The sequence below is a fragment of the Scyliorhinus canicula genome, chromosome 10 (genome assembly GCF_902713615.1).
Source record: "Scyliorhinus canicula chromosome 10, sScyCan1.1, whole genome shotgun sequence".
Classification (NCBI taxonomy): Eukaryota; Metazoa; Chordata; class Chondrichthyes; order Carcharhiniformes; family Scyliorhinidae; genus Scyliorhinus; species Scyliorhinus canicula.
Genome location: NC_052155.1, coordinates 40,060,945 through 40,205,123, shown reverse-complemented (window position 1 = coordinate 40,205,123; position 144,179 = coordinate 40,060,945). Strand labels below are relative to the sequence as shown.

Genomic DNA, 144,179 nt, shown 5'->3' with positions numbered 1-144,179 from the left:
CACGGTGGTGCAGTGGGTTAGCCCTGATGCCTCATAGCACTGAGGTCCCAGGTTTGATCCCAGCTCTGGGTCACTGCCTGTGTGGAATTTGCACATTCTCCCTTTGTGTGGGTTTTGCCCCCACAACCCAAAAGACGTGCAGGCTAGGTGGATTGGCCATGCCAAATTGCCCCTTAATTGGAAAAAACGAATTGGGTACTCTAAATTTATTTAAAAAAAATTATCTCTTGTTGGAGATGGTCATTATCTAGCACTTGCATGGCACAAATGTAACTTTTCTAAAAGAAATTTAGAATACCCAATTAATTTTTTCTAATTAAGGGGCAATTTAGCATATTCAATCCACATACATTACATATCTTTGGGTTCTGGGGGTGAAACCCACACAAACACTGAGAGAATGTGTAAACTCCACGTGGACAGTGACCCAGAGCTGGGATTGAACCTGGGACCTCGGCGCCGTGAGACTGCAGTGCTATCACTGCGCCACCGTGCTGCCCTGGCACAAATGTAACTTGTCACTTGTCAGCCTAAGCCCGAATATTATTCGGGTCTTGCTTCATAAGGACACAAACTGCTTCAGCATCTGAGAAGTCATGAATGGTGCTGAACATTGTGCAGTCATCAGCAAACATCCCCACATCTGACCTCACGATGGAGGAAAATGATGGCACTACCCTGAGGAATTCAGGAGATGGTCATTGTCTGGCACTTTGTGTGGCATGGGGGTCGTCAAGAGAATGCAGATGCGATTTATCAGAATCATTCGCAGGATAGGGGATTTTAGTTGCAATGTTGGGTTGGAAAAGCTGGGCTTGTTCATCTTGGAGCAAAGGAGTTGAGGCGAGATTTCTTAGAGGTAAACAGATATGACAGGCTACAAATGGTATACAAGGAAAAGCTCTTCATATTTTTTTATAAATGTTTTTTATTCAGTTTTCATGTTTTATATTGAACAAATTACAAATTGTTAGAGAGAGAGAAAAAAACACGCAAAAATTAACATATATATTTACAGGTGAGCATCTTCGTAGTAATAACTGTGGCCTCCCCCTCTTTGCCGGCATACATATTTTACATTCCCCAACATGTTTATTGGCATTTATTTAGTTTGGTTTTGGGCCTTAGCTAGCCATCAAACCCCCGTAACGAGCCCGTAGCCCCCCCCCCCCCTCCCCGCCGGCTACCTTCCCCCGACTATTCTTCCTCTTGTACGTTGGCCACAAACAGGTCCCGGAACAATTGCATGAATGGCTCCCACGTTCTGTGGAAGCCGTCGTCCGACCCTCGGATGGCGAATTTGATTTTCTCCATTTGGAGAGAATCCGAGAGGTCGGACAGCCAGTCTGCAGCTCTGGGCGGTGCTGTTGACCGCCAGCCAAACAGGATTCTACGGCGGGCGATCAGGGAGGCAAAGGCAAGGGCGTCCGCCCTCCTCCTCAGGAATAGATCTGGCTGGTCTGAAACCCCGAAGACCGCCACTATCGGGCATGGCTCCACCCTCACCCCCACCACTTTGGACATAGCCTCGAAGAAGGCTGTCCAGTACTCCACAAGTCTGGGGCAAGACCAGAACTTGTGGGCGTGGTTGGCCGGGCCTCTTTGGCACCGCTCACATCTGTCCTCCACCTCCGGGAAGAACCTACTCATACGGTTTCTCGTTAAGTGGGCTCTATGTACCACTTTTAGTTGCGTCAGGCTGAGCCTTGCGCACGTGGAGGTGGAGTTGACCCTATGCAGTGCTTCGTTCCAGAGTCCCCACCCTATCTCCATCCCCAGGTCGTCCTCCCATTTCCTTCTTGTTGCGTCCAGTACGGTGTCGTCCCTATCTACCAGTCGGCCATACATGTCACTACAGTTCCCTTTCTCTAGGATACTTGCGTCCAGTAGGTCTTCCAGTAGTGTCTGTCGTGGCGGTTGTGGGTACGTCCTTGTCTCCTTTCGTAGGAAGTTTTTGAGCTGCAGGTACCGTAGCTCGTTCCCCCCAGCTAGCTGAAATTTCTCTGTCAGTTCGTCCAGTGTTGCGATCCTGTCGTCCGTGTATAGGTCCCTGACTGTCAGTGTCCCCCCGTCCTGTCTCCACCTTTTGAAGGTGGCGTCAGTCAGTGCTGGTTTGAACCTATGGTTGTTGCAGATGGGAGCCTTGTCCGACATTTGTTCAGGCCAAATTGCTGCCGCAGTTGGTTCCAGGATTGGAGGGTGGCTGTCACCACTGGGCTGCTGGAGTGTTTTTTTGGGTGGGGATGGGAGTGCTGCCGTGGCGAGGGCCCGGAGGGAGGCCCCATGCAGGAGGCCTCCTCCGCACGCACCCACTCGGCTTCTGGCTCCTGGAAAGCTCTTCATATTTGCTGATAGTGCAAGAATTAAGGGACACAGATTAAAGAGCCGGGATTCTCCTTTCCGGGGACCCCACGCTGGCGGGAAAACCGGTGCCAATGACTCCGGCGCCGCCGAAGGGACTGCGCGGGTTCGTGCATGACCAGAACGGCTGCCGTAATCTCACGCATGCGCAGAACCGCCGGGGTGATTCCGCTTGTGCGCAGACCGGCTGTTGTATTTTCACACATGCGCAGGGGGTTCTCTTCTCCGCGCCGGTCATGACAGAGCCCGACAGGGGCTGACGCGGAAGGAAGAAGGGAAGAAGTGCCCCCCCCCAGAACAGGCCCACCTGCAGATCAATGGGCCCCGATCGCGGGCCAGGCCACCGTGGGGCCCCCCCCCCAGGGTCAGATCCCCCGCGCCCCCCGAGGACCGCCCATGTCGACTTACCTGCCAGGTCCCGCCGTGTGGGGCCATGCGTAACCCACGCCGGCGGGACTGGCCAAAAACGGACGGCCGCTCGGCCCATCATGGCCTGGAGAATTGTTGGGGGGGCCGCTGCCAACGGCCCCCGACTGGTGTGGCGTGAGTCTCGCCTCCGTCCGAAAAACGGTGCCGGAAAATATGGCAAGAGTTTGGACAAGAGGTGCAGGCGGGGTGTGAAAAAGAACTTTTCACACAATGAGTAATTATGAGTTGAAACGTGGGCAGCATGGTGGCGCAGTGGGTTAGTTCGTGCCTCAGGCTGCGGAGGTCCCAGGTTCAATCCTGGCTCTGTCACTGTCCGTGTGGAGTTTGCACATTCTCCCCATGTCTGCGTGGGTTTCGCCCCCACATCCCAAAGAGGTGCAGGGTGGATAGATTGGCCATGCTGAATTGCTGCTTAACTGGAAAAAAATGATTGTGTACTCTAACTTTATAAAATAAAAAATTATGAGCTGGAAGATATTGCCCGCACGGGTGGTGGGTGTAGAAACTTAAAAAAAAATAAATTTAGAGAGCCCAATTCTTTTGTTTCCCAGTTAAGGTGCAATTTAACATTGCAATTCACCTACCTTGCACATCTTTGGGTTGTGGGGGTGAGACCCACACAAACACAGGGAGAATGTGCAAACTCCACACAGACAGTGACCCGCAGCTGGGATTGAACCTGGGAACTCAGCGCCACAAAGCAGCAGTGCTAACCACTGCACCACCATGCTGCCCCTTTGGATTTAGAAACAATCAATGATTTCAAATGTAAATTGGGTTGGTACTTGATGAAAACAAACCTGGGGGACTTAGAGAGCGAGCAGTCACGTGAGATGGTCTGGATTTTCCAGAGAAGGCGGGGCCAAATGGTTTCCATTTGGGACATTAATGACTCTATGGCTCGGATTCTTGCCAGGACAGAGATGTTCTATCTCGTGGCATAAATGGTAGAAATGGCCAAATATTCAAAATCCTGCTGCCAAACCTGGCATTTCCCATCTTCATGGGGGCGAGACTGGAGTCAGGCTAGGGTTTGCACATGCACATTTTACAGAGGCAGCTCACCATTTAGCCATAGGCTGCCATCATTTGTGAAGCAGCCCCCTGTGTCAGTTTTCAAAATGTCGGTCAAATAGGTATGTTTGGGGAAGCACGGTGGCACAGTGGTTAGCACTGCTGCCTCAAGACCCCGAGGTCCCATGTTCGTTCCTGGTTCTGGGTCACTGTCTATGTGGAGTTTGCACATTCTCCCTGTGTTTACTTGGGTTTCACCCCCACAACCCAAAGATGTGCAGGGTAGGTGGCTTGGCCATGCTAAACTGCCCCTTAATTGTAAAAAATGAATTGGGTAGTCTAAATAAAAATAATAGGGAAGTTTGAATGGAAGAATTTGCATGGAGCTGCTCCTTAATCATGGCCATTTCTCTCCTGCTTTTGCTGCTTATAGGTTCACGAGCAGATATGAGAGAGAAACAGGGTGTTATTCTCCGCCTCGTGATGCCGCAAACCGCGCTCGGGCGGAGAATCAGGTTGAGGTCCGCACTCAGTGTTGAATCAGAGGCCATGCTATTGTCACTCCCTGGTGGTGATCACCGGTATTTACATGCATTTAAATGCCATTAGTGCGTTCAACCAGTCTGCTGTGGGCACCCGCGATACTCCACCCCTCTCAGATCTAGGTCACGCCGGCACGGTTTCCTGAATGTATTTACAAACGGGAACTGGGCACCATGGCTGCTGAGGGGGAAAGAGAAAGTAAGCAAAGTTTAAAAAAGTTAAAATTTGTACCGCTTGCTGGAAGGCAGCTGCCAAGGCCGGGAAATGTAGCTGGGAGTGACTTGCTGGCAGCTCCATGGAGCTGAGGTGACCCCCTGCCCCCGCCCCCTCCCACCCCGGGATCAGTGTGGCCTGGCTCAGGCAGCCATTACTGCGGTATTTGTTTTAAACACACCCACTTGGAAGGCATCAGCGCGGGACCGACCACTTCCTCCTCCCTTGGGATGCTTGATGGCCCCTGGGCAACTCCATGGGACGGAGGTGTTGCCGGAGTGAACTCCGGAGGCTGCCAATCCTGGAGGCCCTTTCTCGCCTCAACCAGGGTCTCAACGTCCCCAGCCATGGAACACAGAGACTGGGCCACATCCACCAGTGAGTGAGTCATGTCCCTCTGTGCCTCCATGTCCCTCTGTGACTGTCTCAGGTCAGTCAGCACCCAGCCAATGCTCTCGACGCCCTCAGCCATGATCATTTGTGACTGCGCCAAACTCTGGTGTGCTGCAGAAATGTCGATGTGGGCCCAGTACACGACTGCTGTGACTGGGCTCCCCTGTCCTGTGCCCCAAGCCTTGGATATCTTGACCAAGTTGTGACATTTTGGCCCATGGATTTCACTGTGATGCCACCTATTCAGTGTTGGTCTGGGGACCACGCATTGGCGGCACGATCTCCTGCACCTGAAGGCATTTGAACTCCTCCAACTGCATCTGCAGGCTCTGTAAATCTGTAAATCCTGACTCTGCATCTTCATCTCCACCAATCATGAGATCATACTTTCCAGAATTGCGATACCTGTCCAGACTACAGCTGGTTCCTGGGATCGGGCAGCCCTTCCGGCCACCTGCTCCCTCAGGAGTTCCTACTTCCACCTGATGTGCTGCAGCTTGTGTGACATGCACACCAGAAGATGATACAGGAGCCTCTTCACTAAAATGTTCACCAAGGTGATAGTCCCTGTGATGGTGGAGCGTGCAAGTGAATGCCATGCTGAGACGTTGGTGTCTTCTCTGGGCTGGGTACTCTGGCATGTGCTGGGGGTGAGGCACATCAGACAGACTGACATGGTCTGAAGGTGATCCTGCCAGACAAATGACACAGTGAGTGTGGTGAATGTATAATGCTTAATTCACACTCTGTATCGCTGTGTCCCTGTGGGCTGCGCCTGTGAGCCGTTGCGCGGCTCTGCCCACAGGGGGAGATGAGGAGCTTGTACAGGGCTCCACCCTTGGCTCTGCCCATGGCTCCGCCCATGGCCCCTCCCACTACCGGAAGTATAAAGTGCTGCGGTCTTGTGAGTCTGCCCTCAGTTCTTCTGGTCACAGGCAGGCTCAGTTGTAAGTCTACTAAAGCCACAGTTTACTTCCTCTCGTGTCTCGAGTGAATTGATGGTCACGTCCTCGCTGGATGTCACGTTTCAAAGTTTGAACTCGTTCCCTGCTGACCACGCAACCCCATCGTGGACCCCCGACCAGAGACTACCCCAGGCCTGCACCGCGCGGCCACCTGCCCACTATGGAGCGCCATCGTGCCATTTCTGCGGTCAGCCCCAACACCCACGGCAACACTGTCCGGCCCGCAACGCGACCTGCAGCAGCTGCAGTCGAAAAGGACATTTTGCTAAGGTATGCTTGTCTAAATCTAAGCCCTCTAACTCTCCGCTGTCCAGAGCAATGTTGCAGCATGTCTGCCGACTCCGCCTCCGCCAGACACATGTGACTCATGGGGGCAACCATCTTGGCAATCCTCCCCCATGCGGCCGGCCATGTGCGAGTCATGGGGGTCGCCATCTTCCTCACCGCCCGCCACGTGCAATCCACGGGGGTGGCAATCTTGGACACCATCTTATTCATCGCCCGCCAAGTGCGATCAACGGCGGCTGCCATCTTGGCCATCACCCGATGTTCATCTCGACGACTACGACATCCGCGAACAGTCATCACGTGGCCACTCCAGCACTGCTGATCGTGCCACCGACTACCCGCAACTCAACGCAGTCACTTTGGACCAGCCGCGGCCAAAGCACCTCAGAAGCTCAATGATGTCTGTTCAGGTCAACGGATACAAGACACTGTGCCTCTTCGACTCCGGGAGCACCGAGAGCTTCGTGCATCCAGACCTGGTAAGACGCTGTTCGCTCCCTATCTTCCCTGCACGGCAAACTATCTCCCTCGCCTCGGGTTCGCACTCGGTTCAAATATAAGGGTGCACCGTTGCGACATTAACAATACAGGGCGCCAGCTACTCTAATTTCCAGCTGTAGGTACTCCCAGACCTCTGTGCCTCCCTTCTACTCGGGCTCGATTTTCAATGCAATCTTAGAAGCCTCACACTCAGCTTCGGTGGACCCCTACCCCCTCTCACTATATGCAGTTTAGCGACTCTAAAAATTGTCCCCTCTCCACTCTTCGCTAATCTCAATGCAAACTGCAAACCCGTAGCCACTCGCAGCAGGCGGTATAGCCTGCAGGACAGGGTATTTATCAGAGCCGAAGTCCAGCGGCTCCTACGTGAGGGAGTCATAGAGGCCAGTAATAGCCCCTGGAAAGGTCAGGTGGTGGTCGTCAAGACCGCGGAAAAGTTCCGGATGGTGGTTGATTACAGCCAGACCATTAACTGGTTCACGCACCTCGATGCGTACCCCCTCCCCAGGATTGCAGACATGGTCAACCAGATCGCCCAGTACCGCATATTCTCCATGGTGGATCTGAAGTCTGCTTACCACCAGCTCCCAATCCGCCCGGAGGACCGCCACTACACGGGGTTCGAGGCAGATGGCCGCCTCTTCAATTTCCTCCGGGTTCCCTTTGGCGTCATGAATGGGGTCTCGGTGTTCCAACGAGCAATGGACCGAATGGTGGATCAGTACGTGCTGCGGGCCACGTTTCCGTATCTGGATAACGTCACCATCTGCGGCCATGACCAGCAGGACAACGACAGCAACCTCCACCGATTTCTCCAAACCGCCCATAAACTCAATCTCACATACAATAAGGAGAAATGCGTTTTCCGCACAACCAGACTAGCCATCCTCGGCTATGTTGTGGAAAACGGAGTCCTGGGCCCTGACCCGGACCGTATGCGCCCCCTCTTACAGCTCCCTCTCCCTCATTGTTCCAGGGCCCTCAAGAGGTGCCTTGGATCTTTCTCCTATTACGCCCAGTGGGTCCCCCAGTATGCGGACAAAGCCCGCCCACTATTTAAGACTACAATCTTCCCACTGTCAGCCGAGGCCCGCCGGGCCTTCAACTGCATCAAGGAGGACATCGCCAAAGCTGCCAAGCGGGTGATGGATGAATCCGTCCCCTTTCAGGTGGAGAGCGATGCCTCAGAGGTCGCTCTCGCTGCCACTCTGAATCAGGCAGGGAGACCAGTAGCTTTCTTCTCCCTAACCCTCTCCATTTCAGAACTTCAACACTCCTCAGTCGAAAAGAAGCCCAAGCCATTGGGGAAGCCGTACAGCACTGGAGGCACTACCTCGCAGGTAGGAGGTTCACCCTCATCACCGACCAGAGATCGGTTGCCTTCATGTTCGACAACTCGCAACGGGGCAAAATAAAAAACGATAAAATCTGGGGCAGCACGGTGGCCTAGTGGTTAGCACAGCTGCCTCACGGCACTGAGGTCCCAGGTTCGATCCCGGCTCTGGGTCACTGTCTGTGTGGAGTTTGCACATTCTCCCCGTGTCTGCGTGGGTTTCGCCCCCACAACCCAAAAATGTGCAGAGTAGGTGGATTGGCCATGCTAAATTGCCCCTTAATTAGAAAAAATAATTGGGTAATCTAAATTTATAAAAAAAAACCAAAAAAAATAAAATCTTGAGGTGGAGGATCGAACTCTCCACCTATAATTATGACATCATATATCGGCCAGGAAAGCTCAACGAGCTCCCAGATGCCCTGTGCCGCGGCACATGTGCCAGCGCGCAAGACGACCGATTACAGGCTAACCACAATGACCTCTGCCACCCGGAGGTCACCCGGTTCGCCCACTACACCAAAGCCCAAAATCTGCCTTTCTCTACCAAGGAGGTAAAAGCCATCACCAGGGATTGCTCGATCTGCGCCGAGTGCAAACCGCACTTCTATAGACCAGACAAGGCCCACCTGGTAAAGGCATCCCGGCCCTTTGAACGCCTGAGCATCGATTTCAAAGGGCCCTTCCACTCGACCAATGGAAATGTGTACTTCCTCAACGTCACAGACGAATTCTCTCGTTTTCCGTTTGCTATCCCATGCCCCGATATGACCTCCCATACAGTCATCAGAGCCCTGCACAGTGTCTTCACCCTGTTCGGCTTCCCCAGCTACGGCCACAGCGACCGGGGTTCGTCCTTCATGAGCGACGAGCTGCGTCAGTACCTGCTCAACAAAGGCATCGCCTCGAGCAGGACTACCAGCTACAACCCCAGGGGGAACGGGCAGGTGGAGAGGGAGAATGCGACGGTCTGGAAGACCGTTCTACTGACCCTACGGTCCAGGAATCTCCCGACCTCCCACTGGCAGGAGGTCATACATGACGTGCTCCATGCAATTAGGTCCCTCCTGTGTACGGCCACTAATGAGACCCCACACGAGTGATTATTTGTTTCCCCTAGGGGCACTACCATGGGGGCTTCGCTCCCATCTTGGCTGTGGACACCGGGCCCAGTTCTCCTCCGGAAGCACGTCCAGACACATAAAACGGACCCACTAGTAGAGAGGGTACTACTGCTACACTCGAACCTACGCTACACCTTTATAGAATACCCCGTCAGGACACCATTTCCCTCTGGGACCTGGCACCTGCAGGATCCACCACCACCACTGCCGAGGTACCCCTCACACTACACCCCACCCGACCCCCACGCCCTGCGCCCCCACGCCTACACGTTTCCTGCGCCCCTCTCCGCCCATCGCACCGGTCAGGAACGAAGCTCTGAACGACTCACCCCTGGAGTCCACCCTCAGATCCACACCGCCCGTCAGCACACAGCCATCCGGAGCGGCTGCAACCCCAGTGCTCCGCCGATCCCAGCGGACGACTCGGCCACCGGAGCGGCTCAATCTGTAGACCCGTCACAGCCGCCGACTTGATTTTTTTACAGGGGGTGAATGTGGTGATTTTATAATGCTTTATTCACACTATGTATCGCTCTGTCCCTGTGGGCTCCGCCTGTGAGTCATTGCGCGGCTCTGCCCACAGGGGGAGATGAGGAGCTTGTACAGGACTCCACCCATGGCTCCACCCATGGCCCCTCCCACTACCAGAAGTATAAAGTGCTGCGGTCTTGTGAGTCTGCCCTCAGTTCTTCTGGTCGCAGGCAGGCTCAGTTGTAAGTCTATTAAAGCCACAGTTTACTTCGTCTCGTGTCTCGAGTGAATTGATGGTCACATCAGTGAGAACTTGGGAAGGAGTGGTTTGGGGGAGAGGGGTGACACACTTGATTTGTTTTAAGTTTAGAGTACCCAATTACTTTTTCCAATTAAGGGGTAATTTAGCGTGGCCAATCCACCTACCCTGCACATCTTTGGGTTGTGGGGGTGTGACCCATGCAGACACGGGGAAAATGTGCAAACTCCACACAGTGACCCGGGGCCAGGATTTGAACCCGGGTCCTCAGCGCCGTGGGCAGCAGTGCTAACCACTGTCCCACTGTGCTGCCCCAACTCACTTGCTATATGGACATAATTTTGCATTGGTGGCCCACTTGGTTGTCGCATGCCGACCTCCACCTTGGAGATAGCCCTTTTCCTGTACCTCCCCAGATAATGCTATTGCCCTCTGCTTGATGGGGGTGAGAGCCCAGATGTCCGGGGTGCCCCCTCCCACTCACTTTTGTTATAGGCCGTCTTTTCCTGGAGGACACATAAAGGACATGGTGAGACATATGAATGTGAGTTACATGGGGGAGGAGTAGGGGGGGGGGGGGGAGAGCTGGTCTGTAGCTGGTGGCATGTGTGCGTGCAAGGCACCTGACCAAAGAGGGCAATACTGCTGTTAGTATTTGGTGCAGGGTGGGATGTGAGGGAGATGTGGTCAGGTGGGTTTGAATGGCCTCTATGAGAGTGAGGGTGTGATGTGAGGAGTGAGAGACAGGGTGATACCAGGGCAACAGAGGTGGAGACTCACCCGAGCTGCCCTAAGGAGGTCATTCATCCTCTTGCGGGACTGCGTGCCAGTCCACCTGGTGAGGCTCACCGCGTTGAGCACCTCGGCCACCTTCGCCCAGACCCGGGTAACTACCATGGACAGTAGTCCCCTGCCCACTCTGGGGGAAGAAGGTATCTCGTCTCTCCTCCACCGCAGCCAACATTCTCTCCTGCTTTGCGTCCACGAAGTGTGGTGCTGCTCTTCATGGAGATGCCTAAAACTAGATCCACTTCAGACGTCAACCATTTGTGACGAACCGGCCTGCTCCCTTAGCCGAAATCGGGATTTCGCCATTGCGTGGCGAGAAACTGATTATCACCACTTAATCCCTTTTTCCAATCAATTCACCAGAGCCACCCCATTGCTAACGTCCTCCCATCATTCACTGGCCTTCCCAGCACGTGGCCAAGCTGGTGCCGATTAGTACTCCTTTTTAAAAATGTGAACCTGGCGGAAAGGTTTTTGTGGGGAGCCGAGGAAGTGAGTAGCCATCCTTGCTCACAGGCAAAGAGACCGGGGATGCTGGACTTGCCACCGCAGTGCTCAGTGGGGGCGTGGAGGGACCCGCGGCTGGGGGACACTCCAAGGGGTGGGCTGCCATGGGGGTGGGGGGGTGCCTAGGGGGCAACCGGGAGAACGTCTGTCCACGGCACCGCCATGCCAACCCTTGGAGTGTGTATACCTGTTCTGGGGGCAACCCCTGCCCCTGCCCCTCTGTCCCAATGACCACCCGTATCCCCCACTGACTGCTGAGGCTGAAGGCTATTGCTAATCGGGAATTGGCAATAGTGGTTACGTGAGCACTTCATACATGCCAAGTGGATTCCAGAGGGTGGACGGGCCATGTAGCATGTGGGAGTCATTGCCTAGCAGACCGATCACACTTTGATGCCTGGACACTGTGCTTGAACACTGTGGGAGGCAACACCACACACACAACAACCGAACACCCAGGGGATGGTGTACAGCTCCGGGAACATGTCCACAGCCGGAGAGTGGGTGTGTGCCACGGGGAGAGGGATGCCTGGAGAGATGGGCAAAGTGTCCGGGGGTGTCCCGCATTGCGGAAGGCAGTAACAGAGGCATCATAATGGTTATGCGAAAAGATGTTTAATGTGTTGTACAAACCCCACTCTCGCTGGTGCACCCCCGCCCCCCCACCGGCCCCCAACCCCTCCACCTCCCTCGGTTCCCTCAGTGATCTTCAATGTAATTGGCCCTCCTAGATCTACCACTACGTCTACGTATTTCCCCAGGATGCACATTTGAGGTGGAGGCTGCCAGCTGCTTACCTCATCCCATGGTCTTCGATGCCCCGGAGGACGTCCTTGGGGGGGCTCTGGGGCCGGAAGGGCCTTGGCTCACTTGTCGGCAGCACATGAACAGCTGTGCCATCCTGTGCCGTGTGCTGGCTGCGAAATGCAGCCACATCAGAGGGGTGGAACTCGGGGGAGCTGGTGGTGGGGAGAGCATGAGTGAGGGGGGGGGGGGGGGGGGGGGGGGAGAGATTGAGAGAGGGGGTAGAGAGTGTGAGCGGAGGGAGTGTGAGGGGTGAGAGAGTACGGGAGGTGAAAGAATGTGAGCGGATGAGAGAAATTGTGGAGGCTGGTAGATACTGGTTGTCCATTAGTTTCGGCGTGAGCAGGGCTAAGTAGATTCTTAAACCCTCCTAGCCATAGGGCAGCACGGTGGCACAGTGGGTAAGCCCTGCTGCCTCACGGCGCCAAGGTCCCAAGTTCGATCCAGGCTCTTGAGTCACTAGCCGTGTGGAGTTTGCACATTCTCCCAGCGTCTACATGGGTTCCAGCCCCACAACCGAAGATGTGCAGGGTAGGTGGATTTGCCACGCTAAATTGCCCCTTAATTGGAAAAAATGAATTGGGTACTCTAAATTAAAAAAAAACCCTTCTTAGCCATGTGATAATGCGTCTCGCCCATCGAGGCCGTGGGAATCCTGGGGGAGGACTCTCCCAGGATACCAGCTGCATCGCGCACCAGTTCCGGCAGGACGCGGCCAAGATAATGTCAACAAACTCTTGACTCTATCAGCCTCTAAACTCTTCATTTATTAGCCATTATGTGGAGATGCTGGTGTTGGACTGGGGCGGGCATACAACACCAGGTTAAAGTCCAACAGGTTTGTTTCGAATAACTCGATTCTGCAGCGCAGCTCCTTCATCAGGTGAATCATTCACCTGAGCATGGAGCTGCGCTCCAAAAGCTAGTAATTCGAAACAAACCTGTTTGACATGAACCTGGTGTTGTAAGACTTCTTATTTTATTACTCATTGTTTTTTTTTACTCAGCTAGTCATTTATTTTCACACCGGTTTAAAATTTTTAAAAATGCTAATATTGTGCCGATCTTTGGCCGGGATTCTCCGATCCCGCGGCCAAGTTCCGACGCCGGTGTCAAAAGCAGCGCAAGCCACTCTGGCATCAATGGTATTCACCCTTCCTAGGGGGCTAGTCTGGCGATGGAGTGGCGTCCGCTTCTCCGGCGCTCGAATGCCGGCACACCACGTGTGCATGCGCATGGGTTCCCGTCTCCGCGCTGGCCCCCGGGCAATATGGCGGAACCCTATAGGGGCCCAGAGGAGAGGAGCATAGCCCCCCTCCCCACGGAACTAACCCACCCGCTGTTTGGAAGGCCTCGATCACGGGCCAGGCCACCGTGGAGTCGGATCCCCCTGCCCACTAGGGCGGACCCCGCTGCCAGAACTCGGAGGTCCCGACGGGTGGGACCATACGTAACCCACGTCGGCGGGACCCGGCAGACACCCGGCCCATCGAGGTGCGGAGAATTGCCGGGGGGACGACACTTTCAATGGCCCCCGACCGGCACGGCGGCAACCGCACGGGCGCCGGAGAATCGGCGGCCCAGGGTCGGAGTGGCGTAAAGCGATTCTCGCGCCCTCAGGCGATTCTCCGACACAGAGCGGGGTTGGAGAATCCCAGCCTTTATCTTTCCATAATTTGCTCATCGGCACCTTGAGTGAGAAAAACTTTGAAACATGCCCTAGAGGAACAGGTTAGATAAGTCTGTACCAGACAAACCAATGGTGTTAATTGGTCGGGGAAGAATCAATAATCATTCAAGCAATTAATGAGAAAGGAATGCTAAGGGGAAAGGACAGGGCAGTGGGACTAGCAAATGAGCTCTTGCAGACAGATGGCATGACCTCAATGGGCCAAACAACCTCCTTTTATGCTGTAACCATTCTATAATTTTATGAAATGTTACCAAATCCCCACAACCAATAGTTTGCATCCTTGGGTTTTACAAGCAGTAACCACATGCATGCATTCATTTTTATCTTTCAGAGTTCCTTCAATCCTGGAAGGGCTCTCAAGGATTGGAAGACAGCAAACAAAATCCAGGTAGTTTAAAGTAAGGAGGAAGAGAGGCCACTATAGTTTAATAATAATCTTTATTAGTGTCATAAGTAGACTTGCATTAACCCTGCAATGAAGTTACTGTGAAAATCCCCTAGTTGCCACATTCCGGCACCTGTTCGGGTACACAGAGGGAGAAATCAGATTGCCTAATTCACCTCACAAGCACGGCTTTTGAGACTTGTGGGAGAAAACCGGAGCAACCGGAGGAAACCCACGCAGACACGGGGAGAATGGGCATGACTCCGCACAGACAGTGACCCAAGCCGGGAATCAAACTCGGGTCTCTGGCGCTGTGAAATAACCGTGCTAACCACTGTGCCACCATGCCTCCTGTGTGGGTCACTTCGCTTAACATCAGTAGTAGGGAAAATTGCTGGAGATTGTTAGGGATGTAGTAACAAGAAATCATAATATGATCAAGCAGAGCCAACACTTAGGGGCCCCAGCTTTTCATGAATCTCGATGAATGACTTAGATAACTGCACTGGGTGTTACATTTCCAAGTTTATTGATACAAACTTAATTGGTGATGAGGAAGAAGCAAAGAAGCTGCAAAGGGATGAAGACAAGTTGGGTAAGAACATAGAATACAATGTAGCGGAGTTATCCTCTTTAATAGGAGAAAGTAAAAGCAGATATATTTTCAAATGTTGATAGACTGGGTCACGTTTGTGTGCAGAGGGGAGAATGGGAGGGAGACGGTAACTGAGGAGAGGAGTCACTTACCATGTCATGTCAGCTAACATCGCGGGCAGCAGTGGGATGGTTGGCAGTTTAGTGAAAATGGAGACATGTCATTTTGGCATAGGTATACTTGATAATCTTACTGATTCTTGATGAAAACAGGATCCCTTAAAAGATCCAGGCTAGGACCCAGGGCACAAAAAAACTCTTGACACATGGAGCTGAATTTAGCAGGCAATCTGGGATCTTGAGACCAATAGGAGCCAGGATGGAGGCAAGTGTAGGTGTGGGGCGGGGGAGATGTGGTGCTAGTGGGCATGACCTGAAAAAGATCAGTGAAGGAAGCTCTCGAATCCCTTTCTGCCTGAGGTCCGAGCAGCTTACTCGACAGAGATCCCCTCATATCCTTGACTGCCACCGACCAGCCTCAAAATTGAAGCTGGGGAGGAAATGGCTCTGAACGCTTAAAGGGCCTCAATTGGAGTGGGGGAGGGCTGGTTGCCCACGCTTTCCTCCATGCTCGATAAAACTGAAGGCAGTACAAGGGCAGAGGGGAACTTTACGCACATTGCTGGCAGCAAACCCACCAGCAGGTGCCCATAAAATGCTGCCCACAAAGTCAGTACGGTCAGGCTATAGAGCTTTATCTATAGCCTACTGTGGGCCTAGTAGTGTGGGCCTACTGATTTCTAAATTCTAAAAAGGCCCACCCCTCTAGAATACTTGTTGATGGGGTCAGTGGTGAATACCGTTGGCATGGGTGAAGAAAGTAATTGAACCCCTTTGATGCTGTTCTGCCATTCAATTCCATATCTGTTCAGAATCTCAGTTTTAATTGCCTGCCTTTGCTTCCTATTACTTGCACTTGCAAAGCCGAGGGGCACATGGTGGCACAGTGGTTAGCACTGCTGCCTCACGGCACCGAGGACTTGGGTTTGATCTCATCTCTGGGCCACTCTCCGTGTGGAGTTTGCACATTCTCCCTGTGGCTGCGTGAGTCACACCCCAACAACCCAAAGATGTGCAGGGTAGGTGGATTGGCCACGCTAAATTGGCCCTTAATTGGAAATAAAACCCAAATTGGGTACTCTAAATTAAAGAAAAAAGATATGCAAAGGCATGGGAGATTCATGCAATAGTTTATCCTTTGATTAACCATTGACAATGTCACAGTGTGAGCAGAATTTGCAATGCACTAGTAGAAATGTAGGCTGGTAATGTATTGAGCCAATTGTACACATGTCCTCTGGGAGAAGCCTCCCTAAGGAAAGTGAAGCAAGAGTTCTGGAGGCAAAAAAAAAGACAATTTACAATCCTTCCACAACATATTTATTGGAATTAATCATACCCCACAGTCAGAAATCTATTCATAAATATAATTGCATAATAAATTAAAGTATAACACAATTTATTTTTATTGGCAGTAGGAGTGCAGCACTTGGCAAGGCTTAAGATTTCATTTGAGTTTGAAATTGGATAACAAGCAAATGATCCGGCATTAAATGCAGAATGAGAAATAATCAGCATATGCAGTATTTTTAAACTAGGAAGGTTATGTAGACCGAGGATAGTTTTCCAGGTAATGCCCTTACCCAGTCATGGCATAAATCAGAAAATCATTGGCCCAAACTCACCATTTATCCACATGCACTGGGTGAGGAATTGGGGGCTCCATTAATAAATTTGCATGTAATTCAAAGGCAGAGTTCCCATGATTTCCACCACAGATTGCGGGTGGACAAGATTCGTTTTGCTGGCATGCCCTCTGCAAATTTACTGCCAGTATTTACACGCACCTCACTCCTGAACTGTTGCTCAGAAAATGTCCTTTCGGGGCCGGGAGCAAAGAACAGAACCCCTCAAAACACCAAAAATAGGATAGGATGGGGGGGTGAGGTGTGGAGGGAGGAGAGGGCATGTGGGGCCAATTGACATGGGGTGATGGAAGGGGAAAGAACCACATTTATGTAAATAGATGACAATCAGCCACTGTATAATCAGAGATCTAAGAAAATATCTTAAAGCAACAAAAAGTGGTGGGCGGAGTGGGGGGAGAACCAGGGGAAGGGTGGATCGATACCAACGGAGACTTCTTGTATAGCGTACCCGATGCACATACCCTAGCCTACTGTACGGGGTATAAAATGAAAAACTGCAATAAAAATATTTAATAAAAAAATTAAATGGCCTTTCCCCAAATGCCCTCTCTTAACTGAAGCCGATGACTCCCAGCAGGGGTGCATACCGGCAGAAGCATATTTCCAGGAGCCCAAAGAGTCTAGGAGCCAGTATTGCACACTGCTTCGGTGGTGGTGAATCAAAGCTTAGCTCATTCCTGGCGCTCATTTTCTAGCCGGGCAGGTTCGTTGGACAGTGATCAGGATTAGTAATCCTGGATGATTTAAATTTGTTGCTCTTCTTCCTGAACTTGCCGAGCGTTCCAGTTTTTACCTCTGGCTAAACAGCTGTTACATACAGTTACGTGCTGACATCCTATCTGGAATGTATCCGTGTCTATGTTTGGGATCTTTTCTGGGCATCGCCCACAGCTCATAATGTCACAGAAGGGGAAATAGCTCTTTGCCAGATGGCTGCCTCATGGCAGTCTGTTCAGACCATTAGGAAGATTCATAAGAAGTCATTTAAAACTAACAGCAAGGATAATACAGGATGGTGCAAATATCATAAAATCTATTAAGTTAACCGGATTCCTGTACTTTGATCAATATTCTACCCCTTTATGTCAACAGTGAATTCTAAAAAAACAAATACACAGATTATAGCTTGACAAGTATTGCACCCACCACCATTATTAAGTGTGGATTGTTAAATATGGATAGAATTTCAGTCATTCAACAGCATTCACACGGGTAAAAATAAAATTTCACTTAGTGGACCTAAACTGCTACAAATTTTGAAATATTCCCTCACCCATCTATTAATTAAAAAATATTTATATCTTGTAAAATATCCGTGGAAAATATGCATTCAGATTTTCTTAAAAGATTCAACAACAAGTTGCAGTTATAGTGGTGATTTATTAAGGTGGGGAAAAAGTAGGAGAGCTTCTCTTTTCTGTGTCCATTCTCAGATATGGCTGCTGCTGGCATTTATTGCCCATTGCTAGATGCCCTGTAAAAGTAGTGGCAACGGCCTCTGGCTTGAACCGGCTCAGTAAACCACTCAGAGGGCAGTTAAGCAACAATCACATTGGGCCCTCATAACGACAGTTGCCTCACGAGCCCAAGTGGTTGTTCTTCACATGTTAGACATGACAATGACTGCCAGCCAACTGAGTGGAGTGGTGATGGAGCCCAGTACAGTCCTAGACCTGACAGCAATGGCATCCATCAAACTTAGTGTCGCTCTGACAGACTGAGACCAGTTGTAATGCTCCCTTGTACCCGGCTACCTGAGCTCAGCACCAACTACCAGAGAAGTCTTCTAAAAGCATTTAGTTTTTTTAAAAAAAGGTTGTAAGAAGTTGGTTCAGGCCAATTAGAGACCAAAATAAGTGACTATGTATGCAGGCAGAGGGCACGGCTGAGATATTACATGAATACTTGACATCTGTTAACTTTTGCAAAGAAGAAAATGCTGTCAAATTATAGTGAAAAAGGCAACTGAGATATGGGGAAGAATCTTGTGCTCTCCGTTTGGCAGGGAGGGCATTTAATTGGGTGGGAGGGTGGCAGATGGGACCCGATTATGCCCATGTTGAGAAGGCTTGTGGATGACCTTCCTGCCCCATTGCTCTTCAGTGGGCAATTAATTACTATTATTATAAATTTGGAGGACCCAATTCATATTTTCTAATTAAGGGGCAATTTAGCATGGCCAATCCACCTACCCTACACATAGATATAGATATATAGAGATATAGAGAAATACAGCACAGAACAGGCCCTTCGGCCCACGATATTGTGTCAAACTTTTGTCCTAGGTTAATCATAAAATTTTGGACACTAAGGGAAATTTATCATGGCCAATCCACCCAACCTGCACATCTCTGGACTGTGGGAGGAAACCGGAGTACCCGGAGGAAACCCATGCACACACGGGGAGGATGTGCAGACTCCACACAGACAGTGACCCAAGTCAAAATTGAACTTGGGACCCTGGAGCAGTGAAGCAATTGTGCTATCCACAATGCTACCATGCTGCCCTTAAGAAGAAATTAATCTACACTCCATTATTCTACCCTAATCCATGTACCTATCCACCATCTTTGGGTTGTGGGGGTGAAACCCACGCAGACACGGGGAGAATGTGCAAACTCCACACGGACAGTGACCCAGAGCCAGGATCGAACCTGGGACCTTGGCACCGTAAGGCAGCAGGGCTAACCCACTGCGCCACCGTGCTGCCCTGGGTTGTGGTGGGATTAACTGATCTGCTCTTACAGACTTCACTAGTCTCTGATTCTCACTGATCCATGATTTTCACTTAACCGTGAATGAAATTCAACTTCCGAAACATTCTTGAAAATCTCACTATCTCAGGGTTCAGATGGAATTCGATTTCAGAACATAATGGCCGGAATTCCCCGTTTGTTGGGATTCTCTTTTCCCGCTGGCAGTGAACCCCTACCTGCAGGTGACTTGGCGGTGTGGGGTTGCTTCAATGGGAAATCCCATTGACAAGCGGTGGCAACAGAGAATTCCGCTGCCAGAAGTCAGCACTCCGCCAAGAAACACGGGCCTGAGGGAACGGAGCATCCCACCCAATATAAACCAATGACACTAATTATAAGTGGGTAAAAGCGTGATTCTCAAATAATAAAACAGAATTACATTTATTCAGTCACTAATAAACATGGACAAGTGGACATGGGCATTGAACCTTTCTGGTCAGTATGGTTCAGATTCAAACCTCTGCTGTGGGGAGGAAGGGGAAGCTGACACTGACCGCATCATGCAAACACTTCCAAGCCAGCGTGGGAGTTACAGGCACTTCTGAAAGAATATTGAAAGGAGGGTCTTTTATTCCCACTCTGGTCTCAAGGCTATTTTCAGGGCAGCATTTGTCAAATTTTCTGGTGGGGTACAGCAAGGGGAAACTCAAGGCAAGAATTGCAAAGTAGAAAATTAACTTTGAAGAAGATGTTTAAAAAAGGCGGGGTTTATAAGAAATGTAACTCTGTATTCTTTGTCTCTCCTACTTTTTCTCTCCTAATTTTAAACTTTACATCTACAATTTTGCACACAGGGACGGAATTTTCCGGGCATTTGCTGGCGGTGCAATTCTCTGATCCTGCTGGCAGTGCACCCGCCACGCGTTGTTTTCCCAGGAGCAGAGAATCCTGCCGCCAGCGAACAGTGCGCCGCCGGCCGCTGCCAAGAAACCCGCGGCTGGGTGGCCGGAGAATGCCGCCCAGCATCGACACTGAAAGATACTGAATTAACTGAAAGGCACAATTATTTTTTTTGATACATCACATGATTTCAAAAGTACGTCTCTATAATTATCACACAAGTTAAAAATAAACACAATAAAAATATAAGCTATACTTTCCAATTTTCCTCCCGCAAAACACACAGGGGAAAATTGGAAGTTAGAATTATATAATAGGCATTATAGTTTCAGCCTCCCATTACACAAATGTTCCGAAATTCCCTCCTGCCTATTTCCGTGGAAATGGAAATTGGGAAAAGCGATGGGCGGCTGAACTGATATCGCCTGACTTACACCATCATCCAAACACAAAATGAGTCCCACTGGCTCTTAATTGGGCACAGCTCCACTGATGACAGTCAATTGGTGACTCACTAATATTCTTCATATGGTGTCAGCAGGTTATTTTCTGCATTGTCAGTAGTACACAGTACTTCAGTACATTGCAGCAGGGTCGTACTGGGCATTGACCACAATCAGGATCCTTACTGATCCTGTATCTGCCTGAGTGACAGTGAGGCCACTTTCAGTGTCTGTGCCACTGTACTGCTGAGATCATCTTTATTCATTACAGAATGAAGATAAAAGCTGGAACTGCCATGCTCTGTACAGCTCAGTGCTGCAGCCCATTTACTAAGTGAGCCACACGGGCAATTTAACTGCTTTGCTCTTAAATTAAACATCACATTCACTTTGGCCAGATTAATTAACTAAAGCTAAGACCAGGCTGGAGTACACGGTGATACCTGGATCATGGATATTACAATTCCACTATTTTGAAATTAAATAAAAGTTAGGGACTATTAAAAAAATTCTGAATTTTCTCCTCCTATTTTTTTCAACTCTTCAAAAATCTGGACCCTCGAGTGACTGGGCCCCTTCAATCAATTTGTTGGTTTTTCCATTTTTACTTCAGATCTCCGGCATTCGCAGTATTTTGCTTTTACTTTAATGTTGGTTTAAGCCGGAAAGATATTCCTTATAAGCTTTCAAGTACAAATAATTGGAACCACTAAAGTCATATTTCTAGCTAGTTACCAAGAACATACATTTCGTTTTAAAAATATTGTGCATCAATAGTGCCCTGTATTTACCCAGGAACTAATAAACTGGCAATTAATTTGATTAATTAGAGGGCAGCAGAGCAAAGCTACTGATCAGCTGTTCCGGGGGAATTTGCATACGTGCAGTGCGGTCAGCCTAAGTTGAAGGTGAACCGGCGAAGGAGACCCAAGGAGTTTGAGTGAAAGCAAGCATCCAGCAGAGGGCAGCAGAGCAAAGCTACTGATCAGCTGTTCCGGGGGAATTCGCATACGCGCAGTGCGGTCAGCCTAAGTTGAAGGTGAACCGGCGAAGGAGACCCAAGGAGTTTGAGTGAAAGCAAGCATCCAGCAGAGGGCAGCAGAGCAAAGCTACTGATCAGCTGTTCCGGGGGAATTTGCATACGCGCAGTGCGGTCAGCCTAAGTTGAAGGTGAACCGGCGAAGGAGACCCAAGGAGTTTGAGTGAAAGCAAGCATCCAGCAGAGGGCAGCAGAGCAAAGCTACTGATCAGCTGTTCCAGGGGAATTTGCATACGCGCAGTGCAGTCAGCCTAAGTTGAAGGTGAACCGGCGAAGGAGACCCAAGGAGTTTGAGTGAAAGCAAGCATCCAGCAGAGGGCAGCAGAGCAAAGCTACTGATCAGCTGTTCCGGGGGAATTTGCATACGTGCAGTGTGGTCAGCCTAAGTTGAAGGTGGTTTGTGGAAGGGCTGTTGGCAAGTGACAGTTAAACCCGAAACACTTCGTGAGTGTTTCCCACCCTACCTCCTCCTCAAACCAACCCCCCCACCCCACGGTGGTTGGGAAGCGGGAGCAGGGGCCTGTCGTGAAGGTGAGTGAGTGCCTTTAAATTTGCTTAACTTTCAGCGGGAGCAGGGTTTGAGGTAATATCAGGTATGCTCTTCCTTTCTTTTTCTTTTTCTTGTTTTTTTTTTCAAATCTAGAGGTGATGTCAGGGAAGGCAGTACAATGCTCCTCCTGCAGAATGTTTGAGGTGAGGGACGCCGTCAGTGTCCCTGCTGATTTCATCTGTGGGAAGTGCACCCAACTCCAGCTCCTCAAAAACCGTGTTAGGGACCTGGAGCTTGAGCTGGATGAACATCGGATCATTCGGGAGGCAGAGGGGGTCATAGATCGGAGCTTCAGGGAAGTAGTTACACCAAAGACTGGAGATAGATGGGTAACTGTAAGAGGGACTGGGAAGAAGCAGTCAGTGCAGGGACCCCCTGCGGTCGTTCCCCTGAGTAACAAGTATACCGTTTTGGATACTTGTGGGGGGGACGACTTACCAGGGGTAAGCCATGGGGTACGGGCCTCTGGCACGGAGTCTGTCCCTGTTGCTCAGAAGGGAAGGGGGCAAAGGAGTAGAACATTAGTAATTGGGGACTCAATAGTCAGGGGCACAGATAGGAGATTTTGTGGGAGCGAGAGAGACTCACGTTTGGTATGTTGCCTCCCAGGTGCAAGGGTAAGTGATGTCTCGGATCGTGTTTTCCGGGTCCTTAAGGGGGAGGGGGAGCAGCCCCAAGTCGTAGTCCACATTGGCACTAACGGCATAGGTAGGAAAGGGGACAAGGATGTCAGGCAGGCCTTTAGGGAGCTAGGATGGAAGCTCAGAGCGAGAACAAACAGAGTTGTTATCTCTGGGTTGTTGCCCGTGCCACGTGATAGTGAGATGAGGAATAGGGAGAGAGAGCAATTAAACACGTGGCTACAGGGATGGTGCAGGCGGGAGGGATTCAGATTTCTGGATAACTGGGGCTCTTTCTGGGGAAGGTGGGACCTCTATAGACAGGATGGTCTACATCTGAACCTGAGGGGCACCAATATCCTGGGGGGGAGATTTGTTAGTGCTCTTTGGGGGGGTTTAAACTAATCCAGCAGGGGCATGGGAACCTGGATTGTAGTTTTGGGGTACGGGAGATTGAGAGTATAGAGGTCAGGAGCACAGATTTGACTTCGCAGGAGGGTGCCAGTGTTCAGGTAGGTGGTTTGAAGTGTGTCTACTTCAATGCCAGGAGTATACGAAATAAGGTAGGGGAACTGGCAGCATGGGTGGGTACCTGGGACTTCGACGTTGTGGCCATTTCAGAGACATGGATAGAGCAGGGACAGGAATGGTTGTTGCAGGTTCCGGGGTTTAGGTGTCTTAGTAAGCTCAGAGAAGGGGGCAAAAGAGGGGGAGGTGTGGCGCTGCTAGTCAAGGACAGTATTACGGTGGCGGAAAGGATGCTAGATGGGGACTCTTCTTCTGAGGTAGTATGGGCTGAGGTTAGAAACAGGAAAGGAGAGGTCACCCTGTTGGGAGTTTTCTATAGGCCACCTAATAGTTCTAGGGAGGTAGAGGAAAGGATGGCGAAGATGATTCTGGAAAAGAGCGAAAGTAACAGGGTAGTTGTTATGGGAGACTTTAACTTTCCAAATATTGACTGGAAAAGATATAGTTCGAGTACATTAGATGGGTCGTTCTTTGTACAATGTGTGCAGGAGGGTTTCCTGACACAATATGTTGACAGGCCAACAAGAGGCGAGGCCACATTGGATTTGGTTTTGGGCAATGAACCAGGCCAGGTGTTAGATCTGGAGGTAGGTGAGCACTTTGGAAACAGTGACCACAATTCGGTGACCTTTACGTTAGTGATGGAAAGGGATAAGTATACCCCGCAGGGCAAGAGTTATAGCTGGGGGAAGGGCAATTATGATGCCATTAGACATGACTTAGGATGTGTTGGTTGGAGAAGTAGGCTGCAAGGGTTGGGCACACTGGATATGTGGAGCTTGTTCAAGGAACAGCTATTGCATGTTCTTGATAAGTACGTACCAGTCAGGCAGGGAGGAAGGGGTCGAGCGAGGGAACCGTGGTTTACCAAAGAAGTGGAATCTCTTGTTAAGAGGAAGAAGGAGGCCTCTGTGAAGATGAGGCATGAAGTTTCAGTTGGGGCGCTTGATAGTTACAAGGAAGCAAGGAAGGATCTAAAGAGAGAGCTGAGACGAGCAAGGAGGGGACATGAGAAGTCTTTGGCAGGTAGGATCAAGGAAAACCCAAAAGCTTTCTATAGGTATGTCAGGAATAAAAGAATGACTAGGGTAAGAGTAGGACCAGTCAAGGACAGTGGTGGGAAGTTGTGTGTGGAGGCTGAGGAGATAAGCGAGATACTAAATGATTACTTTTCGTCAGTATTCACTCAAGAAAAAGATAATATTGTGGAGGAGAATGCTGAGACCCAGGCTATTAGAATAGATGGCATTGAGGTGCGTAGGGAAGACGTGTTGGCAATTCTGGACAAGGTGAAAATAGATAAGTCCCCGGGGCCGGATGGGATTTATCCTAGGATTCTCTGGGAAGCCAGGGAAGAGATTGCTGAGCCTTTGGCTTTGATTTTTAGGTCATCATTGGCTACAGGAATAGTGCCAGAGGACTGGAGGATAGCAAATGTGGTCCCTTTGTTCAAGAAGGGGAGTAGAGATAACCCCGGTAACTATAGGCCGGTGAGCCTAACGTCTGTGGTGGGTAAGGTCTTGGAGAGGATTATAAAAGATACGATTTATAATCATCTAGATAGGAATAATATGATTAGGGATAGTCAGCATGGTTTTGTGAAGGGTAGGTCATGCCTCACAAACCTTATCGAGTTCTTTGAGAAGGTGACTGAACAGGTAGACGAGGGTAGAGCAGTTGATGTGGTGTATATGGATTTCAGTAAAGCGTTTGATAAGGTTCCCCACGGTCGGCTATTGCAGAAAATACGGAGGCTGGGGATTGAGGGTGATTTAGAGATGTGGATCAGAAATTGGCTAGTTGAAAGAAGACAGAGAGTGGTAGTTGATGGGAAATGTTCAGAATGGAGTTCAGTTACGAGTGGCGTACCACAAGGATCTGTTCTGGGGCCGTTGCTGTTTGTCATTTTTATAAATGACCTAGAGGAGGGCGCAGAAGGATGGGTGAGTAAATTTGCAGACGACACTAAAGTCGGTGGAGTTGTAGACAGTGCGGAAGGATGTTGCAGGTTACAGAGGGACATAGATAAGCTGCAGAGCTGGGCTGAGAGGTGGCAAATGGAGTTTAATGTGGAGAAGTGTGAGGTGATTCACTTTGGAAAGAATAACAGGAATGCGGAATATTTGGCTAATGGTAAAATTCTTGGTAGTGTGGATGAGCAGAGGGATCTCGGTGTCCATGTACATAGATCCCTGAAAGTTGCCACCCAGGTTGATAGGGTTGTGAAGAAGGCCTATGGTGTGTTGGCCTTTATTGGTAGAGGGATTGAGTTCCGGAGCCATGAGGTCATGTTGCAGTTGTACAAAACTCTAGTACGGCCGCATTTGGAGTGTTGCGTACAGTTCTGGTCGCCTCATTATAGGAAGGACGTGGAAGCTTTGGAACGGGTGCAGAGGAGATTTACCAGGATGTTGCCTGGTATGGAGGGAAAATCTTATGAGGAAAGGCTGATGGACTTGAGGTTGTTTTCATTAGAGAGAAGAAGGTTAAGAGGTGACTTAATAGAGGCATACAAAATGATCAGAGGGTTAGATAGGGTGGACAGCGAGAGCCTTCTCCCGCGGATGGGGGTGGCTAGCACGAGGGGACATAGCCTTAAATTGAGGGGTAATAGATATAGGACAGAGGTCAGAGGTGGGTTTTTTACGCAAAGAGTGGTGAGGCCGTGGAATGCCCTACCTGCAACAGTAGTGAACTCGCCAACATTGAGGGCATTTAAAAGTTTATTGGATAAGTATATGGATGATAAGGGCACAGTGTAGGTTAGATGGCCGTTAGTTTTTTTTTCCATGTCGGTGCAACGTCGAGGGCCGAAGGGCCTGTACTGCGCTGTATCGTTCTATGTTCTATGTACATGCAGTTAAGAACTTCCCATTTCCTAGAACTCGAGGGCGAACTCCAAACTCCTCATGACAGCTATTAGAGAGGAATGGGGTTTGGAAAATAAGGCCAATTTTGCTGTAAACTTAAATTCAACTTGAACATTCCATAGAGTGGGAATCCTGCAATGAGGAGCTGTGAGGCAGCAGTGCTAACCATTGTGCCGCCAGCACTTTGGCTGCAGATTGTTTTGAATGCTTTAGATTTATCTTTTGCACAGATGTGCTGGGCTCTTCCATCATTGAGGGTGGGGAGATTTGTGGAGCCTCCTCCTCCAGTGAGTCGCTTAATTGCCCACCACCATTCACGGCTGGATGTGGCAGGACTGCAGAGCTTAGATCTAATTGGTTGTTTGTGGGATCGTTTAGCTTGCTGACTATCATTTGCTGCTTCTGCTGTTCGGCAAGAAGTCCTGTGCTGTCGCTTCACCAGGTTGACACCTCAAATTTCGGTGTGCCTGGTGCTGCTCCTGGCATGCTGTCCTACACTCTTCATTGAACTATTGATGCCACACCCAATGTAGAGCCCAGTAACACAATTTTAGTAGATATGCAAAGACCATAACTTGTTTCCTGAAGAGAAAAATGTTCATTGCTTCAACATTGGTAGAGCAACTTCAGCCTAGGCTCTCTGAACCTCTCCCCCATTAAAGTTTTACTTAAAAACTTACTTCTTCGATCAAACCTTTGTTCACCCATTCCGCTATATCTTTATTTAGCTTGGTATCAAGTTTCATCAGTCAACATTATTATAAAATGCGTTGTAATATTTTATTATCTTAAACAAGCACTGCATAAATATAAGCTGTTGTGCTTGATGGCACTGGTTATGTATTTAAAGGTGCGTATCCCAACTTAATCATCTGATTAGAGCCTGGTAAAACATTTATCTTTCTAGCTATGTTCTTTTCTAACAACACCAATAATAAACGATTAACTGATATTAACTCTACCATCAGGCAGTTAGATAGCATTAATCAGTTAAACAAATTAATTCTTACAAGCTAAACTCAAGGCCTTGGCTGTTTGACCTTCTGATTGTTTCATTTCTGTTTCTTAAAGATAGCGCCATATGTGGTGCCAACGGTTTCCTGTGTTATTGATAAAGTGGCTTGAGGACTTCCGGTGGCGCCCTCGAGGAGACAGGTCACAGGTCGGATCGCTCCCGCCCGCGATGGGCAAACGGACCTTTTTTAACGGACTTTTTTGGGACCTGGCAGCCTGAATCGGTGGAGGAGACGATAGGGAAGAGGCTTCCTTTCCGGGATATGGGCAGCTGGACTAGAAGTGGTCGAATGGAGCGGCAAGGATCGAAGCGGGAGGAGCGGGGACCCCAGACCGGGCGGCCAAGCATGGCGGACGGCGGAGACCGGGGAGCGGAGGCTCACTGGCCAAGGGAGGAACAGATGTAGTTCTTCAAGAACTGCTTCGCCGAGCTGAGGAGGGACACAATGAGAGCAGTGATGGACTGAATGGTCGAGACACAGGCGGTCCAAGGGAAGGCGCTTAGGGAGGTCGAGGCGAAGCTCTCCAGGCAAGCGGACACGGTAACAGAGCTGGAGCACGAGGTGGAGGAGCTGAACGTCCGTCCAGGAGGATGCAGGAGCAGCTTGAAGAGCTGGGGAACAGAGCCAGGAGGCAGAATTTAAGGATCATTGGCCTCCCCGAGGGCTGCGAGGGGTCGGATGTGGGCGCATACGTGACGGATATGCTTGAGGCGCTGATGGGACCGGAGGCCTTCCCTCAACCCCTGGAGTTGGATGGGGCACATAGAGCCCCCGCAAGGAAGCCCAGGACAGGCGACCGACCGAGGGCCTTGGTGGTCTGCTTTCACCGGCTTGCTGACTGAGAACGTGTGCTGCGATGGGCCAAGGCAGAGAGGAGCAGCAGATGGGAGAACTGCGAGGTGAGCATTTACTAGGACTTGGGAACGGAGCTGGCAAGAGGCGTGCAGGATTCATCAAGGTAAAGGCAGCCCTCTACAAAAAGGTGAGGTTTGGAATGCTGTATCCTGCAAAGCTCTGGGTTACGTTTGAGGAACTCCACTACTATTTTGAGACACCAGAACAGGTTTGGACCTTTATTAAAGATAAGAAACTGGACTTGAACGAATGGGCACTTGGTTCTTTCAGTGGTGTACAGTGGCGGCGGCCTGTTAACCCAAAATTGCTCTGATTAGGTGTGGACTTTTATTAAAAGAAGAAGCTGGACTTGAACTAAAGGGCTCTGGGCTCTCAGAGCTTTTGTGTGGCGGCGGTTTGTTAAACTATCCTGTACTGTAATGTTTTATCCAAGATTGTTTTCAGCCTGGACAGAGAGTGGGGGCTGGAGGGCGCACTGTTTAGGGTGTTTTGGGGGGATTGCAACAAGGGGGGGGGGGGAAAGAGAGGGGCCCTGCAAAGGGGGCCCTGCACTTGGTACCTTTTGGCGGGAGATTGGGGCCTCTGATAGGGGGATGGGCTAAGGGCTGGCTACAGGGCTTGAAAGGGCACGGTGGGATACAATTAGGTTAATGGGTCCCTGGTGTGTGGGGAGAGGGCCCGAGCGGGAGACAGGCAGGCGCCAAGGGCAGGGGTCAGCATAGCTAGCGTAGGTCAGGGGGCACCAGGGAGAGTTGGAGTTGGAGGTGGGGCGGGGCGGGCTAGGGCCAAGTGCAGGGCTGACCTGGCAGGTCAGGCCTCGGGGGCCAGGGGAGGGGGAAAGAGGGTTAGGGCCACATTAGTTTAGTTGAACATGTGTGGCATGGGCAAACAGAGCTGGCAGGGAAAGTGCCTTATGGAAGGATCGTTGGCTTCAACACTTAGAACATAGAACATAGAACAGTACAGCACAGAACAGGCCCTTCGGCCCTCGATGTTGTGCCGAACAATGATCACCCCACTTAAACCCACGTAACCCAACAATCCCCCCATTAACCTTACACTACGGGCAATTTAGCATGGCCAATCCACCTAACCCGCACATCTTTGGACTGTGGGAGGAAACCGGAGCACCCGGAGGAAACCCACGCGCACACGGGGAGGACGTGCAGACTCCACACAGACAGTGACCCAGCCGGGAATCGAACCTGGGACCCTGGAGCTGTGAAGCATTGATGCTAACCACCATGCTAACATATTTATTCTTTCCCACTGTTCGTTTTCACTATGTTAAGGCTCTTTGCACAGGGCCATTTTTCTCTCTGTAACTGTTACAAATTTGTGTTAAATAAAAAACTCAAAAAAGATAAAGTGGCTTGATTGCCTAGGCACAGTTTCTCTCATCCATTCTCTCCTCACTGCAATGTTCATCTGACATATGTGGGGCAGAGTTCGAGCAGTATTATCTGCCCTGTGACACATTTCCTGTGCCAATGAGGGGCCAGTAGGAATGTATGTATTAATCTTATGGATAAACATGCTGACCTCACAATAATGTGAGGAAAGCTAATTTTAATTGAGACCCATTGTCATGTACTTGCCATTCCTGAGATAAGCTAATATAGACTAAATAAACTTTTTTTACTTCATGTGCACACACAAACACAAAATCACTGATGTCCATCAGTTAGAACGTAGCCATCTTCAAACACCTTTTTCTAGTCTGTCAGCGTAGCTATTTAGGCAACTTTCTGAATGGCTGTTGCTCTACAAAATCAGCTATTGAGTACATTTTACAACTTGTTTGAGGCAATTTGGTCTCTTCAAATGATCATTTGGATTTCAGGAGTCCAGGGTTCAGAATAAGAGGTAGTGTTTTTCAACTTTCATTCTGTCGGTATAGAACATTCTCCTGTCTCAGTTACAGTTCTACTAAATGTCTGATATGCAAGCTACTTTTGACCATGGGGTGGGGGAGTGGGGGGGGGGGGGGGGGGGGGGTGTGTATGTCTGTATGTGTGTGTGTGTGTGTGTGGAGCGTCCCAGCTGAATCTGATCGTATCGTCAGCCAATTGCCACAGGAGTTCACTGTCTAGCAGTACAGTGATCAGGAGCAGGAGCCCAAGGCAACCAGTTTCTCCTGAGACGAGGTCAGCGTGGGGAGATAATATTGTTTTCCTGGTGATATACCCCATCATGCATGTACATACACACAGCCATCAATCAGAATGGAAATAGGGGGCAAAATGGTCCGTTTGGAGGACTATGGGCAGGATTTTCCCACAATCGGCGAGATGGCCCGACGCCTGCGCAAGCCACTCTGGCATCGGGCCACCCGGAAGTTGCAACATCCTCCGCACTTCCGAGGGCTAGGCCTGCGGCGGTGGGGTTGGCGGCGTGCTAACCGGCGGCGCAGGGCCGCTGTGGTCCCGCGCATGTGCAGATTCGCCGACGTGTTCTGCCGCATGTGCAGAACTGCTGTTGTGTTCTTGCACATGTGCAGGGGGTTTCTTCTCCGCGCCGGCCATGGCAGAGGCCAGCGCGGAAGGAAGGAGTGCCCCCACGCCACAGACCCACCCGCAGATCGGTGGGCCAGGCCACTGTGCCCCACCCCCCCCACCCCCCCATGGCTGGATCCTCCCGTGCCGCCCCCGAGGACTCCACTAGACAGCCTGCCAGCCAGGTCCCGCTATGTGGGACCATGTCCATTTCACGCTGGCAGGACTGGCCAGGAACTGACAGCCTCGCGGCCCATTGGGACCAGGAGAATTGCCGGGGGGCTGCTGCCAACGACCCCCATCCGACGTGGCATAAATCCCGCCCCCGTCCGAAAGCTGACGCCGGAGAATACGGCAGCCGGCATCGGAGTGGCGGGATGGGATTCATGCCTGCCCCCCGGTACTCTCCGACCATGCGGAGGGTCGGAGAATCCCGCCCTATGTTCTCCCGCCGGAGCTGGAGTGCAAATCAGGAAGTGATTCCCAATTCTTACAGGGTTAACGGCTTTCCAATTACCTCCCTTCACGGTTTCAGGGGTGACCTGATCGAGGTCTACAAGGTTATGAGGGGCATGGACAGAGTGGATGGGAAGGCACTCTTTCCCAGGGTGGAGGGGTCAGTCACAAGGGGACATAGTTTAAGGTACATGGGGAGATGGTGAGTGCCTGGAACACGTTGCCAGGGGAGGTTGTGGGAGCAGATATATTAACGGCGTGCAAAAGACATCTCGACAAGTACATGGATAGGATGGGTATAGAGGGATACAGCACTAGGAAGTGCTGAGGGTTTTGGCCAAGGGTGGTATCATGACCGGTACAGGCATTTAATTATGTTTAAAGTGATCCAGTAGTTGTAAATCAAAGCTTGATGTTTATTAACATTGTGGTTAGAGCACTTCAAAGTTACTCAACGGTGAAGGGAGATGAATGGAACAATGCTGTCAGCTGGGTGTGTGTGGAAGCTGTCAATCACAGCCTAGTAAAATCAATATCAGAGAGAAATGAATGAATGGATTTCCGATCAAAGAATTTAAACCCAGCTGACTGGTTTTCTCTTTCCAGGAATTGACAGGTGCTGCTTCCTGTGCAGGAGCCAGCAGGTGTGTTTTGATGGCAGAGGCAACTCATTGCTTTAGGTGTAAGGTACGATAGTGACTTTTAGTGTGATTTGAGAACATGTTTAACATTCAGCTCCTCATGAAGAAAGCAACATTTAAAAAAAAGGTATTGGCAGGGAGAAGCTTCATATGAGGGCTGGTGTTGGCATCTTCCCCTTCGCAGCCACTCACGTCTTCCCCTTCTCTCCACCAAATGTTATGTGCACTGTGTGGGATAGGATTCCCAGATGCTGAACACTCTGGCTAAGCTAGCCCAAGTGCAGAGTCTGGACAGTAAGCATAACAGGCTATTCACCTGTACTAGAATCACAGCCAAGTCCTGATTGTATCCCTACTCAATGTTTGCAGGTGGGCACATTGAAGTAGGGGCAGTGATCAAAAGATATACCCAAACTGGTGTTTCTCTTCCATTATTCTGCTTAGATTAGTTAACTCAGCGCTGGCCAACGATGGAATTTGCAAGCTTTCTAATTTTTCTGACTAAAATTACATTTTTTACACTCTCGGTCATTCTGAGAACCTCCGAGGCGTAAGTTTACTTAAATTACAGTGTTGTATTGAGTATTGTGCTGACAGCACCACATTCAATGTCAGCCTCTTTGTGCAGGAAACATTCTCTTTTAGAAAAAAAATTTACAGTACCTAATCTTTTTTCCAATTAAGGGGCAATTTAGCTTGTCCGAATCCACCTAGCCTGCACACCTTTGGGTTCTGCGGGTGAAACCCACGCAGACATGGGAGAATGTGCAAACTCCACACGGCCAGTGACCCAGGGCCGGGATTCGAACCCGGGTCCTCAGCACCGTTGGCAACAGTGCTAACCCTCTTTCTTTAACATAACATGGCATTTTAGGAAGAAATGTGATCAACTCCATTCTGTTAATCACCATTCTTGAATCCTCCATTTAAAGCCTTCACCAATTCAGTAAATTGTCCAGCGCCTCTTCCCTGAAGACAATTTTGTTCATGTTCCAAGAATCCTTTTGCTATTAATGAGTTTACCATGGGTCGTTGGCTGTGTCAGTCTCTCTTTGTGTTGGTAGCCTGGATGAAACCAGGCCCTAATTGGAAAGCTGATGAGATGATCACACCTGCTGAACTTAAACTGTCGATTCCTATGGATTATAATTTAACACAGTGCACAACAGACAGATTTTCTCCACTCCAACTTGCCCCTAACTGGATAAATGTTCTTCAGGCTGAAACTGGAGAAACAAAGGAAGTCGAAGTTAGTTTCAGCTGAGTCAGTGATCAGTACAGGTCCATAGCATGAAACTCCTCCTAATTTGGTGTGAATTAGCCTGGATTGAGACCCTGGATTCAGACAACGTAAAGATTGTTGTTAAAATGTTTTGGGGGAAAAAAAATCAGGATTTCAGTAAGGCACTTTTTGGAAGGTTGGAATTAAGGCATATCATTGGCAGAGAGTTGAAGCAATTTGACTTTTCATTTGCGTAACTATAGAGTTGTCCAGGAGCTGATCTTCAGAGTTTTAAAGCAGCGTTAAATTTTGTAGTTCAAACATTCATCACCTTAATAAAAATGAAGATATTTACATGATGTGTAAATCCCTGTTTGATGCTCACTCAGTCTTTCATGGTCAAATGCCTTTAAAGAATTTTATTTTACCAATATTGGCAAGCGACTCAGTGACATTGACTTCAAAATCGGCATTATGGACTCCTGTCCGTCTGAAGGCTCCTGCACCAGCATTCTTCTCCCAGTAATGGTGCCAATTTCCGAAGCTATCAGCTCCAAATCCATAAACGTTCACCTGCAGACCAGAGGCAGCATATCTGTTAGAGTAAAGCTGCACATGAGAAGGAAGTCCTAAGTTTTCTCCCCTTTTATCCCCTTTTTGTCAATGACTCGATGTTGCACAGGGACTTGAGGTTGCACGGGGGAGACTTCCCTTGCAGATTGTAGAGGGAGGGATTGGGTCACACAGCTTTATCCAGAATTGGTGTGATATCCACATAGGCCCTTTCCAGCAAAAAAAAAAGAAAAATCACTGGAGAATAAGTCTGCTAATTTTTCAGCTTGCTTACTAAGTGTTACGATCCCAGACCAGACCCCAACAGTGGCTGAGGCTAAGTGCCGGTGCCAACGGAGGGTCATAGTGGGTCATGATGGGAAAATTGGTGTGCAACCCTCACCGATTCCGGTGAGGATCGAGCACATGCGGCGCATGAAACACCCGCGGATCACACAGAAAATGGGCAGAGATTCAACGGGTCCCTGACAAGCTGCAGCCGCACACGGCGACATACCCCACACACACATCGGTCGCACCGGAAAACATGGCGCCGGCTATGTTGGACTGCATACCTGCCGACCCCGACCCCACAGCCCACCCTCTGGCCACACCCCACCATTCCCCCTAGCCCCAGCAGAAGACCCCCGGACAGTGACCAGGATCCTGGTCGAGTGTGGCAGCGCTGGTCACTGTCTGCACGGCGGCACACTAGGCTCACGCCCGCTGGGACCACACGTGGCTCGAGCCATCGGGAACTCGGCCCATCGTAGGTGGGGCATTGCGGGTGGGCCAGTTGATGACGCGCCAATGGCGATGCGACTGCGCGCAGTGCGCGTCCCGATTATGCCGATTTGGAGGGGGCGGAGCATCACAATCCCGCCGTAAAACCGGTGCCTGCCCCGATTCTGGAGTCGGAAGCCAATCTCTGCCCGATTGCCGTTCCCGATTTTGGCGTCGGGTTACAGAGAATTCCTCTCAGGGTGTTGGTATTTTTAAAACAAAACTTTATTATGAAGATAATATTAAACTTTTTAACTTCACACCCGAAAAGAAGTGCTTACAATTACCTCTTAAACACTACTACTCAATTTCCCATTAAACAACAAGAAAAGAAACAAACATCTCTCAATCAATCTTAAAATCAGCATGGCATAGAGTAATATTGCTTTATAAAACAAATTTATCTTCTCTTAGAACCCCTTCAGATTCTAACTGAATTTCTTCAAAAAGCTGGGTAACCTGGCGTATTTCAGCTTCTTCCTTGTCCCCAGCCAAGACTACTCTGCTTTTATTTTATAACTTTAGAGTACCCAATTCATTTTTTCCAATTAAGGGACAATTTAGCATGGCCAATCCACCTAGCCTGCACACCTTTGGGTTGCGAAACCCACACAAACACAAGGAGAATGTGCAAACTCCACACAGACAGTGACCCAGAGCCGGGATCGAACCTGGGACCTCGGCGCTGTGAGACAGCAGTGCTAACCACTGTGCCACTGTATTGCCCTGCTCTTCTTTAAATATCATTACTCTCTCATAACTATCATACTGTGAGGGAATTGTGGACTCAGTGACAGACAGATCAGGCTGCCCTTTCTCTCTCCAAAGTCTTCTCCAAAAACTGACTCTCTGTATTCCTTGGCTCCCACCCAGCACTGGTATCATCTCCCAAGCTGAAAACAAATTACCTCTGCAGACTGAAAGTACATTAATTCCCCAGAGACCTTCCCCTAGTGAAACCACAGTGCATTAGCCTGGACAGAAAAAAATTCAACTTCTGGCCCTGAGAAGCTCTCAGGCCTTTAAAGAACAACATCCTTCTTAAAAACAAGACCACTGCACTCAAACACACGTCAGCCCCAGGATTTCAACCCTTAAATTGCCCCAATATTTAGAAGCCAACATTCCTAAAATCTTCCATTCGTCACCCAAGGGACACTGAGGCTAATTACTCCACTGAGATAAGCGGTCCTGAGTATACGGACCTGGGATCAAGTATTTTTCATTGAAGAACACAGGAACAGGAATAGGCCATTCAATTCATTCAGCCTACTCTGTCATTCAGTTAGATCGTGACTGATCTGTACCTAAATTCCATTTACCCATCTTTCCTCCATCTCCCTTGATACCTTTGCATAAAAATATCAGTCTTGGTAGTCCTATTTGCCAAAGCAACCACAAGTTTTGGGGCAGCAGATTTCCAGAATGTGCTGTGTGAATTAAATGTTTGCTAATTTAATTCATAATGGCTGACACTAATTTTAAGATTGTGCCCCTTTGTTCTTCATTTTCCCATCGAGGAAAATAGTTTCTCTGATTCTACCCGGCCGATTACAGTCAACATTTTATACACTTCGATTCAATCACTCCTCCATCTTCTATACAAATCTATGTGGCTGTCTAACATTTGGTGGTTTATCTGCACATATCTATATTTCTATTTTTAATAATTAAGATGCACTGGAAATCACATTTACCTCATCACAGACATGAAGTGCAAACACTACGACCAGCATTCCAGTTGAGCAGTATCTTCCATGACGCTCATTCCAGTTTTCATGAACATACTTAAAAAAATGTGGGTTATAGACCAATACCTGAAAATCTCAAGAAGGAGAAATTGGGTTTAGAACAAAGGTAAATTGTAAGGTAAGCCACAAGTCTACCATCAGGTACGTATTTTCAGAACTGGCAATATAGTTTCTTGACCTTCTGATTAATTGTTATATGTTATATTTTGTTGTAATAATTTATTAAAAACCCTGGGTTCAAATACATTCAGGCAGTATGTCTGCTCAAGCTGTGATTAAGGTGTGGTAAAATGAGTTCATCATTGATTTTAACCATTTACTTGTTTACAGAGATGGCTAATGGGATATTGTTTCTGTCCATGAGGTTCCCTGGGGTGCAGATAGTTTATGAGAGATTATGTTCAGTCCTAGCTAAGCAGGTCATGGGACATTTTAGTGGCAGGAGACTGGAGAATGCCTTATGCGTGGGATACAGATGATGTAATTAATGATAGGAGTCTGTCTGTAGCTTTGCTGATTGCTATAAGAGTTTAAGTTGAACAGCAGTTTGCCATAGGATTTTAGTCTGTCAAGAAGGATTTTTAGGCTGTCCCTGAAAGGATCTTTCTCCAAATATGTGCACAGGGAAGAAAGTAACCCTGGCTGTTAACTTTATTTCTAAGTGGCATTTGAACTGTATTGGATTGCTTAATGGGAATATATAGTGGCAAGCATAGATAGAGAGTTAGGAAGTTAAACATTCTTTTTTCTTTTATTCAAGAACTGTTTTAACTGTTGATTTGAAAATGATTACTGTATTGCTAATGTGATTGATTGTATGTTTGATTAAACTTTGTTTTAACATAAAGGATATCTACTGGTCAGTATTATCACTCCTATGGTTTAGTAGTCTTCCCTCATAGTCTTAAAAATTGCAAATTGTTGGGAGTCTTGTATGCACTGTCCTAGCAATCTACTTATGGAAAGAATACGTTTTTAAACAAATTTGCAACAGAACTTAGGTATTTTCTAGCTACTACTTGATTTTGTTCATCTCTCTCCTACTCTTGCCAGTTTCGGTGGTGCGCTCAATACACTATGACCAGGGTTATACGGCCGTACTATGGCATTCTTTCCCCCCTTCCCCCGCGGATGCGGTCGGCTAAATAAATTAACGTTTCCTTTGTTGCGACTGTAATATCCCAACAGCTGTGAGGGTCAGTAAAATCCAGGCCTGGCTCCTAATTGGTCCTTGCCTCAGTTTTCTCAATAAAAATATTGGGATCAAATGCCACTGATAGTATCAGCAATTCAATGAGAATGATGGTAAATGAAGAGAGCCTTTTTTTTTGACAAAATAGACTTCAAAAATGAATGGAGAGAGATGATGAGAGTGTACAAACGCTTAAAGCAGTGGACAAGGTCTTTGTTAGATGGTGTAGTGTAAAATGAGTATCAGCTATTTGATGGCACATTTTCTATCTTTTCCAAGGATCTATAGATTTGTAGGAAGATGGGCGGCATGGTGACGCAGTTGGTAGCACTGCTGCCTATGGCGCTAAGGACCTGGGTTCGATCCTGGCCCTCGGTCACTATCGTGTGGAGTTTGCACATTAATAACAATAATAATCTTTATTATTGTCACAAGTAGGCTTACATTAACACTGCAAGGAAGTTACTGTGAAAATCCCTTAGTCACCACACTCTGGCTACTATTCGGGTACATGGAGGGTGAATTCAAAATGTCCAATTCACCTAGCAATCCCGTCTTTCAGGACTTGTGGGAGGAAACCAGAGCACCCAGAGGAAACCCACACAGGCACAGAGAGAACGTGTAGATTCTGCACAGACGTTGACCCAAGCGGGAATCGAACATAGGACGCTGGCGTTGTGAAACAACAATGCTAACCACTGTGCTCCGTGCCTACATTCTCCCATTGTCTGTGTGGGTTTCACCCCCACAGCCCAAAGATGTGCAGGTTAGGTGGATTGGCTATGCCAAATTGCCCCTTAATTGGAAAAAAAAAATAATTGGGTACGCTAAACTTATAAACAAAAAAAGAAAAAAAAATATTTGCAGGAAGATTCCTGACTCTTGTACTCAAATCCCTTTGCAATAAAGGCTAATATACCATTTGTCTTTTTAATTGAGTGTTGCACCTGCATATTAGTTTTCAGAGATCTATTAACAAGAACACATAGGTCTGTATGGCGCGGCCCAACTGCGCATGCTCAGGATTGAGCTGCCCCAACTGCGGATGCGCAGGTTGGCGCAGCGCGCTGGAGTGGCGTGAACCACTCCAGCGCCGTGCTGGCCCCCGTGGGGGCCAGAATAGGTCGTGCCCAGGCCCTGTTTGCGCCGTCGTAAAACGCAACGCCGTTCATGATGGCGTGGGCACTTGGTCCGCGGAGCGGAGAATTCGCCCCCCCCAGATCCTGAGCTTTATTTTAAAAAGAGTGGGCGTGATTTACACTGTCACACGGTGAGGTAGCGCTTGATAGAGCTAGCATACATAGAATCCCTACAATGCAGAAGGAGGCCATTCGGCCCAATGAGTCTGCACCGACCCTCTGAAAGAGCACCAACCTAGGCCCATTCCCCCGCCCTATCCCTGCAACTACACCTAACCTGCACATCTTTGGATGGTGGGAGGAAACCAGAGCACCCGGAGGAAACCCACGCAGGCACAGGGAGAATGTGAAAACTCCACACATAGACAATCACCCAAGACCAGAATTGAACCCAGGTCCCTGGCACTGTGAGGCAGCAGTGCTATCCACTGTGCCACTACTTGGTTCCACAAAGATTGTGCCATCATCTTCAAAAGGTGGCCCGATCAGAACTGATAATGAATGGTCCCAGCATCCATCACAGAGGTATTGTGGACCCCCCTTCCCCCCCCCACCACCACAGAAGAATCAGCGGCATTCCACCCCCTCCCCCCATCCCCAAATGCCTGCACGCTCCCTCCTCAAAGTCCACTTTCTCCCCACCACCACACATTAATAGACCAAGCCCATGGGGCTCCCACGAGGGCCTGACTGTCACTGCCAATCGGTGTCTGGGGCAGGTCCCCCTCCCTCCGGGGACGACCGTTGAACCTCCAGAAGGATTGCCTCAATTGTTTTTCATCTTGCCAAACCTGTTGTGAATACTTTGGTGAGGTATAAATATATCCTGAGGAGGGGGGAATCATGTGGTGGGGAGATCTGTAAGTAATATTAAAATACATTTAAATTACTTTCCTGCTGTTTGATGAACCTTGTGATGACGCTGGTGAAGGGCAGGGAAAATTGGAAAATCTCTATCACAGCCAAGAAGTCTGTTGAAATAGCTGCTCTCCAGGGAAAATCTTTTATTGACAGCTTTTCTTTGTGATCCATTTTGTCAATTGTAGAATGGTAAAGATAAAGAGGTGTCAAGTGTTTGCAGTTTCTTCCATTGATATGTGAAAGGGTCTAGATGATTGAAACTTTTATAGTTCTAGTAATAGCGACATTTGAAGAAATTAGGAAGTTATGAATGAATGACTGTTTTAAAATCTATTTCACAAATGCTATTTGTTACTCTGGTATACATTGGTCCTGTACAGAGTACATACTGGGTGAATGGGCCTGGAAGGGGCATAGGTTGGCATGGAGGGCATAGGTTGGGCACAGATGCTATGAGGGGTGGGTGTAGGGGCATAAGGTGGCATGAGCTGGCATGGAGGGAGTATGGGGAGTGTGTAGGAGGTGTGAGTGGATGGAGTGCTCTTTTTTATTTTATTGGTTTTATTGTAATCGGGATGAAGTCTCAGAGCACTGAGTCGTGCAGTGTAAACAGCACAGCTCGGCACCCAGAAGCCATTGCGGCGTCCTCCACACTACTCCCATGGTGCACAGGTCCAGCTCCAGCACAGTACCTTCTCCCCCATCATGGAATGAAAGTGGCCTTTGTAGACACTTTGGTCCAGGGGCGAGGGACACCCATTTCTAGGATTATAATCCAGCCCATTATCACTATATTACTGTATGATCTGTAAAATGCATATTGTTCTCTGCACAAGAAATGCATTTAATGTCAGTGTTAGATAGGACATATCACAATGTCTCACTTAGATTTGCTCTGGGATTCGGCACTAGATCTCCGGTGCTGGTAGAAATGTTACAACGATAATGTAAACGTAGCCTAAACCAGTCACCACAGATCTCCTACCTGTACTTTCCCAACTAAACACAGTAAACAAAATTTCAACTCACCTTGTCTTTAGTCGCATTGATCTTATGCAACACTGGGACGTATGTGCTGTTCATAAAAGAATATAGAAAACACCATTAACGCAACTCATTCTGAGCACACAATTAAGGAGAAATATCATCATTTTATCTGAACAATCTGGGATTTAATAGTGTCTATTGACCAACTAGGCTATGCAATTGTTTTTTTTAAATTTAGAGTGCCCAATTCATTTTTTCCAATTAAGGGGCAATTTAACGTGGCCAATCCACCTACCCTGCACATCTTTGGGTTGTGGGGGCGAAACCCACGCAAACACGGGGAGAATGTGCAAACTCCACAAGAACAGTGGCCCAGAGCCGGAATCGAACCTGGGACCTGACTATGCAATTGTTAATTGCGGACCTATAATCCATCTGGATTATAGGGGCTGATTTAGCTAGGGGCTGGTTTAGCTCACAAGGCTAAATCGCTGACTTTTAAAGCAGACCAAGCAGGCCAGCAGCACGGTTCAATCCCCGGACAGGCGCCGGAATGTGGCGACTAGGGGCTTTTCACAGTAACTTCATTGAAGCCTACTCGTGACATAAGCGATTTTCATTTCATCTAAAATCACCGATCAACATCTCAATTTATCCTTCATTTTCATTGAATGTATGTCCAATGGACACTTATTTAATACATTGATTACAGGATGTGGACATCTCTGGTGAGGCCAGCATTTATTGTCCACCCTAGTTGCCCTTGAGACGGTGGTGGTGAGCTGCTTCTTGAAATGCTTCAGTCCATGAGGTGTAGGTACATCCACAGTGCTGTTAGGGCAGGTGTTCCAGGATTTTGATCCAGCAACAGTGAAGGAACGGCAATATATTTCCAAGTTGGGATGATGAGTGACTTGGAGGAGAAATTTCAGGTGGTGGTGTTCCCATGTATCTGCTGCTCTTGTCCTTGCCGGTGATAATGGTCGTGAGCTTGGAAGATGCTGGCTAAAGGGCCTTGGTGAGTTACTGCAGTGCATCTTGTAGCTGCTAGACTATGCTGGTGATGGAGGTAGTGAATGTTTGTGGAAGGGGTGCCAATCAAGCGGACTGCTTTTTCCTGGATGCTGTTGAACTTTTAAAAAATAAATTTAGAGTACCAAATTATTTTTTTCCAATTAAGGGGCAATTTAGCGTGGCTAATCCACCTAACCAGCACATCTTTGGGTTGTGGGAGTGAGACCCACGCAGACACGGGGAGAATGTGCAAACTCCACACGGACAGTGAACCGGGGCTGGATCGAACCCGGGTCTTCAGCGCTGTAGGCAGCAGTGCTACCCACTGGGCCACTGTGCCGCCCTGGTGTTGAGCTTCTTGAGTGTTGTTGGAAACATAGAAATGAGGAGCAGGAGGAGACAGTTCTGCTATTTGAGCCTGCTGTGCCATTTAATATGATCATGACTGATCCTTGATCTCAATGCCATATTCCCACTTTCACCCCATGCCCTTTGATGCCACTAAAATCTAAAACTTTATCTATCTCTTCATTGAATGCATTCAGTGACTTGGCCTCCACAGCCTTGGTAGAGAATTCCACAGGTTCCCCAACCTTTGAGTGAAGAAATGTTTCCTCATCTCAGTCCTAAATGGTCTACCCTGTATCTTGGACTGTGACCCCTGGTTCTAGATTCCCCAACCAGGAAAAATATCCTGCATCTAGTCTATCCAGCCCTGTTAGAAATTTATACGTTTCACCTTGCCAACCCCTCCTTCCACCTCTTTGCCTGTCTGCGGATATCCCGGGGAGCTGATACAGTGGCAGAAGCCGGCCCCGGGTACCATGTGTGCAAAGCATTGGCCAGAGAACCACAGGCCACCACAGGACACAATCCCATCAGGGACGCCATGGTTCGCAAACATCTCTCTCCGTGCATTCATGACCATCTCCGTGGCAGCCGTACAAAGCTGCTCCACCTCCATCTGGAGAGGCAATCCACCACCACCAGGAATGACCAGCTGCTGCAGGCAAACAGATCAACAAACAGCCCCTCCCAAGGCCTGCCAGGGAACCATGTGGGCATGAGGGACTCCCTATGGGGATGAAGAGTGTGGCCACATTCACAGGTACTGCCAACAAGGACTGGCCTCGTCCGAGACCCCAACGGAGATGCTGCAAAAATTTACAAGTAGCAAAACTACTTTCCAGTCATGGATGACCACCTGGCCTTTGCTGAACGGATGGTCATCCCAGCCTCCCTGTGATCAGTGTCACCCAAGCATAACTAAGCACGTGGCACAGGACAAATCCACTGCCTTCTGTAGACCAGTCGTTTCTGAGACTATAGAAGACCAGTGCAAATTGCCAGGTTTGCGCATTCCAGGCCAGCACCACACAATTCTCCAACAGGCTCTGGAGTTACACGTATCCAGTCAATAATAACAATAATCATCATCATCTTTATTGTCACAAGTAGGCTTACATCAACACTGCAATGAACTTACTGTGTAAATCCCCTAGTTGCCACATTCTGGCATCTGTTTGGGTACACGGAGAGAGAATTCAGAATGTCCAAATTACCTAACAGCACGTCTTTCGGGACTTGTGGGAGGAAAGCTGAGCACCCGGAGGAAACCCACACAGACGCGAGGAGAACGTGCAGACTCCCTACAGACAGTCACCCAAGCAGGAATCGAACCTGGGCCCCAGGTGCTGTGAAGCAACAATTCCATCACACGCCTGGCTTGTGCCTTGTAGATGGTGGACAGATTTTGGGGAGTCAGGCAGTGAGTTCTTGTAGCAGGATTCCGAGCCTCTGACCTGCTCATGTAGCCACTGTATTTATATGGCTAGTCCAGTTCAGTTTGTGGTCAATGGTAACCCCCAAGATGTTGATCGGAGAGTCAATGAATTAACTAATTTTATTTTACTCCATTGAGTATGTTCTACATTAGGATTTTCATTAACCAATATTATACATATCCTCACAGGCCCTGTAGAAAAAAGTGCAGATATGCTTTGTTTAGGTTTATAAATGGAGAATGGCTAATCAGGTGCGTGTGGGAGGATATAGGCCCATTTGAATGTGTCACTGCCTTCCATTCATTCGAGCTGGAAAGCGAAAGAAAAATAAATGTAACATGGAGGGCAGTTGACCACCATGGTGTCACAAGTCTATTTACATTTGCACCTTTGACAAGGTTTAGCTATTGACTCACCGAGTGATTTGGCCCGTTGTAAAAGCACTGATTAGCCACTTTATATCCAATACTTTAAACGGGATCAGAACCAAGGAAACATTGCTCGCGAGGTTCCTGGCACTTTCAGGATACATGAAGTGATGTGTGGTTTTGGCGCCCACATCTGCTTCGTAGCCAGTAGTTTGTGCCTGATTCATCCTATGTAAACAGGAGGAAAGGAAAAATTATGATGTTGGAAAATGACAGGACATTAAGCAAGTGCTCAAAACATTCCAGCTCTGTGTTCATAACATTTACAGTGCAGAAGGAGGCCATTCAGCCCATCGAGTCTGCACCAGCCCTTGGAAAGGGCACTCTACCTAAGCCCACACCTCCACCCTATCCCTGTAACCCCACCGAACCTTTTTGGACACCAAGGATAATTTGGCATGGCCAATCCACCTATCCTGCACATCTTTGGACCATGGGAGGAAACCAGAGCATCCGGAGGAAACCCATGCAGACACGGTGAGAACGCGCAGACTCCACACAGACAGCGATCCAAGCCGGGAATCAAACTATTATTGATAGTGGTTAATGGTTGGGACACTACGGGCGGGATTCTCCCAACGGGAGTCTAAGTGCCGACGCTGGAGTAAAAACCGGAGTGTTTTGCTCCGGCGTCGGTGCCCGTTCCCAGACTCCATTCTGGGGCCTGGCAGGGGCATGGCGTGATTTGCGGGGGCGGGTCCTTGGGTAAAAGACACGGCGCCTTGGGTCCCTCACATGCGCAGTTGGGCAGGCGCCAATTTACGCATGCGCAGTGGCCGTCCTCCCCCAGGCAGCCCCGCACAAAAATTGAGCAGGGATATAACATTGCCAGCGGAGGAAAGGAGGCCGCCGGCAGAGAAGCCGGCCCGCCGATCGGTGGGCCCCGTTCGCGGGCCAGACACCATTGGAGGCCCCCCCGGTAAGGGAGCCCTCCGCCCCCCCCCCCCCCCCCCCCCCCCCTCCACCCACAGGTCCCCCCCTCCCACCCGGGCGTTCCCGCAGAGTTCCCACAGGCAGAGACCAGGGGTGAATGGCGCCGACGGGACTCTGTTGGGTCGGAGCGGCCGCTCGGCCCATCCAGGCCAGAGAATCGGCGGCCCCGCCAATTCCAGCGGCCTGCAGCCGGCGGCGCGCAAATGGTGCAGGTTCTCAGCACCTCGGAGAATCGCGCGCCGGCATCGGGGCATCGTGGCGTGGTTGCTCCGATTCTCCGGCCCGGGGCTCGGACAATCGCCCCCTACAACTCAAGAGAATAGAATGGAAGTTATCCATGGTGTCCTGGTCAATATTTATCTCTCAAACTGATGCGACCATCAATTCACACGAAACAAGGGGGAGAAGTAAACTGTGGCTTCAATTGACTAGAACAGTGCCTGCCTGCGACTACTCTCCTACTGAGAGCCGCTTACAGGGCTACTACTCTTTATACCTCACCTCAAGGGGAGCAGCCAGGGGCCACAAAGGCACCAACATGATACATCACAGGTAATACCGTACAATGGTTCATAGGTGGAGCCCTCATGGGCAACAGCATGATACAGTTACATACATGGTGAATGGTTAATGCAATACATTCACCACACAAACGTCATCACTAAAACAGTTATTCTCATAATGCTCTTGGCGTGAACATGCTGTGCACAAATTATTTGCTGTGTGGAGTCCAAGGCCAACATTCTTTTGTTATGCTCTTGATGTAGCAAAAGCTGCTTCCTTGATGTGCACTCTGACAAAGGAAGGTTCAGACTTGGAGATAGATTTAACACATTTATTAAACTGTTAACAATTCTCCTACTTGGATTTGACTCTCCTGTTAATCCTGCTGTAGCTACTCAGACTATCTAACCAGTCTGCTACAATCCACGTGGTGGGTGTGATGTGTTGAATCAACCCTGTGTACTCACTAAGTGTCTCCACTGGAAAGAGGAAAATCATGTGTGCTGTGTCCTTTTATATGGATTGGTGTAATGCCCCTCTGTGGTAGTGTCACCTCTGTGTGTGTCGTGAATGCCCATTGGTCGTGTCCTATCTTACTGGTCTTTTGGTTGACTGTGTGTTATGATGTCTCTGGTGCTCCCTCTAGTGTCTATCAAGTCTACGTGTATTTACATTAACCCCTTGTGTATTTACAGAGATGCATATCACCACAAACATATCCTTCCTAAAATGTGATTTGCTCACAGTACTTTGGGTTTATCCAGGGTTTTGCATAGCTGAAGCATGTCTTGCACCCAATAATATTATTGGGCTGGATTCGCCATTTCAGCGGCTAAGTACCAGCTGAAACGAAGAATTCCCAGGCGTTTTATGATGCAAAAATCGGCGCCGAACCCTCACTGGTCCCGGGACCGGTGAAAGGCTAGCAGCGGTGCCAAATAAAACCTCCGGCTCCCGTGGCAAAAACGGCCAGGTCCGTGGCCACGCATGCACACGCCGATAATCTGGAACGGTCGCGCCATACAACATGGCTCCAGCTGTGCGTGGACCCAACCCGCCAAATACGGCCCCACAGCCACCCCCCCCCCCCCCCAGTCTCCCAGCCCTCGCGGAAGCACCCCCGGCCAACGGCACGGATACTGGATGAATGTGGTGGCGCTGAACACTGTCCACATCCAGCACGCCGGTTTCCTGACCGCTCAGAGCATGCATCAACTGCGCAGTCGGGAACTCAGCCCATTAGGGCGGAGCATCAAGGGAGCATCCGATGATGCGGAAACGCCGTACCAACGGCATGTGGCACGTGACGCGATTATGCCATTTCAGAGGGGGGCAGAGACTCGAAAACTAGCCCCAAACCGGCACCGAACCCGATTTGGGCGCGGAAGGGATTCCCCGCCTGATTGCTGATTACGATATCAGCGTCGGGCAATGGGGAATCCCGCCCATAAACTTGTAGGCACAAACGGCATTTAATTATTTTCTTCACCCATTCATGGTATTGAAATGATACTAAATTTGACTACCAAGTTTCCTTGGACCTCCACTTTTGTCAGCTTTTCACCATTTAGAAATGATTTATTTTATACTTTTCAGGTCCAAAGTAGGTGACCTCACACTTGCCTACATATTTGCCATAGTTTTGTCCATTTACTTAATTAGCAATATCCCTTTCCAACTGTGTGCTCCATCTCCACTGCTTATAACCCTGTTGTTTCATTTAGATCTGTAGGACGGGATTTAATTATAATAATAATCTTTATTGTCACAAGTAGGCTTACATTAACACTGCAATGAAGTTATTGGGAAAAGCCCCCAGTCGCCACACTCCGACACCTGTTTGCGTACACAGAGGGAGATTTCAGAATGTCCAATTCACCCAACAGCATGTTCCTGGACTTGTGGGAGGAAACCCACGCAGACATGGGGAGAACGTGCAGACTCCGCACGGACAGTGACCCAAGCCGGGAATCGAACCTGACACCTGGAGCTGTGAAGCAACAGTGCAAACCACTGTGCTACTTGTGTCACCCTCTTTTCTCCCCCTCCACGGCATGTTCTGCAATGGCAGAGGGTGGTACGCAGCTGTCTGGTGGAAGATCTTCTGATCCCGCTGTTGTCAATGGGGCTTCCTGTTAAATGCAGTCCTCGCCGGCGGCACGGTGGCACACTGGTTAGCACTGCTACCTCACAGCGCTGAGGATCCGGGATCAATCCCGGCCCTGGATTACTTTCTGTGTGGAGTTTGCACATTCTCCCCATATATGTTTGAGTCTCACTCCCACAAGCTAAAGATGTAAGGGTAGGTGGATTGGACGTGCTAAATTACCCCTTAATCAGAAAAAGAGAAGTGGGTACTCTACATTCTAAGAAAAGAATGCACCCCTCACCAGTGTAAAGGGCCAAAAGATCCTACCAGCAGCTTTCTATCCAAGCCCCAAGAGATTGTTGGGGGCTCTAATACAGACTAGTAATATCATGGTGATTAGAGAGTATCTGCTCAATATCCCTAATTTCTGTCTCCTGCACTCAGCAAATTTCCTCACCAGGTCACTAATTTGTCTTCAGTTCTATGAGTGTCAAATTTTGCTTTTATTTGAAATGTTATCGAATCCTTCTGGAAATCTAAATAATGACCATGAACACGCTACCTAACCACGATTTTAGTCACTTCTTCAAGAAATTCAATCAGATTCAACACATCATGTTCCATCTCCTCGGAGAACACCATGTTCGTATCCTCTCTCCTTCAATATAAACTGCCCAATACATATTCATATCCACCCACTTGACCATACAATCTAACGTGGTCTCACTGGTGCTATCGCATCAATCACAGGTATGGCAATCTTTGAGCACTTCTTGTATCACATTACCAACAACGCCTTGCACATGACGAAACCTGCCTCTTTCTGCATCGACCATGAGAAAAAAACTATGCCCCTGTCATGTAAAAGTACCTTTGAGAAATGGGTGTTTATAAATGGGTGTGTATATAAATATCTGTAGTGAAGTACCTTTAAGAAGTGGGTGTTTGCTACTGCAGTGATATTAGAGAGTGGGTGGAGCTGGGCTGTCTTTCAGCTTTTTACTTTTGTTTTAGGCTGTTTGGTGCAGGGTGTGTTTTAGTTTCATTTTCAGTGTTGGAGCTGAAGCCAGACGGAGCAAGTGTACTGTTGATCCCTCTGCCATAAAAAGACTATCTCTTGATCATTTGGTGAATTCAGAATTATAAATGTTTTCAGTTGAGAATGTAAACCTGATATGCTTCTGTTAAAAGGTGTTTCTTCTCTCTTCTGGATGTTTTTTGGGACATTATTAAGGATTACTTAGTGTTGTATGCTTTGGGGGTTGTATTTGAATTGATGGTTGCTAAGGTGTTCACTGTATGTTTGAAAAAGGTTAACTTGAGTTCATAGAATAAACATGGTTTTGCTTTAAAAATTACTTTTCCATTTCTGCTGTACCATAAGACATAGGAGTGGAAGTAAGGCCATTCGGCCCATCGAGTCCACTCCGCCATTCAATCATGGCTGATGGGCATTTCTGACGTGCTTCTGTTACCCACACCTGTTGAGTGGCCGTGTGCTCCCCATATCACAATCTATTAAAAGTTGTGGGTCAGGTGAACCCCATGATACTCTTTGGGGTTCTCTAAACCCTGGCCCATAACAGCCCCAGAAGAAACACACATACAATAGCACATTCAAAGACCCAGCTGTCTTGCATTTGACCCTTAGATCACTGCAACATTTCTGCCACGACTGATTGACACAACTATACCCTTGTGTCCCTCTTGATGCCCTAGTTCCATATAAAACCATTATTTTATTTAGGCTGGCCATTTCCTCCGGTATGGCCCTCATCTCCATTCTCTAAAGACCAAGGGACGCAGACTTGAAAGGATATGGCCAACAACCGTTTTAGCCTTAATCCACGCCTATCTTTTCATCTGCTTGAACCACCCCAATCAGGTCTCTACCCTGCTACAGTATCCAACTGAGGTTTAAATAAGTCACCAATTATATTTTATGAGACTGTGACAAAAACACCCAATCATTCCTCATACTTGTCAACTTTTATGTGGTTGACCATATGATTCTCCTCCAATGTTCCATTCACAACTCATTGTACTTAGCGTATGACTCCAATCGATTCTCTCCCTGCTTCTGCATCAATACCTCTGATGTCCCCCAAGGATCTGTCCTTGGCCCCTTACTACGTTTCATCTACACATTGCCCCTTGGTGACATCATCCAAAAGCACAGCATTAAGCTTTCATACATACACAGGCAACACCCAGCTCTATCTCTCAACCATCACCCACCTCCTCAGCTGTTCCTGAATTATCAGACTGCTTCTCCGACTTCCAATATTGGATGAGCAGAAATTTCCTCCCGTTAAATGTTAGGAAGACTGAAGTTATTAATTTCCACACACATTTCTGCACTGTTGCTAAGATTGACCATTTCCAGCTCCAGAACATCATCTGGCTCCACCCTGAATTCAGCACCTCTTTGCTTGAAACCCTCATCCATGCCATTGTTTTATCGAGACGTGATTATGCCATTGCCACGGCTTCTTGTCTCCCACATTGTACCCTCCAAAACTTGATGACATCTAAAACTCTGTTACATATATCCTTACTACTTCCATGACCTGTTCACTCACCACCCCGGTGCTTGCTTCCTGCACTGACTCCTGGACAAGCAGTGCGTAAGTTCTCAAATACCTCCTTGGCCTTGCTTCTTCTCCAGTCCGTCAACTCAGGCTCTTGTCTAATTCATTAACATCCGGGTGTTAAAATCGCTCTATGATTGGTGCCCCTGCCTCCTGCTGCCTATAGGCTTAGGGTCTGGACCTCTTGCCCTTTCTGTCGGTTTACTTAGTGGGGTAGTAGTAATTCAGAGACAAGTGTAATGCTCTGGTGACCAGGGTTCGAATCCCACCAGGGAAGGAAATCTGCCACCCTTACTTGGTCTGGCCTACATGTGACTCCAGATCCACAGCAATCTGGTTGATTCTTTTTTTTAAATCAATTTAGAGTACCCAATTCTTTTTTGTCCAATTAAGGGGCAATTTAGGGTGGCCAATTCACCTACCCTGCATATCACACGGGGAGAATGTGCAAACTCCACAGGCAGTGATCCGGGGCCAGGATCAAAATCCGGTTCCTCAGCGCTGTGAGGCTGCAGTGCTAACCACTGCCCTGCCATGACAGCCCAATGTGGTTGATTCTTAATTGTCCTCAGGGATTGGCAATAATTGCCAGCCCAGCCAGCGAAGCCATCCCATGAACAAATTTTTAAAAACTTCTCTTTCCTCCTTCAAGACACTCCTTGATCACTGTTTTGGCTACCTGGTCTAATATCTTCTTACGTGGTTCAGTGTAAATGCTGTTGGATATTTTATGACATCTTTTTTTTTTTGTTTTATAAATTTAGAGTACCCAATTCATTTTTTTCCAAATAAGGGGAAATTTAGCATGGCCAATCCACCTACCCTGCACATCTTTGGGTTGTGGGGGCGAAACTCACACAAACATGGGGAGAATGTGCAAATTCCACGCGGACAGCGACCCAGAGCCAGGATTGAACCTGGGACCTCGGCACCGTGAGGCAACAGGGCTAACCCATCGTGCCACTGTGCTTCCCTGATATTTTGTTACATCATAGGTACTAGACAAGTTGCAGTTGCCAGGCATGACCCACCCTTTACAAATCCAGGCTGACCAGTTGAAAATGTAAGGGTTTCTTATCCCTCTAGACAGGAGATTCGAATCTGCCCAACAACAGATGTTAGAGTTAAATGGTTTGCAAATCTCCCATTCTGATGAAAGGTCATTGACCTGAAATGTTACCTGGTTAAATGTTATCTAATGTTATCAGTGGCTGGTTTGGCTTTTAAAGCAGACCAAGGCAGGCCAGCAGCACAGTTCAATTCCCGTACCAGTCTCCCCGAACAGGCGTCGGAATGTGGCGACTAGGGGCTTTTCACAGTAACTTCATTGAAGCCTACTCGTGACAATAAGCAATTTTCATTATCTCTGTTCCTCTCTTCACAAATCCTACCAGAGTTAAGGGTATTTCCAGCATTTGTTGTTTTTAGTGTAACTTGCCTGGTTTTCCTCTTGCACCTTTCTTAAATAGCATAATTTTTCAATCAACTTTTCCAAATTGGGAGAACTTTGGAAGATTACAGTAATGTTCTTATCTGTTGAGTATTCATGGTATTTCTAGTGTTTCCTCATTCGCAACTTTAGCACTTTAAACCTGTTATGTTAGCTGTTTGCGTGGGCAAACTGGCAGTGTAACATAGCAGCCTGAAGTGTCAACAAATCCTGAATAAATCTCTTTCTTTGTTTCAACCTCTGAGGCCGGCAGACCTAATATTAAAACCACCACACAGAAATTGGAGACGAGGTAGGCGAACAGAATCTGTCAGGCACCCGAAAAGAAAAATAAATCAGTAAAATTGATCCTACGCGAAAGCTGGAGATGGGGGAGCCAAACAACAGTTGCAGCCACCAGAGGAACTGAAAAATCATTGAGGAATCTGAAAGAAACAGGAAAGAAGCTCACCATGTGCTCTGCCTAACATGATCTCTAACAGTATTTGGAAGGGCAGCACGGTGGCACAGTGGTTAGCATTGCTGCCTACGGCGCTGAGGACCTGGGTTCGTATCCCGGCCCTGGGTCACTGTCCGTGTGGAGTTTGCACATTCTCCCCGTGTTTGCGTGGGTTTCGCCCCCACAACCCAAAAAACATGTGCTTGTTAGGTGGATTGGTCATGCTAAATTGCCCCTTAATTGGAAAAACAATAATTGGGTACTCTAAATTTATAAAAACAAAAACAAAAAAACACTATTGGGAGCACTGTACATAGCAAGTACCCTGCAACAAGTTTAGAACTGACATGTTGTAAAATAGGAAAAGAAAACAGGCTGAGTGCATGTTTGCCTTGTTTTGGGGAGAAAGGAAGCAAGGTAGTGCTAAAATCTGATGGCACATCGTGCACCCGTAGATCCTTTCATAGTGAAAAATGGCAGGAGTGGGATTGTTTGATGGCAATTTGGAGTGATGGAGCTCATATACAGAGAGATTCAACTATTTTGTTAGGTATTTGGGCGGCACGGTAGCACAGTGGTTAGCACTGTTGCTTAGCAGCGCCAGGATCCCATGTTCGATTCCCGGATTGGGTCACTGTGCAGAATTTGCACGTTCTCCCCGTGTCTGCGTGGGTTTTCTCCGGGTGCTCCGGCCTCCTCCCACAAGTCATGAAAGACGTGCTGTTAGGTAATTTAGACATTCTGAATTCTCCCTCTGTGTACCCGAACAGGCGCTGAAATGTGGTGACGAGGGGCTTTTCACAGAAGCTTCTTTGCAGTGTTAATGTAAGCCTACTTGTGACAATAAAGATTATTATTATTAAAAAAGTCCCAACTTTCCTGAGCATCATGCCGGTTTGGGGCGGGGAGAAACATTTAACCTCCAGAGGAGTCTGATACAGCCAGAAATGCTCAGCATGAAAACCTACGAAGAAATAGTGGAATTATTGCAGGGCCACTATACACCAAAACCATTAGTCACTGCTGAACGCCTTAGGTTTCATAAACACAACCAAGAAGCCGGTGGATCGATTGCAGTTTGTAACTATCATGGAAAGACTGGCTGAACACTATGAATTTGGGTGTGTGTTGAACGATACCATCAGAGATAGATTAGTCTGTGGTTTGATGAGCGAAGCTATTCAAAACCAGTTGTTAACTGAAAACAACCTGACCTTAAATAAAGCTTTGGAAGTTGCTGCATCCATGGAATTAGCAGCTGAAGAAGCTCAACAGTTGAGTTTGAGGACAAGAATTAACAAGGTGTCGGCCGAAATTCAAATAGATTCAGATTCGTATTTGTCATTGGCGTTCAAAAACCCGGCTCTTTGCAGAAGATTGTTGGTGCAAAGACATAGTGTGCAGGAATTGTGGCAGAAATGGCCACATTGAATGGACTTGTTGGAAAAAGAAACAAGCTTCAGGCAAAAGTTGCAAAAAGCAAGAACCAAATCAATCAAAAGCGTCCACATGGTACAAAAGGAATGTGAGAAGAAACTCAATTCACAGTCTGTTGATGAATTGTCATTTTTGCTGGTGCAATAAACTATTACTGGATCACTCCATTACTGGACGGTCAGTTGGTGAAGATGGAGGTGAACACTGGGGCAGCCATCTCATTGGTACCAGAAACTGTTAATCAAGAAAAGATCAGACATAATCTCTGAAACCCTTGAAGATAGTGTTAAAATCTTATACTGGAGAAGTGGTTCCATTGAGGGGCCATATTGATACAACAGTGCAACTAGATGAATAAACGGCAGATTTGTCCTTGTGTATAGTCAAAGAAAATAGTCTTGCACTAATGGGAAGAACTTGGCCAGAAAAGATCAGATTAAGTTGGGCCAAGGTACATCTCATGTCAGGCATCAAATCAGATCTACCAAAGTTTTGAAGAATCATGCCATTGTCTTCAACGGTGAGCTGCAAAGCATGTTAACCCAAAGGTCAGGGAAGAAACTCGGGTGAAATGCTTAAAAGCTAAAGGTAGAGGCAGAATTAGAATGGCTGGTCAGAATGGGGAAATCCTTGAGCCCATGAGTGAATGGGTCATGTTGATCGTACCTGTGATGAAAAAAGACAAATCTGTATGCAATTGTTGTGATTTTAATATCACTATTAATCTTCAACTGTGTGCAAAGCAGGACCCTCTACACCTGGTTGATGACTTATTCACTAGCTTGGCTGGAGGCCAACACTTCAGTAAAATCGATCTCAGTCAACATATATGCAATGTAAATGTGGATCCAGATTCACAACAGCTCTTGACAATTGTGACACACAAAGGGTTAATTCAATATGAAAGACTACCATTTGGCACGGTTGTTGAAATGAGCTATGGACCAAATTTTAAGCTGATTAGATGGAGTCCAGTGTTGTACCATCTTGGTTACTGGAAAGAATGAGGAAGAACATCTCCGCAACCTAGATGCCACACTCCAGAGATTAGAAGGTAATGGATTAAGAGTCTGAAAAGATAAATGTGAATTTTTCCAATTTCCAATTGAATATCTGGGACATGCCAAGGGACTGCATAGGTTGCCTTCGAAATTCAAAGCCATTACACCCGCACCTCAGAGTGAACCGACTTTGATGTTCTATGTATGTATGTATGCATGTATGTATATGTATGTATGTATGTTCTATGATCTTCCATAGGTTTTTTAAATTACTAATAATAATCTTTATTAGTGTCACAAGTAGGCTTACATTAACACCGCAAGGAAACCGGAGCACCCAGGGGAAATCCACGCAGACACTGGGAGAATGTGAAGACTTCACACAGACAGTGACCCAAGCCAGGAATTGAACCCTGGTGCTGTATCCCTAATCTGGTGACTATTCTTTTATTATTGTTTTATAAATTTAGAGTACCCAATTCATTTTTTCCAATTAAGGGGCATGTTCAATCCACCTACCTTACACATCTTTGGGTTGTGGGGGCGAAACCCACGCAAGCACGGGGAGAATGTGCAAACTCCAGACGGAGAGTGAACCAGAGCCGGGATCGAACCTAGGACCTTGGCGCCGTGAGACTGTAGTGCTACCACTAAGCCACCATGCTGCCCCTATCTGGTGACTATTCGAAAACCCGTGCACAATCTACTAAATCAAAATAAAAAATGGACATGTGGGATCAATGTGAGAGAGCATTCGTGCAAGTCTAAAAGGCGTGACCAAGTCAGAAGTCCTGACACATTTTGTTTCAGCTTTACCCCTCCATGGGGCAGCACAGTGACGCAGTGGTTAGCACTATGGCGCTGAGGACCCGGGTTCGAATCCCGGCCCTGGGTCACCATCCGTGTGGAGTTTACACATTCTCCCCGTGTCTGCGTGGGTTTCACCCACACAAACCAAAGATGTGCTGGTTAGGTGGATTGGCCACCCTAAATTGCCCCTTAATTGGAAAAAAATAATTGGGTACTCTAAATTTATTTTTTTTTAATTACCCCTGCACCTGGCATGTGACACATCACTTTATGTGGCTAGGGCAGTGGTTTCCCACATAATGCCCATGGCTGAAGAGAAGCCAATACCCTTCACGTCAAGAACTTTGAATAAAGCCAAAAGCAATTATGCCCAGATAGTGAAGCTCTCCGGATAATTTTTGGCATAAAACAGTTCTACCAATTTATGTATGGGAAGAAATTCACTTTATTGATGGACTATCATCCACTAACAATGATTCTTAGACCTCAATTACAGGATTCCATCACTGGCAATGAGCAGGATACAGAGGTGGGCACTGCTCTTGCCAGCACACACAAATATGATCAAGTATCATCAATCAATGGAACACCGATGGACTCTCCCAACTACCCTTATCAAATAGTTTGTCGATAAGTAGTTTGTGTAGATAACACTCCTGTAAACACAGGACAGTTGAAGATGCACATCAGAAATGATCCAAGTGCTGTCAGATGGCATGGACATGGTACTTCAAGAAAAGACTTCAGGAACAACTCCAAGTTAAAGTCATATTCCACCCGAAGAATGAGAGTCATCATTACATAATTATTAAGAAAACTTGTATTGGCGGCATGTGGCACAGTGGCGTTGGATCTGCAGCATTGAGGATCCGGGTTCGAATCATGGCCCTGGATCACTATCCATGTAGAGTTTACACATTCTCCTCATGTCTGCATGGGTTTTGATGTGTTGGGTTGGCTGGGCCGATGTGGACTGCATTTGATGCAGTGTAGCAAGAGACAGACTTCCAACACTTGATGAGATGCAACATGATTTTATTTAACATCTCAGCTGTAATACATATTCAACTGTGGGTTCACACTATGCTGACTTGAATGGAGACCTGACACTAGCCTGACCAGACTTACTAGCTACCACATGGTGTTTACACTGGCTATGCTCACAAGCTCTGACTGTCTCAGAGGCTGGATCCCGAGAACTGGTGCCCTCTGGCTTTTTAGTGGTCGTGTCCTGTCTGGTGATTGGCTGCTGTGTTCTGTGTGCTCACTGGTCATCCTGTGTGTCAATCACTGCCTGTCTGCACACCATTATATACATGGATGTATATTGACATCTCTCCCCTTTCATTTTGAAGTTTGTGTTCAGATAATAAATATTAAGGTGCATGTGCGTGAAGATGTGTATATGTACGTGACTATATACAGAATATGCTAAAATGGACTTATATTCATAGGAAGGTGTCGCTAGTGCAGATATAGGGCAGATGAAACGGTAAAAAAAACGATATTTGCAGAGGTCAAACGATGAGGTAACAAAATTATGCAAACATTCAGTCTATAAGTCTAGTCTCTTTGGCGGGCGACGAATTCATGTTGACCGCCTCAAGGGTGGATCAGGGGCCGCCTGCACTTGGATAGGCGGGACTGCCGCCATTGCGGTGGGTGCAGAGGTCGACAGGATTGGTGGTAGATCGGTGGCTTCGTGGCAGGGCGCATCCGGAGAAGCAGTGTGTGAGGTGGGACATCACGGTCGGGTGGCAGGGGTGTAAATCTGCGCAGCACCCGCCTGTTGCGTCGTAGGAATCAGCCATGTAAACGAGGAGCGTTCTTGGGGCCACTTGCTTGACCACCACAGCTGTGGCGGAACAGCTGCCGTCAGGCAGCTGTACACGAACTCGATCAGTTGGGACCAGCTCGGGGAGATCCGTGGCATGAGTGTCGTATGCTGATTTCTGTTCAAGGTCTGGAATGTGGATGGCTGGAACCGTTGTTCGCAGGGTGCGGTTCATGCGCATCTGCGCCGGAGACAACCCAGTGGATAGCAGGGTCACTCTGTATGCCAACAGCACCAGGTTGAAGTCAAGCCTGAGTCTGCAGCCTTACATATTAATCGTTTGAATATATGGACCCCTTTTCCGGCCTTCCCGTTTGACTGCGGGTAGTGGGGATTGGAGGTGACGTGGCGAAAGTTGTATAGCCGGGTAAAATCAGACCACTCCTGGCTGTAAAAACAGGGGCCATTGTCACTCATCACCATGAGTAGTATCCCATATCGGGCAAATGTTTCTTTGCATGCCTTAATCACCGCCACCGAGGTGAGGTCGGACAGTTTCACCACTTCGGGGTAATTGGAAAAGTAGTCGACCAGGAGGACATAGTCACGCCCCTTGGCGTGGAAAAGACAGAATCGACACCGACTTTGGACCATGGGGAGGTCACTATCTCATGTTGCTGCAGAGTTTCTTTAGGTTGAGCTGGCTGAAATTTTTGACATGTAGGGCAGTTGAGGACCATGTTGGCAACGTCCTGGCTGATGCCCGGCCAATAGACTGCCTCCCGGTCTCTGCGTCAACATTTCTCGACCCCCAGGTGACCCTCATGGAGTTGGCCGAGCACCATAGCTCGCATGCTCTGCGGGATCACGATTCTGTCAAGCTTCATGAGTATGCCGTCTACCACCGTCAGATCGTCCTTGACGTTGTAAAACTGGGGACACTGTCCCTTCTGCCAGCCATTCGTGAGGTGCTGCATCACCCGCTGGAGCAGGGATCCCTGGCCGTTTCCTCACGAATTTGAATGACGCTCTCATCAGTGGCCGGAAAGTTGAAGGCACAGAATTGCACCTGCGCGTCGATTTGACATATGAAGTCAGTTTGCTCACACGGTGTGGTGATAGACCTGGAAAGGGCATCTGCAACAATGAGATCTTTGCCTGGGGTGTAGACCAGTTCAAAATCGTAGTGGCGTAGCTTGAGAAGGATTCATTGTAACCGTGGCGTCATGTCATTGGCGTCTTTTTGGATGATGTGGACCAATTGCCTGTGGTCCATCTCAACCGTGAATTTAGGGAGGTCATATACACAGTTGTGGAACTTGTCGATTCCCGTTAGGAGGCCCAGGCATTCCTTCTCAATCTGAGCGTACCATTGCTCAGTGGGCGTCATGGCTCTGGAGGCATACGCAACTGGGGCCGAGGAGGAGGAGTCATCTCGTTTGAGGAGCACCGCCCCAATACCGTCCTGGCTCGCGTCAGTGGATATTTTTGTCTCCTTGGCGGGGTCGAAAAACGCCAGCACCGGGCTTTGGTGAGTTTTGCCCTCAGCTCATGCCATTCTTTCTCATGAGTGGGCAGTCACTGGAATTCCGTTGACTTTCTGACGAGTTGGCGGAGGGCTGTGGTGTGGGACGCCATGTTGGTAATGAACTTCCCAAGGAAGTTGACTATCCCTCGAAAGCGGAGGACCGCTTTCTTGTCCTCTGGGGTCTTCATGGCGTTAATTGCCGAAGCCTTGTCAGCATCTGGCTGCACGCCGTGCTGCGAGATGTGGTCGCCAAGGAATTTGATTTCTGATTGACTGAATGAGCATTTGGCCCTGTTGAGTCAGAGGCCATGCTCGTAGATCCTGTGGAATACCTGCTTGAGGCGATCGATGTGTTCTTGAGGAGTTGTGGACCAGATTATGACATCATCAGCGTACACTCGCACCCCCTCGATACCCTCCATCATCTGTTCCATTATGCGGTGAAATACCTCTGAGGCAGAGATGATGCCAAAGGGTATCCGGTTGTAGCAGTAGCGACCGAACGGGGTATTGAATGTGCACAGCTTGCGACTGGACGGCGTCCAGCTGTATTTGCCAGAACCCCTTGGAGGCGCCCAGCTTCATAAAGAATTTGGCATGAGCCATCTCGCTGGTTAGCTCTTCTCGTTCTAGTATCGGGAAATGTTCCCTTATGATGTTGCGGTTTAAATTTTTGGGGTCGATACAGATTCGAAGCTCCCCTGACGGCTTCTTGGTGCAGACCATGGAGCTGACCCAGTCCGTGGGTTCTGTGACCTTTGATATGATGCCCTGGTCCTGGATGTCTTGCAACTGCTGCTTGAAGCGGTCCTTGAGGACTGCCTGCACCCGACGTGGTGCGTGAACCACAGGGGTGGCGTTTGGCTTCAGCAGGATTTTGTATCAGTATGGGAGTGTGCCCATACCGTCGGACACGCTATGGTATTGCGCTACGATGTCATCAATTTAAGTCTGGAAGTTTTCATCAGGTGAGGCCATCGCCTGTGAGGATGACATGGTGTGGACTCATTGAACCAGGTTCAGGAGTTTGCAGGCCCGAGCACCGAGCAGGGATGCTCTGTCAGGTCCTATGATCTCAAATCGCAGCGTCGCTTTAAATTACTTATTGGAAACTCCAAGTTGGCATGAGCCACTGGCAGCAGTGGCATTGCCATTGTAGTCAAGGAGCTGGCAGGCTGGTGGAAGAATGCTTGGTCTGACGCGGATGGTGTCGAGATCGGATTTCGAAATAAGGTTCGCTGATGCGCCGGTGCCTTGTTAACGGTGAGGAGAGAACACCACTCGTCGTCAGGATCCATGCTTACAATTGGGAGGTGTTTCACCATCTTTGAGAAAGGCAGCGCATGCTTAGTAATGATGCCCACCCAGAATGGGGATTTGAGGCACTCGGCGTCAGGATCTGTTGGGCTGTTGGGGTCGGAGTCTGGCATGGCCTGCTGTATTGAACGGACGCTTCTGCACCGTGGCTGGGATCGCTGGATGCTGGGCAGTGGAGCAGATCTGCAAAGGGCTGCATAGTGGCCAAACTTGCCACACTGTAGACACCGTCGCGATTTTGCCGGACATTGCTGCTTTAAATGGGCGGAGCCACAATTCGGACACGTCATGACGCCAACGTCAGCGCGTTCCGTGCGCCAACGCGCATGCGCTTTGCAGTCGAACAACGTACGCACCTGCGCAGGCTGGTCTTCTGCCTCGCCGTCCCCTCGGTCGTGGCGCACACACGCAGGGAAAAGCACGCGAAATGGCCACTCTCATCGATATTTAGGCCCTGCATTTGTGTGATAGCCTGCACCCGCTCCGCCTCGTGGGAGGTTAGCTTTGCGGTTTCTGCCCCCCTGATGTGGGAGTACCCATTGTTTGCATGTTCGTGGAGAACGCACGTTTCGATGGCGATTGTGAGGGTGAGCTGCGAAGGGAATCGGAGTGGACCCCGAAAACGATCTGATCCCGGATCATGGAATCAGTTGTCGAGTCATAGTTACATGACTGCGCGAGGATGCGGAGATGGGTTAAAAAGGATTGAAAAGGTTCATCCTTACCCTGAAGCCTCTGCTGGAAAACGTACCGTTCAAAGCTCTCATTCAGCTCAATGTCGCAGTGGCTGTCGAACTTCAGCAGGACTGTTTTAAATTTTGTCTTGTCTTCGCCTTCAGCGAATGTAAGGGAGTTGTAGATATGGATGGCGTGGTCCCTGGCTGTGGAGAGGAATAGTGCGATCTTCCTGGCATCCGATGCGGCCTCGAGGTCAGTGGCTTCGAGATAGAAATGGAACTTCTGTTTGAAGATCCTTCAATTTGCACCGAGGTTGCCGGTGATGCAGAGCTGCGGAGGAAGGCGGACGTTTTCCATGTCACCGGATGGCTGATTGCTGGTCAACGCTGAATCACTCAAGGTAGGTCCGTCAATTTTCAGCATCCAGACCTGGTACCATGATGTGTTGGGCTGGCTGGGTCGATGTGGACTGCACTTGATGTAATATCGCAAGAGACAGACTTCTAACATTTGACGAGATGCAACACGATTTTATTTAACATCTAAACTATAATACATATTCAATTGTGAGTTGACACTATGCTGACTTGACCGGAGACCTGAGGCTAGCCTGACCAGACTAACTGACTACCACATGGTGTTTGCACTGGCTGCTGCTCACGAGCTCTGACTGTCTCAGAGGCTGGATCCTGAGAGAGCGGGAAAACTGGTGCCCTCTGGCTTTATAGTGGTCGTGTCCTGTCTGGTGATTGGCTGCTGTGTTCTATGTGCTTACTGGTCATCCTGTGTGTCAATCACTGCCTGTCTGCACTCCATCATATACCTGGATGTATATTATGACTGGTTTCACCCCCACAACCCAAAAATGTGCAGGTTAGGTGGATTGGCCACGCTAAATTGCCCTTTAATTGGAAAACAAAATAATTGGGTACTTTAAATTTATGATATAAAAAAAAGAAAACTTGCATTAAATCATTGACACAAACTCCACCGTGGTATTTTAAGGATGACATTGATAACCAGGTGCTGTTTTTAGTGGCTGGTGCTAGATGCTGAAATAGAGGAGAAGGCGGGAATGTATTCAGCTTGAGCAAAAGTACATAACCTGCACCATTACACCGGTGAGAATGGCCAGAGGAGGCCTGGCAATGACTACATGTTGATTATGCCGGACTGTTTTTAGGGTATATGTTTCTCACTCTAGTCGATGCTCACTCAAAATAGCCAGAAGTTGCCATCATGATGACAACATCAGCGGAGAAAACAATTGAGAGATTGGACAAAATCGTCAGCAAATTCGGTTATCCTGAACAATTGCAGTTCATTTTGCAAGAGTTTGTACGCTACTTGAAGGAGAACGGCATTCAAGAATCCGATCCTCTCCTTATCACACAACCACGAAAGGGCTGGGAGAATGTTTTACACCAACGATGAAATGCTCATTGAAGGTAACTAGAGAACAAGTTTCATTGTCTAAATCAGGATTTTTCAAAGCGTGGGTTGTGACTGGCGGGTGGGTGTCGGGAGGCTGCCGGAGAGATCAGTCTTTGCAGTCCCGATTGCAGGAGAAGGGGCCAATGGCCGCTACCAGCATTTAAATTGAGAATAGTGGTCGCTACCGGCTCTTAAACGGTAACAAAATGAGGCTGCATGCAGCCTTCTGACCATAGGTGTCAGCAGTGAGCAGGTCATGTGCTCTGCACATACACTGATGACAAGCGCCGGTATGTAGCTACTTTTGGCGTCAAATCATGGAGAAGAGCGTCTTCCATTTTCCAGCTGCTCGCAGGGCAAGGCAAGAGGACTGTGAGGATAGATAATTTTGTTACAAGGAAGAGACAGCCAGAGACACAAGTAGGCAATATATCTACTGGCCAGAGATGGGGAGGAATTTCTTCAGCCAGAGGGTGGTGAATCTGTGGAACTCTTTGCCGCAGAAGGCTGTGGAGGCCAAATCACTGAGTGTCTTTAAGACAGAGATAGATAGGTTCTTGATGAATAAGGGGATCATGGGTTATGGGGAGAAGGCAGGAGAATTGGGATGAGAAAAGTTTGTCCCAGCAGATTAGTCAGCTTCATTGGCCGGGCATGGTTTAGGAAATGTAGATGGTCTTTGTATAAATATATTTGAAGTTGATTTCTGCAGCTCATAGGCTAGTTAGCATCTCTTCAGAAATAACAAGATGTCAGGCTCTCTGGCTGCCAGAAAGTTCCTTTTGTTTCAGTCATTTTAAAGTCTTTGCCCAGTTTTTAAAATGTTATAAATTAGCCAGGATTATAGATATATATTTCAAAAAATTAAAGTGCAAGTTTTAGTAGCATTACCATATAAAAGGCATTGAGCACGCATAAGGGATTATGTAAACATGTTGCGGGTTCATTTATTTATGGTAGACACATTAGCGGCACAGTAGTTAGCACTGCTGCCTCACAACGCCAGGGACCTGGGTTCAATTCCGGCCTCAGGTGACTGTGTGGAGTTTGCACTTTCTCCCCGTGTCTGTGTGGGTTACCTCCTGGTGCTCTGGTTTCCTCCCACAATCCAAAAAAGTGCAGGTTAGACAGGGTTACGGGGAAAGGGCGGGGGAGTGGACCGAAATAGGGTGCTCTTTCAGAAGGTTAGTGCAGACTGGATGGGCCAAATGGCCTCCTTCTGCACTGTAGGGATTCGATGGATCACATGAGAACATATCTACATGGATAGAAGGCAGGAAGATTCAGAGCTGCATATGTGCTCTGCTGAAAGCAAAAGTGCGACTAAATTGTATTGTATTGCACAGATTCTTCTAATGATATGATATTGCAATCCCATAAAGGCCTTTTACAATAGGCCTCGATGTGGCTCAGTACTTTGTTTGTGATAGTAGTAGTAATGTAAATCCCTCTTCATTATAGTATGTCCAAGCTGTAAGTGACTTCAAAGGTCACAGTTTTTATAGCTAAACCCAAGGAATTTAATGAGAGTGTAAGAAGGGTACGTACTGCTGTTTGTACTCTCTCAGCTGCTTTCACAAGACCCCAAAATCAAGGAAGGTCCAAAACCTCTGGGTAACTTGTCAACTGCAGTGAATGACCAGTACAAGGTGTTTCACAGCTTTCACCCATTGCTGCCTACCACTGAGGATGTTTTCAAAAAAACGCTCCTGTGAAGTGCCCTGGAGCATAATATTACATTAAAGGCACTAAATATAAGTAGTTGTCGTTATTGTTTTATTTGTCCAGCAACGAAATAACCTACTGGGGTTCATACATGAAAAATGGTCACTTAGCTGATGTACTCGAGCATAACTGGCATTGGTGAAACTGTAACTCAGCGAGCATCAATGTTTTAGGGAGAGGGAGCGGGAAATTGGAGTATACAAAATGCCATGCTTCAACAATGCTGCATTGAGTAATAAATGCACCTCGAGTGCTAAACCATGCAGTTTAGGTCGGCTCCAGGTTTGATTCTTGATTCATGCTAAAAATGGAAGGGTCCCCAGGCAAGTATGATACATATTTACAAATCAATGCATATTGCAGAGAGCACAAACAAACTCTGGAACTTTTGAATGTACAGCCTCACTGCACAACACATTATTCGGTAAAGCACTATCACAATCTGCTGTTTTACTTAACCTAAGCTGGGGCAATACCTGCGATATCTCAAAGCACTTTGCATAAAAAGGAAGTACTTTGAATTGCAGTGTCAGTTCAGGAGCCATTTTGCACAAAGCAAGATCCCACAAGCAATAACGGGATGATGAAACAGTTAGCTAGCTTGCTTCATTTGCTGGAGAAAAAAAGATTGTTGGCAAGGACACAGGGAACTCCCTGCTTGTCAACAAACAGTACACTGGGATCGTCAATGCTCACCTGAACCAGGTGCTTATTTCAGGTGGGTATTTGTCACAACCCCTAGAGGCCACTATTACCGATCTCCGCGTGGGGCTCGTGGCGTACGAGCTTCGCAGGTAGGGGGCAGAGGCCACCCTGCTGGGGCGCACTGGAACTGAATATGAAAGCTGGCCCGAGCGGGGCCCAGAGTTGTTGGCTGTCCCAACGGGGACTGTGATTGTGGCGAGTTACTGCTGTGGGCAGATTATTGTACATAGTTTAAAATAAGTACTTGTTTCCTACCGCTGTCTTCCTCAGTCATTAAAGTGTTCAAAATGCCTATTTAGTCTCATCAGAAGAACAGGTTCTCTACTAATGTAACACTCTCAGTGGTGCACTGGAATATTATCTTGCAATGTGTTTGTTTAAAAATATAAATTGTCATGGAAATGTCACTTTAAGAAATGTTTGGCTTCTCAAGTGGCTGCAGTGATGTTAGTGTGTGAGTGGAGCTGGGCTCTGGCTCTGCTTTCTACTTTCGTTATGAGCTGGAAACTGTTTTTGGCTCTGAGTTTTAGTTTCGTTTTCAGTTGGAGAGCTGCATTCAAACCAAGGAGGTGTATTTTGGCCTCTCTCTCTCTGTATGCTAAAGAATGTCTCCACATCAATTGATGATTTCAAAGTAATACCTGTTTCTGTAAGGAATGCAAACCTACTGTCTTTGTTAAAAAGGGTCTTTGACTTATGGATGTTGTTAAGAAAGTTACTAAGAGTTACGGACAGAGTACTGTATCTTTGGGGGGGTTATCAGTGTTGGTAGTTGATAAAGTGTTTACTATGTGTTTATAAAATGTTAACTGGATTCATAGAATAAACATTTTTTTGTTTAAAAATACTTTAGATTTCTGTTGCATCACACCTGTAAAGTGGGCCCTTGTGCTCCCCATAACCAAAATCTATTAAAAGTAGTGGGTCAGGTGAACGACATGATATACTTTGGTGTTCTCTGAACCCTGACCCATAATAAAATTTAGAATACCCAATTAATCTTTTTCCAATTAAGGGTCAATTTACCGTGTCCAATCCACCTAACCTGCATATTTTTGGGTTGTGGGGGTGAAACTCACGCAGACACAAGGAGAATGTGCAAACTCCACGTGGACAGTGACCCAGAGCCGGGATTCGAACACGGGTGCTCAGCACTGCAGTCCCAGTGCTAACCACTGTGCCACCGTGCTGCCCCTTTCTTACAATGTTTAACTTGATGTCTTGGAATGTGGTTCAACCCAATAATATTCTGATCGAGAGGCAAGAGTGTGAACTGAATCAAGTTTGTCTCAGATTCCAATCACTAGCAGTTGACAAGCCCAATTTTGGGTAAGTGAACAAACATCGGAGAACCACACAAGAGAAACATCGTGTTACGAATGTTCTCTTCATGCAGAAGTTGAGTTACGTGTTTAATTTACAAAGGAGTTTGTGTACTTTCTTTTCTTTCGTCCTTCCAATTTCTTTCCTCTTTTCCTTGAGTTGCTTAAAGAAATAAAAGCATTGCAGAACAGTTTCAGATATTCTATCCACAGGCATGGCACTGTGAGCAATATTCTATTTGAATTCAGAACTTGCATTTTACATCTCGAAGAGTGGGCAACAAACTAATAGCACCAAGCAACTTACCTCATGACTAAATTATTGGCGTCAATCGATGGTCCAGATTTGGATCCTTTTAAATTGCCAGAGTTTCCAACGACAGCACATGTTCTACATCTGTTTGGTCCCTGGTCCATTAGCATGTTGTCCCCCGGAAACAGATTAAATAATTCTTCCATTAGTTTGGTCATATTAGATGGGTTTTTTTCATGTTGAAGACCCTATTGGAAAGTAATATTTGAAAAAAAGTCATTCATTTGTTTATATCCAACAATATTACATCAAATTATGAGATTGTACAGACTCAAGGAGGCCATTTGGTGCCCAGAAGTGATTCACTCTCCCAAGCCATGCAAGTTTAAAAAATATATATTTTTATTAAAGTTTTGCAAAATTTTTCATAATAAATAGTAATAGTCCTAACACAATAAAATAGAGTGAACATTAACATAGTGCAGAAAGAGAATATACAATAGCAATTAACCAACCGCTACCCACACGCCTCAGTCTTCCCACACCCTCCCAAGGAGCAATCACAGCCCCCCCTCCCCATGGATCGCTGCTGCTGCTGACGTTTTAATTTTCCCCGAGAAGTCAACGGACGGTATTACGCCCCCGCTCAACAGCAGCAGCTCTGTACACTTGGCAAAATTATTTACACACATAAGTAGGCATCTGTTCATGGTGTTGACCCTTGCTTCTCCCAGATGGAGTTCGCTGACGTTGTCGTCTCGAGCGCACTTCCGCTTCTGCGGCCCTCCCGTCTTCCCCGTTTTCTCTGTTCTTGTGGATGCCAAGTTTGTTAACGTTCCCCTGCCTCCCCCCTCCCTGGCTCTCCTCTATTGTTCCCTGTCTCTCCCCTCTACCCCCTCCCCCCGCTTCTGCCCCCTCCCCTTCCTGTGGTTTGCCTTTCATAGAACATAGAACAGTACAGCACAGAACAGGCCCTTCGGCCCTCAATGTTGTGCCGAGCCATGATCACCCTACTCAAACCCACGTATCCACCCTATACCCCCCCCCCCCCTTACTTTTATTAGGACACTACAGGCAATTTAGCATGGCCAATCCACCTAACCCGCACATCTTTGGACTGTGGGAGGAAACCGGAGCACCCGGAGGAAACCCACGCACACAGGGGGAGGACGTGCAGACTCCACACAGACAGTGACCCAGCCGGGAATCGAACCTGGGACCCTGGAGCTGTGAAGCATTTATGCTAACCACCATGCTACCCTGCTGCCCCTTAGATTTCCTTCCTCTTAGATTTAGCTGTCGTCCCCCCTCTCCCTGTCTATCTCTCCCTTTCATGCTTTGGCTACTTTCCCCTGTTTCTTGGCTACCTGGCTATTCTTCTGCTTGTTTGTTGGCCACAAACAGGTCCCGGAACAATTGGGTGAATGGCTCCCACGTTCTGTGGAAGCCGTCGTCTGACCCTCGGATGGCGAATTTGATTTTCTCCATTTGGAGAGATTCAGAGGTCGGACAGCCAGTCTGCAGCTTTGCAAGCCATGCAAGTTGATGCATTCATACTACCATCTCCCACCACAGGAATTGCTGGGTCACCCCCCCAACCACAAAATGCATGCATGAGGTTGACCAGGCCCACCGCCCCCCAAAAGAGGTCTCAGTCAGAGACCCCCCCATTAGAGACTCCCATCAGAGACCCCCATCCCCATAATAGAGAATCCCACACAAGTGGACTCTTCAAGGCAGAGACCACCCGCCAATCCCCAACCATAAGTCACCGCATCCTGGAAGCTAAATAGCAGTCCAGGCAGAAATCGAATCACTGCTTTGTCACTCACCTATGCCTTACACATGCTGCCTTAGACAGAAGCGTTGAAAGCCGCAGCTATAACTTAATAGAAAGCTTAAACCACATCACAAGGCTTTAAACACCTGCAGATCAGTTGATCTGCAAAGCTTCTATTCATTTCAAAGAGAAATAGCTTTTAGTAGGCTGTAATTGACAGCTTCAAGACTTCTAGATGTCTGGATTGTTTATTTTCATCTCCCTTCATAACGATAAGCCGATATAAAACTTTTATATGACCTCCTTGGGAGTACTTTGCACAGTAATCGGCCCCTCGCTACAGTGAAGAAATTAAGGCTTTAGAGGGATACACTTCAGATTCACTGGAATGCTAAGTGGTATTCAGCAGTACAAATAAGTAGGACTAGAAAAATTGTCTTTTTTCATCAGAGCACAACAGATAATGGGGTGTTATGATAAAAGTGTTTGAAAGATTGGCATTGGGTAGATAGAAGCAAATGGTTTCCACTTCTTGAAGAGCCAAAAATGAATGCTCGCAGATACAAGATGAAAAGCAGGACTGTGTGCACACAGTGCTGGGAACATCTGCTAAACAGATTGGTTTGTTTTATATAATGGCATTGGGAATTTGGGAATCCAGTGTAAAAGATGGAGGAAGTGCTAAATGTTGTAATCCAAGGGCGAACAGTAAACACATAAATAGTCAGAGAAATTAATCAGATCTAAAGAGAAAATTAAATTTAACAGAGAATACAAATATTAAAGACAGACAAATTGAACTAAATGATAACTGATAATGAAATCATTGTTAGGTGTAAGGGACTACTGAGCTAACATGTAGTAAGTAGATAAGACTTTTAAGCAAAATCATAGAATTTACAGTGCAGAAGGAGGCCATTCAGCCCATCGAGTCTGCACCGGCTCTTGGAAAGAACACCCTACCCAAGGTCAACATCTCCACCCTATCTCCATAACCCAGTAACCCCACCCAACACTAAGGGCAATTTTGGACACTAAGGGCAATTTATCATGGCCAATCCATCTAACCTGCACATCTTTGGACTGTGGGAGGAAACCGGAGCACCCGGAGGAAACCCACGCACACACGGGGAGGATGTGCAGACTCCGCACAGACAGTGACCCAAGCCGGAATCGAACCTGGGACCCTGGAGCTGTGAAGCTATTGTGCTATCCACAATGCAACCGTGCTGCCCCCAAAATGATAGGACAATTCAGACCAGTTGCCTGAAATTCTTGTGAAGAAAGTCCCTGCGGTTTCTCAAGTTCAAGTTCAGAGTGTCTCAGTTGGGGAGTTACTGAAATCACTGCGGGACATGTGGGAGATTAGGAATTTTCTAGAATGCGCTGGTTACCCTACAGCCATAGAGAATTCAGGAGAATAGTGAGCTGCTGGTCATCTGTCAGGGCTGCAGGAATTGTCCAGAGATTCCGGTAATTCCAAACTAGATTCAGTGCTGAGTGCCAATGAGGTTGACAACACCTTGGGATAACTCAGTCTAATGTACATTGACAGTGGGACAGGTGCATGGCGGGGGATGGGGGGTGGGGGGAGTAGTAGTGATTGCGCAGGAAGGTACAATGTAGAAATGCAATGCTCAGAAATATTCCGATGGCATTGTCTTCTCCTTCAAGCATATTACCTCTCATTCAAAATCCTGGTTCTCAACCGCCCACCCAAGTACCATGCCGATTTTCCCAACAAACTATCTGCATTGTCTTCTTCCCTTAGCCTCTGCACAGAGTGACTTCTCTTTCTCGGTGATGGTAATCTCCATCTCAATTCAACGTCTTCTTGCTCCTCAGAATTCACTGTCCTCCTATCCTCCCTTAAAGTACATGTAAACTCCCCAACCCATATTCCCAGCCGCCTGCTTGACCTTGCCATCTCACTTGGCATTGCTCCTCATAAATTGCGGGCAAGGCCACCTCGGATGAGACCTATCACATCCCTCTTCCCTCTCCAAATACTTTTTCCTTCTTACTTCGGAAGTAACATTTAACTCAAAACATGCTAACTTGCCCCATAGTTTCCAAAGATGTGTAGGTTAGGTGGGGTTATGGAGCTAAGGGGAGAGGGCGAGGGGAATAGGCAGAGTGCTCTTTCAAAGGGTCGGTGCAAATTTGATGGGCCAAATGGCCTGCATCTGCACTGTAGGAATTCTATGGGTTAGCTCTGTTTCTCTCTCCCCCGATGCTGCCAGAGCTGCTTTCTGGGGGTTTTGTCAGCTCTCCAGCAACTGCGGAATTTTTATTTTATTTCTTCCTTCTATATTTGTCACTGGATAAAATCTCAATATCCTATCGGGGCAGCACGGTAGCACAAGTGGATAGCACTGTGGCTTCACAGCGCCAGGGTCCCAGATTAGATTCCTTTCTGGGTCACTGTCTGTACGGAGTCTGCACGTTCTCCCCGTGTCTGTGTGGGTTTCCTCCGGGTGCTCCGGTTTCCTCCCACAGTCTAAAGATGTGCAGGTTAGGTGGACTGGCCATGATAAATTGCCCTTAGTAACCAAAAAAAAGTTAGGAGGGGTTATTGGGTTACAGGGATAGGGGGGAAGTGAGGGCTTAAGTGGGTTGGTGCAGGCTCGATGGGTTGGATGGCCTCCTTCTGCTCTGTATGTTCTATGTTCCAACTGTCTAACCTTTGCACCTTCATTGGCCACAACATTTCTGCAACACTAACCTGCGGAACCCTACCCTCACCTCCAGGCTGAGCCTGGCACATGATGAGGATGTATTAACCCTGCTTAGGGCATCTGCCCATAGACCCGCCTCTATCTCTCCTCCTAGCTCGTCCTCCCACTTGCCCTTCAGCTCCTCCACTGGAGTTTCCTCCGCATCCAAAGGTTCCTGGTAAATATCTGATACCTTCCCCTCTCCCACCCAGGTACTGGAGACCACTCTGTCCTGTATCCCCCGTGGCGGCAGCAGCAGGAAGGCCGGAACCTGCCTTCTCAAGAAGTCTCGCACCTGCAAATACATAAAACCATTCCCTGCTGGCAATTCAAATTTATCCTCCAAGGCTTTCAAGCTGGGGAAGCTACCGTCTATGAATAAATCCCCCATCCTCTTACTTCCTGCCGTTTGCCATCTCTGGAACCCATCATCCAGCCTACCCGATACAAACCGATGATTATCATAAATCGGGCTCCAAACCGATGCTCCCTCCACTCTCTTATATCTCCTCCACTGCCCCCGATTCTCAGAACCGCCACCACCACCGGACCTGTGGAGTATCGGGCTGGCGAGAACGGAAAAGGTGCCGTTATCAGTGCTCCCAAACTTGTGTCTTCACATGACGCCGCCTCTACTCGCTCCGACACCGACCCTCCACCATTACCCACTTTCTAATCATGGCTATATTAGCCGCCCAGTAGTAATTGCAAAAGTTCGGCAGCGCCAACCCCCACTGTCCCCGACTACGCTTCAGCAACACTTTCTTCACTCACGGGGTTTTACCCGCCCACACAAAGCCCAAAATAACCTTATTCACCCACTTGAAAAAGGCCCTCGGGATGAAGATGGGAGGCACTGGAAGACAAACAGAACTCTAGGGAGGGCCGTCATTGTCAAAGTCTGTACCCTCCCTGCCACCCGCCAGTGATAGCGGGAGCATGTCCCATCTCTTTAAAGTCCTCTTTCGTTTGTTCTACGAGCTGGGATAGGTTTAACTTGTGCAGTGTCTCCCATTCCCGGGCCACCTGGATTCCCAGATAGCGAAAGCTCCTTCATACCATTCGAAACGGCAGCTCCCCCAGCCACTTCTCCTGCCCTCTTGCCTGGATCGCGAACATTTTGCTTTTCTCCATGCTCAATTTATACCCCGAAAAATTATCAAATTCCCCGAGGATCCGCATAACTTCGCACATCCCCTCCAACGGGTCTGAAATGTACAGGAGCAGGTCACCTGCGTAAAGCAAGACCTGGTGCTCCACCTCCCCCACACCCTCCGAACCAGCCCGTTCCAATTCCTAGAGGCTCTTAACGCCATGGCCAATGGCTCTATGGCCAAAGCAAACAGTAGCGGGTAGAGAGGGCACCCTTGCCTCATCCCTCGGTGGTTTAAAATACCCCGACCTCAGTCAGTTCGTACGCACACTCGCTACTGGTGCCTGATAGAGCTACCGCACCCAGTCAATGAAGCCCTCACCAAACCCAAACCTTCCCAGCGCCTCCCACAGGTATTCCCACTCCACCCGATCAAAAGCCTTCTCTGCATCCATTGCTATCGCCACCCCCATCCCCCCTCCTTCTGAGGGCATCATAATAACATTTAAAAGTCTTTGAGCATTGGCCTTGAGTTGCCTGCCCTTTACAAATCCCATCTGGTCTTCCCCCATCACCCCGGGACACAATCCTCTATCCTTGTGGCGAGTATTTTAGCCAGCAGTTTGACGTCCACATTCAGTAGCGAAATTGGCCTTTATTACCTGCATTGCTCCAGATCCTTCTCCCGTTTCAGGATCAATGAAATCGAGGTCTGCGACATTGTTGGGGGGAGGACTCCCTTCTCTCTTGCTTCATTAAATGTCCTCACCAGCAGTGAGCTCAATATCTCTGAAAACTTCTTATAGAATTCCCCGGGTAGCCACCCGGCCCCGGGGGCCTTGCCTGACTGCATGCCCTCCAACCCCTCAACTATTTCTTCAATTTCAATTGGGGCTCTCGGCCCTTCCACCAGATCCTCATCCACCCTCGGGAACCTCAACTGACCAAAAACCTGCCTCATCCCCTCCACCCCAGCCGGGGCTTGCGACTCATATAATTTGCTATAAAAGTCCTGAAACACCTCATTCACCCCCACTGGGTCCAGGACCGTATTCCCACCTCTACTCTTTACTCTCACTATCTCCCTGGCCGCCTCCCTTTTTCTGAGCTGGTGCGCTAACATTCTGTTAGCCTTTTCCCCATACTCATAAATCGCCCCCCTTGCCTTCCTCAGCTGTTCCAATGTTTTTCCTGTAGTCAACAGCCCAAACTCCGCCTGTAACCTCCGCCGCTCCCTCAGTAGCCCCGCGACCGGGGCCTCCGAGTATCTCCTGTCCACCTGGAGTATCTCCTCAACTAACCTATCCCTCTCAGCCGTTCCGCCTTTTCTCTGTGGGCCCGTATCGAGATTAATTCCCCTCTGACCACTGTCTTCAAAGCTTCCCAAATCGTTGCTGCAGAGACCTTCCCCGTGTCATTTGTTTCTAGATAGTTTTGGATGAACTTGTTCACCCGCCCATAGATCGCTTCGTCTGCTGACAATCCCATATCCAGCCTCCATAGCGGGCGTTGTCCTCTCTCCAACTAACCAATAGATCCACCCAATGTGGGGCATGATTCGACACTGCGATTGCCGAGTACTCAGTATCCTGCTCAGAACAAAAAAGTCGAACCGAGAGTATACCTTGTGGACATGGGAGAATAAAGAAAACCCCTTCACCCTTGGCCGTGCAAACCTCCATGGGTTTATTCCCTCCATCTGTTCCATAAACCCCTTCAATTCCTTTGCCGTGGCTGGCACCCTCCCTGGCCTGGAGTTTGACCGGTCCAATTCCGGATCAATGACTGTATTAAAATCTTCCTACATGATCAGGTTATATGGCTCTAAGTCTGGGATCTTACCTAACACCCGCCTCATAAATTCCACATCGTCCCAATTCGGAGCATATACGTTCACGAGTACCACCCGCACCCCCTCCAGCTTCACCATTATGTACCTACCCCCATGTCTGACACGATTCTCCCTGCCTCGAATGCCACTTGTTTATTGCTCAAGATGGCTACCCCCCTGGTCTTTGAGTCCAGCCCTGAGTGGAATACTTGGCCAACCCACCCCTTTCTCAATCTAGTCTGTCTATATCCTTTTGGTGTGTCTCTTGTAGCATGGCACGTCCGCCTTCAGCCCATCAAATGCGCAAACACGCGAGCCCCCACTTGACCGGCCCATTCAACCCTCTAAAGTTCCATGTAATCAGCCTGGTCGGGGGGCTTCCTCCTCCTCCCCCCCCCCCCCCCGCCAACCAGCCATCACCCTTTTTAGGGCAGCTTCCAGTTCGAGCCCCCCCCCCCCCCCTCGGGCATTTGCCATCCCCAACCTCCCATTTGTCCCCAGTAACAGTTCCTCCCCTGTCAGCAAAGTAGCACCCCCCCCCCCTCCCCTGCCGGTAGCAGCACTAGAAACCCAACCCCCATATCAGAGCAGCTTTGCACCTGCTCGCCCCCCCCCACTGTGCTTCCATGAGTCAGCTGACCAAAGCTGAATTGATAGCTCCCACCCATGTGGTACCAAACAGTCTGTCTCCCCATTCTCTCCTCCCTCCCCCCACCTGGACAACATATTCAAAGCATCACATTCCCCAGTAAACAAACATCAGAAAAAAGTGGAAAAACAGCCACTGAAACAAAAACGCAAAAATCATCCCCCCTCCACCCAGCTCCCAGTAAGACAAAGTTAACTGTCATAATATACACACAAGTATATGATGGTGCATAGACAGACACTGATTGACACACTGAAAGACCAATCAACATACAGAACACAGCAGCCAATCACCAGACAGTACACGGCCACTATAAAGCCAGAGGGCACTAATTGTCCCGCTCTCTCGGGATCCAGCCTCTGAGACAGTCAGAGCTCATGATCAGCAAAACGAACATCTACCATGTGCTAGCAGTACAGTCTGGTCAGGTTAGCCTCAGGTCTCCAGTCAACCTAACATAGTGTCATAGTGTCACAGCCCCATGCCCAACATTTCTTTCCTCTCAAAAGTCCTCAAAAATCTTGCTGCCTCCGAAATCAGTGCTCATCTTTCCTGAAATTCCCATGTTGAATCCCTCCAATCAGGCTTCCGGCCCTACCACAGTACCAAAATGGCTCTTGTCAAAGTCACAGATGACATCCAATGTGACTGTGATTAAGATAAACTTTCCGATCTCATTCTTTTCAACCTGCCTGAAGCTTTTTAAAAATAAATTTAGAGTACCCAATTATTTTTTTTTTCCAATTAAGGGGCAATTTAGCATGGCCAATCCACCTAGGTTGTGGGGCTGAAACCCACGCAGGCATGGGGCGAATGTGCAAACTCCACAAAGGCAGTGACCCGGGGCCGGGATTCGAACCCGGGTCCTCCACGCCGCAGCTGTCTGCAGCTTTTCACACGGCTGATTACGCAATCCTCCTCCAACTCTGGATGGGGCTACATTTACCAAGCTCAAATCTTACCAATCCAATCATAAACCATAGAATTTCCATTCATGCCATCTCATCCCATTCCTGAAATTAACTCTCGTGTCTGCAAAGGATTTATCCCTCTCCCATTTGATATCAGTTTGTACGCCTCGGCAGCATCATCTGTAAACACCCCAGTTTTGCAAATACTCTGAGGACATCCAGCTTTATCTCATCACCTCCTCCCTCAACATTTCCACTGCTGTTAAATTGTCACCGACTGCTTGTCCGACATCCAGTACTGCAGAACCAGACATTTCCTCAAAAGACTTGAATATCAGAATGCAGGGTAAAAGTTTGCCAATGTCACAAAACTTTGGATTGTGGCAAACAGTGAGAATGGCACCAACTGACTGTAACAGGATATAAATGTGTTGCTAAAATTGCCACACAAGCGGCAGGTGAAATTTAATAGAGGAGTGTGAGATGATGTACTTTGGCAGAAAGAATGGGGACAGGAATATGGACTTAATGGCACAGTTCGAACGGGTGTTCAGGAAGGATGGGATCTGCGGGTCCATGTGCGAATGTATGCCTGGCTGAAAGACCAGAAAGCTATTGAATTACAAAAACTGAAAATGCTGCTTGGCTAAACAATAGTTCTTTTGGAGTTGGGTGAAATGGAGTGAGGTGAAATAGGGAGTAGGTGAAGCTAAAAAGAATGAGGGCAGAGAAAGTGACGCGTGGCAGTGGAGGCAGCTGGTTGATGAGTAACAATCAGATGGGTATTTCTTCCTTTTAAATCTTTGTTGGACGTTAGTTTTGGAGTTGCTAGTATTTAATGTAGAGCAAGGGCCCTTGCATAACCAGTACTCTAGATTTAAGGGAGAACTAAGTTCTCAGTTCAGGGGAATGGAAGGAGAACTCAGTCTCACGGAACACGCCTCCTGCAATATATGGGAAATCAGGGGCACTTCCAGTGTATCTGGTGGCCAAGTGTGTCCAGCTGCAGCTCCTGAATAAGCGCATTGTGCAACTGGAGCTGCGGATGGACTCAATATTGAGTTTCCGTAATGCGGAGGACATCATGGATAGCCCATTTAGTGAGCTGGTAACACTGGAAGCAATGGTTGCACAGATGGAAAAGCGTTGGATGACCACCAGGAAGAGTAATAGGCATAGGCAGATAGTGCAGTAGCCGCTGTGGTCAATCCCCTCTCAAACAGGTATACTGTGTTGGATATTGTTTTTTTTTGGGGGGGGGGGGGCATGGTGCATCAGATAAAAGCAGCAACAGCCATGTTTGTGGCACCATGGTTGGCTCTGCTGCACAGCAAGGGAGGAAAAAGACTGGGAGAGCTTTAATGATGGGGACTCAATTATAAGGGGAGCTGACAGGCATTTCCATAACGGCGAAGAAGACTCTTGAATGGTATGTTGTCTCCTGGCGCCAGGGTCAGCAATATCTCAGAGGAAGCATGTGGTAAGTGTAGAGCACTAAAAACAGGGGAGTCCCTTCAGGAGTGTAGCATGTGTAGGAGGGTGATTAAAAAATAAAGTAGGAAGGGGCCATGAAGTATCATTGGCAGATAGGATTAAGGACAACCTCATGGCATTTTATAAGTCTATTATGAGCAACAAGGTGACCAGGAATAGAGTGGGGCCTATGACGGACCAAAGGGGAAATCTATGCGTGGAGCCAGAGGATGTGGGTGAGGTCTTAAATAAATAATTTTCATCTGTGTTCACCGAGGAGAAAGACATGATAGCTGGAGATTTCAGTTGGGATGATGAAATTCTCGAGCACATTAAGGTTAATCTGATGAGATATATCCAAGGCTGCTGTGAGAGGCAAGGGAGGAGGTTGCTGGGGCCCTGATGGAGATATTCAATTCTTAGCTGGCCACAGGTGACCAAAGAATGACTGGAGGATCGCTAATGTGGAACTTTATTCAAGAAGGGCAGCAGGGATAAGTAAGCCTAGTAATTACAGGTCGGTTAGTTTATTATCAGCAGTTGAGAAATTATTGGAATAAATCCTGAGAGACAAGATTAATCAACACCTGGAAGGCAGGGGTTGATTCAAGATAGTCAGCACAGATTCATTGGTGGGAGATCCTGTCTAACTAATTTGAGTTTTTGGAAAAATTAACTAAATAAATTAATGATAGCACTTTGATGTGGTTTATACGGACTTCAGTCAGGTCTTTGACAAGGTCCCACATGGAAGCCTTGCCCAAAAGGTTAGAGCCCATAGGATTCAAGGCAAATTGGATCCAAAATTGGCTTATTATTAGGATATGGCAGAGGGTTGCTTTTGTGATTGGAAGCCTGTGAGCAGTGCTGTACCACAGGGCTCGGGGCTGGAACCCTTGATGTTTTTGTTATATAAATTAACAACTTGAATGTGAACGTAGGCAGTATGAAATGAAAAAAATGAATGAAAATCGCTTATTGTCACGAGTAGGCTTCAATAAAGTTACTGTGAAAAGCCCCTAGTCGCCACATTCTGGCGCCTGTCCGGGGAGGCTGGTACGGGAATTGAACCGTGCTGCTGGCCTGCTTTAAAAGCCAGCGATTTAGCCAAGTGAGCTAAATCAGCCCCTGGTATAATAAGTAAGTTTGCAGATGACACAAAATTTGTTAGTGCCGTTGATAATGAGGGGGATAGTCTTAGGCTGCAGACTGATATTGATCAGCTGGTAAGTTGTGCAGAGCAATGGCAGATGGAATTTAATCCAGATAAGTGTACGGTAACGGATTTTGGGGGGTCTAATAAGGGTAGGATGTACACAATGAATGGTACATTTGTAGGGAGTATTGAGGAACAAAGGGACCATGGTGTCCAAGTCCATGGATCTCTGAAGGTGGCAACACAGGTAGATAGGGTGGTGAACAAGGCTTGTGGAATGCTTACCTTCATTAGCCAGGGCACAGACCATAGGAGCAGAGAGGTCTTAATACAACTTTATAACATGTTGGTTAGGCCACAGATGGAATATTGCATGCAGTTCTGGTTTCCACGCCATCAGAAGGATGTGATTGCAATGGAGGAGGTGCAGAGAGATTCACCAGGGTGTGATAGAAAGTTTCATCTATGAGGAGAGACTGGATGGGCTGGGGTGGTTTTCCTTGCAATAGGAGGCTGAGGGGGCTTCAAATAGAGGCATACAAAATTATGAGAGGCATAGGATGGATTGTAATAATCTTTTCCCTACGACAGGGGTGTTTAAAACCAGAGGGCATAGGGTTAAGTGAGGAGTAAGTGGTTTAGAGGAGACCTGAGGGAAAATGTTTTGACCAAGAAGGTGGTGGAAATATGGAACACACTGCCTGAGAGGGTGTTGGAGACAGGTACTCTTGCAACACATAAGAAGCATCTGGATGAGTACTTAAAGCATCAAGTGATTAAATCAGTAGGCTATGAACCAAGCGCTGGTAAATGGGATTAAGATAGATTGGTATTTGATGATCGGCATAGACATGGTGGGCCAAAGGGCCTGTTTCTGTTCTATAACATCTGCTCCCTAGAGAAAATATGGTTTGGTTGGCTGCTCAGGTTCTCAGTGATCAATTTCAATGTTTGTTGACATAAGTCAAGTGGTTTCACATGTTTCTGGTTTGTGAAACTTCAAGGGGCCTGAACAAGTGACAGATGTATTACTTTTCTGTCCAGACTTCTTTTTTCAAGGGCAAAGTTTTATAATAGATGAGAGTTTTTCAAAGGTTTTTTAATGGTATCATTATACACTATGGTATTCATTGGTTCTCGCTAGCACTGGTCGATGGACACTGAAGTGCCAGAGCCTGGCATGGGGGCACCAGGATGTGAGTGGAAGGGCAGAGCCTGGCATTGGTGGTGGATGAAAGGGCAAAGCTTGGTATAGGGAGCATGAGGGCTTGCAGAGGTGGGTGATAGGTTATGAGTTAGCATTGAGGGAATGAGAATGACATTTTAAACTTCCCGTACGAGAGGTTCACGACTCTTTAAATATCTGGCCTGACTCCATGTAAATTACGGATGAGTAGGAGATCCCCATCTCGAACTGGAGTTGGCTAGGTTGCGAGTGCCAGATGTGGGCTTCTGACAGGAAGCTGCCCGTTCCTAAAGGCATTCCTGAAAATTAGAAAGCCCAGGAATGATTATGGGAACCTCATTATTGGCACCTGCCCATCATTTTCTAAGGGTTCCCAAGTGAACCCGATTCAGTGAACATCCAGGCTCTGCATGCAGTTTTTATTTGACATGGGGTTTCACACTGTTTGTGGCCTTCTCCTTATAGTGCGCAACTTGCAAATAGAGAGGTAAGCCCGGAGACATGCCTACTGCTCCTTTCAAAGTGGTGCCCTTGTTTTATACGTTAACAGGCACAGGTATTGATGCAGTGTAGCTTTAATTGTGGTCAACATGTGTGTTAAGCCAAATAATAATACATGTGGTTGTGTTTCATGCCATCAGCTGACCTTTGTGACCAGGTTTATAGAGCTGCTGTTGTATTGTTGTATCAACATTTAGTGAAATCAAACCAATTACGTTTGAGAATTCAACTAGCCTAGCACACATTTAAAGGCTTACTGCATAATTTTTAAATGCCTTCAGTGATATCAACAGGCAATGAAGTAACTTTCAATGAGAAAAGGACATTTAGCTTTCCAGAATTAGTCTTTCCGTTATTCAAATATGACTAGCACATGAATTATGGGCTTCCTCTCCGCCACCAAACACATCCACATAACTATACCTAATGTAAGTGTCCAGACAGTGAGTATATTTGACTGTAGAGCGGAAGAAACCACAACTCCCTCATCCTTTTGACACACGTGTACACATATTCTTGAATGGTGTTAATGGGTAATGATTGGAAGGAGGGACAACAGCGGATTTCTACTCTCCCTAATCCAAGTGCCCTGAACTCACCAGGCGAGACCGTCATACCTGGGACCTTGCAAGCTGAATGTTTCATGTCTGCACTGCAGTTACAAGATGATCAATTAGGGATGGCCAATAAATGGTGGCCCAGTCAGCAATACCCACATCCTGTCAATGTATTTTTATAAATGCTCCATCGGTAGAGTTTGCTTCTCAGCTGGTCAGACTGCAGAATGTGAAATTAGGGTTGCAGTCCATACATGAGGTAAAATGATAATTTTATGAACCCCGAATTGTCCTCGGCGTCAAAATCATTAAAAAGGAATAGATCACCGTCGCGTGAGCTGCTCACACTGACATGCTTAACAAATTAGTTAGGTTTCAATTTGAGTGTCATTTTCAGGATATGGGTTAATAGTTAGATTAAAAAGATTTCTTGTCTGTACTGTATAATTACTGCCATATAGAGTTCTCTTTATTCTACTTCAAATGGATCACTGCTGAGCAACTGAAACAACATCAGCAATATCATTGCTTTCTGTGCGAAAGGCAGAAAAGCAAGTACAGCCAAAATAAATTATTTAATTTAATTTAATAGTGACACATTTTTGACTTCAAGGATTTAATATCTATCTTTGCGCTCGTTAATGTGGCTGGTCACTCTGGTCTTCTTCATTGCAGGGGTTCTGACCTCTCCTGGTTCTATTCTTATCCATCCTAAGAAGTCAGAATGTCTGAAATGGCTTCACCTCCCACACCCACAGCCACCGGCTCAGCAGATCAAGGGTTCACGCCTTTCTCCCTGCTTCAAGATCCCATCGTTCTCCCGGTCAATGTCCAATCTTTGCCCCCATCACATCCACACATCCATCATTGTCCACCCTTTTAAAGTTCCATCAACTTTTCCCTCTGCAATATCTCCCAAGGAACTAAAGGGGTGGGAATGATTATCTTCCCTGTTGTTCTCGTGGTGTACGAGCTCCCCCGCTGCGAGGGGGTGGGTGGGGGGGGGGGGGGGGTTTGGGGGGGGGGGCGAACTCCATTCAACTATGTATAAAAAGTTGGCCAGTAAAGCACCAAACGAAAAGAGACCCAGTAGGGATATACCAGGAGTTGTATATAACTTAATTGTAATAAAGCAAAGCTTGTTATTCTTACTCAGTGTGGACTCCCCATGTCCTTATTAAGCCCTCTTTCATTAATTCCCTTCATTTCATTTTCTCATTCCCCCTCATAGCAACGGTGGCAAAAACCTGGCTTCTGAGTTAATTTTGGAATATGTTGGGTTATATATTTTGTAAATGACTGTATCAAGAGCAGTCAAGTGTAATTCCCCTGATTTACGTGCAATAGACACTTTCCTGGATAGATTTCCTCATTGATACGGTCAGATTAATTACAGCAAAAGACTATTTAATGGCTAGATGGTGTCCACTTGAAACATTAATGCATAGACATTTGCAGTTTGTGTAAAGAGGACAAATTCTTTATCTCTGATCTGGCTTAATTAAGAAAGTTCATCTTTTAATTTTAATATCTGTGGCAGAAGAGTGCATTTATTTTGAAAGAAAGCTGCCATTAGTATCCACCTTCTGGTCAGTGTTCAGAATTCAGTTTTTAATACCACGTTTTTTGTCATTGGCACCAGGGGCCATTCACCTACACCCACACATCAAATCAGTTAGTTTATAAAATACTTTATTCCCATAAACTGTAATGTTTCATGAACTGAAAGAATATCTAAAGCATGAATTAACTTTCTCGGTAACACGCAGTCGTCTTGTGTGCTTAAAAGGGACTTTGTGCGTTTATGAGACCATTGTATAGGAAGCACTTTGTCATCCGTGTTAATCCTAAACATATTTGTTCAGCTAAAAGTGGAGTAAAGGGGTATTATATTATAATCCAACATTTTATGTTTAATAAATGTTATTTTCTGAATACCTGTCCTGTGAATCGTTCCTTCATGTTTTATAAAAGAAAAGTAAAAGATTTTTAAATATAAATTCAAGAATACCCAATTCTTTTTTTTCCAATTAAGGGGCAATTTAACGTGGCTAATCCGCCTAGCCTGCACACCTTTAGGTTGTGGGTATGAGACCCACGCAAACATGGGGAGAATGTGCAAACTCCACACGGACAGTGACCCGGGGCAGGGATCGAACCCGGGCCCTCAGCGGAGTGAGGCAACAGTGCTGACCATTGCGCCAACCTGCCGTCCCAAAAAAAGAAAAAGAAAAGTTACGGTCTTTTGAGCCAGGGTTCCATTCTGGGATCTTCCCAACCAGTTCTAACATCAACTAGGATAGTACCAAAAGTCATTGCTGTAATCTTAGTTCTCTCCTTCCCATGTGCTCTATTCTTGTTGAGTTTGCAGAGTTAAAATCAGGGCAGAAGTTTACTGCACCATTGTCTTGCTACATTTCCCAGAATTCTATTTGCTTTTTAATTGATTTGATATTTTGTCTAGAGGATGTTAAAAGCAATGTTGGGCATGTCCACATTAACTCTTACCAACTTTTACAGATGAACCATACAAGGCATCCTATCTGGCTGCATCATAGCCTGGTATGGCAACTGCTCGGTCCAAGACCACAAGAAACTTCAGAGAGTCGTGAACACAGTCCAGTCCATCACACAAACCTGCCTCCCATCCATTGACTCCATCTACACCTCCCGCTGCCTGGGGAAAGTGGGCAGCATAATCAAAGACCCCTCCCATCTGGCTTACTCACTCTTCCAACTTCTTCCATCGGGCAGAAGATACAAAAGTCTGAGAACGCGCACGAGGAGACTCAAAAACAGCTTCTTCCCCGCTGTTACCAGACTCCTAAACAACCCTCTTATGGACTGGCCTAATTAACACTACAACCGTTGCCACTGTTACGTACTTACATTGTGTACCTTGCGTTGCCCTGTTATGTATTTTCTTTTTATTTTATTTTCATGTACTTAATGATCTGTTGAGCTGCTCGCAGAAAAATACTTTTCACTGTACCTCGGTACATGTGACAATAAACCAATCCATCCATCCAACTGTCACCCCTGGGTGTGTGTGTGTGTTGGGGGGTGGGGGTGGGGGAGGGGTCCTTTCATTACAAATCTAGCCTAAATATTTTTGTAGACATTTCACTGCATCCTGTTTTTGCTTCCTCCCTAGATTAACAAATTTGCTTGTATTTTATGAGGAGGTGACCAGGTGTGGAGATGAGGGTATTACAGTTGATGTAGTTTATATGGATTTCAGCAAAGCCTTTGAGAAGGCCCCAAATGGGAGACTTATAAAGAAGGCATGTAGGATACAGGGTCATTTGATAAGGTGGATTCAAAATTGTCTTAGTTGTAGGAGTCAGAGGGTGATGGCAGGCAGGAAGCTTTAGTGACGGGAAGCCAGTGTCCAGTGGTGTACTGCAGGGATCTGTGTTGGCTCCCCTATTATTGAAGATTTTTTTTTTTAAAATTTAGATTACCCAATTATTTTTTCCAATTAAGGGGCAATTTAGTGTAGCCAATCCACCTACCCTGCACATTTTTTTGGGTTGTGGGGGCTAAACCCACGCAGACACGGGGAAAATGTGCAAACTCCACACGGACAGTGACCCAGAGCCGGGATCGAACCTGGGACCTCAGCGCCGTGAGGCGGTTGTGCTAACCACTAGGCCACCGTGCTGCCCATTATTGAAGATTTATATAAATGACATAGATGACTATGTGGGTTGTAGTATCAGTAGGTTTGTGGATGACGCAAAGATTAACAGTGAGGTTGAGTGTCTCGGGATACAGGAAGGTATCAGTGGGATGGTCAAATGGACAGAAAACTGGCAGATGGAATTTAACCCTGAAAAGTGTGAGGTGATCCACTTTGGAAGGAGAAATTTGACAAGGAAGTATTCAATGAACTTGCATGACACTGGGAAGTTCAGAGAAACAAAGGAATTTTGGCATGTTTTTTTTCTTTTGTTTATTCGTTCATGGGGCGTGGACATCGCAGGGTGTACCAGCATTTCTTACCCATCCCTAATTGCCCTTTATAGTGATATGCATAAGCAATTGTACATGCAAATATGCCTCGACCAACAGACAGAAAGAGAATATTTAGAGTACTGGGCATGATCCATTTCACTGGTAAATTTATACCAAACCTCTCAGTGAAGACAGCATGTCTTAGCGAAGTCCCGAAGAGAGTGAATAGCTTCACTTGGATAGACAAGCATGAACAAGAGTGGATCACATTAAAAACAGCTCTGACGACAACTCCAGTTCTAACATTTGCGATCCACCAAAAATTACCAAGACTGTAACAGATGCATCAAAGGATTGTCTCGCTGCAGTTTTGCTGCAACAGGAAAATGGTAGCGATTGGAAACCGGTAGCATATACTCCAGATCGATGATAGAATCTGAATGTCACAATGCTCAAATAAAAAAGAATGTCTAGGGTGAGTGAATTAGAGAAATTCCACAGTTACGTATATGGCCTACAGACTGTTGGTTGCCATAGTCAAGAAAAATCTTAAGTGTGATGTCACCTTGCATTCACAGGATGATGATGTAACCACAGAGATATGACTCTGAATTGATCGATACACTGGTAGTGGATACGCTGCCCAGAGGTACAACAGCACTTGATAACAATTCCATGGGAGAGGATGTGCAAGTTCATGTGGATATAATCACACTACCCGTGATAAACACTACCCGTGTTCAATGCAAAGTCAAAGCTGATTATTGAAGAAACAGAAAAAGATGAAGTATTACAAATGGTGATACACAATCCCAACAATGGATGGCTGAAAGGTTCATGTTCTAAGTATCATCACATAAGATCAGAGCTAAGTGCAGCAAATGGTTTGTTACTAAGACAAGAGAGAATTGTTCCACAGTCTCTGCGCAAAGTAAGACAGCAAAGGATTCATGAGGGTCACCTTGGGATAGAGAAATGCAAGAGAAGAGCGCGAGATATTGTATATTGGCCAGGAATAAATAAAGATATACAGACAATGGTGGAAAAGTGTACCACTTGTCAATGATATCAATATTGACAAGCAAAGGAACCGACGGAGGTGGGCGAAATTGTCTCAGTTTCTTGGCAAAAGATTGGGATAGACTTTTACCTTGAAGGTAAAGAATATTTGCTAGTAGTGGACTACTATTCAAACTATCCAGAAGTAGCACAGTTGTTAAAACCATCAACAAATTGTGCTATTATGCATACAAAAGCAATATTTGCACGTGATGGCATTCCTCAGGTAGTTATGAGTGACAATGGACCATGTTTCAATTGTTTTCTGCAATAGCCTACCGTGGGGAACCTTATCAAACACTTTACTGAAATCCATATACACCACATCAACTGCTTTACCCTCATCCACCTGTTTGGTCACCTTCTCGAAGAACTCAATGAGGTTTGTGAGGCACGACCTACCCTTCACAAAACCATGTTGACTATCTCTAATCAAATTATTCCTTTCCAGATGATTATACATCCTATCTCTTATAAACCTTTCCAAGACTTTTCCCACAACAGAAGTAAGGCTCACTGGTCTATAGTTACCGGGGTTATCTCTACTCCCCTTCTTGTACAAGGGGACAACATTTGCTATCCTCCAGTCCTCTGGCACTATTCCTGTAGACAAAGATGACTTAAAGATCAAAGCCAAAGGCTCAGCAATCTCCTCCCTAGCTTCCCAGAGAATCCTAGGATAAATCCCATCCGGCCCAGGGGACTTATCTATTTTCACACTTTCCAGAATCGCTAACACCGCCTCCTGATGAACCTCAAGCCCTTCTAGTCTAGTAGCCTGTATCTCAGTATTCTCCTCGACAACTTCGTCTTTTTCCTGTGTGAATACTGATGAAAAATACTCATTTAGCACCTCTCCTATCTCCTCGGACTCTACGCACAACTTCCCACTACTGTCCTTGACTGGCATATACTCTTCAAAATCAACACAACCAGAGGACGAATCAAATATCACTGTACAGACTGAAGTTCCGAAAAATGATATGGTCATACCAGTTGTGCCTTTAGAAATGCAAGACTGTCAATCAGATTCATCTGATGGTTACGGGGATAGGTTGGAGGATTTGGACTTAAGTGGGGTGCTCTTTCCAGGGGCTGGTGCAGACTCGTTGGGACGAATGGCCTCCTTCTGCACTGTAAATTCTATGATTCTATGAAGTCAAGAAGATCAACAAGGCATAGGAAGAAACCTGATAGATTGAATCTGTGAATGGACAATATAACTATACATGATATAAATGACTGTGTTATGCATATCATATATAATATTTATTGAAATGATGTATAATATGTTTTGTTCAAAATCTCAAGGAAAGGAAGTGTAATGATATGCATAAGCAATTGTACATGTAAATATGTTTGACCTCCGACCACTAGGTGGCAAGCAAGTAATATCACGTGAAACTGCTACCTAGGGGGAGTCTGTCGGAGATCTTTGTGGTTAGTTGTGTTTGTTCCAGTTTGTTAGTATTAGTTTCCAACCCACAGTTTGTTATACAATAATAAATTGGACTAATCTAGAACGAGATGTTCTTTGGTATGCCGACTCAGTCATTGTCTCTGTACTAGAACATAACAGCCTCGAGAGGGCATTAAGAGTCAACCACATTGGTGTGGGTCTGGAGTCACATGTAGGCCAGACCTGGTAAGATTGGCAGATTTTCTTCCCGAAAGGACATTAATGAACCAGATGGGTTTTCACGACAATCGACAATGGTTACATGGTCATTGGTCGGCACATTACAGGAAGGATGTGATTGCACTGGAGGGGGCGCAGAGGAGAATCACCAGGATGTTGTCTGGGATGGAATATTTACGTTATGAAGCGAGGTTGCATAGGCTTGGCTTGTTTTTGTTGAAGCAGAGAAGACTGAGGTGCGAACAGATCCAGGTGTACAAGGGCATGGACAAGGTGAATGGGGAGCAGCTGTTCTCCTTATTTGAAGGGTAAGTCATGAGGGAACACAAGTTCAAGGTGAGGGGCAGGAGGTTTACGGGTGATGTGAGGAAAAAACTTTTTACCCAAAGGGTGGTGACAATCTGGAATGCACTACCTGGAAGGGTGGGAGAGGCGGATTGCCTCACATTCTTTAAAAAGTACCTGGGTGAGCACTTCATAACATTCAAGGTTATGGGCAATGTGCTGGAAAATGGATTAGGTAGGTGGGTCATGTTTCGGTACAGACTCGCTGGGTCTCTTCTGCACTGTATTTTCTTTGATTCTGTTAATATTCTCAGGAAATGTGCGATGCTTGCACTTAGCAGTCCAATTTTCCAAATACCTCTGACTTCTTAAGTTTCTCTAAGTAACTGTATATCCCAGAGAATCTATATTGGTATTTTTATTGTTACAAAGAGGCTTTTCCCTCATATCAGTTGAGTGACGACACCTTTTGCAACGGGTACTTACCAGCCACCACTTGTAGGAATTTTCAGGAATGGTGTAGTTACTTTTGGTCAGGATGGGAGACATAGTGGGAACGTATCGTTTGTCAAACCACTCCGATTCACCCAGTTCAGATATGCAGTGGCTGCATTTGCAATTTCTCACAGTGAAGAGTTTGTGCAGAGTTGAGTTAAACTTGCTGGTGTAAATGAAAAAGGCAGACAGCAGCACCAAGGCAAAAAGTAGCAAATACAAAAACCAGTGAAGCTTCTGTGGCTTGTAAACAAACATTGCGAAACCTTCTTGCTGATAATACTCCTCCCCACTTAGGCAATAAAAATACTGGCGGGGGGAAAAAGATGTGGATGAGACTGCATGTGCACTCTTCAAATGGGTCTTTGTTTATGCCTCCAATCTTCTCAGGTGGCTGGTTGTTGAACAAGAAAAGCAACAGTTTTAAGCAGAGTTCCACAAAAGGGAATCTTCTGATCAGAATCCAAAGTGTTCAGAGAAAAAGCAAATTACATCAAGTTTTCCTGACCATCAGTCCAGTTTAATGTGGAGTTGAGCCAATTTTTAGAATCTTAAGAGTAAGAATGACGCACTTGGAAGGTGACTTCAAACCAGCAGGTGTGACTCCTGTCATGTTGATTGCTTGGACTCCAATGATACGGTTGGTTTCACTTTTAGAATTTACCTCCATGCCATTTTGATTTGGCAATCTCTTGTCCACACGTTGAATTCAAAATGGCTGAATAAAACTTCCCCCTAAATCAAGAAAACAAAAGAAAAAGGTCAAAAGGCACACTTAATTAATTCACTGGAAAGGAGAAGGGGGCACTTTCTGAGAAAGTAACCTCATGCAGATGTCTAAGATTCAGGGTGCTACTGAAAGGAGTGGAGGAGAATTGTGGGACAGAATGACCCATCTGTGCTGGGCTTGTTCTGGAAGTGCTAGTGTTTCTAAGATGGGAGCGAGTAGAGGCAATTCTTTGTATCTGAAGCCTTACAATTCAACATCACGGATATAGATGACATTGACGGAATAACATCACAGGCCTGGAATTCGTCCCCCTCTTCTGTACTTGTAAATATTTATAGTTTCAGTTACTTATCAGTAGCAATTTTCTGTTGCTTGAGAGAGGAACAAACAAGTGGAGATTCACTAACTCGCCTCCCTCTTTAAGAAAGTAAGAAATAGGAGAGGGAGTAGGCCAGATGGTCCCTTGAGTTTGTACCAACATTCCATGAGATTGTGTCTAATCTTTGCACTCAATTCCCCTTACCCTCTACAACACCACATCCTTATTTCACCACAGTCCAAAGGCCTATAAATATACTCAATGATACAGCATCCACATGGGGCACTGGCAGCAGTATTGGAACAGGAGGACTGGGACCAGTGTTCTGGCAGAAAGGATAAATAGGGTGGTCACAAGGACTTTAAAGTAGCAAATAGTGGGGAGGGGAAGGCCTCAGGGGAACTCCATACAGATCCAAAAACAAGTAACAGGGCAGAGAGTAAAGAATTAGTCAGGAACCTAACTTCTGGAACTGCAGCTAATGGCAAAACTACAAGAAGTATACTGGTTAAACCAAAAGTGAAAAATAATAAACAAGCAAATAAAATATCAGCGCTGAGGGACAGGTCAGGGGGAGTAGGCTAATTAAGAGTTCTACATACAAATGCATGGAGTGTAAGGAATAAACTAGATGAGCTGCAGGGGCAAATGCAAATTGAGGATTATGATGTAGTTGCTGTTACAGAGACATGGCTGCAGGATGGTCGGGACTGGGAACTATATATACCTGGTTATAAAGTTTACAGGAAGGACAGGGAATATGGCAGAGGGGTGGAGTAGCCTTACTGAGTAGAAACTATCACTTCAATGGTGAGAGAGGATATAGTGAGCGGAGGCATCCAGTGGAGACCATGACTGGAACTGAGGAAACAGAAAGGATCTAAAATTGTGATGGGGGTTGTGCATCGACCCTCTGGCAGAGGTTCGGAGGTGCTAGATTGTATAAAGGCAGAAATTAGGCAAGTGTGTAGTAAAAGCAGAGTAGTATTAATGGGGATTTCAACATAGACTGAGAAAGGCAGACAAGCACCAGTCAGAAATGTAGTGAATTTCTGGAATGTGTCCGGGATAGTTTCCTGCAGCAATATGATCTGGAAGCTACAAGTGGCAGGCAGTATTAGATTTAGTTATGACTAATGACCCCAATTTAATGAGTAGCCAAGCAAGAACACGGGGGCGATTATCCGAGCCCCGCGCCGGAGAATCGGAGCAACTGCGCCACGACGTCGGCGCGCAATTCGCCATTTGCGTCGGTGCGTTTGGCGCTGCGCTGGCGGCTGGAATCAGTAGGGCCGCGGATTCTACGGCCCGGATGGGCCGAGCGGCCGCACCGACATGACAGAGTCGACACGACCGACATGACAGCAACCAGGGGTGAACAGCGGCGGCAGGAACTCTGCGGGAACAATCGGGGGGGTGGCCTGTGGGGGTGGGGGCTCCCACACCCGGGGGAGGGGGCAGTGCTGGGGGGGGGTCTCCGATGGCGTCTGGCCCGTGATCGGGGCCCACCGATCGGCGGGCTGGCCACTCTGTTGGCGGGCCTCCTTTCCTCCAACTGTAATGTTATATCCCTGCGCCATTTTTGTGCGGGGCGGCCTGGGGGAAGACGGCCACTGCGCATGCGCTAGTTGGCACCTGCCCAACTGCGCATGCACGGGTCCCAAGGAGGCCCCGCCCCTGCAAATCGCGCCACGCCCCTGCCAGCCCCACAGAGGACCCAGAATGGGAACGGGCGCCGACACCAGAGTAAATCACTCCGGTTTTTACTCCGGCGTCGGCACTAGACTGCCGTTGGGAGAATCCCGCCCGTATCAAATAGTGATCACAACTTGATTGAATTCAGTGTAACATTTGAAAGTGAAAAGCATGTTTCAGATGCTAGAATTTTGGACTTGGGTAAGGCTGAATTTAACAGGATGAGGCACTGCCTGGAAAGACCTGTTAGTGAGTCAAAAGACCAGTGGAGAATATTTAAAGAAACGTTAACGAGACACAAAGCAAGTATGTACTCTTGAGAGGAAAAGGCTCGGTTCAACAAAGAAAAGAGCCATGGACAATTAGAAAGGTTAAGGACAGCATAGAACTAAAAGGGCTTACACAAATGCAAGACATAGCACAGATCCGGACGAATGGGATAGATACAAGGATCAGCAAAGGGTCACACAGCAGCAAAAGGAAAGCATAGGGCGGCACAGTGACGCAGTGCTTAGCACTGCTGCCTCAAGGCGCCGAGGACCCGGATTTAATCCCAGCCCCGGGTCACTGACCATGTGGAATTTGCACATTCTCCCCATGTCTGCATGGGTCTCACCCCCACAACCGTAAAGATACGCAGGTTAGGTGGTTTGGCCACACTAAATTCCCTCTTAATTGGAAGATAAATAATTGGGTACTCTAAATGTATATAAAAAAAAGAAAAGCAGGAAGTGAAGAGCAATGCAGGCCCACTAAAGCTGAACATGGGGATATTGTTAATGGCAGACATGTTCAGCAATGACTTTGCCTCAGTGTTCACAGTAGAAAAGGAGGATAACTTGCCAGAAGTCCTGGAAAAAGTATTAGACGATAGAGGACAGGGACCTAATACAACTAACGTAAGTACAGCATTACTAATTAGGAACATTAATGAAACTAAAGAGTGACAAATCCCCAGGATGTGACAGTTTCCATCTGATTGTGTTACAGGAAGTAGGGGAGAACATTATAGGTCCATAACTGTAATCTTCCAGAGTTCCCTAGATTCAGTTGTAGTCCCTCTGGATTGGAAGACTGCACATGTCACTCCAATTTTTAAGAAGGGTGAAAGGGGGAGGCATGGGAAATACAGACCTGTCAGCCTAGTATCTGTGGTGGGAAAATTGCTGGAGTTTATAATCAGGGATGGGAAAACTGAACAATTTTAAAACATTGGTCGATCAGGGAGAGCCAGCATGGATTTGTGAAGGGAAGGTCATGCCTGACTAATCTTATTAAATTTTTTGAGGAGGTGACTAAGATAGTGGACAGGGGAATGTCTATGAGTGTCATTTATATAGACTTCCAGGGCAGCACGGCGACGCAGTGGTTAGTACTTCTGCCTCACGGCACCGAGTTCCCAGGTTTGATCATGGCTCTGAGTCACTGTCCGTGTGGAGTTTGCACATTCTCACTGTGTTTGCGTGGGTTTCATCGCCACAACCCAAAGATGTGCAGGGCAGGTGGATTGGTCACACTAAATTGCCCCTTCATTGAAAAAAATGAATTGGGTACACTAAATTAAAAAAAAAATTATATAGACTTTGTACAGGTGTTTGAAAAGGCCCACACAAGAGACTGTTAACTAAAAGGGAAGCAAATGGAGTTGAGAACAAATTATTGACATGGTTAAGAAACTGGTTGAGTGGCAGGTGACAGAGAATGGGGATAATGGGTAATTACTCAAATTGGCAGGAGGCGACTAGTGATGTACCACAGGGATCTGTGTTGGGGCCTCAATTATTCACACTACTTATTCATGACTTGGATGGATGATGGCATAGAAAGTCATATATCCAAATTTGTGGATGATACAGATTAGGTGGTATTGTAGACAGCCTAGATGACAGCATAAAATTGCAAGGAGATACTGACTGACCAGCTGAATGGGCAAAATTGTGTAGATGGAATTTAATGTAAGCAAGTATGAGAAGATCCATTTTGGTCCAAAAACAAATAGAGGCAGAGTAATTTCTAAATGAAAAGAGGTTAGGTGACTTGGGGGTTCAGGTGCATGGGTCCTTAAAATGCCAGGAACAAGTGCAGAAAATAATCAAAATGGCGAATGGAATGCTAGCCTTTATATCTAGTGACTGCAATGTAAAGACACAGGGGTTATGCTGCAGCTGTACAAAATCCTGATTAGACTCCACTAGGAGTACTCTGAGCAGTTCTGGGCACCACACCTTAGGAAGAATATTTTGGCCATGGAGGGAGTGCAATGTTGGTTTACAAAATGATACCTGGATGACAGGGGTTGAGTTACAAGAGATTACTCAAATTGGACCTGTTTTTGATAGAATTTCAAAGGTTAAGGAGTGATATGATCGAAGTATTCAAGATATTAACAGGGAAAGACAGGGTAGATAAAGATAAACTATTTCCACTGGCTGGAAATTCTAAAACTAGGGGGCATAGTCTAAAACTTAGGGCTAGACTGTTCAGGAGAGATGTTCGGAAGCGTTTCCTCACTCAAAGGGCGATGGAGGTTTTGAACTCTCTCTAACAACTAAGCTAGATTGTTAATTTTAAATCTGAGACAGATAGATTTCTGTTCAGCAAAAATATTAAGGGTTATGGGTCAAAGGCAGGAAAAGGAGTTAGGTCACAGATCAGTAATGATCTCATTGTCTGGTAGGACAGGCTCGAGAGGCTGAATGGCCTACTTCTGTTCCTATGGACAGGTTGCCCATCAACCTAATTGCAGTTAGATAGATGTTATAACAACGCAGGGTAAACCACTGATGCATTTTGGGGAATGTGTGGTAAGATTTTTCAGCATGTGCTCATGGTCAGTGGATTTAAAAAAAAAATAAATTTAGAGTACCCAATTCATTTTTCCAATGAAGGGGCAATTTAGCGTGGCCAATCCACATACCCTGCACATCTTTGGGTTGTGGGGGCGAAACCCACGCAAACATGGGGAGAATGTGCAAACTCCACACGGACAGTAACCCAGAGCCGGGATTGAAATGAAATGAAATGAATGAAAAATTAAAATCGCTTATTGTCACGAGTAGGCTTCAATGAAGTTACTGTGAAAAGTCCCTAGTCGCCACATTCCGGCGCCTGTTCGGGGAGGCTGTTACGGGAATCGAACCGTGCTGCTGGCCTGCCTTGGTCTGCTTTCAAAGCCAGCGATTTAGCCCAGTGTGCTAAACAGCCCCTAAGAACCTGGGATCTCGGCGCTGTGAGGCTGCAATGCTAACTACTGCGCCACCGTGCTGCCCGTAAGTGGATATTCATTGTGTGAAAGCACATTAGGAATTTTCACCTGTAGATGCTAATGTGCAATTAGCAAAGCATTAAGGACTCATTATGGTGAGGACTATAGGATGCGCGGGAATTGTACTCTTAGGGAATTGAGACCACAGAATTGGGTCCATCTTTAACTCATTCACTTTGTCCGTGGACCATACTTGGCAATGCAGGAGTATAATATTAGATAAAAGGTGTCGATTACATCTGGAGCCATTGTTACAGCATGGTAGCATTACAGTTAGCACTATGGTTTCACAGTGCCAGGGTCCCAGGTTCGATTCCCGCTTTGGTCACAGTCTGTGCGGAGTCTGCACGTTCTCCCAGTGTCTGCGTGGGTTTCCTCCGGGTGCTCCAGTTTCCTCCCACAAGTCCCAAAAGACATGCTATTAGCTAATTCTCCCTCGGCAGGCAAAGTACAGCTAATCAGGCAAATTTGTTGGCCACCAGCCAAATCAGTCATACCATATCCACACTTAATCTCTGTTACTGATGGTGGTCAACCTGCAGCTCCAGTTTGAACCAGCGCAGGCAAGCACAGTGCCTGAGCAGGCGCTGGAACGTGGTGACTAGGGGCTTTTCACAGTAACTTCATTGCAGTTTTAATGAAAGCCTACTTGTGACAATAAAGATTATTACTACTTTAGGCCAATATTGGATGCTTGCAAATTAAATTAGTTACTGATGATTGTAAGGGTCCTTCATATTTATTCCCTATTTATTCCCTTATTTCCCCTTTTTTTATTTTGCCATTTCATTTTTGATCCATGGATGATCAATGGACATGGGTCTTTAAGGCAAATGGCGTTGCCTTTAATTGAAGCAGAGGATTTCATCAGCAGAAGAGATCACTGTGCTTGCCTGCGCTGGTTCAAACTGGAGCTGCAGGTTGACCACCATCAGTAACAGAGATTAAGTGGGATATGGTATGACTGATTTGGCTGGTGGCCAACGAATTTGCCTGATTAGCTGTACTTTGCCTGGTTATGGGTGGTGATTGGATCTGATCACACTGGAATGTTTTTCAGATCTCTGGGGGTTGAGTTTGGTTTTAGTTTTGATGTTGGCAGCCCTGGCAAAAGTCCTGTTATCCTTCCCTCTCCATTTTTCTCCAAAACGGCTGTGTTTCTCAACTGGCAGTGTGGAAGTGAATTTCATTTATTTGTTTTAAACCTTGCTGTCTGTATGTAATATTAAGGGTCTGAAATATATCTGTGATCCTCAAGTAAAAAATGTTGAGGGAGTGAGATGAGAGTAGAATTCTGTATCTGATAATGCAGGGACAGCAAAGATGAGTATGTGAAACCTTGTCGACTGAGACAAGGGATATTGGAATGTGAAAGAGCTGACTCAGGAGCATGAGAGGGAAGGAGATAAGGAAGTTGGGACGTTGGAATGTGAAAGAGCTGACTCAGGAGCATGAGAGGGAAGGAGATAAGGAAGTTGGGACGTTGGAATGTGAAAGAGCTGACTCAGGAGCACGAGAGAGAAGGAGATAAGGAAGTTGAACCTGAGGGACAGATCGGATAAGAAAAACCGTTAGCAGCAGCAAGTTGCATCATAGTCACCAGCCTTTCTTAGGATAATAATTTCATATAAGCACATGTTCTGGATCCTTGCCAAATCATTGGTGTATCTAGGAATTTAAGGGGACCACCTCTAAGCTGTGTTTGTATAAAGAGACAGTCCATATTTTGGACTTCGGCACTTCTCGAAGGTGGTTCCCCGACTAATTAGAGATTTGTCCCGGCCGTGAATAAACGAATATTCGTTACTGACGTGTTCGAGTGTTTTACTTCTGGACTGACGGACGGCTATGTGAAAGCGCAATTCACAGCAGGGAGCCTGGTTATATCTTTGTACAGGAAATATTCAGACCCGACCAACTCTCTCTCCAAAAAGGTGAAAGCAGAACTGACCAAATCTCTCTACAGAAAGATAGCGGCCTTAATGCGAACCTTGAACTGAAAACATTGAACAACTATAAGGTGTCTTATCAGAAGGCCTCCTGCCTGTGAGTACTGCATTTTCTAAACTACAGGGACCCTGAATGAATGACTCGACAAAGAAGACCATTACCGGTTGAAAACCAAAGGCTCCTAGACTCCAAGCTTGCTGTGAAGAAAGTGTTAAAAATAAACCAACCATCTGAAGCAAAGACTCTTGGGCGAGATTCTCCGCAAATGCGGAGAATCGTAAAGGCTGCCGTGGGACATGCCGTGACCCACGGCAGCCTTCACGCCCACTTCCGGGGCCGATTCTGCCCCCCGGGCGGGGATAGGAGCGCGGCGCTGTGCGTCACGGCGGCGCGGCCGATGACGTCAGCCGCGCATGCGCAGTTTGGACAACGCCAACCCGCGCATGCGCAGTTGCCGTCTTTTCCCTCAGCTGACCCGCAAGACATGGCGGCTTGATCTTGCGGGGCGGCGGAGGGAAAAGAGTGTGTCCGTTACGGACGCACGGCCCGCGATCGGTGGGTACCGATCGTGGGCCTATGCCCCCCTTGGCATGGCCATGGTACTGCCGTGCCAATTGTGCCCCCAGATGGGGGCCCCAAACGGGCATCTGGCACCCGTTTCACGACGGCAGCGAGCAGGTATGTTTGCTGCAACACAAGTGAATTATCCAATAATTCTCATAAATTATAAATATCCGTAAAAAGCGGCGATTTGTGGCGTGGGTCGGGCGTGGGGGGTGGGAGAATAGCGGGAGGGCGTGAAAAATGTCGGGAGGCCTCCCACTATTCCCCCACCCGGCGTGGGGGGCGGAGAATCGCGCCCCTTGTCTTTTTTACTTGCATCCTTATTATTTTTCACCCCTTCCCCCCTCCTCTCTGTTTGTTTGTCTTATGTATCTGGATGGGACAGTTAAAGTGAGTAGTAGGTATTAGCTTGTCATTAACCAGTTGTATTTACTGCATATTTCATGATAGTCCAGGTTAGAACCAAAATGCAATTGTGTTTAAATTTACAAACTTGGTGACTAATTATTGGGCAGCCAAGGGCCAAAGACTTAGAGCATTTCTATAAGAATTATTGGATAATTCACTTGTGTTGTGACTCTGGGGCATGTGGGGCTGCTATTGACCGTGGTCTAGCCCAGAGTGTCATACCACTATGTTGAATTAACAAATTTAATAAAGAGCAGGGATCAAAAACGGTGTAGCTCAGTATATTTCCTAATTGGTATTCACCAACCTAGTTGCTTTAGAAGTTCAGAAAAACTGGCATCAATGCATTTGAGGATGCCAAGACTTTGAACCTTCCCATGTCTCGTGATATATGAGCAGGCAAAACACATGCTTATGTCTGTTTCCACAGCTAGCTTTTGTTGGAATACCTCACTGCACTGCACTGGCTGATCAGGAGACTCTCTCTGCTCACTATGGTCATATTAAAAGAATTTACAGTTTGATAAAATAACTCATTTGGCCTTTTCATGAACTCACCTCCCGTGGACATCAAGTCCTGGTGTGGGACTTGAGCTTCCAGCTCGGGAGCAGGAACACTATCCACTACACCACAGAATGGTACTACACCCTCTAGTTCATAGAAACTCGGTTTCACAAAAATTACAGCAAGCAGCATCAAAAAAGTTTAAGTGTAGATTAGTAAATGCACAATTTGCTTCTTTTGCCTGACATGTGATAAGCTTGTGTTCTTGGCAAGCTCCTGAGCTGACAAATGCAGCACCTTTTCATTTTTTAATTATGTCAAAATAAATAAATATGCCACGTGTCTCAAATGAACCTGCATGCATAAATTCATGTTTCAATGTCCTGTTAAATAGTCAGAACAACGTGATGCTACCCAATGTCTCAGTGCCGTATAGCCAGAGCCAGTAGATAACTGATAGTTATCCTGACAGAATGTTTAGAACATGACCTTGCTATCACAGACACCTTGTTCCGCCAAAGGGATAAGCAGAAGACCTGATGGATTCACCCCTGCTGCAAGCACTGACACCTAATAGACTATATCATTATCCGGGCAAACACAAGAGACTGAGCCCAAGAAAGAAAAGTCCATTCAGTAACAGCACCCACTAGCTACCAGCAACTTGAAAAAGGCTATAAAAATCATTTTTTCACTGCCTCCCAACTGATGTGGAGAATGCATTTCAGACAGCATTGATGGTACCTATCTCATAATAATAATCTTTATTATTGTCACAAGCAGGCTAACATTAACACCTCAATAAAGTTACTGCGAAAATCCCCTGGTTGCCACACTCCGCCGCCTGTTCAGGTACACTGACGGAGAATTCAGAATGTCCAAATTACCTAACAGCATGCCTTTCGGAACTTGTGGGGGGAAACCGGAGCACCCGGAGGAAACCCACGCAGATAATGTGCAGACTTCGCAGACAGTGACCAAGCCAGGAATCAAACCGGGGACCCTGGCGCTGTGAAGCAGCTGTGCTAACCACTGTACTACCACTAGGGCCTTACGGTGACGTCTGTGCGTAGTCTGTTGCTAAAGGACTTGAGTCTTTCCGAGGTTGAGGCTGACACTGATTCTTTGGTATGCTACCGCAAAGGTGTCAAGCATGGCTCGGAAAGTCTCTTCTGGGAGAGTGGAGATGGTGATGTCATCTGTATACTGAAGTTTCACAAGCCATGTCAGTGTCATTCCTTCTTGGATTTCAACCAGTTGAGGTCAAAATGTTTTCTGACATGTAGACGATGTTCACTTAATCGCGCCAAATTCACTGCTTTGTGGATCGAGCTTCTGAGCCAGGGAAGGCAGCAACAGCGTAGCAGTGATACCATTGGAGTCAAGCAACAAGTTGTGGACAGATGAGGTACATTAGGAAGCCACAGAAAGAAAGTCCTGAAGGAAAGTAAGAACCTTGAACATTTGTTCCTAACAATCTGCAACAAAGGCCACAGGATGGCCACAACATTTCCAACCGCCAACTGAAAGGCAGCAAATCACAGCTCTGAGTTCACTTTGTTCAGAAAATGTGTACAGTTTTGTTTTCTGGACCGTGATATTTATGAATGTATAAACAAGCCATTGTTACGATCCCAGTTGATGTAATTTTTAAAAATAAATTTAGACTACCCAATTATTTTTTTTTCCAATTCAGGAGCAATTTAGTGTAGTCAATCGACCTAACCAGCACATCTTTGGGTTGTGGGGGTGAAACCCACACAGACATGGGGGGAATGTGCAAACTCAACACGGACAGTGACTCAGGGCCGGGATTTGAACCCGGGTCCTCAGTGCCAGTCCTACCAGTCCCAGTGCTATCCACTGCGCCACATGCCGCGCCCCCCCCCCCCCCCGCCCCGCAGCTAATGTTATAATTGGAGAGGAAGATCTCAGAATGGAACCCTGGCTCAAAATAACTTTTACTTTTTTTAAGAATATATGGATAAACACAGTCACAGGGCTACCAATTAGCTTTCAACAACAAAAAAAAATTATTAAACATGAAAAATTTGACAACACAATACTTCTTCACTCCCACTTACTGATCTTCACAAATGTACACAGATATTAAAAATAACACATGTTGCAATATATATTTTATGCTAAAAAGTTTTCAGTAAAGACACAGTCCCTGTAATCCAACAAGCTAACTGTGATCAGACAACACCCCATTTTGAAACCAAGTAACAGATGCCAGTCAATCGATCTTCGGTGGAGTTCTCCTCAAAGTCCCCCAGATGATTGTCACACAAGGGTAGCTTTAAGAAATGTATATTTGTCTTGGTTAACACTAGAAATAAGGTATAGTTTAAGTGGGTTTAATTTAATATTTCTGTGCCTGGAAAGGTAAAACTCTAGTTAGATTCATGCTGGACAAAGGCACTTGTATGTGTCGGGGTTGGGTTCAATTTCAACTGTGATTCTATTGTGTTTAGAGAGGGCTACATCGTGAAGGATAAATAAACCAACAGCGGTAGCTCCAGTTTCCTCCCACAAGTTCCAAAAGATGTGTTTGTCAGATGAATTGGACATGCTGAATTCTCTCTCAGTGTACCCGAACAGGGACCAGAGTGTGGCGACTAGGGGATTTTGACAGTAACTTCACTGTAGTGTTAATGTAAGCCTACTTCTGACACTAATAAAGATTATTATTATATCAAACACCATCAAAACAAGGCCCATGGAATGACCAGTCCAGCTATACAATCAGATGATGAGGATGGCCAGAGCACTGATACACCAAGTGAAGACATTCATTATGGTAAATATCAAAAATACACTGTGTTATGGTCACTCAAGGTGAGATGGAATGGCTCCCTTCTTTTCCCACTCACCACAAGAGGGTTTCTGCTTGCTAATGCTGTGAATGCTCAACCATTTTAAGTGCTGTGACTAAAAGAGATCCGTCACAAACACACACACACATGCCGATTTTCTTCTGGACATTATTTCCTGCATTGATTCTTCAAACAATGCCTGTGGCATGTGGATAGTCAAACAACAGGTAGGGATCAAACTGACCAGCAGGAAATAGAGAAAGGGACATACTGAGACCACTCAGGGCCCTGTTCATATCTTCTGTTCACTGGCTAGGAGAAAAACTGTCTCTTAAAACACAAAAAGTTGGCTCATCATATGACCCCTCTCACCAACTCACGCATTATTCAAACATGGTCATAGCTAGTTGATTCCAGGTCCATGGTTTATAAATGATTAAATTATGGCGAGACAAGTTATTTTCTCTGCCAGGATCCACTGTCCAAAGTGATGGTGTTTAATGGCTTATTTGCCATTAAATACACAGGTGCTGTCTGGTTGTTTAGTGAGTGGTCACTCACATTCTGCCACGTTAATTGTCTTTGATGGGTTATTCTAGACAGCCTGACTCCGTTTTAATGGAATTTTAATTTGCAGCGTACAGCTAGGTTAATGTTCAGCCATTTAGGAACTGCTGGTTTAGGTCACTGAAATGTTGCTATTCAGTCTTTTAAAACTCAACGAATGGTTTCAGACCCGTAAATTAAGTAATTTTTGATACAAAGCATGGCTTTACAATATTTCGCACATTGGTACCAACAGATTAATTTGCCACCATTCAGATAATATTCCCATATATGTAAAACTCAATACCTGTGGAGGTGCAAACATTTCTCTTGTGTCTGCCCCATGCCCTGACTATCCTGCCCACCCCCCTCGTCGGATGAAGCCTGTCGTCCCTCCACCTTCAGCATGGTCCCCACTATGCAGCACGATGTTATGCCGGACACAGCTGGTCAGCCGAATGTGGGAGACCGTCCCAGGGCTGTATTGCAGTGCCCCACCAGACCGATCCAGGCACCTGAACTGCATGTTGAGGACGCCGATGCACCACTCAATGATGCTCCTGTTTGCTCCATGGGCGTCGTTGTATAGGTTCTCCACGTCAGTTCGGGTCTCCAGACAGGCGCCATTAGCCACAACCACAGCGGAAAACCCTTGCCACCCAGGAGCCAAACCCTCAACCGAGGGAGTACCTTTAGGGTGCTGGGAACTGACGGGTGGGACCAGACATATGCTTCATGCACTCTGCCTGGATATCAGGCACAGATATGCACGATGGTCCCACATCAACTGCACATTCAGGGAGTGGAAGACCTTCCTATCGATGAAGGGAACCTGTTCATGTGCCGGTCCCTGTATGGGAGACATGTGCCCCATCTATCATCCCCTGGACCTGGGAAATGCCAAGAACTCCCGCTGCCCGGGCATCCTGGTGGACCCGGTCCACATTGAAGGTTATGAAGTTCGCTGCCCGAGCATATAGGGCATACGTGACAATGTGGATGCACCTATGTGCAAATGTCTGCCAGACCCCAGACAGGTCCCCACTTGGCACCTGGAACGACCCTGAGGCAAAGAGGCTCAGGGTGACCATCACCTTGACGACCACCGGAAGCGGGTATCCTTCTCCATACTCCCAGAGTTCCAGGTGCGCTATCATCTGGCACAGGTGGTGCACGGTTTCCCTGTTCAATATTCCAAAAGAATAGACAAAATGGAACAGGAGGTGGAGTTGTTTTATTGGTTAAAGATAACATCAGGGCTGTATTAAGACATTATATTGGCACTGAGGGATAAAATATTGAATAGATCTGGGTGGAAATAAAAAACAAGGGGAAAAAAATCCTTTTTTGAGGAGTAATTTACATGCCCCCGACCAATACTTCCAAAGCAGGACATAGTATAAACCAAACAATAATGAGGGCTTGTGAGAAGAGCACAACAGTAATCATGGGTGATTTTAATATGCATATTGACTGGATTAATTAAATTGGCAAGAATAACCTCAAGGGAAATTTCAGAGAGTGCATGAGGGATTATTTCTCAGAGCAATATGTTATGGAGCCAACCAGGGAGCAGGCTATTTTAGATTTAGTATTATGTAATGAAGAAGGTTTTATTAATAGTCTTGTCATTAAGGATCCTCTTGGAGGGAGTGATCACAGCATGTTAGAATTTCAAATTCAGATTGAGCGAGAGAAGACCTAGTGCCATACTAGAGGTTTAGTGTTGGACAGAGATAATTATACAGGCCTGAGGAAAGAGTTGCCAAAGTAGACTGGGGACAGATTATTGAGGGTGGGACAGTTGAGGAACAATGGTGGATATTCAGGGCTATATTAAATACCACTCAATGAAAGTAGATTCTCAAGAGAAAGCGGAATTGCAAAAGGGAGAAAGACATCTCATGGCTAAACAAGGAAGTCAAGGAAGACATAAAGGCAAAACCTAGGGCACACCATACCGCAAAAGCTTGTGTTAAGCTCAGGGCCGGCTCAAGGCACCGGCAACTCGGGCAGTCGCCCGGGGCGCCATGTGCTGGGGGGCGCCAGAGACTCGGGTCCCGCGCATGCGCAGTTGGGCCGGTGCCAACCAGCGCATGCGCGGTGGCTGCCCTCCCCCCCGGTCCGCCCCGCTCGGTCCGCTCCCCCCCCGCCCCCCCCTCGGGTCCGCCCCCCCCTCGGGTCCGCCCTCCCCCGCCCCCCCCGCTTGGTCCGCTCCCCCCGCCGCCCCCCCCCTCGGGTCCGCCCTCCCCCGCACCCCCCTCGGGTCCGCCCTCCCCCGACCCCCCTCGGGTCCGCCCCCCCCCCCGGATCTGCCCCCCCCTCGGCCCCGCCCCCCGCCCCCCCGCCCCTCGCCCCCCCCGCCCCTCGCCCCCCCGCCCCTCACCCCCACCCCCCCCCCCCCCCCCCCCGCCCCTCGGCCCCGCCCCCCCCCAAGGGCGCCGAAGTTCAGCTTGCCCGGGGCGCCTGCAACCCTAGGGCCGGCGCTGGTTAAGCTGGAGGATTGGGAGAACTTTAAGGTTCAGCAAAAGGCTACGAAAAATAAAATTAAAATAGCTAAGATGAACTATGCAAGGAAACGAACAGAAAACATAAACATTGTTATCAAAAGCTTCAAGAAGTATATAAAGAAGAGAATAGCTAAAGTAAATGTTGCCCTTTAGAGAATGATACTGTGAGGTAATAATAGGGAACACAGATATGGTGGAGGCACTGAACCAATGTTCTGCCTCTGTTTTTACGGTAGGAAGTTAATAACATTTTTTCCCAAAACTACAGTTAATGCAGAGGAACGTGGCGCAATAACCATCACTACGGAGATAGCATCAAATAAACTGATGGGATTAAGGGCAGATAAGTCTCCGGACCTGATGGCCTGCACCCTAGGGTATTATGAGAGGTGGCAGCAGAGATAGTGGATGCATTGGTAATGATACTTCAGAATTCCCTGGATTCTGGAAGGGTCCCAATGTATTGGAAAGATGCTAATGTGCTGGCCCAATTCAAAAAGGGAGAGAGACAAAAAGTAGGAAACTATAGACCGGTTAGCTTGACCTCTTAAGGTGGGGAAGTTGCTGGAATCAATCATTAAGGAGGAGATCACTGAATATTTGGAAGGGCTCAATCCACCACCATGGTTTTATGAAGGGTAAGTCATGCTTGACAAACTTGCTTGAATCCTTTGAGGATGTAACCAGCAAGGTGGATAATAGGGAACCTGTGGATGAGGTGTATCTAAACTTCCAGAAGGCGTCTGATAAGGTGCCGCATAAAAGATAAATCCAGAAGGTGAAATCAGAGGTGATTGGGGGCAGAATACTAGATTGGATTGAGGTTTGGCTGACTGACAGAAAGCAAAGGGTCGGGATTAATGGGTCCTTCCCTCGCTGGCGAACTATAACCAGTGGGGTGTGCTGCAGGGGTCAGTCCTCAGACCTCAACTGTATACAATTTATATCAATGATCTGCAAGCAGGGACAGAGTGTAATATAGCAAGATTTCCAGATGGTACTAAAATAGGTGGGAAAGCAGGCAGTGAAAAGGCGATAAAGGTTTCACAGACGGATATAGAAAGGCTCGGAGATTGGGCTAAAATTTGGCAGATGAAGTTTAATGTAGATAAGTGTGAGGTTATCCAATTTGGCCCAAAAAGTAGAAAGGCAAATTATTAACAAAATGGAAAACAGATTCTAGATGCGTCTGGGCAGAGGGATCTGGGTATCTTTGTTCATGAATCCCAGAATGTCAGTATGCAGATACAGCATGTAATTAAAACGGTAGATGGAATGTTAGTGTTTATTGCAAAAGAACTAGAGCATAAAATTAGAGCAGTGTTGTTGCAATTATGTAGGAGTTGGTGAGACCACATCTGAAGTATTGTGTCCAGTTTTGGTCTCCTTATTTGAGGAAGGATGTGGTGGCATTGGAAGCATTTCAGAGGAAATTCACCAGATTATTCTGGGGTAAAAGGGTTGACATATGAGGAGAGATTAAACAGTTTGGGCTTATACAAACTGGAGTTGAGAAGGATGAGAGGGGATCTGATCGAGGTATATAAAATACTAAAAGGGATTGATAATAATCATAATCTTTATTGTCACAAGTGGGCTTACATTAACACTGCAATGAAGTTACCATGAAAAGCCCCTAGTGGCCACACTCCGGCGCCTGTTACACAGAGGGAGAATTCAGAATGTCCAAATCACTTAACAAGCACGTCTTATGGGATTTGTGGGAGGAAACCGGAGCACCCGGAGGAAACCCACGCAGACACGGAGAGAACGTACAGACTCCACACAAACAATGACCCAAGTCGGGAATTGAACGCAGGACCCTGGCGCTGTGAAGAAACTGTGATAACCACTGCGCTACAAATGTTCCTCCTTGTGGGGAAATCTAGAACGAGAGGTCACGGATATAGGTTGAGAGGCGGTAGATTAAGAACTGAGATGAGGCGGAACTACTTCTCGCAGAGGGTGGGGAATCTGTGGAACTTGCTGTCCCACAGTGTGGAGGAATCTGAGTCATTAAATGTTTTCAAGAGATTGCTATATTATGGATTTAAAAAATGGGTTAAAGGGTTATGGTAATAAGTGGGGAAGTGGATTTGAGACCAGGAAGAAATCAGCCATGATCTGATTGAATGATGGAGCAGGCTGAGGGGCTGAATTGCCTATTTCTGCTCGTAATTCCTATGTTCCCATATTCAGTCAAAGTCTTAAGTGGCACGATTGGTCCGGCAAGTCCTCGAAGGAGAGACACCGGCGGTATATGTGTGGCCTGAAGTGGCGCTACCTTCCCACCTCTTCCCCAGCCGGTTGGACGGCCAGCCCTTCAACCTCACTGGCTGGCCCCTGCCCTTCTGGGGTAGGATCCTCTTCTAGCAGCACCCTTGCCTGCAGCCTCCGTGTGTCTGCAAGGGCAGCAGTAGCCAGATAGAATGAAACCATTCATGGGCTGTACTCTGATTCATTTTCTACAGGGACAAGAGCGAGGCCATGTTAATATGATGACTACACCTGTGGCCATCCAAATCGAACAAGCTACAGGGTGCCCCTGGGCTGCACTTCAGCTGCACCCTCCGCATGTTCCCCTCTAATCCCACCACCCCTCAACTGGTGCCCCCAACACTTTGCTTTCCCCACTGTAACCCTGACCTCAATCAGTGTCTTTCATCGGGGATCTCTAACGCTAGAACCCATCCCTATCGACAGGGGTATCAGTGGCTGTCGCAGCCTGTGTCCTGCTCCTTCCAGTGGCATCTACTGTGGGCATCCTCATTGCGTGGATAGTGTGTTATCCCGCCAGCAGGGTGGCACCGAGTTTTGGGGTGGAGGGGGGTAATTGTGTGCCACCAACCACCTCCACGCTTCGCTGCTTGTGTGCAGGTAGGGCCTAGGGATGGGGCTGCGTGAGGGGGTTGGCACCAGCAGGGAACATAGCTGCAGTGTGATGTGGGTCCTGGGTGTGACAACCTGTCCGGGGTAGGATGGATGGAAACAGGGGCACAGTAAGCAGGCAGGGTTTGGAGACAGCTGGTGGTCCTGAGGGGTGGGCTAGCTGATAGTGTCACTGGTGACGCCTCTGATGCATGTGTCCTTTGCCTGGGGTGAGCTCTGCTCTTCCCCTGCACTTCTGATGAGTGCACAGAGGAGTGGCAACACTTGGTGTGCCACAGATTGACGCCCATCCCATTTGTGGGTCAGCTGGGGTCCTAGGGTGTCCAGACTGGTGTCCTGGGTGGGCTTTCATATGACCAGATGCTCTCTAAACATTTACAAGATACAGTGAGCAGTCAGCAGAATGCGGAGCCAGGGACTGTAAACCCCGCTGCTTTTCACAATGGCTGCTTTTAAAACACATATCACAGCAATGGCGGTCCATGCCCGGCTACCCTGATCCCAAGGGGTACACCGTAAATCCACAGCGCTATCACCAGGTCACTCCCTGCTACTCCCCCAGGTCCCGACAGCCGTGCCCCACAAGAGAATGTCTTCAACTTAAAAATCGCAACAGTTCAAGAAGGCCCAACACCATCTGATAAACAACATCTAAAATGATATAAAACTTTGGTTGGACTCTCATTTAGAGTACAGAGTTTCAATTCTGTGAAATAAAACAACATTAAAGGAAAGACTAGACTTGTCTTCTTTTGGATATGGAAGATTAAGGGGTTGTCTAACTGTGGCGCTAAGGATAATTTAAAAAAATTGATAGGGTGGTTCTAAACAACCTAAAAATTAATTAAAATGACAGCCTTGCATCTTGTAAGACAATGAATGGTTTGTGCCATGGTGGCCAACTATGCTGACTGCCCAGCTTAGCAATCTCTGCTACATTTGCTTCAGAGGAAAACATTGGATTGAGACATTGCACGATTCGTTAGCCTCTGTTTCCCATGGCACCTCCTTTGGGTGAGCTGAGCTTTATGTTTCTGCTCATGTCCTCCAATACCCTCCAAGCAGTCATCCATCTGAGGTCATGGCTGTCAGTGATTGGTTCCTGGTTAAAATGAGAGCTAGGCCATTAAGTGGTGATAACAAGAAGCACTTCATTACACTTAAATTAGCGGAAATCTGGAACACTACTCTCCACTGAGGCTAGTTGAATTGAAAATGTCAAAACTGAGATTGATCGCTTTTTGCAGGAGTACAGAACCAAGGAAGGTAGATGGAGTTCAGATGCAGATCAGCTGTGATCTAACGGGTTGGGCGGGGGGCGGGGGGGCAGGTTTAAGGGACTCAACATTCTACTTCTGTGCCATGTTCTTTTCACCCCTCCTTCCCGATGTACTTCATATCTCCTCAACCCAATACTTAACAGTACAGTAGACAAAAAACTGGCTGACTGAAAGAGAGCAGATGGTGCTCATTTGAGATTGCTGTCGGGAGTGTGGAGTCTGGGACAGCAAGAATGAATGGAATGCCGCAGGCTTATGCTGGGACCTCGACATTTAAATCAGTTTTCATTCAAATTAATGGCTCCCATTCGGAACTCCATTGTGAACTGGGTTTGTTTGATGATCCCCGAACCCTGTGAAATTCAGTCACTAAGTTTCTTCAAAGTTTAGATCCATATGGTTGGATTATAAAGGAATCAAAAAATATGAGAATGCGTCGGGAAAATGGAGTTGAGCTTGAGATTGAGGCATGATCCAATTAAGTAGCGGGCCAAACTCAAAAGGGCATACAGCCAACTCCTGGACCTATTCCTTATGCTTTTGCACCAAACTAGGTAGGCCTCAAAAACCTGAACGGGCACCTCAATGACCTATACAAGCCACAAAATTCCCAGTGTTGATCCCAGTTAAGTAAGCAGAATTTGATCAGGAGAACATGAGAACGCTATTGTTGCCCTACATATCCTTGAGGTTTTAGGGATTAACCATCAGACAGGGGCTCCCATTTGTGAACATCACCTATTGAGCCTCACTGGAAAATGTGCTGATGTGGACATAGATGTAGTGCATGGTCCAACTGTGATGCCCTGTCTTAGTCACTAAATCACTAGCGCTCATTGTCTGGACTTAACATGCATACGGTGCATAAAGGCACGAGTGACGTACCGAAGGCCCATATATCAACACTGGGAAGGAAGACAAGGAATAAATAAAAAGGAACGGATTCAAAAATAAACAGCTGTAAATTCCCCTGTAGCTGCTCCCTCTCCAGCAAGAAGGCTTCACTCGGAGTGCAAGTTCAACTCCAAGGAAAATTCTGGGCCAATTGAATAAGGATGGTTACCATTTTATGTAAAATTGCTATGTAAACAAGGCAAACTGGGCAATAATTTAAATGATGGGATATCCATGATTTATAGGATGGGCCTTTGAGTCTAAGATCACCAATTAAAAAAGTTTTGCCAAAAAAATGTGGCAGGTTTATTTTTGTGCATAATGGTAGTTTTAATTTTTAGAACCCGTAATCTGCGACAATGCAATCCAGCTAGGACGTTCTCTTCAGGAAAGCACTAATTGGATGCACAGCCGTCAACTAGCAGAATGGCAGTGCTAGTCACCAGTGGCACCAACCCAAACTAACATATCTGCTTGGCTCAGAGTGTTCTTTTTCTGGATCAGAAGATTATCGGTACAAGCTTCAGGCTTATGTGGAACACAGAGCAGAATCATGTTAACCGACACTCAAGTGGAATATCTCTCATGGTCAGATAGTCCGAAGCTGCTTGTCACACCATCGATTTTCATGGAATGCGCTGCATTGACAGATTTTTTATTGAGATGAGGCATTAAACTGAGCCATCTGCTCAGTTGGTTGCAAAAAAAATCAGTACTCAAAAAACGAGCAAGGCATTTCTTGTGTGTTCTGGCCAACATTCCTTCCTTAACTGACACCACAAGTAACGGACTATCTTGTCTTGCATTTATTTTCTATTTATGGATCTTTGCTGTGTGCAAATTGACTGCTGTGCATCCTGATGCAAAAACAGCGGCTACATTTTAAAAAGCAATGCATTAATACTGAAACTATTTGGAATGTCCCAGGGTTTGTCACTCTATCTGAGTTTAGTTTACATCAGCTACTAGAAATACAGTTAATGGGTAGTAAATGCTTAAGTGTGCGGCACACCTCACACGGTGTAGAGTTCTCGAAGCCTAACTGTTTACGTTGCATAAAGGGCAGGAGCGGTGCTTATGATCAGCTACATTACAAACTAATGTTAAAAACATGACCTGCGTTTTGTTTACAGTCTCCCCAGCAGTCGGGAAATGCAGCCACAGAATGGCTATTTTTTGGACATTAAATGACCTCCTAAATCTCCCATTATAAGAGGAAGCAGGTGGGCAAGCTGATGTACACCTTCTATTGGGAACTTAATTTATGTGATTGAGAGCTTTACACACTTTGCAAGGCCTGTTCTTGATTTTCGAACGCCCAAGTACTGGTCAGTGCATACTGAATGTGTACCAAGTGTAATTGCAGCAGGAGTGCTCCTTCTGACCCTGTATTAAGAGTGAAGAAGCTCAACGCCATCCAGCACAAAGCAGCCCACTTGATTAACACCTTATTCATATTCACTTCCTCCCATGCACAGTGGCTGTAGTGTGTATGATCTACAAGATACATTGCAGCAGCTCACCATGATGTGAGTGTTGTTGGCTTCGCCAGTATTTTATTGCCTCTCACTAACTGGCCCGTCAGAAGGTGGTGGTGAGCTACCTTCTTGAACTACTGCAGTCCACATGTAGGTACACCCAGAGTATTGTTCGGAAATAATTTTATCCCAGCAACAGTGAAGGAACAGTGACATAGTCAGTATGGTGTGTGGCTTGGAGGGGAACTTGGAGGTGGTGATGTTCCCATGTCCTTCATGGTGATGGAGATTACAGATTTGGATGGTGCTTTCGATGGAGTCTTGGTGAGCTGGATGGTGTTGAGCATCTTCAGTGCTGTCAGCACTCATCCAAACAACAGGTGAGTATTCCATCATACTCCTGGCTTGTGCCTTGTAGGTGATGAACAGGCTTTGGGGAGTCAGGAGGTGTCTTATTATCTGCAGAATTCCTGTCCTCTGATCTATAATATAGCCACAGTATTTATATGTCTGGTCCAGTTCAGTTTCTGGTCAATGGTAAGCCCCAGGATGTTGATAATGGGGGATGCAGTGGTGACAATGCTACTGAATGTCAAGGGCAGATGGTTAGATTCTCTCTTGTGAGAGACAGTCATTGCCTGGCACTTGTAACTTGCCACTTATCAGCCCATACCAGAATGTTGTCCAGGCCTTGCTGCATAGGCACATGGATTGCTTCACTATCTGAAGAATCATAAATGGTGCTCAACAATATGCACTCATCAGCGAACATCCCCACTTCTGATCTTATGATGGAAGAAAGGTCATTGATGAAGCAGCTGAAGATGGTATATTAAGCGCCCAAGAAATTCCAACTGTCTCTTCCTGATTTTGGTCAACGAAGTTACATTGAAAAATACATAGAAAATAGAAGCAAGAGGAGGCAATTTGGCCCTTCGAGTCTGCTCCGCCATTCATTACAATAATGGCTGATTATCAAGTTCAATACCCTGATCTCACCTTCTCCCCGCCCCCATACCACCTGACCCTTTTAGCCCCAAGAGAAATATCAAATTCCTTCTTGAAATTACACAACATTTTGACCTCAACTACTTTCTGTGGTAGTGAATTCCACAGATTCACCACTCTCTGGGTGAAGAAATTCCTCCTCACCTCAGCCCTAAAAGGTTTATCCCTTATCCTCAAACTGTGACCCCGAGTTCTGGACTCCCCCACCATCGGGAACATTCTTTCTGAATCTATGGGAGGGTCCCCAGATCCCCTCACCCCCCCCCCCCCCACATCTGCGCAGGGCACAACTGACCACTTGCAGTGCCAATTTGGCATCCTGGCAGTGCCACCTTGGCAGTGCCAGGCTGGCACCCAGTGGCACTGCCAGGGTACCATCCTGCTCAACGAGCATGTACCGGGGGGGCCTCAACTCCCCTGGGAGACCCCCACAAGTGCCATTCCATCTGGCCTCCGCTTGTGGAGAACAGAACTGAATGGTGCTCACCCGAGGTTTCCGAGGTGATGGGGATAGATCCTAACGCCTCGGGAAACTGCATATTAAAGTGAGTGTAGCTGTCTCATTTTAATTTGCAGGTTTGCTTAAACGTTACATTAGTCACCCTCCAATCTGCAGCAACCAATCCAGAGTCCAAAGAACTTTTGGAAATGACCGCCAATAGATCTACTATATCTTTTCTTAAAAATGTTTTATTGAAGTTTTAAATGTATGACATGTAAATCCTTGCTTCATATCGTTCCATTTTAAAATTGCTCTCCTCCTAACCGAGGTTATAAATAATTTACGTGGCCAAAATTTGCATCAATGTTATCAAGCATATATGGAGAACAGTGGAAAAATACACATGTAATAAACTAATGAGATAAAACAAAAACACCGCAGCAAACACAAATGATCAATTTACATTGCATTAACTGGCGTTTGTATAAATATAGATGGATGGCTTCATTTTCTCAGCCCCATTTACTTCTTAACCATTTCTTGAGACTACATCCAGTTTACAGTTTCTTTGGCAATTGGTGTGCGGGCACCTGTGCCCCTCGGTTTGTAGGGCAGATTTCCCCTTTTCCTCGCTGTGGTGCGGGTGCTCCCTCCACTTCTCTGGTTGTTCCTTCCTTCCCACGCCCCTGCTCACACCTCCCCCCCTTGCTTCCCCCCTTCTCTGTAGTTGCTGGTCAGGAACAGGTCTTCGAAGAGGCTGGTGAATTGTTTCTACGTATGGTGGAATCCTTCATCTGATCCTCCTATTGCAAATTTTTTTTCTTCTAGCTTTTGGAACTCCGCTAGGTCGGAGAGCCAGTCTGAGGCTCTGGGTGGTGCCACCGAACTCCATCCAAGCAGAACTTTCCATCGGGCAATCAGGGAGGCAAAGGCTAGGGCATCGTCCCCTCTCCCCATAAAGAATCTGGATAATCCAATACCCCGAAGATCGCAACTGTAAGGGTGTTGCTCAATCTTTAACCCTACCACTCTGGACATGGCCTCAAAGAAGGTGGTGCAGAACCCAAGGAGTTTGGGGCAGGACCAGAACATGTGGGTGTGGTTGGCCGGATCCCCCCCGACGCCGCTCGCACCTATCCTCCACCTCCGAGAAGAACCCGTTCATGCGTGTCCTGATTAGGTGCACTCTCTGCACCACCTTTAGCTGCGTTATGCATATGAGGAGCTGGAGTTAAACCTGTGCAGAGCCTCGATCCAGAGTGCTCCTCATATCTCCATGCCCAGCCCCTCCTCCCATTTTCCTCACGTCCCGTCCAGTGGAGCCCTTACCTCTTCTAACAGTTGTCCGTATATGTCACTACATTTACCTCCTCGAGCAAGTCTGGTGCTAGTCTGTCCAGTAAGGTGTGTCTGGGTAACTGGAGGAACGTCATGGCCTCCTAGCGGAGGAAGCCTCGTAACTGCAAGTACCGAAGCTCATTCCCTTTTGGGAGTTGGATTCTCTCTGTTAACCCCCCCAGGGTCACTACTCTACCGTCCACATACATGTCCCTCACCATCAATCTCTCCATGTTTCGAAGGTGCCGTCTAGTTTTACCGGAATAAATTCATGATTGCTACAGACATGGCACTGAGAAATGGTGTCTGAGTTGGTTCCAGGTGCTTAATGTGGCTACTACCACTGGGCTCCTTTAGTATTTGGTTGGCCAGCGCCCAAAGGGGCATCCCCGCACAGGAGGCCTCGTCCATCTGCACCCATTTTGCGTCCGGCTCTCCCAACCACCCCCGCACCCTCTCTGTGTTCACTGCCCAGTGGTAGAATAGGAGGTTCGGCAGAGCCAAGCCTCCCACGTGCCGCCCTGTTTGTCAAATACTTTTTCCTAACCTAGACTTTTTCCTGCCCAGAAGAGGGCCATGATCAGTATGTTAACCATGGTGAAGAAGGATTTTGGGATGAAGATTGGCAGTGACCTGAATAGGAAAATAAACCTTGGCAGCACCTTCATTTTTATCATCTGCACTCTTCTTGCAGGAAGAGTGGAAGAGAGTCCAATCTCCGTAGGTTCCTCTTCCTCTTATCCACAAGGCTGGACAGGTTCCATGTATGGGGCCATGTCCAGTCATGTGTCATCTGGATCCCCAGGTACCTGAACTTGGTTTGAGACAGTTTGAACAGTAGTGTCCCCGGCTCTGCTCCTCCCTCTCAGGGGTTCACCAGAAAGATTTCACTCTTGCTCAGGTTCAATTTGTCTCCTAAGAAGGCCCCTTCAGGATTTCCATTATTGTGGGCTTGCTGACTGGCGGGTTCAACATGTAGAGCTTCAGGTCATCCACATAGAGTGAAACTCTCTGCTCCATGCCTCCTCTCTGAATGCTAGTCCATCCCTTCGCTGATCTGAGAGCGATGGCCAGTAGTTCAAATGCCAGAGCGAACAGCAGCGGGGACAACGAGCACCCCTGCCTCCTGCCTCTTTGCAGCCAGAAATAATCAGAGATGGTGGTGTTTATCTGTACCCTCGCCATGTGAACACTGACAGAGGTTTCACCCTCGAGGTGGCCCACGCCCAAACCATTCAAGCATCTCCATGAGGTACCTCCATTCTACTCAATCACAGGCTTTAACAGCGCCCAGGGAGACAATCTCTATCAGTGTCCCCTCCACAGATGGGACTTTAATCATATTCAGCAGGTGCCCAATGTTTGCCGTTAGGAGACAAACTCAGCCTGATCTTCCACGATTGCTCGCCAGTCGCGTCGGCACAGCTATCGCCAGGACTTTGGCTTCAGTGTTCAGGAGTGAGATGAGTCTGTGTGGCCCACACTCCATCGGGTCTTTTGTCTTTTTTGCGGATCAATGAGATCGAGGCCTGTGCCAGCGTGGGAGGCAGGACTCCCCTTGACAGCGAAGTATTGAACATCGCCCGCAGGCGCGGGGCCAGGGCTGCTGTCCGGTCCCGGTGCCTTTCCTGGCTGCATGGAATTAATGCATTCCATGATCTCTTCTAATTCTGCGGTGCTACCAGTCCCTTTCTCCTTTTCTCCCCCACAACTCTCCACCCCCTCGAGGAACTGTTTAATCTTTTGTTTCAACTTAGAGTCCCCCTCCGGGGGCTCAGAGATGTACAGTCCCCAGTAAACGTTTGTGAAGGCCCCATTGATCTCGTCTGGGGCCCCGACTATTTTACTGCTCCCGTCCCATACTTGTGCTATCTCATTGAGACAGCCTGCTTCATGGCTCCACCCTCACTCCCACAACCCAAGGTATGACCTCAAAGAAGGTCGTCCAGTACCTGACAGGCCTGGGGCACGCCCGGAAGATGTGGGCGTGGTTGTCCGAGCCTCTCTGGCATCGTTCACATTTGTCCTCCACCTCCGGGAAGAACCTGCTCATTTGAGTTCTGGTTAGGTGCGCTCTGTGCACCATCTTTGGCTGCGTTAGGCTCAGCCCTGCACATGCGGAGGTGAAGTTCGTGCTGTGCAGTGCGTCGATCCAGTGTCCTCCCCTTATTTCTATGCCTAGTTCTCCCTGCAATTTTTTCCTCGCCCTGACGAGAGGGGAGATTACCTCCTCCAGCAATCCGTGAGTTCCCCCAGGATCGCTACTCTATCATCCTTGTACAAATTCTTAACCAACCCTGTCCTGTCTCCTCCTTTTGAAGGTGGCGTCCATTATCGCGGGAGTGATTCTATGGTTGTTGCAAATGGGGGCCATGGTAGACATTTCGATAAGGCCAAAGTGTTGCCTCATTTGGTACCACGTTCAAAGCATGGCTATTGCCGCTAGACTCGGAATCACAGAATGTGCAGTGCAGAAGGAAGCCACTCGGCCCATCGAGTCTGCACCGGCCTTTGGAAAGAACACCTGACCTAGCCCCACATCTCCACCCTATCCCCACACTTCCACCCTATTCCAGTAACCCCTTACCTTTTTTTTGGACACTAAGGGCAATTTAGCATAGCGAATCCACGTACCCCTACACATCTTTGGACTGTGGGTGGAAACCGGAGCACCCGGAGGAAACCCACGCAGTCACGGGGAGAACGCGCAGACTCTGCACAGACAGTGACATGAGCCGCAACCGAACCTGGGACCCTGGCGCTGTGAAGCGATTGTGCTAACCACTATGCTACCGTGCTGTCCCAATCTCTCGAGATGAAAGAAATTCCTCCTCATCTCTGTCTCAAATATTTTTAGACGGCCACCTAGTTCGAGATTCCCCCATGATGGGGAACCAGCCTCTCAGCATCGACACTGCTGAGCCCCATCCGAATCGTACTTATTTCAAACTGCAGTCACATCCCTTTAGCCAAATCTGATCTAAAGATAAAAAGACATTTTGTTTCTCTTTTTAACATACCCTTGCTTCAGTCTGTTTCAATTTTTCCCAACTCTAGTTGTACAATGTTTTCATCTTATTTTCTATTCTCATTCCTCGTTCAGTCTCTTCTTCCATTTCCTCCCATTGATCCCACGCACACTAATGTTGAACCTTCTTTTGCTGTGTCACAGTGTTTTTCCACTGAAAAGTTGGCTGTCATTCTACTGTACTTTGTCATTGGATACATCACTTAGTTGATCATATTACTGAACACTTGTACAATATTTCACTTCCTCATGTTTTGCTTTGTTCCTTCAATCATACTACACAGCATTGTCATTTGGCTCTTAATTTTGATTGATTAAAAATTGTACTTGTAAACTTTTGTGACCTCACAAATTAAATATCTGCTACTATACTTACACATGAACACATTTCTGGGGACACAGGAGCTACAAATACTTTTCCAGGTCAAAGGCGAGTCAGTTTCTTAGTACAGTGACACTGCCGAATTGTGGGATAACGTTTGTGCCCACACACCCTCCAATATCTCATGGATCTATGGAATGTCTTTCCTGTGAGTTGGACAGATCAAAACTGCTCTTGTCTCAATTCCCAGTGGTGTTACAAGTTAAAGACACATAGGCACCAGGCTAATTTCGCAAACATGTCCAGTGATTAGAGAGCTACATAGAGCAGGAAGGTCTTGGGTTTGAGCTGAAGGAAGCAGGTATTCGGCACAGTGGACACAGTGTTCATGGGACCAAAGGAAAGAAAATTGCACTTCAGATCACCATTCAGCAGTTCTGTGCTCGCAAAGCCTGTTCATGGGTAAGAGCTGAGGACAGAGCCAAGCTGGCAGCAGTTGGACCACATCGTCAGAACATGAAAACTTGAGTTTTAGAAAGGTACTACGTACGGTGTTGATTTCCATCCTAACAAGAGCCACTCGAGTGTTTAGCCTGGGGAGGGATGGGAGTGTGGTTGTGACGATAGCTCGGAGGGCTGTCCCCGTGCAGGAGCTCTCTCCTCCATCCTCACCCACTCCTCTCCTGGTTCCTTGACTTATTCCCGTACTCTTTCTGCAGTGGCTGCCCAGTGGAGGAAATGTAACTTCAGTCCCCACCCCCAACAAACGGCAAGATTAGCTTGTTGAACGTAGATTTCTTCAAATCTAGACTCTCATCTTGAATCAGTTTCTCATCTTGAATCATTCTCCAACTACAGGGGAAGACAACATTGGACTCTTTAGATCTTTATTTTCATGGCAATTTATTGCCGTATATCCCCGCCCCTGTGAGGATGCTTTCAGGTATGGTCAAGATATTTGGCTACACCTCAAGTTAAGTCAAAATGTTAGGTATCACCTGATGGAACCACTAATTCTACGGACACGTGCTTGTAGGATTAGAATAGCGGTTTTAATATACTTACAACACAGCCAGCCTGTTCGCCGTTGAACTTTCGATGAACTGGCTGGCTGGCTCTGTGGCACGGATCTTTATACAGCAGCTCCAGGGGGAGGAGTTCTGGGCGGAGCAGAGGGGGGAGCCAGTACAAACTCTCGAGTACTCCCAGAGCTACTCCCCCTGGTGGTCAGGTAGTGCAACTGCACTTACAATATCGGTACATATATACAATGGGAACAGACTGACATTGGTAACTTATAATACCGTGTGAATCTCATTCACCACATTCACCCCCCTGTGAAAAAATCAAGTCCGGCGGGGGTGGTGGCTCACAGAGTTAGTCTGTCCGGTGGACGAATTGTTCATTGCGCTCTGCGGAGCACCGGGGTTGCAGCCTCTTGCGGTGGCTGGGTGGGTGTTGAGAGCTGGGGTACGATGGCAGGCTCCGGGGCGGGTCTCGTCCAAACTTCATACCCCTCTGGCTCGACCGGAGACTGGGGGCGTTGGGGGCGGGCTGGTGCTGGCGCGTGGAACAGGTGGGGTGAGCTTGCGGAATCGGGGGCGCGAGGGGGCGGCAGCATAGGGAACGGGATAAGGGGTTCCTCAGTGGGGGTAGGGGGGGGCTGGATCCAGCGGGTGCCAGGTCCCGAAGGGATACTGTGTCCTGGTGACCGTCCGGGAACTCCACGAATGCGTACTGAGGGTTGGAATGGAGGAGGCGCACCTTTTCAACAAGGGGGTCGGTTTTGTGCGCCCTGGCGTGCTTCCTCAGGAGAACCGGGCCTGGTGTCCTCAGCCACGCCGGAAGTGAGACCCCCGTGGTAGTGCCCCTAGAAAAAATTAAGAGCCGCTCGTGAGGGGTTTGATTGGTCGCTGTGCAGAGGAGTGATCTAATTGCGTGGAGCGCGTCTGGGAGGACTTCTTGCCATTGGGAGACTTGGAGTTTTCTAGACCGAAGGGTCAGTAGGATGGTCTTCCAGACCGCCGCGTTCTCCCTCCCCACCTGCCCGTTCCCCCTGGGTTTGTAGCTGGTAGTCCTGCTCGAGGCAATGCCCTTGTCGAGCAGGTACTGACGCAGCTCGTCGCTCATAAAGGACGAACCCCGGTCGCTGTGCACGTAGCTGGGGAAACCAAATAGGGTGAAGACACTATGCAGGGCCCTAATGCCTGTGTGGGAGGTCATATCGGGGCATGGAATGGCGAAGGGGAATCGGGAGAACTCGTCTATGATGTTGAGAAAATAAATGTTCTTGTTAGAGGAGGGGAGTGGCCCTTTGAAATCGATCGCAAGGCGTTCAAAGGGCCTAGAAGTCTTGACCAGGTGGGCCCTGTCTGGTCTATAGAAGTGCGGTTTGCACTCCGCACAGATCGGGCAGTCCCTGGTGACCGCTTTTACCTCCTCATTGGAGAAAGGCAGGTTTCGGGCTCTGATGTAGTGGGCGAGCCGGGTGTCCCCTGGATGGTAGAGGTCATCGTGGATGGCTTTCAGACGGCTGATATGCGCGCTGGCGCATGTTCCGCGGGATAGGGCATCCGAGGGCTTGTTGAGCTTCCTCGGTCGATATTTAATATTGTAACTATTATTGCGGGATCGGGGGTGCGAGGGGGCAGCAACATAGGGAACGGGGTATGGGGTTCCTCAGTGGGGGTAGGGGGGGGGCTGGATCCAGCGGGTGCCAAGTCCCGAAGGGAGTTCGATCCTCCACCGAAGGATTTTATCGTTTTTTATTTTGCCCCTTTGCGAGTTGTCAAACATAAAGGCAATCGATCGTTGGTCGGTGATGAGGGTGAACCTCTTACCTGCGAGGTAGTGCCTCCAGTGATGAACAGCCTCCACGATGGCTTGTGCTTCCTTCTCGACTGAGGAGTGTCGGAGTTCTGAAGTGGATAGGGTACGGGAGAAAAATGCAACGGGCCTCCCTGCCTGATTTAAAGTGGCTACTAGAGCTACTTCTGAGGCATCGCTCTCAACCTGAAAGGGAGTGGATTCATCCACCGCCCGCATGGCTGCTTTGGTGATGTCCTCCTTGATGCAGCTGGAGGCCTGGCGCGCCTCAGCTGACAGGGGAAATCGTGTGGCCTTAAAGAATGGGCGGGCATTGTCCGCATATTGAAGGACCCACTGGGCGCAGTATGAAAAGAACCCCAAGCACCGTTTGAGGGCCTTGGGACAATGAGGGAGGGGGAGTTCTAAGAGGGGGTCCAGGTCTGGGTCTGGGCCCAGGACTCCGTTCTCCACGACGTAGCCGAGGATGGCCAGTCTGTTTGTGCGGAAAACGCATTTCTCCTTGTTATAAGTGAGGTTTAATTTCTGTGCCGTTTGGAGAAAACGGTGGAGGTTGGCGTCATGGTCCTGCTGGTCATAGCCGCAGATGGTAATATTGTCCAGATACGGAAATGTGGCCTGCAGCCCGTACTGGTCTACCATTCGGCCCATTGCTCGCTGGAACACCGAAACACTGTTAGTGACGCCGAAAGGAACCCGGAGGAAACGGAAGAGACGGCCATCGGCCTCGAACGCCGTGTAGTGGCGGTCCTCCGGGCGGATTGGGAGCTGGTGGTATGCAGACTTCAGATCCACCGTGGAAAATAGCCGATATTGGGCGATCTGGTTAACCATGTCTGCAATTCTGGGGAGGGGATACGCGTCTAGGAGCGTAAAGCGATTTATGGTCAGACTATAGTCGACGACCATGCAAAATTTTTCCCCGGTCTTGACGACCACCACCTGAGCTCTCCAGGGACTATTACTGGCCTCTATGATCCCCTCACTGAGCAGCCGTCGGACCTCCGATCGGATAAAGACTCTATCCTGTAGGCTGTATCGCCTGCTGTGAGTAGCTACTGGTTTGCAATCTGGAGTGAGATTGGTGAAGAGAGGAGGGGGGAGATGCGCAGCATGGCTAGGCTGCAGATAGTGAGTGGGGGCAGGGGCCCGCCGAAGCTAAGGGTGAGTCTCTTGAGGTTGCACTGGAAACCCAGGCCTAATAAGAGTTGCACGCAGAGGTCGGCAGGACATAAAGTTTAAATTTCGAATAACTAGTGCCTCGAATTGTGAGCGTAGCGACGGTGCGTCTTTGGATTTGGACTGAGTGGGAGCCCGAAGCTAGAGGGATAGTTTGGCTCACAGGAAAAATAGGAAGCGAACAGCTTCTTACCAGCTCTGGGTATATGAAGCTCTAGGTGCTCCCGGAGCCAAAGAGGCATGGCGTGCTGTACCCGTTGATCTGGAGCTCCGCCATCGAACATCGTAGGTGCTTGGGGCGGGAATGATCTAGAGTGATCGCGTTGAGTTACGGGCCACGTGATGGGTGCCCGGGGAAGTCGTAGTCTTCCGAGTGGGCGTCCGGTTGAGTAGATGCTGGTACGTTCTGGCAAGCTTGATGCAGGATCGCTGCGCTGAGTTGCGGGCCGCGTGATGAGTGCCCGGGGAAGTCGTAGTCTTCTGATGAGCTATCTGAGCTTGGAGATGCAGATGGGGCCCGTGGATCGCACGTGGTGAGCGGCAAGGAAGATGGCGTCCAAGATGGCGGCCCCCATGAGTCGCACGTGGCCGGCCGCATGGTGGGGGTTTGCCAAGATGGCGGCCCCCATGGATCGCATGTGGCAGGAGGGGGCGGAGTCGGGGCGCAGGCCGCAGCGTTTCGGGCCCCGCGAGCCCGCTGGTGCTGGGAGCGATTTGTTCTCTCTACTGGGGAGTTAGAAACTGGGGCCCTTTTCGCGAGACACACTCTGGCATAGTGGCCTTTCTTCCCGCAGCTGCTGTAGGTCGCGGATCGGGCTGGGCAGTGCTGCCGCGGGTGCTGGCTTTGTCCACAGAAATGGCAGGCTGGGGCGGCTGAATAGCTGGCTGGGGCAGCAGAGTGACTGGCTGGGGCCGCAGAGTAACTGGCTTTGGCAGCGCGGTAGCTGGGGGGCCGTGCGGCACAGGCCTGGGGGAGTTGTTGGTCGGGGGCACACGATGAGGTCGCGGGGTCCGCGGGAAACGAGGTGAGGCTGCGGAAGGAGACTTCCATAGTGGTAGCAGCCTCCACAGTAGTATCTAAGTCCTGGGCCCCCTTTTCTAGCAGTCTTTGGTGCACATAGTTCGATCTAAGGTCCGCCACGAAAATGTCCCGCACAGCAAGCTCCCTATGTTCAGCCGCGGTAACGGCCTGATAATTACAGTCATTGGAAAGATTGTTCAGTTCACGTACAAATTCGGCTAGCGTTTCTGTAGGCCGCTGACGGCGAGTCGTAAACACGTGGCGTACATAAACCTCGTTAATGGGCCTAACGTACATTTTGTCCAATATCGCCAGCGCTGCGTGTAAGAACCGGCTGTGTGGAGATTCTGTGGCTTACCCTCGCGTGCAGTAGGCTGAGCTTTTGTTCCTCCGTTGTTCCAGCGGTGCTGGCTTCTGCCAGGTAGGCCGAATATCAAACTATTCGGAAGGACAGAGTGGATGGTAAGGGAGGTGGTGTTGCTCTGTTATTTAAGGATGACATCCGGGCAATAGTAAGGGATGACATCGGTGCTATGGAGGATAAGGTTGAATCCATTTGGGTGGAAATCAGGAATAGTAAGGCGAAAAAGTCACTGATAGTAGTCTATCGGCCACCAAATAGTAACGTTATGGTGGGGCAGGCAATAAACAAAGAAATAACTGATGCATGTAGAAATGGTACAGCAGTTATCATGGGGGATTTTAATCTACATGTCGATTGGTTTAACCAGGTCGGTCAAGGCAACCTTGAGGAGGAGTTTATAGAATGTATCCGCGATAGTTTCCTAGAACAGTATGTAATGGAACCTACGAGGGAACAAGCGGTCCTAGATCTTGTCCTGTGTAATGAGACAGGATTGATTCATGATCTCATAGTTAGGGATCCTCTCGGAAGGAGCGATCACAATATGGTGGAATTTAAAATACAGATTGAGGGTGAGAAAGTAAAATCAAATACTACTGTTTTGTGTTTAAACAAAGGAGATTACAATGGGATGAGAGAAGAACTAGCTAAGGTAGACTGGGAGCAAAGACTTTATGGTGGAACAGTTGAGGAACAGTGGAGAACCATCCAAGCGATTTTTCACAGTGCTCAGCAAAGGTTTATACCAACAAAAAGGAAGGACGGTAGAAAGAGGGAAAATCGACCGTGGATATCTAAGGAAATAAGGGAGAGTATCAAATTGAAGGAAAAAGCATATAAAGTGGCAAAGATTGCTGGGAGACTAGAGGACTGGGAAATCTTTAGGGGGCAAAAGAAAGCTACTAAAAAAGCTATAAAGAAGAGTAAGATAGAGTATGAGAGTAAACTTGCTCAGAATATAAAAACAGACAGTAAAAGTTTTTACAAATATATAAAACAAAAAAGAGTGGCTAAGGTAGATATTGGTCCTTTAGAGGATGAGAAGGGAGTTTTAATAATGCGAAATGAGGAAATGGCTGAGGAACTGAACAGGTTTTTTGGGTCGGTCTTCACAGTGGAAGACACAAATAACATGCCAGCGGCTGATAGAAATGAGGCTATGACAGGTGAGGACCTTGAGAGGATTTTTATCACTAAGGAGGTAGTGATGGGCAAGCTAATGGGGCTAAAGGTAGACAAGTCTCCTGGCCCTGATGGAATGCATCCCAGAGTGCTAAAAGAGATGGCTAGGGAAATTGCAGATGCACCAGTGATAATTTACCAAAATTCACTAGACTCTGGGGTGGTCCCGGTGGATTGGAAATTAGCAAACGTGACACCACTGTTTAAAAAAGAAGGTAGGCAGAAAACAGGAAATTATAGGCCAGTGAGCTTAACTTCGGTAGTAGGGAAAATGCTGGAATCTATCATCAAGGAAGAAATAGCGAGGCATCTGGATAGTAATTGTCCCATTGGGCAGACGCAGCATGGGTTCATAAAGGGTAGGTCATGCCTAACTAATTTAGTGGAATTTTTTGAGGACATTACCAGTGCAGTAGATAACGGGGAGCCAATGGATGTGGTATATCTGGATTTCCAGAAAGCCTTTGACAAGGTGCCACACAAAAGGTTGCTGCATAAGATAAAGATGCATGGCATTAAGGGTAAAGTAGTAGCATGGATAGAGGATTGGTTAATTAATAGAAAGCAAAGAGTGGGGATTAATGGGTGTTTCTCTGGTTGGCAATCAGTAGCTAGTGGTGTCCCTCAGGGATCCTTGTTGGGCCCACAATTGTTCACAATTTACATAGATGATTTGGAGTTGGGGACCAAGGGCAATGTGTCCAAGTTTGCAGATGACACTAAGATGAGTGGTAAAGCGAAAAGTACAGAGGATACTGGAAGTCTGCAGAGGGATTTGGATAGGTTAAGTGAATGGGCTAGGGTCTGGCAGATGGAATACAATGTTGACAAATGTGAGGTTATCCATTTTGGTAGGAATAACAGCAAACAGGATTATTATTTAAACGATAAAATATTAAAGCATGCCGCTGTGCAGAGAGACCTGGGTGTGCTCGTGCATGAGTCACAGAAAGTTGGTTTACAGGTGCAACAGGTGATTAAGAAGGCAAATGGAATTTTGTCCTCCATTGCTAGAGGGATGGAGTTTAACACTGGGGAGGTTATGTTGCAATTGTATAAGGTGTTAGTGAGGCCACACCTGGAGTATTGTGTTCAGTTTTGGTCTCCTTACTTGAGAAAGGACATACTGGCATTGGAGGGTGCGCAGAGGAGATTCACTAGGTTAATCCCAGAGCTGAAGGGGTTGGATTATGAGGAGAGGTTGAGTAGACTGGAACTGTACTCGTTGGAATTTAGAAGGATGAGGGGGGATCTTATAGAAACATTTAAAATTATGAAGGGAACAGATAGGATAGATGCGGGCAGGTTGTTTCCACTGGCGGGTGAAAGCAGAACTAGGGGACATAGCCTCAAAATAAGGGGAAGTAGATTTAGGACTGAGATTAGGAGGAATTTCTTCACCCAAAGGGTTGTGAATCTATGGAATTCCTTGCCCAGTGAAGCAGTTGAGGCTCCTTCATTACATGTTTTTAAGGTAAAGATAGATAGTTTTTTGAAGAATAAAGGGATTAAGGGTTATGGTGTTCGGGCCGGAAAGTGGAGCTGAGTCCACAAAAGATCAGCCATGATCTCATTGAATGGCGGAGCAGGCTCGAGGGGCCAGATGGCCTACTCCTGCTCCTAGTTCTTATGTTATTATGTTCTTATGTTCTTAAAACATCTCAGCCAGTGGGAGAAGATTTCTTTAGCCTCTGCATCCTGCGGGTCGAGTTCTAGGCTGCTTCCATGATTTACTTCGGCTGCTTCGTAAGTATATTAAATTGATGGAACCATCAATTTTACGGACACGTGCTTGTAGGATTAGAATAGCGGTTTTAATATACTTCCAACAGAGCCTGCCTGTTCGCCGTTGAACTTTCAATGAACTGGCCGGCTGGCTCTGTGGCACGGATCTTTATACAGCAGCTCCAGGGGGAGGAGTTCTGGGCAGAGCCAAGGGGGGAGCCCAGTACAAACTCCCGAGTACTCCCAGAGCTACTCCCCCTGGTGGTAAGGTAGTGCAACTGCACTTACAATATCGGTACATATATACAATGGGAACAGAGTGACATTGGTAACTTATAATACCGTGTGAATCTCATTCACCACATGACCGAGTTTAATTACTGAACGAGCCAAGAGGTTGATAGGATTTTGCATTATTGTTCTGGGCTTTCTTAATCAACCTGTTTTGGTCACTTAATATACTAAAAACTAAGGACTCAGTTGAATGTCGGAATGCATTTGAGTTTTATTAAGCGGCTGTATAATAAGCAACTGTTCAATGGCGTATTACTCAACATGGTTCATATGTTGTGAATGCACCCCTTTATTTAAAACGTCAGCCATTTTAAATAATAGCTGATTATTGTCCACAACACACTCCCTATTTAAACTTGAATACAACACCTGAAATGCAAACACAAATATGTTCACCCTCACCGTCTATGAGTTCACTAAGCCAATCCAATCACAAAATATAGACTTTTATCCGATGAGCCCCCAATTTATTACAGGCTAGAGCTTAGAAACTCCAAAGTGTTATGGACCAGGGTTTAGAGAATCCCAAAGTGTGTCATGGAGTTAACCTGACCCACAACTTGTAATAGATTGTGATATGTGGAAAAACTAGAACCAGAGGACACCATCTCAGATTAAAGGGACAATCTTTTAAAACAGAGATCAGGAGGAATTTCTTCAGCCAGAGGGTAGTGAATCTGTGCAACTCTTTGCCGCATGCAGACAGGGAAAGCACCAGGACCTGACGGGTTCCCGGTGGAGTTTTATAAGAAGTTCTCAGACCTGCTGGGCCAGTTGCTAGTAAGGACCCTGAATGGGGCAAGGGAGGGGGGGCATTGCCCCCGACGATGTCTAGAGCAATAATCTCACTGATCCAGAAGCGGGATAAGGACCCCCCTCCAGTGTGGGTCTTACAGGCCAATCTTGCTCCTCAACGTGGACGCAAAGTTGTTGGCTAAGATACTGTTCAGGAGGGTGGAAGATCTGGTCCAGATGGTTATCCATGAGGACCAAACAGGTTTTGTGAAGGGGAGGCAGCTGAATGTTAATGTGCGGCGGCTCCTTAATGTCATGATGATGGCGCCGGCGGATGGGGAGGGGGAAATAGTAGCATCGATGGATGCGGGGAAAGCTTTTGATAGGGTGGAGTGGAGCTACTTGTGGGAAGTGTTGAGGAGATTTGGGTTTGGTGAGGGTTTCATTAGCTGGATGAGGCTGCTGTATAGTTCCCCGGTAGCGAGTGTGGTGACAAATGGGAGGAGGTCGGAGGACTATTGGCTGTCCCGGGGGACGAGGCAGGGGTGCCCCTTGTCTCCCCTGCTCTTTGCGTTAGCAATTGAACCCCTGGCCATGGCGCTGAGGGATTTGAAGAACTGGAGGGGGATTGTGCGGGGGTGGCGGAGGAGCACCGGTTGTCGCTGTACGTGGATGATTTACTGTTGTACATCGTGGATCCTGCGGGGGGAATGCCAGAGGTATTGAGGATACTTGGGGGGTTTGGGGACTTTTCGGGCTATAAGCTCAACATGGGGAAGAGTGAGCTGTTTGTGCTGCCTGGGGGACCAGGAGAGGGAGCTCCCGTTGAAGAGGGCGGAGAGGAGCTTTCGATATCTTGGTGTCCAGATAGCTAGGAGCTGGGGGGCCCTTCATAGGCTAAACTTTTCAAGGCTGGCGGAACAGATGGAGGAGGAGTTTAGGAGGTGGGATGCGCTGCCACTCTCTTTGGCGGGCAGGGTCCAGTCAATTAAGATGACGGTGCTCCCGAGATTTTTGTTTCTCTTCATCTCCATCTTGATTCCAAAGGCTTTTTTTAGGAGGGTTAATAAGAGTATTCTGGGGTTCGTGTGGGCACGGAAGACCCCGAGAGTGAGGAGGGTATTCCTGGAGCGAGGCAGGGAGGTAGGTGGTTTGGCGTTGCCCAACTTGTGTGGGTACTACTGGGCTGCGAATGTGGCAATGATTCGTAGGTGGGTGATGGAGGGGGAGGGTGCCGCATGGAAGAGGTTGGAGGTGGCGTCCTGTGCGGGCACGAGTTTGGAGGCACTGGTGACGGCCCCGCTCCCACTCCCCCCGGCAAGGTACTCTACGAGTCCGGTAGTGGTGGCTTCCCTCAAATTTTGGGGGCAGTGGAGGCGGCATGGGGGGACGTGAAGGCCTCAGTTTGGGCCCCGATACGGGGCAATCACTGGTTTGCACCACGGAGAATAGATGGTGCGTTTTTGAGTTGGCATAGGGGCAGGCATCAGGCGGATGGGGGACCTTTTCCTCAACGGGAAGTTTGCGACTTTAGAGGAGTTGGAGGGGAAGTGGGATCTCCCCCCTGGGAATACTTTCATGTATATGCAGATTAGGGTGTTTGTTAAGCGGCAGGTGGCGGAGTTTCCGCTATTGCCGCCAATGGGGGTGCAGGATAGGGTGCTCTCGGGGACGTGGATCGGTGAGGGTAGGATCTCGGCAATTTATCAGCTGATGCAGGAGGGGGAGGAGGCCACGGTGGAAGAGCTGAAAGCGAAGTGGGAGGAGGAGCTGGGGGAGGAGATCGACGAGGGGACGTGGGCGGACGCCCTGAGGAGGGTGAACAAGTCCTCTTCATGCGCACGGCTCAGCTTAATTCAGCTGAAGTTGCTGCATAGGGCGCACATGACTGGGGCCAGGCTGAGCCGGTTCTTTGGGGGCGTGGACAGGTGTAGGAGGTGTTCGGGAGGCCCGGCGAATCACACCCACATGTTCTGGGCGTGTCCGGTGTTGGAGGGGTTCTGGAAGGGGGTGGCGGAGACCTTGTCCAAGGTGGTCGGTTCCAGGGTGGAACCGGGCTGGGGGCTCGCTATCTTTGGGGTGGCATCGGAGCCGGGAGTACAGGAGGCGAGAGTGGCCGGTATCCTGGCCTTTGGTCTCTAGTAGCCCGGCGTAGGATTCTTTTACAGTGGAGGGACGCGAAGCCCTCGAGCCTGGAATCCTGGATTAACGACATGGCCGGGTTCATCAAACTGGACAGGGTCAAGTTTGTCCTGAGGGGGTTGGTACAAAGGTTCTTCCTGCGGTGGCAGCCCTTTCTCGATTTCCTGGCGGAGTGTTAGAGGGTGGTCAGTCCCAGCAGCAACCCGGGGGGGGGGGGGGGGGGGTGGTGGTTTATGGGTCTTTTTGTGACTATATGTTTGCTATTTTCTTTTTTGTTATTAATTTATTGCTTTGTATCGGGGGGGGGGGGGCCCGGGGGGGGGGGGGGGGTCTGTCTGTTTATTCCTATGCCTTGTTTATTTTATGATGTGGAGATGCCGGCGTTGGACTGGGGTGAGCACAGTAAGAAGTCTTAAAACACCAGGTTAAAGTCCAACAGTTTTGACTCAAACACACCTGAGGAAGGAGCTGCGCTCCGAAAGCTCGTGGTTGAATCAAACCTGTTGGACTTTAACCTGGTGTTGTAAGACTTCTTACTGTTGTTTATTTTATTGTTGGGAGAAAATTTGTTGTTGAAAAATTTGAATAAAAATTATTTTTTTAAAAAACGATTGAATGGCAGAGCAGACTCGATGGTGTTATGGGCCAGGGTTCAGAGAACCCCAAAGTGTATCATGGAGTTCAACTGACCCACAACTTTTAATAGATTGTGGTATGGGGAGCACAGGGCCCACTCTGCAGGTGTGGTACATCAGAAATGGAAAAGTATTTTTTAAAGCAAAACAATTTTTATTCTATGAACTCAAGTTAACCTTATTAAAACATACAGCGAACATCGTAGCAACCATTAATTCAAATACAACCCCCAAAGAATACAACTCTAAGTAATCCTCTAAGCTTTCCTTTTAACAACCATAAGATTGAAAACACCTTTCACCAGAAGCACATCAGGTTAAAGTCACTACTGTTATTAGTTTTAAATCACCAGGATCGATATACAGTCTTTAGATTACTGAGAGAGACTCTAATACATCTTCTGGCTGTGATTGCAGCTATCCAGCTCTGAAAACAAAACCAAAACACACCCTGCAGCAAACAGCCTAAAACAAAAGTAAAAAGCTGACAGACAGCCCAACTCTACCCTCTCTCTGACATCACTGCAGTAATAAAGACTCATTTCTTAAAGGTACTCTCACTACAGATATTTATATACATACCTATTTATAAACACTCATTTCTTAAAGGTACTCCCACATGACAAATCTGTACCATGAAGTTCACCTGACCTATAACTTTTATGTTGAATTTGGCTAGGATGAGCACAAGAATCTTCACTTCAGGTGTGATTCATCAGACTTTCGAGACGCTTTGATCAAAACAAAGTTTATTGTAACAATGTAGTTAACATATATGAAAGAAGAATTTGTTATCAATTACAAACATGAAAAACAAACAACCGCTACAGTAATTTATGTATATAACTCTTAATGACTCTTGTATAACCCTTCGTAGCTGTTCCAATTCAATACAATATCCAATAAACCAAAACCCCTTTCAAGGATGTGGCCTAGCACACTGTAATCTCACTTGAATGGGACTGGTCCTTTCCCTGAGATCCAGCCTCCAACCAGCAGATTCAAAACTCCCTCCGGAAAACAACTCTATCTTTAAATTTACCAAGGCAGTTTGCCACACCCAGTGTGCTTTCAGTTCCCTGGAACAGCTTTAAAAATAAAAACAGGGAAACACTTTTTTTCTTCTGCAGTCCAAAGGAAAAAAATGAAACTGAAACCTAAGCACGAAAACCTCTCTCACCTGACAGCCAGAGGCCAGCTCCACAAATGACATCACTGAAGCCGTGCTACAAGTCATGTGGTAAGACCAAACTTTCTTAAAGGGTCACTCACATGACATTATGGCCACCCCAGTCCAATGCCGGCATCTCCACATCACATTTATCTGGGGAAGCAGGACTCTTAGAACCCAGAGAGCAATACGTCAGAGAGGGCGACAAGAAAAGTGAGCTTGTATTACCTAACCTCTATACCGGCAATATTCAAATGATGGTGTCTCGACCTCGGTGAAAACTGGTGTCTTATTTCTGCTATTCAACCTCTGTTCCCGCTGTCCCTAACTCCTTCTAAATACACATCGAATCCCATTGCGATTTCCACTCAAAAAAAAAGGAAACAATGTAGTCGACTTTTTAAACTCACTGCTCCTTCGCTGGTAGAACCTATTTGTATCAATCACTAATTCTGGCCTTGCAAGCTTGACTCTCCCTTTGCCTTGTGCCGGGAGAGAGGACTTGAGCATTTTATTTCTACATTAGTAGATGGTTCTTTGCCAGCTTTAACAAACTTGCGGCCAAATTTAACCTGCCTCAATCTCGTTTTCACCGCTATTTCAGGCCCATAGTCTTATTTGCTTTCTTTGCCCATCCTTTCCTCAGCTACCTCCAAACACAGTATTGGAAGTGAGTCTGTCTTTGTCTCAAACATACAGAGGTTTTAATTCCGGATTGCATGATGTCACGCTGTCTTCTGGCCGCTCTCCTCGTCGTAAGATAAGAAATGACTGGGAAGTGGATCTTGGGTTTACCCTTGTAGACGACTGGTGGGAGGAGACCCTGCTTCGGGTCAACTCCACATCCTCCTGTGCTCAGTTAAGCTTAATTCAATTTAAAGTTTTGCAAAGAATTAATTTCACCAAGACCAGAATTAACACGTTCTTTTTCCAATACAAACAACAAATGTGACAGGTGTCCACTTGCCCCTGCGGACCATACCTCCATGTTCTGGTCATGCTTGAAGCTGACTGTTTTTCTTAATCACACTTCTTTGGCACTCTTTCCAAAGTTTTAGATATTAATTTGAAGCCTTGTCCTTTGAAAGCCACATTTGGAGTCCCACCTGATCTGGCCAGTCTCACTATGATTCAGGCAGACGTCATTCCATTCACTTCGTTAGTAGCCCGCAGATAGATTCTATTAAATTTCAAGTCCCCCAAACCATCCACTGTTTCATCTTTGGTTGAAGACTTAATGTCTTTTCTTTATTTGGTGAAGATTAAATATATAATAAGAGGATCTAATGAGAAATGTTTTCATAGATGGAAGCCTTTTGCTCTAGTCTTACCCCTCTTTTAATCTTCACAAAATCGCTTTGATCGTTCCCTACTTTTGCGGCTAGTGTGTTCCCAATAACGATTTCTTATCACGCCAAAATGGATCTGATAATTGCTACCAGAAATAACTATATTGAAAGACGCATTCAAGTGTCTATTAATTATAGTGAAGCATTTGATAAGACCAAACAACCCCAAGGAGGCTGGACACAGCCCTTCTCACTGAAAGGGCATTTCGCGAAAGGGTGCCACAAGCCATCGAAGTATCCTCAAACCAAAAATGGGAGGTCCCACTCTCCACATTCTGGGAGACACTGAAAGCGGTGATCAGGGTGGAAATAATAGTGTCTGGATTCTTACAGATAAGAACGGGGTGGCATGGCGGCACATTGGTTAGCACTGCTGCCTCACGGCTCTAGGGACTCAGGTTCACCTTTCCTCAGATGACTGTGTGGAGTTTGCACTATCTCCCCGTGTCTGCGTGGGTTTCCTCCGGGTGCTTCAGTTTCCTCCCACAATCCAAAGATGTGCAGGTTAGGTGGATTGGCCACGGTAAATTGCCCCTCAGTGTCCAAAAGGTTAGGTGGGGTTACTGGGTTAGGAGGATAGGGTGGGCCTAAGTAGGTGCTCTTTCCAAGGCTCGGTGCAGACTCGATGGGCCAAATGGCTTCCTTCTGCACTATAAACGATGAGTCTACAAAGAAGGAATGAGCATGTCAGAGCGTCTTGCTGGCAAAGATCTTAGGGCGATAAGGAATCTTTATCAGAAACTCAGTTTCCAATATTAATCCTTCAACTAATATGGATACTGATGGTGTGTCTGGTCATTGTTACTTGAGGGAGCATGGCGCACAGATTGGTTACCATGTTTCCTACACCACAGGCAGTGACCATCACTGGAACGGTATTTATTTAATTGGCTGCAAACGGACGTCCTGAGGGTCAGAAAGACGCTATATAAAAGCAAGTTTGTCCTGAGGTATTTATGATCGGACGTGCTGGGGATCACGATGCCAGGGTGCGTCCTGTCTCTGGTGGAAAGCCTGGGAGCGGAAAAAGTCTTTGCTCTCTGCCTAGTGCCTCCGAGTTGGGATGAGTAATAAACTCGAGCACAAGTTCCAGACATCTCCGCACGGCTCCCGATTCGCATGTTCAAATCCCAACAAAATCCAGAAGAAATGAACGGTTTAATGAAGCAAATTCCTCTAGGTGAAGGACCGCAACCCAATCCTTTTTATTGATTCATCCCGGGCTATTGAAAACCGGCGCCTTTATTTTTTAAAAATTAAAACCCGTCTTCACTCACTCACTCTCTCCCCTCCTCCTCACTCTTCCCCACTTTTCGGGATTAAAGAGACGGGAAACACTTGAGACGGTTGTTGCTGTTTTGGTATAATTTTAAGTGTCGTTGAGTTGATTAACAAAATAAAACGGATATAGACAAGCGACCGGACATCCACCCACCAACTCCCAAAGAAAGTTGACCACAATTCGCATGGAAATGTGTTAACAATTAAAACATGCGAATTATTAGTTTTTTAAAAAAAACAAGGGCGGACCTTTTCCCAAAGAACAGTTTATTCATTTGTTTTAAAGAAGCAATGTACTCACCCCTCACCGAGAAGATGCGCATTCCGAGTTTCAATTCTTGTCAAGACCCTCTTGACTTTTTTTTTCTGAGAGGAAAGGGGCCGTCAGTAAAAACAAAGGCGGATTTGGCAGCGAAAGGCGGGCGGGCTTCATTAAAAGAAAACCAAGTAGCAGGAAGGTTCCTCGGCCGGGAAGATAAGAAGCGCCTGCTGCACTCCTCTTGTTACTGTGTGCAGATAGAGAATGGGCTTTTGAGTGGCCCCCAGATGCAAGCTCCACCTATGGCTGCATACTGTGCAGCACAACCACTAAGAATTGAAATGAATGATTCAGTCAACCTCCACCCACCCCTACACCAGACCATACCTGTTCCCACCCCCCGCCTCCGCCTCCCCCACTCGCGAGTTGGCAAAGTTAGAAAGTAACAAAGCAACACGGGAGTGAAGAATCAACCAGTGATGCAGCACACAAGGAAACCATTCTGGCCCATTTAGCTTGCCAGTGCTGTCACAGAACAATCAAATCCAGCTAGGCTGGCTCCCTCCCCTTCAATTATTTACCCAATTCCATCTTGACAGTTGCTGGTAAATCTACTTCCATCATCCCAGGTCACAACAATGCTTTTGTGTTAAAAAATAAATCCTTCATTTCTCCCCTGGGTTATTTCCTCTTATCTTAAATCAATTGACCTCCACTCCCTTCAGTGGAAAAAAGTTCCTTCCTGCCAGCTGTCTCGCAACCCCCTCAACATTTGAACACGCCTATTAAGTCTCCCAGGATGTTTTTTTCTCCTCATCTGGCAGAAATATTCTCAGTGTTTGCAGGAGATAAATAACAGAAGTGCCCGCAGGCGAGTTTTACCAAAGAATAGCCAAATGGCCAAGCCCACATTTCCATAAAGAAAAAGCACAGGACCTCCTAATGTGGACCCCTGCTAAATGGCAAAGAGTTGTCCGTCAGGTACCATTCCCCGAATATGGCATTCGTGATCATGGTCTCCCAATTGGATTGGTCCATGACCATGCTTGGCAGTTACAGTATGGCTGACCAGGAAACTGCCACCCACCCAGTTCTTACTGCCTGCGATCATAATAATAATGTTTTATTGTCACAAGTATGAAGTTACTGTGAAAAGCCCCTAGTCGCTTAATATGATACAGGAATTGAACCTGCACTGCTGTCCATGTTCTGCATCACAAACCAGCTGTCTAGCCCATTGAGCTAAATCAGCCCTACAACATATTGAAAGGACCTTCAGCCTGATAATCAGCCTGCAAGGCCACATTATGAATACACCTTACATCACTATCACGTCCTGAAGTGGGACTTCAATCCAGAGCTTTTGGCTTAGAGGTGGGGGCAGGTCCATTGCACCACAAGACCTCCCATGAATACATAGTAGGAAAAGGCACAAAAGAAAGCTTGTGTCAGATGCTAAGTGTTCAACACTACAGAATGTCAGAAAAGTAAAAAAAAGTAAACAGGAAATTTTGAAAGAGAAGAGGGGGCATGAAAAAATGTTGACAAACTGAAAGGTATTTTTTATCAGAAACCAAAAGGATCGCTTGTATGTATGGGTGGAAGACATGAGCATGGTTCTTAATGAATTCATCACCTCTGTTTTCATAAAAGAAAACTATGAAACAGCCATTGTAGTCAAGGAGGAGTCAGAACATCGGTGGGATAAACATATCAAGGAAGAAACATTAAGGTGGCCAATACCCTTGAAAGTGGATAAATCACTAGACCCAGAGGAAACGTATCCCAGGTTGCTAAGAGAAGCACTGGAAAAGGCTCTGACTGCCATTTTCCAATCTCCTCTGGCTCCAGGCATGGTGCCAGAAGGCAGAAAGACCATTAACATTGTACTGTCGCTTAAGAGGGGAGGAAGTAATTGCAAGCCAGTCAGCCTAATCTCATTGGAGGAAAAATTATTGGAAAAACATCTGAGCGACAGCATCAATCATCACGTGAAAAGGCATGGGTCAATCAAGGATAACAATGGTTTAATAAAGGAATGTCATATCGAATTAACTGGATTACATTTTTATCAGATGTAATAAGGAGGATTGATGGGGCTAGTGCATTTGACGTACTCTGTGATAGAATCCCAGCCGTGCACAAGGAGGCCATTCGGCCCATTGAATCGAACCCGGGTCCCTGGTGCTGGGAGGCAACAGCATTAACCATTGTACCACCATGCCACCTACCAAGGCTTTTGACAAGGTTTCACATGGCTGACTGGCCAGACGATCTCACCGGATCCAAGAAGAAATTGTAAATTGGATCCTAAATTGGTTCAGTGACCAGAAGCAAAGGGTAACAGTCCAGTTGGTGTTTTGTAACAGGAAGGCTGTTTCCAGTGGGGTTCTGCAGGGCTGTAAAGATTCATATTTAGAATCATAGAACTATTGGAGCACAGAAAGAGGCAATTCAGCCCGCCATGTTTATGTTGGCTCTCTGCAAGAGCACCTCAACTAATCCATGTCACCTTTGTTTCTTTTGACATTCGTCCTAAATGGGTGTCTGCTAGTTCTCCAACTATGCACCAACAGGAACAGTTTCTCCATATCTACTCTGGCCAGACCTCTCACGATTTGAGCAACTCTGTTAAATCTACCCCCAGCTTCCTCTTCTCTGAGGAAAATGGTCCCAGTTTCTCTAATCTCTTCTCTAATCTGCAACTGAATTCCCTCATCCCATTCCTGTGAATCTTTTCCTCACCCACTCCAATACGTCCACATCCCTCCCAGAGCGCGGTGCCCCAACATTGAATGCAATATCCCAGTTGAGGCCAAACCAGTCGTGGTGACTTGAGACCACAAAGTAGGTAGCCAAATGCATTGTTTAAAAGAAGGAACCTATTTAAATAAGTAAGTAACAATGTTTCACAATAACTATAATGCAGCAGTAACAGTAATAACTACGAAAACAGGAGGTCTATTAAAACAGGTCTTGCTTACAGGCCACCCTCTTGCAGACTGAAAAGCCCACCAAAGCCCACACATGTTCAGAACCCTCAACAGACACCTGTAAAACAATTGCATAGGAGAGAAAGGCTTTTAAAAACACTGTACTCAAAATTACATTCTGCTACACTTCTCCCCCCTTCAATTTCAACCTCCCATCAGGAAGAAATACAATGAAAGTAATGCGCACGGCATGTGGCACTGCTGCCTCACAGCGCCAGGGACCCGGGTTCCAATTCCCACCTCGGGTCACTGTCTGTGTGGAGTTTGTACATTCTCCCCATGTCTGCTTGGGTTTCCTCCGGGTGCTCCGGTTTCCTCCCATAGTCCAAAGATGTGCAAGATAGGTGGATTGGTCATGATAAATTACCCCTCAGTGTTCAAAAGGTTAGGTGACTTTATTGGGTTACGGGGATGGGGTGGGTTGTGGCCCAAGGTAGGGTGTTCTTTGAGAGGGTCGGTACGGACTCGATGGGCCAAATGGCCTCCTTCTGCACTGTGGTGATTCTATGAATGTGTTAACTATAAATGGTCTCTCAGATCCATAGAGGGCATATTGTGATTATGTTGTGACAAAAGCAATGCCACTGGTGAATCTTGTAACAGTCGACGTGGAATGACAGGTGAAGAGGTAGATTTAAAATCTGAACATGAATGTTCTTCTTCACTCCCTCAGCAGAGTCAACGGGCAGAAACCACTTTCACAGCAGCATTACCTTTTGCCATATTATCTGTAACTGTTTTTGACCATAGAATGTTTCCTGACTCTGAATTATAACATAAACGAATATGTTCTTGGTGTTTGCAAATAGCTCTTCTGTGTTGCAGTCTTACGACCCAAGATGCTGGACGGACTTTGGTTAAAATTATTCCCGGTAACCACATCTAATGCAAACCTGTTCATCCGGTTTGAAATGTCTCTCTTTGGCGGGGTATTCTTGCCTCCTTCTGCTTCTCTTATCTCCTGTTCACTTTAGCTCTGAGATCAGAACAAATCAGATCCAGATGAGATTTTGGCCTGATACCTAACAACAATTCTGCTAGAGAGAGCCGATTGTGGATTGTGGAAGAAACTGGAAGAAAAATCTTGAGAGTTTTGGACTGAAAGTATCACCTCCCATTCTCTTCAATCCCTCCCTCAGAGTTTGAACAGCTCGCCCCGTCAAACCATTCGAAGCTGGATGAAATAGCACAGTATGCACATGGCGTATACCATTCTTATGTGTGAATTCTTAAAACAATTCACTTGTAAACGGAGTGCTGTTATCCAAAATAAGCAAATCTGGAAGACCATGGGTTGTAAAAATTTGACATGGTTTCTCAATTGTCACAGAAACTATAATATTACTCACGATATGTGCTTCCAACCATCTTGACTGTGTGCTGATGGTCACGTACTGCTTCGAATCTTCCTGTCGCAAGAGTTATTAATATGACTGGCTCATGACTAGTTTTGAAAATGTCTTGCCTCCCTCAAGAGTTGCAAACAAACCTTCCACCCGAGGTAATGGATAATCATCTAACTTGGAAACCTGGTTAATAGAACATAGAACATGCAGTGCAGAAGGAGGCCATTCGGCCCATCAAGTCTGCACCGGCCTACTTAAGCCACCCTGTTCCCGTAACCCAATAACCCCTCCTAAGCTTTTTTGATCACTAAAGGCAATTTAGCATGGCCAATCCACCTAACCTGCACGTCTTTGGACTGTGGGAGGAAACTGGAGCACCCGGAGGAAACCCACGCAGACACGGGGAGAACGTGCAGACTCCGCACAGACAGTGACCCAGCAGGGAATCGAGCCTCGGACCCTGGTGCTGTGAAGCCACAGTGCTATCCACTTGTGCTACCGTGCTGCTCAGCACATGGTGAGCTTGTAGTCACCACATATGTGCACTGTACCATGAACAATTGGAACTGCCCAACAAGGAAACTGAAGAGGCTCAATGATTCCTTTGCAATTGTTTCAACTCCTCCTCCAATTCCCTTCTCATGGCATAGGGCACTGTCTTGGCCTTGACAAAGTGAGCAGTAACCTGAGGATCCATGTACAACATCATAGTAATGTACCCAGTTCATCTGTGAACACGTCCAAGGTGCTTCTTGACAACACCCTCGTCACCCTCGTGTGGTTGACCTCACCCCACTTTAATGGAATTTTGCTAAGCCATACCCGCCCCAGCAAACTTGACCTCTTCCCTTTGACCATTTGTCTTATGAAGAGAGGTGAGCAGTTTAGGCCTATACTCTCTAAAGAGTTTAGAAGAATTAGAGGAGATCAAATTGAGGTATATAAGATGATAAAAGGTGTGCATAAAGTAGATGTGGAGCAGATGCTTCCCCTTGTGGGGCATTCTAGAATGGGAGGTCATAGTCTCAGGATAAAGAATAGCAAATTTAAAACAGATGAGGAAAAATTATTTCTCCCAAAGGGTTGTGGATCTGTAGAATTCGCTGCCCCAGAGTGCGGTGGATGCAGGGAGAATGAGTAAATTTAAGCAGGAGTTAGCCAGATTTTTAATTAGTAATGGGTTGAAGGCTTACGGAGAATAGGCAGGGCGGTGGAGTTGAGAGGTTGATAAGATCAGCCATGATCATATTGAATGGTGGAGCAGGCTCGAGGGGCTAAATTGCCGACTCCTGCTCCTAGTTCTTATGTTTACCACTGGGCGGCGACGGCCGAGCGAATAAGGGGATGGATCAAGGAGCCAGAGGCCGAGTCGGTGCGCGTGGAGGAGGCCTCCTGCATGGGGACCTCCCTCTGGGCCCTCTCCATGGCAGCACTCCCATCCCCACCCAAAAAAACACTCCAGCAGCACGGTGGTGATAGCCACCCTCCAATGCTGGAACCAACTGCGGCAGCAATTTGGCCTGACCAAAATGTCTGACAAAGCTCCCATCTGCAACAACCATAGGTTCACACCAGCACTGACTGACGCCACCTTCAAAAGGTGGGGGCAGGACGGAGGGACACTGACAGTCAGGGACCTATACACGGACGGCAGGATCGCAACACTGGACGAACTGACAGAGAAATTTCAGCTAGCTGGGGGGCACGAGCTACCGTACCTGCAGCTCAAAAACTTCCTAGGAAAGGAGACAAGGACGTACCCACAACCGCCACGACAGACACTACTGGACGAACTACTGCACGCAAGCATACTACACAAAGGAAACTGTAGTGACATACATGACCGACTGATAGAAAAGGCCGACACCGTACTGGACGTAACAAGAAAGAAATGGGAGGATGACCTGGGGATTGAGATAGGATGGGGACTCTGGAGCGAAGCACTGCATAGGGTCAACTCCACCGCCACGTGCGCAAGGCTCAGCCTGATGCAGCTAAAAGTGGTACATAGAGCCCACTTAACAAGAACCCGTATGAGTAGGTTCTTCCCGGAGGTGGAGGATAGATGTGAACGGTGCCAAGTAGGCCCGGCCAACCACGCCCACATGTTCTGGTCTTGCCCCAGACTGATGGAGTACTGGACAACCTTCTTTGAGGCAATGTCCAAAGTGGTGGGGGTGAGGGTGGAGCCATGCCCGAAAGTGGCGGTCTTCGGGGTCTTGGACCAGCCAGATCTATTCCTGGGGAGGAGGGCGGACGCCCTTGCCTTTGCCTCCCTGATCGCCCGCCGTAGAATCCTGTTTGGCTGGCGGTCAGCAGCACCACCCAGAGCTGCAGACTGGCTGTCCGACCTCTCGGAATCTCTCCAAATGGAGAAAATCAAATTCGCCATCCGAGGGTCAGACGACGGCTTCCACAGAACGTGGGAGCCATTCACGCGACTGTTCCAGGACCTGTTTGTGGCCAATGAGCAAGAGGAAGAATAGCCAGGTAGCCAAAAATCAGGGGAAAGTAGTCAAGAAGCAAGGGAAAGTAGCCAAGGCATGAATGGGAGAGATAGACCGGGAGGGAGGGAGGGAGGGGGGGAGGGTGGGGGGGGGGGGGGGGGACAGCTAAACCTGAGGAAAGAAGGGTGAACCACGGGGGGGGGGGGGGGGGGTGGGGAGACAGCTAAACCCGAGTAAAGAAAGGCAAACCGTGGAGGGGAGGGGGGAAACAAGAGAGGAGAACCAGCAAGGTGGGAGTGGGTTGGGGCGGGGGGTGGGGGGGGGGGGGGGGGGGGTGGGGGGGGGGGGGTGGGGGGGGGGGGGGGGGGGAATGGGAGCCGGAAGGAAGACACGGGATACCAAAACGGGCATGACATCTCCAGGAATGGGGAACGAGGAAAATAAAGACAGAGGACGGGAGGGGCAGCAGAAGCGGAAGCGAGCGCGAGACGGCAGTGAGATCCGTCCGGGAGAAGCAAGCGACAACAACATGAAACACAGCCAAGTATCGCACACTGTAATTATCTCCCCGGCACCCAAATATATATTTGCCTCCCCAATCCGTTCCCCCCCCCCCCCCTCCGCAAACAGCGCCTGCTGACGTGGTGTAAATAATTTTGCCCGGTGTACGGAGCTGTCGCTGTCGAGATGGTGCACAATACCCTACCAGTTATTCTATTTCATTTTTTATTGTATTTTTAAAAATATGTACTATTTTCTTCTCTTTGGTATGCTGGGGTGTGCTCTTCTCTCCTATATATGTATATATATGTTTCCTATCTTGTGTACATAACGGTAATTATACCTTGTTCAAAAACTCAATAAAAAAACATTTATAAAAAAAATTATCGCAGCCTGCAAGGCAGCCACCTTGCTGCACCCCCTACTGATCATCCACCTTTGCCCCTGGTTTCGCAGAGTGATACCGAACGTATGGGTGTCCCACTCTCCCCTTCCGCCATACCCTCCGCAACCAGGCTGCCAACCAATAGCAGTCATCAGGAAGCCCACCCAAAGGCAACGGGCACTGAAGCCCCTACGGGGGCTGGTCGAGGGCTGCGGAGCATAGAACATGGAACATAGAACATAGAACAGTACAGCACAGAACAGGCCCTTCGTCCCTCAATGTTGTGCCGATCAATGATCACCCTACTCAAACCCACGTATCCACCCTATACCCGTAACCCAACAACCCCCTTCCCCCCCTTAACCTTACTTTTTAGGACACTATGGGCAATTTAGCATGGTCAATCCACCTAACCCGCACATCTTTGGACTTAGCACCAGCTGACGGTATCCTGGCAGCAGGAATGGGCACCAGGGCCAGAAGCCCCCATGGTGCCGGTCAACAACGGGGCCAGGGGTGTGGAGATGGGGGGGGGGGGGGGGGTCATGCGGGGGGAAAACCTACAATGCCAACCGGAGTCACCATGGGAGTAACCCAGTGGACCTAGTTGGGCATGGGGGTACGCACCATGCTAACATGTCGGTATTTCACCCCCTGCAGACAATAGATATTGGAATTCAACCAGTAATGGTGGCTTTCCTGCTAGACGCCGCAGCCCTGCGGGATGCCCTGTGGCTGTACTAGCTGCAGCTGCTTGAGGCAAAGGAGGCTGCAGCAGTGGAGTGGGCAGCAGTGGAGCATGAAGCAGTTAAGCGTGCCCCAGAAGAACAGACGGCAGCTGCCCATGATGATGAGCTGGCCGCAAAAGCTGAGGAGTTGCAAAGGTGCAAAGGGGACGCCGGATGAGGCCCCACATGTACCGGCAGCGCCTGTCGTTCGAGGACCTGCCGGACCGGTCATGCCGTTAAATACTACGGCTGAGAAGGGAGACAGTGCGGCATATCTGCCAGATCATGGCACACACAACTCCGCAGGGATATGGGGGAGGGCACCTGCTCTCGGTGGCCGTCAAGGTGACAGCTGCATTGAACGTTTACGTGGCGGGATCCTTCAAAGTGGGGACCTGTTCAAAATCTCACAGGGATCGGTGCACAGGTGCATCCACGCCTTCATGGAGGCCCTATATGCCCAGTTGGCTCAATATATCCATTTCAATGTGGACCAAGTCCACCAGGATGCCCGGGCAGTGGGGTTCACCGCCATCGCCGGCATGCCCGGGTCCAGGGGTGATCGACGGGATGCATGTCACCCTATGGGCACCTGCTGATGACAGGCCGCTCTACATAAACCAAAAGGAATTCCACTCGGTGAGCATGCAGCTGATTTGTGACCATCAGCTGTGCATCATGCGCGTCTACACCTGATACCCGGGCAGTGTGCACAACGCCTTCATCCTGGCACACTCAATACCTGTTACGTTCAAGACGCACCCCCAGCTGGGGAGGTTGGCTCCTGGTGACTGCTATGGGCCGGTGTTTTGAAAACACCAAAGTATATTATAAATAAAAGCAAATTACTGCGGATGCTGGAATCTGAGACGAAAGGGAAAATGCTGGAAAATCTCAGCAAGTCTGGCAGCATCTGTAGGGAGAGAAAAGAGCTAATGTTTCGAGTCCGATGACTCTTTGTCAAAGCTGTCAGAGTATATTATGAAGTTCACCTGACCTATAACTGTTTATTGATTTTGGCTACGATGAGCACAAGATTCTGCCTCTCAGGTGTTATTCAACAGAGTTCTTAGGCGCTTTTAATCAAAAAACAAGCTTTATTCTATGAATTTAGTTAACATTTGTATAAACACACACAGTAAGAATTTTTATCAACTCCAAATATAAAGACCCCACACAGCTACAGTAATCTATGTATAACCTTTAATGAATTGCCCCTTAACTGTTCCAATTCAATAACAAAATCGAAGTAAAACCAGAAGCCCCTTTACAAAGGTGTGGCCCAGCACACGGCATTCTCACTGGTGTAAGACTTGTTATTGATACTTTGTTCCCCTTTTCAAACAGCAGGTTTGAATTCCTTCCAGAAAGCAATTATCTCTTTTAAGTTATCAAGCTGTCTGGAAACAGCTTTTATAATGAAGATAGAAAGACACTTATTTTAACCTGTGCAGTTCAAACTCAAAGCAAAAGTAAAACTCACAGAGTCTCAGCCCAGCTTCACTCACACAATAATATCACTGAAGCCATGTGATAAGACAAAAACATTTCTTAAAGAGACATTCCCATGACAGCGACAATGTTTATCCGCTGCAGTCATGGCTGATGACGCCTATCCGGAGGCCACAAACTGGTGCCGAGACCCGCTACAATGATGCCCATGCAGAAACAGGAGCGTGACCGAGCGGTGTTTAGGCCTCTTAAAGATGTGGTTTAGATGCCCTCCAGTATGTTGTTAGAGGGTTGCCTACGCTGTGGCGGAGCAGAGAGGTGATTTGCTGGAGAAGGATGAGCATCAGGCCTCGTCCGATGAGGAGGATGCAGAGGAGGAGGAGAGTAGGCAACTTGGGGCCCAGGCAGGCATGGGAGGCTGCACGACCTGTGTGCCAGGGCTAACGTGCACAGGATGCTCTGATCGCCTCCAGGTTCACCCCTCCTCTCCCGGCCATCCCCTGCCTGCAACCCCCTCCATGAGATATACCTGCTGCATGACAGGGTGCGGGCCCTGGGTTGGCAGTAACACCAGGACTGGCCCATGGGATGTAGGATGATGATAACCCACTTTGCAATGAGCTCTGGTCCTCCACATTGAATGGTAATGTCTGACTCCTGCCCACGGTAGCACTTTCCACCATCCACCTGGGTGATCCCTGCATGCGAGCTGGCCATTCCATCACACGGTCCTATCGAATCTCTGGGGTGGCTGTGGTGGGGACTGTCAGGGGAGGGGGGTAGTAGGGGGGGGAGCGCAGGCCACCCACAACGTCCACCCATTCCCACCCACCCCTCCCTCTCTGGCCAGCCCAGACAAGCCCATCCATCACACCCATCGGAAAAAGCACCGAAATAGTCTGAACAGGTGTTTAATGTGACAACATATATACAGAGTCGTGCCCTAGCCCCTATCACTAAACTGTGTCTTGCGCCTGTGCCAATTTAACTGGTGCCTAACTTTTTTGGCCTTACGGGTCCTAACACTACATCTTGGTGGATCCTCAGACGGTACAGCAGGAGTGGAGGCGGCCTGCTGTGACTCCCACCCTGCGACCTGAGTCTCTGTTGGCAGCCGTCTTCTGGCCTGGATGGGCCTGGCTGCTGTTCGGGTGTTCCAGGTTGTGTGGTGCCGCCCTGTCTGCCTGCTGCCCATCAGATGTGCCAGAGACAAGAGGGGGAGGGAGTCCGAGGTGCTGTGGTGTTCCAGCACCTCCCTTGCGGGAGTCACCGGCACGAGCCCCATCACCTCCTCCTCCCTCGGGGTGCTCGATGGCCCCTTGGCTACCCCATGGGTTGGGGCCACCACTGGAGCTATCCCCTGAGGCGCCCCCACCATTTGCCCATTCCTGGAGGTCCGCTCTTGCCTCGACCAGGGTCTACATGTTCACGGCCACCGAGCACAGGGCGTGGATCATCTCCGTTCGGCACTGTGCCACATTATGCTGTGACTGTGCCACCACCTTCTGGGTCTGTGCCACATCGACCAGTGACTGCGCCATCTCTGTCTGGGACTGGGCCACCTCCCTCTATGTCTGCGCCACGTCAGCCAGCACCTGGGCAATGCCGCCGACGTTGTCAGCCATGGCCTGCTGCGACTGGGCCACCCTCAGAAGCACCGCTGCAATTTCCAGGTGGTCTGGCACATGGCTACCTATGAGACGGCAACCCTGTCTGGGCCTCGGCCTGCGACTGCACAGAATGATCCAAGCCTTGGATATGCTGATCTATAGCTGCCAATGCCTCTGAGAATGTGAAGCAAGGGTTAATAGCTAGAACCATCTAGAATTAATGAGACACATTAGTGGAAATTTACTAAGGAGGGAGTTATTATTGAATTCGTGAGCCGAATTCGGGGGTCGGCTGTGGCACTGGCTGGGGGCAGGGGACACCTGATGGACGCGTTCCATCACCAGCAGGTCCTGCAAGACACAAGACCATAATACCATAAGACATAGGAGCAGAATTGGGCCACTCAGCCCATCAAATCTGTCCTGCCATTCAATCATGGCTGATATTTTTCTCATCCTCATTCTCCTGCCTTCTCCCCATAACCCCTGACCCCCTTATTAATCAAGAACTTATCTATCTCTGTCTTAAAGACACTCAGTGATTTGGCTTCCACAGCCTCCTGTGGTCAAGAGTTCCACAGATTCACCACCCTCTGGTTGAAGAAATTCCTCCTCATCTCTGTTTTAAAGGATTGTCCCTTTAGTCTGATGCTGTGTCCTCCAGTTCTAGTTTTTCCTACAAGTGGAAACATCCTCTCCATGTCCACTCTATCCAGGCCACACAGTATCCTGTAAGTTTCAATAATTTCCCCCCTCATCCTTCTAAACTCCAACAAGTGCAGACCCAGAGTCCTCAACCATTCCTCATACAACAAACTCTTCATTGCAGGATCATTCTTGTGAACCTCCTCTGGACCCTTTCCATAGCCAGCACATCCTTCCTTAGATACGGGACCCAAAACTGCTCACAATACTCTAATGGGGTCTAACCAGAGCTTTGTACAGCTTCAGAAGTACATCCCTGGTCTTGTATTCTAGCCCTCTGAACATGAATTCATTTGCCTTCCTAAATGCCAACCGAACCTACATGTTAACCTTAAGAGAATCGTGAACAAGGACTCTTGTGCTTCTAATTTCCTAAGCATTTAGAAAATAGCCTATGCCTCCATTTCTCCTTCCAAAGTGCATAACCTCACACTTTTCCACATTGTATTCCATCTGCCACTTCTTTGCCCACTCTCCTTGCCTGTGCAAATCCTTCAGCAGCTCCCCTGCTTCCTCATTACTACCTGTCCCTCTACAGATCTTTCCATCATCTGCAAACGTAGCAACAGTCCCTTCAGTTCCTTCTTCCAGATCATTACTGTACAATGTGAAAAGTTGTGGTCCCAGCACAGACCTCTGAGGCACACCACTAGTCACCGGCGGCTATCCTGAAAAAGACCCCTTTATCCTCACTCTCTGCCTTCTGCCAGTCAGCCAATCCTCTATCCATGCCAGGATCATACCGTAACACCATGGGCTCTTAACTTATTTAACAGTCTCCTTGTCAAAGGCCTTCTGAAAGGCAAGACACATGATTAGACCGCACACCAGTGGGGGAATGGGGGAGGTGAGGACGAGGATGGTGGTGAGGGTGAGTGTGATGCTGAGGGTGGTGTGCGGGTGAGGGTGGGGTTGAGGATGGTGCGGGGGTGAGGGTGATGCTGAGGGTGAGGATGGTGTGGGGGTTGTGGTGATATGCATCACTCTAAATACACAAGGGGTTAATGTAAGTACACGTAGACTAGCTAGACACTAGAGGGAGGCACCAGAGACATGACACACAGACATTCAACCAATAGGTCAGTAAGATAGGACACGACGAATGGACATTCACGATACACACAGAGGTGACACCACTACAGGAGGGCATTACACCCACCCATATAAAAAGCACACAGCACACATGATCTTCCTCTTTCCAGTGGAGACACTCAGTGAGTACAGACACAGGGTTGATTGAACATCACACCCACCACGTGGATTGTAGCAGACTGGTTCATCAGTCTGAATAGCTATAGAAGGATTAACAGTAGAGTCGAATCC

General features: G+C 47.7%; 1 protein-coding gene across 3 annotated transcripts; it reads right to left on the bottom strand.

Annotated features, from left to right (window-relative positions):
* Positions 1-31,495: 31,495 nt before the first annotated feature.
* LOC119972307 (CMP-N-acetylneuraminate-beta-galactosamide-alpha-2,3-sialyltransferase 1-like) lies at positions 31,496-131,004 on the bottom strand. 3 transcript variants are annotated; one of them, XM_038808800.1, is made up of 7 exons: positions 130,732-131,003; positions 86,528-87,271; positions 65,302-65,495; positions 43,246-43,425; positions 40,074-40,119; positions 35,799-35,918; positions 31,496-33,339 (listed from the first exon to the last, which is right to left on the bottom strand). In XM_038808800.1, exons 2-7 carry the CDS (start codon positions 86,792-86,794, stop codon positions 33,166-33,168), a joined length of 981 nt encoding a protein of 326 aa, XP_038664728.1. In that variant the 5' UTR covers positions 86,795-87,271; positions 130,732-131,003; the 3' UTR covers positions 31,496-33,165. The 3 variants fall into 3 exon arrangements, with proteins under 3 accessions (XP_038664728.1, XP_038664729.1, XP_038664730.1); XM_038808801.1 differs by having other exon boundaries at positions 130,739-131,003; XM_038808802.1 differs by having other exon boundaries at positions 33,172-33,339; positions 35,799-35,926; positions 130,732-131,004.
* Between the last annotated feature and the right edge of the window lie 13,175 nt (positions 131,005-144,179).

Coding starts and splice junctions, on each gene's coding strand:
- LOC119972307 (XM_038808800.1), bottom strand. CDS start 86,794: ATGTTTGTTTACAAGCCACAGAAGCTTCACTGGTTTTTGTATTTGCTA. Junction 43,426..65,301: donor GCCAATAATTTAGTCATGAG/GTAAGTTGCTTG, acceptor CTGTTTACATAG/GATGAATCAGGCACAAACTA. Junction 35,919..40,073: donor TCAATGCGACTAAAGACAAG/GTGAGTTGAAAT, acceptor TGAGATTTTCAG/GTATTGGTCTATAACCCACA.